Genomic DNA, 144,179 nt, shown 5'->3' with positions numbered 1-144,179 from the left:
ACTACAGTCAGTAATGAAATTCTGAAAATTATGAGGCTATCATGTAACAAGATTTTAATTATATGAAGGTTCTATCAGAACATTATTGTGAGTAATAGAATAATTATAACAGTTCGGATGAAGACATGGGACATTCTGGTACTATTATTTAACACTGAGTACTTGTAGCTATAGTGATTACAATATTCGGCGTTTTCAAGTGCCTAACATCATGTCACCGGTCCAAATTGATGAGAGATAAAGAAAAAAAAAAGGAAAAGAGAATCTTAATTCTTGAAAAGTGTAACTCAGGCTTTCGGAGAAAGAATATGTCAAAAGCAGCAGTTCATTTTCACACTACGAAATGCTGAGACATTACCTTAATTAAGGCCACGACTACTTCCTTTCTGCCGGGCTGAGTTAGGGGTGCGCAGCTGCGAGCTTGCATTCGGGAGATGTTGGGTTCGAATCCCATTGTCGACAGCCCTGAAGATGGTTTACCGTTATTTCCCATTTTCACATCATTTTGGGGCTGTACCTTAATTAAGGCCACGGCTGCTTCTTTCCCACTCTAGCCCTTTCCTAACCCGTCATCGCTATAGGACCTATCTGCGTCGGCGCGACGTAAAGAAACTCGAAAAAACATTTCTAGCCCTTTCCTATCCCATCTCATCGTTGCCGACCGAGAGAGGGATTTTACGCAACGTCTCAACTCAATTATGAAGTCCCTCAATCCAATCTGGACTACAAGACAGTGCTAGGAATGGAAGCCAGATTGACTGGCTTATGCTAATCGCTAAACCACGGAGGCAGACTGAGTGTTTTTCATTATCGAGGTCATGTGAAACAGGTGGGCTCCAGTACCCGGATTCTACACGGAGAATACCATGGAGCCAATCGAACCACCAACCCACAAGGAGGCAAAATAAATGTATGAATTTTGAGGTCTGAGAGAAGATGAAGGATACTAGATCTCCAGAGAATAATAATAATAATAATAATAATAATAATAATAATAATAATAATAATAATAATAATAATAATTATAGCTCGATAGCTGCAGTCGCTTAAGTGCGGCCAGTATCCAGTAATCGGGAGATAGTGGGTTCGAGCCCCACTGTCGGCAGCCCTGAAGATGGTTTCCCGTGGCTTCCCATTTTCATACCAGGCAAATGCCGGGGCTGTACCTTAATTAAGGCCACGACCGCTTCCTTCCAATTCCTAGGCCTTTCCTATCCCATCGTCGCCGTAAGACATATGTGTCGGTGCGACGTAAAGCAAATAGCAAAATAATAATAATAATAATAATAATAATAATAATAATAATAATAATAATAATAATAATAAGTATATCCCCGGTTACCCTGTGCAGGCATTTTGTTTCGACGCCATTTCGGCTGCCCGCCTATCAATTTAGGCGTTCCCTTTTACTATACCAGATGGCAGAAAAATTCATCTCTGTTGGGTGACCTATGGCTGACGAGGGGAAGTCCAAATTATAGGATCGTAGATTTCGTTCAGACTTCGGGAAGTTGATCTACGTTTATGTCAAAAATAAACAGATCCACGCCCGAAGGTTTATGCCATCGAAACAGATTTAATTAGAAAATGGGCCTTTAATTTTAACAATATTCACAACTGTCGGTAATATGAGTGTGAACAGCTGTACTGTCGTCCTAAGAGAATTAAGTGTGTGTCCAAAATACTTCCTTAGGGATAACTGACATTTAAATTTTGAGCCGTTTTATCTCTCTGACGCTAAAAGCGAATCTGCATTCTCCTAAACACACTTGCCGTATCTTCAAGCAGATACGTTGGTGACCCAAGGAAATAAAAATACAAGATATGCCACTTCGGCTATGGTTTAAGTCGTCATGAACAGAGATTTTGTAACATACGCCAAACAAAATACGGCTAATATCTCGAGCTGGTTGTAGATACCTTAATCAGTCTATGAAAAAATGTTGAGAATCCATCCCCAAAACCCACGGGGTACATTTTAAAAACTACAATTTTGCGGATATGTTGAATTCCCTTAGGATGGCTGTGTATCACCTCTGGTCTAGTTATCAGCTTTCGTGACTTCCACGCGGGAGTTTCGAGTTCGAGACGCGCCTGGGTATGATTTTTTACTTTCTATTTTATTCTCCCTTTTTTTCTTTGTCCATGCGGACTATGAAATGTGCTGTTTTTTTTTTTTTTCAATATGCTTTGCATCGCACCGACACAGATTTTACGGCGACGATGGGATAGGCTAGACGTGGGATGGAAGCGACCGACCGTGGCCTTAATTAAGGGTACAGCCCCAGCATTTTCCTGGTGTAAAAATAGAAAAGTCGCCATAAGACCTATCTGTGTCGGTGCGACGTAAAGCCCCTAGCAAAAAAAAAAAAAAAGAAAATGACGGAAAACTTTCCTCAGGGCTTCCAAGAGTGGGGTTCGAACTCTATCTCCCGAATGCAAGCTCACAGCTAAGTAACCCATTTAAAATTTAAATTGTATCATTAACTCGTTTACTACCGTCCCATCTTGCTACTTGTGGCTTGATAAATGTTCAATTTTTCTGTTATTTTTATAAGTAGCCTACTGCTGCATTTATGATAAGAGATGAGTGCGAGTGGAACTGTTCAAGTTTTACAACAAAACAAAACAACCTAGCACAGTGGTAAACGTACTTGTATTTAATCTGCGCATTTCCTAACAATAAGTCTGCATGGACAATGAAGAAAACATAAGATCAAAGAAAAATAAGAGGGCAGAACAGGGAAAAAAAACGCTAGCGAGTTTCGAAACCAAGACGTCCGTTCGACAGTCAGGGACGCTGGTAAGTAGTTCATCGGTGCTACAGAAACTCGGACCCAAATTGTCAACAGGTATACAGGCTGTAAGAATATAAGGCCCATTTTCTCGTTAAATAAGGGCCAATGGTATAAACCGTCGGACAAGCTCATGTTTACTTCTGATGAAGATCAACCTCCGAAAATATGAACGAAACTTGCGGCCTTCCCTTGTGAGTTCTTAATTAATTTGATGAGTAAATGTCAGAGATCTTTTACATGCCGACATGGAGCGCAGAATGGACTTTTTCCATTTTTCAAATATCTGACTACCTTCGACGACCGGTGTGACATGGAGAGCCGAATGGACTACAAAGGCTGTTTTTTCAACCTCCGATGGGCTATAAAAAAGACACATTGACATAACAAAATGAGTTCATCACTTATTCATCCACTGCCTAGACTGTTCTTTTGTTTCTGGAGTGTCATACAGGACCCAAGTTTCATCGCCAGTAACGATAGATTTTATAAACTCTTCCCCATCACTATGGTAACGTATGAGAAACATTACGGCTGACGCCATTCGCTGAGTTTTGTGATCGTCAGTCAATATTGTTGGGACCCAACGTGAACAAAGTTTCCAGTATCGTAAGTATTGAGTCGTAACTGTTTACAAAGACCACCTTAAAATGTCTGGGACTGCTGTAGAAAGTTCAATGATCGTAAACCTCCATTTGTGGCGTACAAACGAAGAACTTCAGGAGGCTGTCGAGACGCACATTACCTCACTGGCGGCAGACTTCTTCGCAGAGGGCATCGGAAAGCCGGTGTCACGATGCAACAAGTGCCTAAATCGTTTTGGCGATTATGTGGAAAAGTAAGTATGAAACGACTAACTTTTAGTGATAAAAATAATTTTTTATGTCGGTGTGTCTTTTTATAGCCCACCGGAGTTTGAAAAAACAGCCCTCGTATTTCCACCTTTCAAAATTTCCGACCATCTCTGCTCGATCCGAACCCGTGATGTTGGGATCCAGAGGGCGGCATTCAACCACTGATCCACAGAACAAGCAGGACTGTTGAACGAGATGACCCAAGCCACTTCCATGAAACAGTAACAACAAAATCGAGGAAACTGTTCCAGATAGCTGTTGCTCCATTGACATTTCTTATCAAGCTTCGCAACCTCTCTCTTCTAATAGGCCCAAAAAATGATCGGAACACTACATTCAAAGAACAGAGAGAACGCGCGCTTGAACTAAGTACACGGAAATATAAAATTGCTTGTTAGTCAACGTTTAATGTCCATCAGATTTGTTATTGATTCATGACAACTCTGCTCATTAGTCCCATGAACGAGCGCGTGTGGAACCAATGATAACAGGGGTGGAAGGAGGGTGTTCCTGGGGATTTCAATAAACCCACTCACCGAGCACATATCGAGAGTGAGTGAGAACCTAGGTAAACACTGCACTCACGAGGGGAAGCTGCCAAGTGTAAGAACCAAATTTCCCAGAAACTTTGCTCTGTGAAATAGTGATGGGACATTCGATTCATTTTACTGAATCGATTCATTTGATTCCGTTCACGTTACTGAATCGATACAGTGATCCGATTCACGGCTCATTGGTCACCGCTCCTACTGCATCTGTGTAGTATGTACTGGTAAGACAGCAGCAACAGCATTCAGTGCTCGCAGCCGCCATCTGGTCTTCATACTATGAACTCCTTTCTTAGAAAAAATGCTAGTTACTCTAATACATCGAAGGTTTCCGGCGACGCAGGGTGGGAAAGGTTAGGATTAGGAAAGTAGCAGCCATGGCCTGAATTAAGGTACAGTCCCACATTTCCTGGTGTGAAAATGGGGAAACTACGGAAAAACCATCTCAACGGCTGCCGACGGTGGGATTCGAACCCACCATCCCCCGAATACAAGCGCATAGCTACGCGATATTAACCGCACGACAACTCGCTCAGTCTTTTTGAAAAGAAGTATTTTTCTATCAGCTGAGGATTTTTTTAATCGCCGTATTTTGTATAGGCTACCCGAGATGTACAGTAGCCCGCTGGTTTTCTGATTCAACATACTGTTATTGAGTCTGTCCACATATGATTGAAGTCTTGTGCAACGATGTGACATATGAACTGAGAGAATACTGAGCCGTTCTTCCCAATATAAAACAGGTACTTTTGAGTGGTCATGAGCATGACTCATAATCATAGGGCAGGCTAGAGTCGAGTTTAATTGTCAAATGTCAACTAAGTTATAATACTAAGATTCATTAAACTAATAAATAGTATAACCTAATAGCCTACCTACTTACTGGCTACTTCAGAATTATGTTGTGACTACCTTTTTAACACTGCAAATAAATCCATCTATTATTTAAACCCCCTGTAAGAAGAGGACAGTGAATGCAAATGGGTATTATTTTCAAATGAGCTGAGCTCGAAAGTCCATTATAGCATACGATTCTTTCAGTGTAGCATGGCTCACTGTATGTCTCGCTGCAGCGGAAGCTCGGCTCTCCGCGTGTCCAGTGAGCTGATAAGGAGCCGTGTGTATCATGTGTCTCACAGAGCCGCGTTCGTTCAGGATTCTTTCGATGTGCCATGATTCACTGTCTCGCTGCAGCGGAAGCTCGGCTCTCCGCGTGTCCAGTGAGCCGATAAGGAGCCGTGTGTATCTTATGTCTCACTGAGCCGCGCTCGTTCGCGATTCTTTCGATGTGCCATGATTCATTGTCTCGCTGCAGCGGAAGCTCGGCTCTCCGCGTGTCCAGTGAGCCGATAAGGAGCCGTGTGTATCTTATGTCTCACTGAGCCGCGCTCGTTCGCGATTCTTTCGATGTGCCATGATTCACTGTCTCGCTGCAGCGGAAGCTCGGCTCCCCGTCAACATCCAGTGAGTGCGCCACTCAGCACTGTCCGCTGGGAGTAAGCTGAATCGTGTGCCGTGAGCTCGCCGTTCCTGTGAATCGATTCACTGGGACACTTGAATGAATCGATACACTGCTTCGAATCATACATTCAGTAGCCAACACTACTGTGAAAGAGCGATCGAAATAAGCGAACACGTGTGTGTCGTCTTATAGACACTCGACAGTTTCCGAGAAAATGACGGCCGAAGTTTCCGACGTGCTTTACGTGCCTATTAGCGCGTAAAAAGTTCAATCGATGTGCAGTGGCTTTCTCCGCGACCTTACATGTTTGCGCCCCGTGTTCAAATCCCGATGGTACTTTTTTAATGGTTATTTCATTTATTTACTTTCGTCCATTTACGATTACTGCACGAATGGTTTTGTTCAATGTATTTTAAAATATCGTTGTCCTGATTCGCCTACCTTCTGACCGGTAAATGGATTTTAAAACATCTATAAATGAATGAAACAACTTGTTTGATTTTTATAAGTATCAGTTATGCGTGGTTTCTCGCAAAATTATTGCCAACACGTAAAATCTTCAGTAATATTAACGACTTTTCTTTCCCGTGTGACATTCCCACCCAGACATATAACTGCGGCAAACCTGCCTTCGCGCGATGCTCGTGGTATGCGAAAATACTATGTTTCAAATGTTTCTACGATCGGTATCATCCAAGGGCATGCACCATATCTCACTGAAGCGTTCACGTAAGAATGAACTTACAAAACATTGTAATCCATGAAAAATATCACATATCTTTATCACAAATACATAACACTTACTGTAAATTCCAGTTGCAATTTTACAATCAACATAACGTCCTTGTATAGACTAAATTGAATAAGAAACATTCGTGTAGTAATCGTCAAAGTCCGCCTCTGCAGTGTACTGGTTAGTGTGATTAGCTGCCCTCCCCGGAGGCCCGGGTTCGATTCCCGGCTCTGCCACGAAATTTGAAAAGTGGTACGAGGGCTGGAACGGGGTCCACTCAGCCTCGGAAGGTCAACTGAGTAGAAGTGGGTTCGATTCCCCCCTCAGCCATCCTGAAAGTGGTTTTCCGTGGTTTCCTACTTCTCCTCCAGGCAAATGCCGGGATGGTACCTAACTTAGGGCCACGGCCGCTTCCTTCCCTCTTTCTTGCCTATCCTTTCCAATCTTCCCATCCCCCGCAAGGTCCCTGTTCAGCATAGCAGGTGAGGCCGCCTGGGCGAGGTACTGGCCATCCAGTTGTATCACCCGATCCAGAGTCTGAAGCTCCAGGGCACTGCCCTTGAGGCGCTAGAGGGGGGATCCCTCGCTGAGTCCGAGGGAAAAACCGACCCTGGAGGTTAAACAGATAAGGAAGAAGAAGAAGAATCGTCAGTGCAGACAGGTAGATAAATGAAACAAAGAAGCCAACCAATTAATTGGGATTTGAACACGGGGCGCAAAAATTTGAAGCTGAGGCCATAACAGCTGCACCACGGGGTCGTTTGAATTTGTTACGCGCTATAAGGCACAGAAAGCACGACGAAAACTTCGACCGTCATTTTGTTGGAAACGGTCGAGTGTCTACGGATAAGCCGAAACATGTGTTCGCTTATTTCGACCCCTCTTTCACTGAGCGAAGTTTCTGGGAAATCGGGTTGTTACAATTGGCGTGTTCCGCTCGTTGGTATAGCAGTCGAATGTGTTCGTGAACTTCGCAGCGAGTTTCACCGCACGTAGTACACATGCAGAGTGTAACAATACGGGGTACATTCCTCACGCGTAGAAAAATAAATGGGTCCAGAAACGCTTATTTCCAAATTAGAACTCATGTTTCACAACTCTACACGGCATATTAATGATGGGAAACACAGCACTGATACAGGCATCAACCTCCGTTAGCACTGATGCAGGCATCAACCTCCGTTAGCACTGAATCCCGGATGCGTTGATGCGGAGGGTACTTTGAACATTTCATATTTAGTTTCATGTGGTATGCTGGTACGTTCTGTTCTTGCGCGTTTACCATCATTAAAGTGCTACAGTATACAGAGTTGTGGAAAATGACTTCAAACATGGGAAGGAAGAGTTACATTACAAAAATTGTTTTAGGTCGCACCGACACAGATAGGTCTTGTGGCGACGATGGGAAAGGAAAGGACTAAGAGTGGGAAGAAAGCGGCAGTGGCCTTAACAAGGTACAGCCCCAGAATTTAGGCCTACCTGGTAAGAAAATGGGAAACCACGCAAAACCATCTTCAGGGCTGCTGACAGTGGGGTTCGAACCCACAATCTCCCGAATACTGGATACTGGCCGCACTTAAGCGACTGCAGCTATCGAGCTCGATGAAATGACTTTCTCGACCCATGTCAATATAATATTTCCTTCATCTGCGTGTGAGGAATGCGTCCTGAAAGTTTAGCTGTACCTCATTGTCACACTCTGTATAAGACTGAGCAGTGCAAGAACTTCAGCTCGGGGTGACGATGGACCTAACGTATAATGGAAATAATGTGATCACTTACAAGTTCGACTCCTTGGCTGAATGGTCAGCAATGAGGCCTTCGGTTCACGGAATCTCGGGATCGATTCCCAACTGGGTCGGGGATTTTTCAACTAGTATGAATACATCCCTCCACAGAATTCATGTCATTAAGGGCATCCGGCCGTAAAACACAGCCAATCCCCATGTACGACACAGTTCGCACTCGCTACACCACGGAGGCGTCGGAAAAGGTGTTGAAGAATGTGATCACTTAGAAGACAAAGCTTGCCAGCTAAAAGTGGTCTAACGAAATCTGGAAGTTGAACGTTTGTATTCGATGATAAATATTATTCTTGTTTTAAAGGATCTAACACTGCGCTCATCATACGGTGATACGGCCACTCCGAAACCGTAAACGTAGCTATATTGTCGTAAAACCATTATTATTATTATTATTATTATTATTATTATTATTATTATTATTATTATTATTATTATTATTAACCTATCTGAAAATGGTACACTACCAATGCTTCTCTCCAGGAAACCCGAAATGAAGTCTTCCGTACCTTCATTGTTCCTTTTATCGCTCGTTATGGCTTTTCCGTGAAGTCTATTCAACTGGGAAACCCACATCTTTGGTATGAAAATGAGTCAGTGTCCTTGAAAATGTAATGCTGTAATCCAATGAAATTGAAACGTAATCTACCGACGTACTATTTTCGGAAATCGTTCACTCTAATTTAACTGTAGGATATACGAAGATCGCCGAGTACAGATAGAATGAAGTAAAGACTTACCCATGTGATTTACACACTGTTAGAAATAGATCCAACGAATTCTATGGGAACCCTGAAATTTTACGGTAACTCCATTTTGGTAACTCCATTTTGAACATTTTCTTCAGCAATATTTGAACAATATGCTTTTACATCGCACCATCACCGATAGGTCTTATGGCGACTATGGGATAGGAAAGGACTAGGTGTGGAAAGGAAGCGACCATGGCCTTAATGAAGGCACCCCAGAATTTGCCCGGTGTGATAATTGGGAAACCACGGAAAACCATCTTCAGAGCGGCCGACAGTGGAGTTCGAACCCACTATCTCCCGAATGCAAGCTGACAGCTACGTGATCCAAACCGCGCAACCACTCGCTCGGTAGCAATATTTAACCATTTGATTATACCTCAATATATGCCATCTTTTAGGGCCATATATTTGAAAAAGCAGCTGTTGATTGGGAGCCAATAATGATACTTAACTTCAGATTTAGACACGAGGCCAAGAGCAGCTGTACTTCATATGTAATAAACACAATTTGGGAGTATTGCTTATGATCAAATATCTCACAGCCAGTGTTTCAGCTATCAGAGGTAAATAAATTGCTTTGCCATATTTTTAAACGCACATATTGGATTTTGAACTGTGCCTTTACAAATCATAATCACGACAATATAATGAACTGTATCCTAGAAAACTTACTGTGCACACATTTATATGAGAGTAAGTAAGCCAGGGTGTTAAATTCTTAGAGGCAGTACAGTATTTAAATTACAAAACATATGGAGTATAGGACGTCCCACGAACTACTTTGACGGTTTTATACGGCATATTGATCATAAGCTGTAGCTGATAGACCGGGCCGCCTTCTCTTCTGGCAGGAAGTCAAGTTTTCCTTTGTTTGCAAGAGAGTTTCGAAGTGTAGTAGAGTATAACATTACCCAGTCACGTCCATTTCATGAAGCACAACGATTATGTCGCCACAGCGTTACTTTTACTGATGTAGGTCATCCTCCTTCCACTAAAACTAGGAAATGAAGAGTCTAGGCGAGTCTAAAATCTACCACTTGAACCAAACTAAACTTCTCTGTTTGCATAATACGACCCAGCGGTGTACATCTCTAAACAAGTCCACTACTTTAAAGCGCTAATACGTTGTCTTTAGATTCAAGTTACGACGATTGCAATCGGGCTGAGTGGCTCAGACGGTAGAACACTGCTTTTCTGAGCTCTAGACGGCGGGCTCGATCCTAGCATAGTCTGATTTTTTATATGATTTTTGTATGGGATAGGGGTACAGTTTAAATTATGGATTAATTTTCTTTCTCTCTTAATCCGTTTATCCTACAGGGTTGGTTCTTCCCTCAAACTAAGCGAGGGATCCCACCTCTATCGCTTCAAGGGCAGTGTCCTTGAGCGTGAAACTTTGGGCAGGGGATACAACTGGATAGGAGGACCATTACCTCACCCAGGCGGCCTCACCCGCTATGCTGAACAGGGGCCTTGTTGGGGATGGGAAGATCGGAAGGGACGGACAAGGAAGAGGGAAGGAAGCGGCCGTGGACTTAAGTTAGGTACCATCCCGGTATTTGGTGGGTTAAGTGGGGAACCACGGAAAACCACTCCTAGGATGGCTGAGATGGGAATCGAACCCCTCTCTACTCAGTTGACCTCCCAAGTCTAAGTGGACTCCGTTCCAGCCCTCGTACCACTTTTCAGATTTCGTGGCAGAGCCGGGAATCGAACCCGGGCCTCCGGGGGGGTGACAGTTAATCACACTAAACACTACACCACAGAAGCGGACACTATATATTAATTACTAACAAAAAATTGCTAACACGTGTAGGCATACAATTAAATATCAAATAAGAAGACAAATCTAAGACCCTGATCAATAACAATCAAGTACCTAATGTCACATATCAATGACCAGCGTTTATAACCAATGCACTGTCTCGTCCCAGGCCTCAAGAATGCAAAATATTGTCCAATTACATTTTCGAAGAGGGCAGCCCATAATAACGAGGAGAATGGTCTGAGGCACGTTACCGCAATCAGGTTAAAGGTCCTCAAGACACCTTCCACTTATGTTTCCAGTACTTGCATATAACATGTTGCGTTCTTCATAGGTAGATTAAAACCACATGGACGCTTAACTGGATCTGGATCTAAGATCAAACCAAGATTGTCGGCATTAGACGGATACCATCCATTGCACCATGCTGTATTCAGCTTGAATTGTTCCCAATTAGCCTACTGCCTAGTAACTAGTAGGGTTTACTTGATTTTACCCTGAGAATGCGGTGTACCCAGCCGTGATGTACTGGGTGGTCGGAAACATGACCCGAGCATATGAGCGTTAGAACGTTGGTCATACTGATAATCTAAAATAATTACCCCGATATCTTGCGCTGTTAACATTTTATCAGCTGCTGAAGTTAGCCAATGAGATCGCTTCGCGGGCGAATTCAAACGGGCTTTACGAGCCGGTGTTGTTAAATCTGCACGTGGCTTGGTCGGGCTTGAGAGCCATGCCGAGAAATGATCAAACACAAACAACACACCGTGGGTTTCAGCCAATGCCATCGTAGCGTGCCTGCTATTGGCCGAGCCTATCAGCAGGGAGGTTTATGTCTTCTATTGGCGCTCTCAAGCCGGTCATAAGCGCCACGTGCAGATTTAGCGACACCGCCTCGCAAAGCCAATCTGAAGTCACCCGCGAAGTGATCTTATTGGCTCACTTCATCAGCTGATAAAATGGCAAAGGTGCGTGATATCTAATTATTTCCCCCCAGTTATTTTCAGTATGACCAACCCTCTAAAGATCACATGCCCGGTTCACGTTGTTTCCGACCACCCTGCATTGAAACGATACGATTCTCACAGCATTTGCTCTTTCAGAGTCATCTATCTTTGGAGCCGTTCGATAAAACTACTAATCACTGCAGGGGTGTGAACTTAATGGTTCCTGGCATAATCCGCATGGTCTCAATCAGAATTGATCTTCTTCGTGTGGGCACTGTTAAGCCAGACTGGGCTACAATATTCGGCGACTGGGTATACTAGGGCAAGAGCTGATGTGCTTATAGTTGCTGCAGTTGTTCCTCGATCCGTTGAAGTTGTTCAAATACGCCAGTCTCGTGTCGGTAGATTTACAAGCACGTTATAGATGCCTGCGGGACAACATTTCGGCAATTCGGCATCTCCGAAAAATCTTAACAATAGTAAGCGAGACGTAAAATCAATACTGTAACATTATTACGATTCTCGTATCCTGCTAATATTTTTATGACGGCTTCACTTCAAGGGTTTAGGGCATCGTGGTCAAACGTCTCGTGCACTTTGTGCCTACTTGAAGTCCAGGGTACTTTATACCATTTTGTGGTCATTGTCTATTTGTTTATTGAATTTTTCTTTATTATAACAGTCGTTTTAATTATAATAAGGCTTTATTTTAATATAGGCCCTATGTGATTTAGTAGTTTTTACTGAGTGAGAGGTGTTGAAACTAAACACAAGACCTATTGTTATCACTTTTTTATTTGATTGAACGTCTTTATTGTTTACGGGGTTTGTGCTGCTTATTTCATCTTTGGTGATCTTTTATAGCAAGGATTACATGCATGGTGATAAAACAATTAATAGGTTTATTATTTTAGTTTTTTAATATTTGTTTCGTCTATAATGTTTTGATTATTAGACCAAATTTGATTAGAATTTTATAAGGGTGAGGTTGATTAGGATTCGTTTCTGACTGTTTGGTGATTTATTATCAACATGTGAAGTTTTATAATACGAGGTTGCTGACGGCTCTGTCAAATCGGATTGGAGATGTGGTGTTGTTGATGGCTATTGCTTCCTTGCATCCTTCATTTCAATATTGTGTAGGTGAGTCTGCACTCTTGTACTTGTACTGGGGCTAAAATGATACTGTTTTATTCATTTATTGGAATTTTGTCACAGCTGGACCACGCATCCACCAACAAAACACCAATAATAAAAATGGAAATGGCGTATGGCTTTTAGTGCCAGGAGTGTCCGAGGACATGTTCGGCTCGCCAGGTGCAGGTCTTTTGATTTGACACCGTAGGCGACCTGCGCGTAGGGATGGATGAAATTATGATGATGACACATACACCCTGACCCCGTGCCAGCGAAATTAACCACACACCGAGCTCGATAGCTGCAGTCGCTTAAGTGCGGCCAGTATCCAGTATTCGGGAGATAGTAGGTTCGAACCCCACTGTCGGCAGCCCTGAAAATGGTTTTCCGTGGTTTCCCATTTTCACACCAGGCAAATGCTGGAGCTGTACCTTAATTAAGGCCACGGCCGCTTCCTTCCCACTCCTAGCCCTTCCCTGTCCCATCGTCGCCATAAGACCTATCTGTGTCGGTGCGACGTAAAGCAACTATCCAAAATTAACCACTGATGGTTAAAATTCCCGACCCTGCCGAGAATCGAACCCTGGACTCCTGTGACCAAAGGCCAGCACGCTAACCATTTAGCCATGGAGCCGGACACCAATAATGCACTATGTATAATAAACTGGGAATATTAATGTTCTTATTTTTTCTATAATGGCGTACACCTTTTTCTTTTATGGGATGCTAGAAGAGAACTGACACTGCTCGGCAATTCTATGTTTGCTAGTTTTGAATGGAAAACACTTTGATCACTCTTAAGATTTGAGCACCTGAAGAAAAATGTGATGCAAATATCGAGATGACCCATCACAAGCACAGTAAAGAGTGTCCACAACAATGATTCGAAGAAAATGCTTGGAAAGCTGCCGCGGCCGATCCCCATACGAACAACTGTCGTAATAAATCTTTGCTGACCGAGTTGGTCCCGTAGCTGCTCGCATACGGTAGGTGGTGGGTTCGAATCCCACCACCGGCAGCCCTGAAGATTGTTTTCCTTGGTTTCTTATTTTCACACCAGTCAAATGATGGGGCTGTACCTTGATTAAGGCTACGGCCGCTTCCTTTCCAATCCTACCCTTCCCCTTTCCCTTCAATATGTTAGTGCGACGTTAAACTACTAGGGATGAAACGAAACTGAACCTTCGCTGGGAGTTCTATATGGAAAACTGTGGTTGACGTGGAAGGTATTACTGTACGAGAGATTGCTAATGTCCCTTTGTTGATCGAGTTTCAAATGAGAAGTTTGCGGGCAAGGCCTCATTGGCAAGCTACTACAACCATCAAATCATCCCGTGTGACAGCTCATCGACACTGCAGTTAAAACTCCACTAAACACACAAGAAAGAATAATGTAATTTGAGGTTCGGATTTATGTAAATCCGCAAGTTCTGCGATATATGAGAGAGAAAGATGCGTACTGCACAATATTTCGGTAACTCGGCATCTCCGAAAACCTTAAAAGTAGTAAGTGATACGTAAGATCAAAAGCACTATTACGATGCTTGATGAACAGGACTAGCCAACCTGATTTTGTAAATCTAGTGCGGTATTTCGTGAGCTAGTCTGGTGTACAGATAGTGTCTCGGGCAGTTCCCTGAATTTCCATCACAATTTTGTTCTATTGTACCCCAAAAGATTATATGTCCATCTTGCAACGGATAGGGATTTAAAGAGATGATCAGGGTTCACTGAGGATTTAGCCTACCAATTTAATGTTTTCATTGGCGAGCGATTTCTCGGAGGAAAGAAGTTCATCTTCCTTATCAAAGTTTGGAATAGTTTAATAAGAGGGAAATAATGGTAATTTTAAGTAACCTTTTTGTAGGTATACGTATACTGTAATAGCAATGTCCTGGCGACGGGCAGAAATTACTGAGAGACACTGGCAATTAATGGGCTGGCGACATACCGTCAATCAGTGCGGAGATGAGCGTGTTCAATTTCGCCATGACCTCTCATTTGCAATGGCTTTCATTGACATAAATTGTTATCATAGCCTCTTCCATATCAAATGACAGATGGAACCCGTCACTGCCACAACAACAGAGCGATATTCGAGTCAGCTCAGATGTACGTTATGATTATGATTATGATTTCTATTAAGAGTATAGCGGATGATTTTCAGGTCACAAAATTCCGGCTCCGTGGCTAAATGGTCAGCGTGCTTGCCTTTGGTCCAAAGGGTCCCAGGTTCGATTTCCGGGCAAGTCGGGATTTTAACCTCAGCTGGTTAATTCGTCTGGCCTGAGGACTTGGTATTTTTGCCGTTTTCAACATTAGAATTCATCACACATAGGGTCCATCCTCACAGACATGGAGGTCGCCTACAGGTGTCAATTCGAAAGGCTTGCACTAGGCCTCTCCAGAGGCCACACGGAAAAAGCTGTATAGAACTGTAGTATCCCACGTCAGGTTGGACTGAGTTCAGTTCCCCGTTCTGACATGGAGATTTCAAATCCTGGCATAACGATTACGGAGTGGATTCAGCCTTATGAGGACAAATTCTCAGTCTAGCTAGCGGATTTCAGCGGTTCTTCACTTCAAATGCAGGCAAACGCCGGGATAGTACGTTACGGGCGCTTCCTTCCCAATTTTAGTCCCAATTACGAGAGGGGGCCGAAATGTGGACGTTAAGAAAAAAAATTACTTCAGAACATTATACTTGTTGATAATATAAATGAAAATCTACAGCCTGTTTCCAGTCATTCCACCGGGTCAGGGATGGAATGAATGAAACCCTCATCTAGCGGCGAGGATAGGAATTGTTCAGGCTGCCGAAGCACTCCTCTGGGGCAATGATTAATGAATGTCAGATGAAATGATATTGGAGAGTGTTGGTGGAATGAAATATGGCAAGGAAAGCCAGAATACCCGGAGGAAAACCTGTCCCGCCTCCGCTTTGTCCAGCTCAAATCTCACATGGAGTGACCGGGATTTGAACCACGGAACCCAGCGGTGAGATGTCCATAATATATTCACAAACAATTCATAAATAAGTACTGTAGAACTGGCTAGAACTGTCTATGAAAGTACACTAAAACAAAATTACCAAACTGAACATCCTTTAAACATGTCGCATACATAGGCTATACAGGGATTCTACACACATTACCCATTGTTCTGTACATTTAGAGAACAAATGGCCACAGAAAATACACTAGGCATAGTCACTTTCTCCTACGGAGGACCTGTATTTATTTTCTGATGAAGAATATGTTTGTTCTCACTCTTCATCTCGTTATGCACGAGGTGCAAGTTTCCTTTTGGAAGAAACTGCATTTTTTTTCTGTTTGAGTTATCAAGTCGCTTCTGTACGATGATCTATTAGAATGGCAGTCCTGACACGGTGACGACCACTTTGACTGTTTACAAACATGAACAAAAATGGCACAATGTCTTTACTGGGCGGGGGGGGGGGAGGAGGTGTGAAATGTCTTCGTTACACAATAGCTGGTTGATTCCCTCTCCTTTTTTCACTCAGTACTCTAGAGTTACAGTACTTGGAAGGGGCTTTTATATATGAAATACAGGTACTAAGCATTTCAATAGGCATTAAATTATACTTCAGGAGACAAGATGAGGAAGCCTTCGCCTTGTCCTGTGTGTAACATTCACATTAACTAAGCGATCATTTCTCGGATCCTCTACGTGATCAAATAAATACATTCATAACTTCGAAAGCATCTTAATGGGCCAGCATTCAAAAAGGAATCTTACACTGGAGCAGATACATGGATGACCTCATATGCATATATGATAATGACATCACTAATGCACACCAGTTATTGAACACACTAAATTCTTTACACAAATCTATCAATTTCACAATGAAGCCAGAAACTAACAAGAAAATGAACTATTTAGTCATCACAATCAACAGGAATAATGAAAACCTATCTTACTAAGTATACAGAAAGCCCACTCAGACGTCGCACACTATTGACAATGAGTCGAACCACCCATACACACACAAAATAGCAGGACTGAATACAGTGATACACAGAACTATTTCCATACCAATGAGCACAACGGATTTCAATGAAGAGATACAAATAATTAAACAAATCGCGAAAGAAAACAACCACCCTCCAGGCACAGTAGATAAACAAAATAAAAACCGCCCGGAAACCACCACACACGGCAAAGAAAAACAGACTACGTGTTTCTTGACTACGTTAACAAGAAGACATACAAAGTAGCTAATATTTTCAAGAAACAAGGTTTAAAAGTAGCCTTTAGAACGAACAACACACTACAGAGACATATCAGCAAGTGTAACATAAACAAAACAATACCCTTTCTCAAAGTCAGGAGTATATGAACTCAAGTGGCAAGAACGTAACTGCATTGCCACGTATATAGGTCAAACGAAACGTAATTTCCACACAAGATACAAAGAACTCGAAAACGCGATCAGATATAATCGGCATTCACCCTTCGGGGAGCACATATACGACAGCTCACACCATTTCACAGACATCAACACAGATGAAAAAATTTTACACATCGAAAACAGAAGTAAATCTTTGAAAATAAAGGAAGCAATCGAAATTTACATAGCAGAAAATGCTAATGTAACTAACGTAAATGACCATACACACTTAAAAAAATCCCTCCTCTTCGCTCTACTCACATAACATCTGGACAACACTTACTCATTACATTAGCTTTTATCATAGTATAACATTTAATAGTTTATTTCAATTCCTTACTTTATTCCCCTAAAACCATTAATTTGCATTCATTCATATTTCATAAAATTACATTTTAACATGAAGTAGGTTAGTAACCTTTTCTCCCCTCTCCAGTGTTGATAGAAGGTTCCACAGCGCTCCACTCGCTCCGCACTACTTCCCCCTCCCCTCTCTACGGTACAGTATACTCGATTTTAACATCCAATAGGAGAGATCCAAAACGCTCCACACGGCCCCTCCCATGCTTCCCCTCCACTCTCCACGAGCAGTGTGCTTTACCTAAAACTTTCCGTGACCACTAGTGATGTGCTTGAGGCCGGCTCGAGCAGCTCGAAGAGATGTCAGAGTTCGAACAAGTTCGAGCTTTGCTCGGGCTTTTGTGCACACCGCAACCTAGCGCCTTCCTCTTACTAACATCCAGAAAACTTGAGAAGGATGTGCAAGAGTATTATGCTGTACAGTACCGATTCGTCCTCTGTTTACTGTTACTTCTGTGTTTTTTGTACATAATATAATTTCGACCCATATCTGTATAATGGACAGTCAAAATTTGCGTTTGTGCGATGATTCGTTACAAATGCTTCCATCAGAATAAAACAATTGTCTACTAAAATGTGCTGCTTGCGCAGTATAATAAATACAGAAAAATGAAACCATTACACGTGTTGAAATATTTACATATTTGAATGGCCATAAGACTAAATATGTATGATATTTTATCTTCAGTTGTTGACACATTTCTCGCTCGGCTCCATGGCTAAATGGTTAGCGTGTTGCCCATTGGTCATAGGGGTCCCGGGTTCGATTCTCGGCAGGGTCGTTTTTTTTAACACCATGAGATGGTGTCAGATTTTGTTTGTTCCGGATAGACTCGAAAACTACTGGACCGATTGACCTGAAGTTTGGTCAAGGATTCAGCTTGAAATCTCGAGTCACTTTTGATTTTTATATATATTTCACGCAGTCAGACAGTGACATTGCTGCATGATAATATATATTTATAAATGTATTTGTGTACACGATTGATGATATGTCAATCCTTTCTTACTCAAATACTTCTATACCAGCAGATATGGTAATTCTCTCCCAAGGAGTGGATTAAAACCCCCCCAACATTGAGGACAGAAGGAGAACCTCGCCTGCCGCGTTACACAGCTGCTTAGCCGCCCAAAGCATGCCATTGTAAGAATAATATTATCGTATTCATAATGCTGCGTCAAACGTATGGTTGTTACAAGATACACAAGTACTGCCTTGAGAGGAAATACTTCCGTTAATATGCGGTGAATATTACGGATACGTGCTCTGTCCTTGTCATAGCATATTATCATAATCTAAGTCTTCTAATTTTATGGGCAATCATTATTCCCTAAAATATACACGTCAATGACTGAATGTAGTAATATATGACAGCACGCACCTTCGTTATCAATATCATACACACATCTGCGTGAACGGTGCTTCACTTCATATGCTATTTGCTTATCTGCACGTTCGCGCTGTAGTCCAATTCAGACTTCGCCTTCGGTCACGTGACTGCTCGAGCTTGCTTCGAACAAGCTCGAAACTCGGTGCGTATCGGGTCTGCTCGATCCCACTCGAACACTGGTATAGTCTGTCCATCACTAATGAGTAATGACCATAGTCCGGAAATAGTGTTTGGTGACAACGGACTTAGCATTGCAGTCTAGATAAGTACGCAAGTTGTTCATTATACTTTTGAATTTATTTTTTGTCATTACTGGTTCACGTTATCACTAAACTCTCTACCATTGACACGTTTACGCAACGTAAATGATACCGTACATATATAAGCATGTTTAAAGTGATTTGATATAATGTGAGGATGCTCTTGTAAGACGAAACATGCCATTCTTTGTATAATAGTGGGTATTTTTACAGGTATGTTTATATTGCTATAATTTATTGTAATTGCAGTGTGTTTGACAGACTGAACAGTTTTTTGTTACATTTTACATAAATAAATAACCGTCACCGCAATACCTCTTTCTGTCTGTGTGACGTAAAACAAATATTTAATGGATGATATTGAACATTGTGGTTCACCTGCTGAAATTTCCAATATGACAGAAAATATCACAATAATAGCATCGCCAGTTATAGCAAAACTGACACTAACTTACACACCAAGAAATGCTACAAGCTGCCTGAAATCGTAGGCGCTTCAAGATCCGAGAGTTCTCAATTATGCCCCCTGTCCTGTTAATTAAAATTACAAATTAATCCAGGCATTACAGAATCATATGTTAGATGTATATTCTTCCTGGACTTTTCTCTATTATCTGAAGTCGGCATTTGGTATGGATTTAGCCCATTTTTCAGGCCGGATGCCTTTCCTGACGCCAACCATACATGAAGGTACGTTCACTACTGCGTGTTTCTTGGTGGTTCGCAGTGTGATATGTTGTGTGATATTAAAGGTGTGTATTAAGACGAACACAAACATGCAGCCTCCGAGGTAGAGGAATTAACTATACGGAGTTAAAATCCACAACCCGGCCGGAAATCGAACCCGGTGCGTTTCAACTGACGGCCACTATGCTGAATGTTCAGCCAAAGAGCCCGACACAGGTTAGATGTCACAAGTAATCAACTTATAGGGCTGTTGATCGTTACGTTCCGAGACCTTACAGTGAAACATCACTTCATTAGACGAGAAATATTTTATGCCAAGTTACTGTAACCTTCAACTCAAGGGAATGGCATGCCAAAAAAAGACAAGTGTTTACAAGTGCTCGTATGGCAGTATTCATCAACCTCTGGAACATTAGGGTAATCGAACACTCGCTTTTCCAACCTCTAACGTGTCGATCACTTATATCTTGTAATTTCAACACAGCAATTAATACTTATGATAGGAAATTTCCTACTAGGCATAGCTGACGTTGATGGTTGAAGGCGATTACTGTAAAAAATCACCACCTGATTCACGGAATTTCCTATATTAAAAATAGAAAGGAAGACATCGAGATGTATTGCTTGCATACATGCAAGTATTAATTGAAGAAGACACAAAAAGATTACTGTTGGGTTTAGGCACTCACCTCTATGATAATCGTTTGGAGAATAGATGAGTTTCAGGTGTGCTTAAACGCGGGAGTCCTATGTCCGGCAAGTTAAAGGAATAATAATAATAATAATAATAATAATAATAATAATAATAATAATAATACACTGACTGACAGAGCAAATGCAACACCAAGAAGGAGTGGTCAGAACTTTATGCCAGTTGCAGGGTAGACTGACGTCACTGAGGTATGCTCATGATGTGAAATGCGCCGCTGTGCTGCGCACGTAGCGAACGATAAATGGGACACGGCGTTGGCGAATGGCCCACTTCGTACCGTGATTTCTCAGCGGACAGTCATTGTAGAACGTGTTGTCGTGTGCCACAGGACATGTGTATAGCTACGAATGCCAGGCCGCCGTCAACGGAGGCATTTCCAGCAGACAGACGACTTTACGAGGGGTATGGTGATCGGGCTGAGAAGGGCAGGTTGGTCGCTTCGTCAAATCGCAGCCGATACCCATAGGGATGTGTCCACGGTGCAGCGCCTGTGGCGAAGATGGTTGGCGCAGGGACATGTGGCACGTGCGAGGGGTCCAGGCGCAGCCCGAGTGACGTCAGCACGCGAGGATCGGCGCATCCGCCGCCAAGCGGTGGCAGCCCCGCACGCCACGTCAACCGCCATTCTTCAGCATGTGCAAGACACCCTGGCTGTTCCAATATCGACCAGAACAACTTCCCGTCGATTGGTTGAAGGAGGCCTGCACTCCCGGCGTCCGCTCAGAAGACTACCATTGACTCCACAGCATAGACGTGCACGCCTGGCATGGTGCCGGGCTAGAGCGACTTGGATGAGGGAATGGCGGAACGTCGTGTTCTCCGATGAGTCACGCTTCTGTTCTGTCAGTGATACTCACCGCAGACGAGTGTGGCGTCGGCGTGGAGAAAGGTCAAATCCGGCAGTAACTGTAGAGCGCCCTATCGCTAGACAACGCGGCATCATGGTTTGGGGCGCTATTGCGTATGATTCCACGTCACCTCTAGTGCGTATTCAAGGCACGTTATATGCCCACCGCTACGTGCAGCATGTGCTGCGGCCGGTGGCACTCCCGTACCTTCAGGGGCTGCCCAATGCTCTGTTTCAGCAGGATAATGCCCGCCCACACACTGCTCGCATCTCCCAACAGGCTCTACGAGGTGTACAGATGCTTCCGTGGCCAGCGTACTCTCCGGATCTCTCACCAATCGAAGACGTGTGGGATCTCATTGGACGCAGTTTGCAAACTCTGCCCCAGCCTCGTACGGACGACCAACTGTGGCAAATGGTTGACAGAGAATGGAGAACCATCCCTCAGGACACCATCCGCACTCTTATTGACTCTGTACCTCGACGTGTTTCTGCGTGCATCGCCGCTCGCGGTGGTCCTACATCCTACTGAGTCGATGCCGTGCGCATTGTGTAACCTGCATATCGGTTTGAAATAAACATCAATTATTCGTCCGTGCCATCTGTTTTTTCCCCAACTTTCATCCCTTTCGAACCACTCCTTCTTGGTGTTTCATTTGCTCTGTCAGTCAGTGTAATAATAACAATGCATCACTATTATTTAACCAGTACACAATCATATTATGAATAGTATAACCAAGATGATACAGATGTGATCGGATCACCTAAAAGGGTGGGAGTTCGATTCCTTGCCAGGAAGTCGCGGGAATTAAATGACTTCTTCTTCTGGAGAGGCACATGCCTAGAACAGAAGTAAATACCAGCTTAATTCAGTGTGGCAAAGGTGACCAGGGATTGAGCTAACGTCTGTCTCACTCGGAACCAAGGTTACGAATAGTGGAAGACTTTACTTCTTCAGGGACGTTGGTAAAGATGGGTTTGGTGTGCTTACGTATGTATCACATTAATATTTTTCGTATTATTCCGACTGGACGAAATCAATAATTTCACATATCTATAAGCAAGGGAACAGGAAGGACTTCAACATCTATAGAGATATTTCATTGATCAGTATACCAGGAAAGGAGAGAGCGATCAATGGTTGAGAGTAAGTTGGAACACCAGTGTGGTTTCAGACCATAAAGGGGCTGTCAAGACTACATTTTCAGTATGCGCAAGGTAATTTAAAAATGCTACGAGAGCAGTAGACTTGTGTTTATGTTTCGTAGATCTAAGGACAGCATATTACCGAGTGCCACGGGGGAAAAAGTGTTTCTGAGGGATTAAGGAAGCTTTAACAGCAATCAATGCCATTTATGTTGACGATTGGGCTGCAGTGAGAATTGATGGTGGAATTAATTCTTGATTCAAGGTACTTGGACGAAGCTATAATCATTGTTCAGAGTTCACATGGATCTTTTAATGAAATGTACACAATGAAAAAAATGAAATGGCGTATGGCTTTTTGTGCTGGGAGTGTCCGAGGACAAGTTCGGCTCGCCAAATGCAGGTCTTTTGAGTTGACACCCGTAGGTGACCTACGCGTCGTGATGAGGAAGACATGATGAAGGCGTCACATTCACCGGGCCCCGTGCCAGCGAAATTAACCAATTACGGTTAAAATTCCGGTCCCTGCCGGGAATCGAACCCGGGACCCCTGTGACCAAAGGCCAGCATGCTAACCATTTATCCATGGAGCCGGACAGGTACACAATGGCAGGGAGGGATTCAGTTAGGTGGAAATGTATTAAGCAGTTTGGGCTAAGCCGACGAATTTGTCTTCACGGCAGACTGTGCTGAGGTCTGCAATCTAATATATTGGAATCTGAAAAGAAGTGCAGTGAGTATATAGTATGAAAATAAGAATCCCAAGACTTAAGTGATCTCAGTAGGGAAGAAATCTAAGAGGATCGAATGTCAGGTTGGGAATACAAGACCGGAACAGGTAGATCGTTTTAAATATATAAGCCGTGTATTCTCCCAGGATGGTACTATAGGAAGCCAAATTGAATCTGAGTGCAGTAAAGCTAGTACAGCGAGTTGGCAGTTGCGATCAAATGTAGTGTATTCTATAAGAATGAAGTCAACTCCCGGACGATACAAAGCTTACATTGGTCTGTTTTCAGTCTCAGGAAATCTTATAATTTTAAACTTTTTCCAAGTTGCTTTACGTCGCACCGACGGAGACAGGGTATGGCGACGATGGGATAGGAAAGGGCTATGAGTGGGGAGGAGCGCCCGTGGTCTTATGGTACAACCCCAGCATTTGACTGGTATGAAAATGGGAAACCACGGAAAACCATCTTCAGGGCTGCCAACAGTGGGGTTCGAACCCACTATCTCCCGAATGCAAGCTCAGAGATGCGTGCCCCTAACCGCACGGCGATCTCACTCGGTAATGTTATTAATAAGTTCGAGATAACAAACATGAAAGTAGTGGAAATTATTGCTGGTACAAACAGGTGGCCACAATGGCAGGAGATTTTTCGGAAGGAGGGGATAAAGGTTAAGATACGAATTAATTGAATGGATGAAGCTTTGTGCATAAACAGGCTTCGGTGGGGAGAGATCATGTGAGGCGAATGGAGGAGGACAGGTTATCTAGGAAAATAATCGACTTTGCCACGCAGGGCAAGAGAAGAAGAGGGGCACCAAGGTGACGATGGTTATATTCGATTTCTAAAGATTTAAAGGTAACGTGTGGAACTAGACGAGGTCACAGAACTAGTTACGAGGAGGATTATGGAGGCGCTTAGTTAGTCTTGCAGACTGAACGCCGAAAGGCATAACAGTCTATAGTGAAGATGTATGTATTTATTTTTATAATTATTGTTTTTAACATCGTTATTCCCAACTGAGGAGCACGCTTGAACGTATTTAGCTGATGATTCTGCTTTTGATTCAATACTATACAATAAAACTTTCACGAGAGGAACAATATTACACATGTATTACAATCTCGAGAAGTTGCAGAATGGTATGGATGAAGTCTTGGGTAAGGAGTACAAGATGAAAATAAGTAAGTCCAAAACAAAAGTAATGGAGTGCAGTCGAACGAAGGCAGGTGATGTAGGAAATAGGAAATATTAGATTAGGAAGTGAAGTCTTAAAGGAAGTAGATGAATATTGTTACTTGGGTAGTAAAATAACTAACGATGGCAGAAGTAAGGAGGACATAAAATGCAGACTAGCACAAGCAAGGAAGAGCTTTCTTAGGAAAAGAAATTTGCTCACTTCAAACATTGATATCGGAATTAGAAAGATGTTTTTGAAGACTTTCGTGTGGAGCGTGGCATCGTATGGAAGTGAAACATGGACGATAACCAGCTCAGAAAGAAAGAGAATAGAAGCTTTTGAAATGTGGTGTTACAGAAGAATGCTGAAGGTGAGATGGATAGATCGAATCACGAATGAAGAGATACTGAAGCGAATTGGTGAGAGGAGATCGATTTGGCTAAATTTGACGAGAAGAAGTGATAGAATGATAGGACACATCTTAAGACACCCAGGACTTGTTCAGTTGGTTTTTGAAGGAAGTGTAGGTGGTAAGAACGGTAGGGGTAGACCAAGGTATGAATATGACAAGCAGATTAGAGCAGATGTAGGATGCGGTAGTTACGTAGAAATGAAAAGGTTAGCACAGGATAGGGTGGCATGGAGAGCTGCATCAAACCAGTCTATGGACTGATAACTCAAACACACATTACAATTAAATAGACGTACGGCGTGATTATATAATGAAAAATCATTTACTATTTGACTAAAAACTAAAAAAACTAACAGACACTAAAGAGACTGCCAGACTAACGAATGCGCGCTTACCCTTCCTCACAGCACATAAAATGTCTCCACTGGCGCTATACAAATCGGTTAACCACGTGAACGACTTTGTTGCGTATTTCCGCTAATAATTTCGTTATTAATTAATTAAAGCAAATAATTAGCTGATAAACAACAGGGCTTGTACAAATTGCTTGTTTTAATAATTCCTATAATTCCTTGTCTCATCCAGCTAAAATGGAATACAAATGCAAAGTTTTCTCCACAAAGTAGGGGGGGGGGGCGACTGCCCCCCTCCCCCTAATCGCCGCTACTGATTTCAACCTCCTTTTTCTGATAGTTTCAGATTTTTTTCAGTATAGTAATAAATTTTATGATATTTCCTTTTCATCCATACTCCCTCTGTGCAGACTGGGAGGGAAATTTTCCGTAAAATTGTTCTTTCTTGCTTTTTTATATCTTTTATGAGTGATCTACCGGCAATGATTAAGATTTCCGATGCGTATAATGCTTCAGGTTTTATTGTTGCATTATGATGTCATAGATTTTTTTCCGAGATAATGATTTTTTGTTATATGTGTTCCAAGTAATTCGACATGCTTTCTGTAATTTCGTAATTCTCTATTTATTTGCTTCACGATTTAATCCAGAAGGTTGAATGATTTCTCCAAAGTATTTGAATTTATTTACTTGGGAAATTTGTCCAAATTTTGTCATCATACCTTGCCAATCTAGAAACCGAGAGGCTCTTTCCATGTACTGTTTTTTTTATCTGATATCGGAAGTCCTGTTTTGGCTGCAATTTCATGTAGGTTACCGAGGGAGTGGATTGCTTCTTGCCTATTATTAGAAAGAATTTCCAGGTCGTCTGCAAAAGCTAAACACCGCACGTGAATTCTGTTTTTCAGTTGTCTACCAAGAGTTATTCCTTTAACTTATTTTTCCCAGGTTCTGATTAATTCTTCTAGTACAAGATTGAACAAGAGAGGTGACAGTCCATCTCCTTGTCAAACCCCTGTGTAAAAATCAAAAGGCTCAGATATTATTATTATTATTATTATTATTATTATTATTATTATTATTATTATTATTATTATTATTATTATTACAGGGGACATCTTTCTGATCCCTGCATTTTTTCCTTTACATTATTTACACAAACACCATTTGTAAATTGTCGGTATCCATTTTAATGATGGCAGAACACTTTCATATTATTATACGGTTTTCAACTTGCAAATGCTTTTTTGTTTTTCACCACTCACTTTATTCTCTATATTTCCCCTCAGCACTACTCCATACCAGTGAAGGATGAGGACTTGCTGAACAGTCCGTTAGTCACGCTAAGCCGATATTTATTGACAGGTGAAGGGGGCTTAGGGAGAAATGACCTTTCGTGACCGACATCTCTGGAGTAAATGTTTATGAGCAAGGCTGCATTTTTCGACGTGAATTATAGAGCGTCCAAGTGAGAATGTGCTACCCGACATTCTCCACGAGTATTCTCAAGTGATTACGGCTCTCTGAATGGTTTCTTTTTTTTCTTTTTGTTAGTTGCTTTACGTCGCACCGACACAGATAGGTCTTATGGCGACGATGGGACAGGAAAGGCCTAGGAATGGGAAGGAAGCGGCCGTGGCCTTAATTAAGGTACAGCCCCAGCATTTGCTTGGTGTGAAAATGGGAAACCACGGAAGACCATCTTCAGGGCTGCCGACAGTGGGGTTCGAACCCACTATCTTCCGGATGCGAGCTCACAGCTGCGCGCTCCTAACCGCACGGCCAACTCGCCCAGTCAGACTGGTTTCAAGATCCGAAACAATGTACAGTCTACATAAGTGAGGAGATATTTTCAGTTTCCCCTCTTCAACGATAATATTGGGATGGTAATACACGAGCGCTTAGATACAAATATAGACACTAGCACAGACACTGCAGGGACATAGATAATAATGGCGTATGGCTTTCGGAGATGCCTGATCAGGTCTTTTCCTAGTAGACGGCCTATTAGGAGACCTGCATGTCTGTCAAGATCAGGGCCCAACCTAGGATGATTTCTCACAGCCCCAGAGCCATTGGAATTAACCAATTAAGGTTAAAATGCCCGGTCCGGCCGGGAATCGAACCCGGGACCCTCTGAACCGAAAGCCACAATGCTGACCATTTAGCCAACGAGTCGGACAGGGACATAGATTATCAGAACGAATGGAAGCAAGCTAGCTTTCAATTTTGCTTTTCGGTTTATATTCCATAAGGGACTTCGCCTCCCAAATTATTATTATTATTATTATTATTATTATTATTATTATTATTATTATTATTATTATCGTCATCATCGATATATTAAGAGTTTACTAAAATAGTTTTGTCCAGTCCATTCATCCGTTCTACTGGACCGATTGGCTTTATTGTTGTTTAATTCTCTCCGGAATTACCTGCCGGTGTATCGTCAGAAATTTGGTAGTTCTGTAAGTTCAGTCAACTTTAAGTAATCTTAAAATCAAATCACTGAATGACCACTCCAATAATTGTAGGTGAAGGCTTAGCCTAGCCCGCAATACATGCTATACTTAGCGCGTTGCTAGGCAATTAAGACTTTCATTAATATTCTGATATATGTGATTTTCATCCTTAGTAATGTGACCGTATGCAGTCATGTTTGATTACCATCTGTCCAGCCAGAGCATATACACTTCCTCTGATTATAGGAGAATACTATTCCCGGCTAGATACTCTGATTCTCTGACCTTCCCCAGCTTCTACATGTACTCAATAGATGGAAGAATGTTCTTAACAACGTACATGCTGCTAAAAGAAAACAGTCGACGTACGGACAGACGGGAAGGTATCAAGTCGACTAACCTTCTGTATGACCATTAATAACGCGCAGGGAGAAACTGCTGAAGAACTGGGCGTCTACTTATCCGAACCAATATTCAGTGACATCACTATCTCGGGCAAGATCGTTTGAAAATGTTAAGGTCCAGATACGCCCTAATGGTCGAAGCACAGTGAATATTGTATGGAAAAAAGTGTTATAAACTTATAAACTACATTACGAATGAATCAATTATGTACGAATATTAAATGTTAATAAAACTAATGAGAAGGCACTACGACAGCATATCAAGAGGAGTTATATGACCTGCGGAGCAGCCCGGGTCCAATAGCATAGTTATTACTGCTTCAGCTACCGTGTAGAGGTATGTTTTAATATGGCAGAGTAAAGCGGATCCATAGCACAGTTTTTTATTATGTTGGTGAACACCACAAAGATCATTTACATTACAACATCGTAAGACATGGAATGGCGAATAGACTTTTCTCAGCCCTTTAAAAATCCAATTACTTCTGCCGGGTTTGATCCCGCGATCTTGGGGTCCCAGGCCCGCATCACAAATACTACATTTAAATAGGACATGGTTGATATCGTCGTATTCCGCATACTGACATCGACAGCGTAGTGAATACAAACTCCTATGCGATGAATATGAAAAGGGTATGAACCATGAGTTAACCTCATACGAATAAGTGAAACAGTTTTTTCTTGCTAGTGGCTTTACGTCGCACCGACACAGTGGGATTCGAACCCACTATCTCCCGGATGCAAGCTCACAGTGAAGCAGTTTGACCTCGTGGTCGATGAATCTTAGAATACCACAGTTTAGAAAGGATGTTTGGTTGTACCAAGGTCTACCTTTGTGAAGCAGAGATGTTGCGATAAATTTGTTGTTGTATGGTGGGAACTGAGTCCATCCATGGCAGTTGCAGCACTGTAAACATACCTTCAGACGCACGATATGTGGCGGGTACATCAGCCTTTTCACTGCCACAAATCCCACTTTAACCCAAAGAAATATTCCGGAGTAACCCGAAGAATAAATATTTAGAGCACAGTCACGCAAGCAGTCATGCGTTCGGAGGTGCCAATAAAGATTTTGTAATTTCTGTACAACAATTTGCGAGCCCGTAATGACGAGAGAAGAGTTGAATCGACTGCGTTGGTAACAACCTAACTGCAGCACGTAGACTATAGCTATTTTTTTCCTGTATAAAGGTGTTTCAGGCGATAGTTTGACGATCTGGCAAAAGTTGGACATGCTATCCTTACATCACAGGGCTGACTTACTTTGCTTCTGATAACGCGATCATAACTACTGGACCTTCAACTGTGTGAGCAATCCGAACCATGGCCACCTTGGTGGAAAGTCAAGTGACAATGTCAATACCACTCTTCCACTGATATCAGACAGACACGGTATACATCAAATACCCGATATGTTTATGCGAGACAACTTTTTCTTCGCGTTGAGGAATCCACAGGCTCGTGATAATTCAAAAAATGCATTTTAAACCCGTCGATAAAACCCCTTCAAGCATTATTCTGTTTTACAGATTATTTTATTCTTTGAAAGGGCATAAACTAAGCGATTAAGGACCTGAACTAGAATCTTTAGTTGTTACATATGAAGTAGATACAAGTTTCAGTTCTTTACTCTCTTGGTATTCTTGCTGCTCAGACGATAGAACGTTCTGTACCGGCGCCGACGCTCCCCTTGCCGTCTGTTGCCTCCAGAGTTTCCATCTGTAAATTACATCCATCCCTAGCGCCCGCCCTAGCGTGATCCTATATATTATACGTGAAAAGTGGAGGAAGGACAAATTGTAACGCCGAGCCATGCCACTACCTTTTTCAGAAGACTATGATAGGTTAGAGTCAATATCAAATAGACAATGTCTATGAGGTGAGGTGAGGTCAGGTCAGGTCATGTCATGTCCCTCGCCATGGATTCGAGAGACAGCATCAACTATCTCTAAAATGGTTTTCTGTGGTGTCTCATTTCATGTCCTACAAGATATTGGGATGGTACATTTACCTTTGGCCTCTGGTGCATTCTTCGAGGTCTACATACTAGTACAAATTCAACATTACTCCGACGACATGTTATCTGACAGATTATTAAGTACAAGAAAAACACTTCTCTTCCTACCGCTTTTCCCACATGTGTGGGGTCGCGGGTGCGAACTGCGTCGCACATGTGGATTTGGCCCTGTTTTACAGCCGGATGCCCTTCCTGCCTCCAACCCTATATGGAGGGATGTCATCACTATTGCGTGTTTCTGTGGTGGTTGGTACTGTAGTGCATTGGGTGAATATGAAGAGGAGAGTGTTGGGACGGACACAAACACCCAGTCCCCGAGCCAGAAGAATTAATCAGAAGCGATTAAAATCCCCGACGCGGCCGGGAATCGAACCCGGGACCCTCTGAACCAAAGGCCGGTACACTGACCATTCAGCCAACGAGTCGGACAAATTACAAGAAATACACTATGGCTAGAAATATGAAAATATCATAATTAATGAAAATGAAAAAATGAAAACCTACAACCTGTTTTCCAGTCTTTGACCGGGTCAGGGATGTAATGAGTGAATCAGATATAGGCTGTTATTACGATGGGGTCGCCAGTCCCAACGTGATTTATATTAATGAGTGATAGATGCTATGAAATGAGAATGGAGAGTGTTGCTGGAATGAAAGACAGGGAAAACCGGAGTACCCGGAGAAAAACCTGTCCTGCCTCCGTTTTGTCCAGCACAAATCTCACATGGAGTGACCGGGATTTGAACCACGGTATCCAGCGGTGAGAGGCCGACGCGCTGCCGTCTGAGCCACGGAGGCTCATCATAATTAATATGTTTTAAAAATTTTATTAGAATTAGAACGACACTGTTATCACACAACATTTTCACACACATATTTACAGAACTGATGACCAAGATGCCCAACAAGAAACAACAACAGCAACTCGTCTGAGACGCCGTAGCAAGTAATCTGGGCAGACGACTATATCTCCCTGAAGTAAAAATAACTTGAACTAATGGTAGTGAAATGGTTTTTAGATAGGCCTATTTGATTTTTGTTAGTTGATGTTTTAACCTTAAATAATAATAATAATAATAATAATAATAATAATAATAATAATAATAATAATAATATAATTAGTTTTACGTTCAACTAATTGTAAGTACTATTACGATTTTTGGAGACCGCAATGTGCCGGAATTTTGTCCCACATGATTTATTTTACGTGCCAGTAAATCTACAAACACAGGCTCACCCTTCTATGGAGTATATTTTTGAGTAATAGCAATTTTATAGAACACAACTCGCGTTATAGTAAATATGTCAGTGCTCCCTGACGTTTCTACTAAATGCGAATAATTAGTTTCAAGTCCACCGACTATGCTTATGGACTTTTTTTTTTTTTTGCTAATTGCATGACGTACTAATTCAGATAGCGACGATGGGACGGTAAAGGAATAGGATTAGGAAGGAGGTAGCCGCGGCCTTAATTAAAATTAAGCCCAAGCCTTTATCTGGTATGAAAATGGGAAACAATGGAAAACCATATCCAGGGGTGTCGATGGGGGTGATTCGAACTTACCATATCTCGAATGCAAGCTTACAGCAGCGACGCTCTCAACTCGTTATATATTACAATTTTCGAAGACGCCACGGTGCTGGAATTTTGTCCTTAGCAGCACGTACTTTCACGTGCCGATAAATCTACTGACACGAGGCTGGCGTAACCTATATAGGCACCTTTAATTACCACCGGACTGAGCCGTGATGGAATTGTCAATTTAGGCTCACGCGTTTTTTGTTTTTTAATTTGCTTTACCTCGCACCGATACACATAGGTCTTATGGCGATGATTGGATAGTAAAGGCCTAGGAGTGGAAGGAAATGACCGTGGCCTTAATTAAGGTACAGTCTGGTGTGAAAATGGGAAACCACGGAAACCATCTTCAGGGCTGCTGACAGTGGAGTTCGAACCCACTATCTCCACAATACAAGCTCACAAGTGCGCGACCTTAACCGCATGGTCTACTCGCTCGGTGGGAAGGAAGCTACCGTGGCCTTAAATAAGGTACAGAATTTGTCTGGTGTGAAAATGAGAAACCACGGAAATCCATATACAGAGCTGCCAACAGGAGTTCGAACCCACTATCTCCCGAGTGCAAGCCGATAACTACATGACACCAAACCGCGCAGCGACTTGCTCGGTAGGCTCATAAGATAAGCACTCCACTGTTTAAAGTATAATCGTCACCAGTAATATAGACCTACCCCTCCTCATAGAAAACGTGCACCGTAAATGGGTTCAATAAAACTGATTTCTTAAAAAGTAACGAATGTTTTTAAAATATCATTCTGAAAATTCATATTTTCAAATTCAAAACTTTAGCCTTGGAGGGACTATATGAATAAAATGCATTTCAATCAGTTTGATTAAATGATCTGCCAATCTGACGAGTTTTCTGACACATCGTGCCAGACGTCTCTCTCTCTCTCTCTCTCTCTCGTGAGAATCTACCAAGAAAACAAAAAGGAAATTCAACTCCCAGACCCCCGAACATGACTGATGTAAATGGCATTCGACGTCTCCCTTCCCTTCAATCATATCCGTCCATTTGACAGAGTCTTAAGAAAGTTGCGGCGTCTCCTCGCGCAAGAGAGAGAAACATGATTGATTTGAAAAAGAGTCGAGAACGAAAACGAACTTCACTTGAGAGCCAATAGCCTGGCGCTTGAAGGTACCGGCACTCTCCATTAGTACGATGGGAGTAATTTTCAATGAGGGGGGGGGGGTAACTTGTTTTGATAACGGCCGCTAGTGTCGTTAATGAAGTGACCTAATTATAAACTCGTTAACTCTGAGTTAAACAAGCGAGGATGTCCAATTGCAGATCTTGTTTGCGGCTAGTTAATGCATTGTCGTGTGCTGACACAATGTTGGTTGCGTGCAGCGAGATCGAAACAATGTACCCTCCTGTGCGCACTAATAACCACGAGGAAATTAAAAAAAGGCCAAATCAACACGATGCATTGCAGCTCTGTAGCTTTTTACAAACCCGTATTTGCACTTCCCGACCTGTACACCACAAGCCTCGGGGTATTAAAAAGTGAAGGAACAATAAAGTAATTAAAGACAATTTTCATAATTTAGTATCTGGCTTCAGGGCGCTATGATTGATGTAGTAATGCGCGCCTATTTGGTATCAAAAATGAAAATCTCAGTACGGAGCCATAATTTAATTTCACCAATTAAGAATATATCAAGAAAAATGAAATGTATTAAAGCTCTGCCAATCTGGGGTGAAATGCTGGTAAGCTGACGATTGAAAATACCTAGAAGGAATATTTTAAATATTTGTTGACAACATTGTGTGTGTGTCGTCCTTTATTTTATTTTTTACAGTCCTGGGACATGACGTACAGAGCCCTGTCCATTTACAAACCTAGATGAGTAAATTATATTTGACTCTGCGCTATTATGGTCTCTACAGTGTGACCTTGTAATTAATTACGGGTAGAAAGTTATCATGTCCCAGGAAAGAGCTGCCAAGCTGAGACTTTAAAGGCACGCTCAGTTCATGCTGAGAGAAGCGGGTTCGATTCCCCGTCAGAAAGTCTAGAAATTCAGAGGTTCGCTCAGCCTATAACAAATGAAAACCGGCCAGGTAATTCCTGCGAGCAGAAGTAGCCGGTCATAGAGATAGGTAACAATTATACCCTCCCATTTGGTGTCGTGTTGAAACCTGTGTATTCCACTCTTTATGAGGTCTCCATGGTCTGTAACGAAACTGAAATTCGTCGGTTTCCTTTTGTCGTGTTTTTCAAACGAGCTTGACCTCGATAAAGACATCCCAAGATTATCCCCGGAGTAGAACTATTAATCCAAGGGAAAACTACTTGATGGCTGCCCAACAGAGAGTTATTACATAGAAATACGCCACATTTAAACTAGTGGGACAGTACTGTATACCTAAGTGTTAACATCATTCCTATAAAGAGACCTTCCAGGAAGTTCGTTGGTTACAAGTGTTCAAGAGTTAGCAGAGCACAGATAACGACAACAGGTAAAGCCACTCGTGAGGGTTAATGGCTGTCAGTTGGTCAACTTGTTCTCTGAACGACGGAGGGTAGAAGTAATTTTTGGGCTTTATTTGAAGTCAACTTTGAAAGTTAAGAACCTCGTGCGGTGGATGTTTGCAATACCTGGGTACAGAACTGCAGGAAGAACATTTTCTCGCTTGGAGTGTGTAGTATGAATTTTATCTTTTTTTCTACCAGGAGAAATAATAATAATAATAATAATAATAATAATAATAATAATAATAATAATAATAGAGAAAATACTAGTTCATATTTAATTCTATTGTCTTATGACTACGATTACTTCGAAAGGTGTAGATACCACTGTGTATATGTCTAGCCTGGATTATCTATAAATATGCATTTTATTTTGTACAGGGATTATCTCGTAGCACTGAGCGAGTGGCTGAGTGGTTTGGGTCACGTAGCTGTCTATTTGTATTCGGGAGATAGTGGGTTCGAACCCCGCTGTCGACAGCCCTGAAGATGAAAATCCATGGTTTCCCATTTTCACCCCAGGCAAATGATGAGGCTGTACCTCAATCGAGGTCATGGCAGATTCGTTCTCGCTCCTGTCGCATCGTCGCCGTAAAACGTATCTGTGTAGGTACAAAGTAAAGCAAATTGTACCTCGTAGCAACTTGCTATTAAAAAATGGTGCCCTTTTGAAGAAAGAAAAAAAAAAGCTACAATGAGGTACATATTATATAAGAGAATAAATTATACAGGCATCTTTGGAGTTACTGTATAGTATTATTGCAACCCTCCACGAATACTAGTCTGCTGGGCTCAGTAGCGCAGGCGGTAGAGCCCTGATTATTCGAACTCAAGTTGGCCGGCTCCATCCCGGCTCATTCGGGTGGTATTTGAAGGTGCTCAAATACGTCCTCCTCATGTCAACAGATTCACCTGCAAGTGAAGGAACTCCTGTGGGACAATTCCGGTACGTCAGCGCCTCTTGAATTTGTAAACATGGTTTGTGGGGTGATAAAAAGCGAATAATAAATTTAAGTGTAAAGTAAGTAGGGATAATGATACTTAAGTGCGGCCAGTATCCAGTATTCGGGAGATAGATGGTTTTCCGTGGTTTCCCATTTTCCCAGCCCTTTCCTGTCCCATCGTCGCCATTAGACCTATCTGTGTCGGTGCAACGTAAAGCGAATAGCAAAATAATAATAATAATAATAATAATAATAATAATAATAATAATAATAATAATAATAATAATAATGGAAGGGAAAATTAAGCTTATAGTTCTGTGTGACTGTATCATGATCATAGCCACGGAAACTCCAGTTTTACGTGGAAACCGAACGAAATGGGCGTGACGTTTCTTTTTAAATATGGCCACACTGGCCGCTTTGATGAAAGTGGTGGTGGTGGTGGTAGTGATTGTTTTAAGGGGAAGTACAACTAGGCAGCCATCCACTATGTAAAACTAATCAGAGAGAGAGAGAGAGAGAGAGAGAGAAAATGGAAGGGATCCGACACTTCGAAAAATGAAGATATCGGCCCAAGAAAGACAAGGGCCACGAAGGGCATGAAAATGAAAGACTCCCTAAGTCTCGAATTCTCTAATACCGTCGGGTTCGGAAAAGAACAGATGACCAAAGGAGGTCAGATAGGATAGATGATTGTGAGGAATCTGGCACAAGCAAATGGAAGCAATGCCAGGACTCAGCTCAGGGACCTGAGCCCGCAAGCCCACGCTCCCGAGTTCATAGACCCTACGGCGCCTATTAGCCGCCTCTTATGACAGGCAGGGGATACTGTCGGTGTTATTCTACCGCCCCCACCCACAGGGGGAGCTTTGATGAGAAAACATTGAAAACGCCACTTGGATATCATGTCTACCAATAATTGCAAAGGTAGCAATAGACGCCCATTCCCTTCCAGTAAAACACGTACAATATATTGCTCGATTATTTCATTTTCAATCTGATCAGCTTTGACAGGAATTTCTTAAAGCAATCCGTGTATACAGTATTAAAGGGAATGTAACTTGAGGCTAGGTTCGGAAAAAATAAGCCCGCCGTCAGTGGATCAATAACGTCTTTAATAACGTATCGGTAAAGCTTACAATCAATAGGGAAAAAAGTTTACCCAAAATACAGCTCAGAATGCCAAATTATTAGTCATTACCTCAAGGAACTCGGCGAGTTACCTAGGAATTACGGTGTGTGAAGCTGCAAGTTTGCGTTTGGGAGATGAGTTCGATCTCAAATATCAGCAGTCATGAAGCGGGTTTTCTAAGGTCCCGGAAGGGTACCTTTAGGCCACAGCCACTATTTATCCAGTCCTAGCCCATTCCTATCTGAGCTAGAGTGATGTTCAACAAAACAAAAACGAAGAAAATTCTTCTAATTTGAAATAACGATGAGGTCTTGCTAGAATTCTGAACATCGTCGACAGCTTGATGGGGTTGCGAGTGCGAACTGTGCTGACCCTGCTTTACGGCCGGATGCCCTTCCTCTCGCCAACCCTATGCGGAAGGATGTAGGCCTATTGACTACTGAGTGTTTCTGTGGTAGCTGGTAGTGTGATGTGCTGTATGTGAATTAAGAGGTGTGTATTGAGACAAACGCAGAGTCCCCGGATCCGAGGAATTAACAGACGCTGTTAAAATACTTCAACATAGTAAGTCAGTTTTATACAATTTGCTTTACGTCTCACCGACGAAGACAGGTCTTATGGCGATGATGGGATACGAAAGGGTTCGGACTGGGAAGGAAGCGACCGTGGCCTTAATTAAAGTACACCACCAACATTTGCCTGGTGTGAAACTGGGAAACCACGGTAAACCATATTCAGAGAGCTGCCGACAGTGGGGTTAGAACCAGTTATCTCCCGAATGCAAACCGACAGCTATGCGACTCAAACCGCATAGCCGTAAGTTAACACCTCCACGGAATAAAACAAGCAATCTTGTAGTTAAAAGTGTCTGTTGATATCCGAGCCAAAGGGATGCAACATTTTATTCTTAAAACCCTATATGCTTTGGCCAGGATTCGAACCGTGACTGCCTTGGTATGATGCCAGTGCCTAGACCACTCTGCTATCTCGCCCTACGCCATGGAGTACGAATGACTTAGTTCCAACATAATCATCCCCGACGAACATACAAGCCAATATGAGGGGAATAATAGATGGGACACTTAAAAATTAAATTATAATAAAACAAGCTCTCCTACAGAAACAGTATCCAGGCGTGCAACACGATCTCATCACTTAAACATAGTTCACATAATAGCTCCAGGGCCTCTCTACACGGGGTGGGAGTTGGCTGAGGACGAATGAACCAGAACATTCTACAGTGGCCATGCCCTCAATGGCGTCAGAATGACGTAAACCTACGTGGTCTGACGAGGTAAAAAGAAGAGCTGTAAGTCAAGTTTCGTAGCGATGGCGATCTGCGAGTAATATTTTGTTGATGTTGAAATATATTACTTTCTGTTGTTTCATGAAATATGTACCTCGTGTTTTGATGCGAGAGTAAGGTACTACCTCAAGTTTTCCCCTGGGGTGAGGAAAAGACAAGATATGATCGTCGTGATTTTCTACTTAGGATGACTATAACCACTATATAATAATAATAATAATAATAATAATAATAATAATAATAATAATAATAATATTAATAATTGAGTCCGACCCCTCGGGTGAATGGTCAGCGTTGAGGCCTTCGGTTCAGAGGGTCCCAGGGTTCGATTCCCGGCCGCGTCGGCTATTTTAATCGCGCGTCTGATTAATTCTTCTGACCCAGAGACTGGGTGTTTTGTGTCTGTCCCAACACTTTCCTAGTCATATTCAGGCAACACACCACACTACCAACCACCATATAAACACGCAATAGTGATTACATCCCTCCATATAGAGTTGGCGTCAGGAAGGATATCCGTCCGTAAAACAGGGCCAAATCCACAGGTACGACACAGTTCGCACCCGCGACCCCACAGATGTGGGAAAAGGCTGTAGAAGAAGAATGGAGTGCAGTTGATCATTTGTAAATGTCATATAAAATGAATAAGCAAACCTGACCTGTGGCCCATACCCATTTAGAGCCTTGGCCAGCCAAGACGACTGCCGCCCAATTAGATGGCCTACAGATACTGATGTATCACGTGGTCAGCGCGAAGACATCCTTAACCGTATTGCATGCCTTTGTTAACCGGGCCCGCTGCCTCTTATACTACACAGATCTTCTGTAGGTCTCACGAGGTTAAATGAATTCCACTCCAGCTTTCAGTCCAGGATTTAAATTCCTGCATTGGTCGAATCTGAATGTGAGTATACAAGCTACCCCTATACCAAGGAGTTCGCATAACACAAATATCAGTGCACATCAAACAAATGTGTTCCCTTTCCTCTGGAAACTATTACCGTTGAAAGGTGCTTGGGGAACAACATCCTCGAGTACTTATAGCATGCGAAGTCTGATAAACTTTTAAGGATGAGCCCTTCGTTCTGGTGTATGTGTGACCGAGCGAGTTGACCGTGCGGTTAGTGACGCGCAGCTGGGAGCTTGCATCCGGGAGATAGTGGGTTCGAATCCCACTGTCGGCAGATCTGAGGATTGTTTTCCGTGGTTTCCCATTTTCAAGAAAGGCCAATTCTGGGGCTGTACCTTAATTAAGGTCACGGTCGCTTCCTTCCCATTCCTAGACCTTTCCTATCCCATCGTCGCCATAAGACATATCTGTATCGGTGCGACGTAAAGCAAATTATTTTTTAAAAAACCGTGGTTAAGATTGAGCGGGGATCGGCCGCAGTCCAACAAGTATGGAACCATCGCGCCACTCGCCTCGAGCTGGAAGTGTAACACGAAATCACTCCAAGGATGACAAAAAATGGAATTTTTAATGGTATTCTATAATCAAATGAGGTACCTTTCCTTGCCCTTACACCATTCTTAAATTCGTGCTATGCCAAGACTCGAACTTGGACTAACCAGACGGAAAGTTATTACGCTAACACTCACAACACGGCGGTAGACTCAATTTAATTGACCGAGCTCGACAGCTGCAGTCGCTTAAGTGCGGCCAGTATCCAGTATTCGGGAGATAGTAGGTTCGAACCCCACTGTCGGCAGCCCTGAAAATGGTTTTCCGTGGTTTCCCACTTTCACACCGGGCACATGCTGGGGATGTACCTTAATTAAGGCAACGGCCGCTTCCTTCCCACTCCTAGCCCTTTCCTGTCCCATCGTCGCCATAAGACCTATCTGTGTCGGTGCGACGTAAAGCAACTAGCAAAAAAAAAAAAAAAAAAAATCAATTTAAATGATCACTGAATTGTCTGAAGTACACAGTCTACATGCAGCATGGAATGCACGGCCGTATTATCTTGTAGGGCATCAGGCCATCATTTGCAGCTTCCGTTGATCACCCACAGTCACAGTTCGGCGGAAACAGAGAACCTGCCGTGTTTCCGGGGCTGGTAGCCAAGCTGGTCAGTCTGCCAGACTGGCGACAAAGACCAGCGCCTCGCTGTAACTGAACACTGGAGGAGAACACAACCAGTTGCCAAATGTGCTAAATGCCGTGTAAAAGTAGACGAAGGAAATGGTGATGCGATGTCAAAATAAATGACTATCCCCTACTTCGCTCTCTTCTCTTTCTCCCTTGGCTGCCGACAAATAGGTTGTAAAGTGCGAATGGACAGAGACAACCCTCCACATGGCATACGCACAAGGCACTCCCAGCCTCTTTAAAGAACGACGACCACTCCTCGATGTACAACCACCACACTGAACCCGAGAAGAAAAAATGAACACAGATACGGATCTGCCAAATGAACAGCTGGTGATTTGACAGTCAGCTCAAAATAGCTCCCCCAGGCCTATTGAGAATGGCAAGAGTCTATCTTGGACACTACCGTGTTCTGGAAGTTAAAACAAATGTAGATTTCCTCTCAATTGGCACGGATTCGATTTCCAGCTAGGCCATGAATGTACGATGAGATCCAAAGAAAACAACGGAGTAAAACTTGAGCACCACAACCGAGAAAAGAAGCTACTTCAAATCCTATTTCAGTCAGCCTTCAAGAATTTTACGTGGTTTTCCGATTTCCACGTAATATCCAGGCAAATATTGTAATGGTACCATGCACCTTTCTATCCCAACCCTTGCCATACACGCGCCAGTACTGAAACAACAACCACACAAGTCTCCAGAAAGACTTCACATACATTGAACTACACGTGGCTGTTGGCCCTTATCTCCTTGTACGAAGCAAGTATAAGTCCAGCTGGTCCAGTTTTAACTTGTTTCAGAGGATGGAAGAAGTCTACGGTAAGTACCTAGGTATAAGGAAAGATCTTCACTGGGTAATCACGTAAGTGGGATTGTAAATAAAGAATACAGATCTCTGCGCATGGTTGTGAGGGTGCTTTGGGGCTTGTAGTACGAATGTAAAGTGCCGGCCCCGTGGTGTAGGGGTAGCGTGCCTTCCTCTTACCAGGAGGCCCCGGGTTCGATTTCCGGCCAGGCCAGGGATTTTTACCTGGACCTGAGGGCTGGTTCGAGGTCCACTCAGCGTACGTGATTAGAATTGAGGAGCTATCTGACGGTGAGATAGCGGCCCCGGTCTAAAAAGCCAAGAATAACGGCCGAGAGGATCCGTCGTGCTGACCACACGACACCTCGTAATCTGCAGGCCTTCGGGCTGAGCAGCGGTCGCTTGGTAGGCCAAGGCCCTTCAAGGGCTGTAGTGCCATGGCGTTTTTAGTAAGGATATACAGGAGAGGGCATGCAAGTCTCTGGTAAGACCCCAAATAGAGTACGGTTCGAGTGTCTGGGACCCTCACCAGGATTATTTGATTAAAGAACTGGAAAACAAATCAAAGAAAAGATGCTTGATTTGTTCTGAGTGAGGCGCGCGGCTGTGAGCTTGCATCCGGGAGATAGTAGGTTCGAATCCCACTATCGGCAGCCCTGAAGATGGTTTTCCGTGGTTTCCCACTTTCACACCAGGCAAATGCTGGGGCTGTACCTTAAGGCCACGGCCGCTTCCTTCCAACTCCTAGGCCTTTCCTGTCCCATCGTCGCCATAATACCTATCTGTGTCGGTGCGACGTAAAGCCCCTAGCAAAAAAAAAATGTTCTGAGTGATTTCCGACAAAAGAGTAGCGTTACAAAAATGTTGCAAGTTTGGGCTGGGAAGACTTGGGAAAAAGTAGGCGAGCTGCTCGACTGAGTGGTATGTTTCCTAGCTGTCATTGGAGAGATGGCATGGAATGACATTAGTAGACATTAGTAGACGAGTATGTTTGAGTGGTGCCATTAAAAGTAGGAAAGATCACAATGTGAAGATAAAGTTGGAATTCAAGGGGACAAATTGGGGTAAATATTAGTTTATAGGAAGGGGAGTTAGGGATTGGAATAACTTACCAAGGGAGATGTTCAATAAATTTCGAATTTCTTTGCAATCATTTAAGAAAAGACTAGGAAAACGACAGACAGGGAATCTGCCACCGGGGCGACTGCCCTAAAAGCAGATCAGTGGCAATTGATTGATTAACTGTTTGAAATACCTTCACGAGAACAAGCTCTCCTTCGTAGTCAGGCACACTGAAGTCTCGGCCAATTTAAGGAATGCAAGGTAACTTGCACATTTTCATGAATATTGACATCGTCGCCATAGTCACGGAGCTCACAGATATACGTGAAATCTGAACTAAAGGCATGCAGCATTTCTTCTCAAAAATTACACGTACGTTGGCAGAGAGTCGATGTCACTCATGTCACGCTTTAACAGGACTAGCTGTATTGTTCAGAAGAGACAGGATGGAATACTGACGTTGACAGCAAAACTGTTGCGAGTTGTTTAATAATTGGCATTGAGAACACAGAATACGACTACCTGTTTAACATCCGTTCCAATTACTAACGGTCTCAACAGACGCGAGGGTGTCGGAATTTCGTACTGCAGACCTTTTTTTTTTTTTTTACAATTTGCTTTACGTCACACCGACACAGATAGCTCATATGGCAACGATGGAATACGAAAGTCTTAGGTGCTGATGATGCTTGTTTAACGGGGCCTAACATCTAGGTCATCTGCCTCTAATGAGAAGAAATGCAATGACAATTTAAAAGTATAAAATTCATCCACTGACCAGAATTAAAAACGTGATGATGAAGAATGGAAGGATGAATATGAATTTAAAACAAATCAGTGGATCCGACCTGCAATGCCTCACCTTTCCAGAAACTCTATTAAAACGGTAGTATTACCGACCAAGGGACTGCTTCCAAAGCACAGTCCTGAATCGATGATGCTTGTTGTCTTAACGGGTCAAAATCCAGGTCCACGTCCTCTCATAATGGTACTTGCGGCTAGTAAAGTAGAACCATGGTATTTGTCAAGTTGCGGTACTAATCAAAGGTAGCGTAAACTCACGGTGTTCCAAACATTACGGTACTACTCACAAGTATTGTACGTCGCACGGGTAACGCACAACTATGGTGTTTCTCAAAAAATGGTGCCATTCATACAAACCAAAACAAACCCATGGTTTTCCTCACATAGGTGCACAAATCACAGGGGCTCGTACTATCCCGTGGTATTTTTCACACAGTGGGTACTAATCACAGGACGCAGACCAACGGTGTCGCTCATATAGTGGTCGTGGTTTCCCATTTTCACACCAGGCAAATGCTGGGGCTGTACCTTAATTAAGGCCACGGCCGCTTCCTTCCCAGTCCTAGCCCTTTCCTATCCCATCGTCGCCATAAGACCTATCTGTGTCGGTGCGACGTAAAACCAATAGTAAAGCCAATAGCATATAGTGGTACTACTCACAGGCAATGGAAACACACAGTGAACAGCTCTCTACTGCTACTAATCACAAACCTATTGCGTACCTAACAGTGGTACTACTCGCAAGTAAAGGCGACCAATGGTGTTCCCCGCATGATGGTACTAATCGCAAGTAGTTTCATGATTATAATTCAATCATCCTTTGTTCGCCCCTTTTAGTCACTTCTTAGGACAAGTAGGGGATACCGTGGGTGTATTCTTCATCAGTGTCCCCCACCCACAGAGTGTCAGAAGGCCTAGGAGTTGGAAGGAAGCGACCGTGGCGTTAAGGTACAGCCCCAGCATTTGCCCAGTGTAGTAATGGGAAATCACGAAAAACCATCTTCAGGGCTGCCGACAGTGGTGTTCGAACCCACTATCTCTCGGATGCAAGCTCACAGTTGCGTGCCCTTAACCGCACGGCCAACTGGCCCGGTAGGCATTCTTTAACGCACTAGAAGTAATGAGGATTTATCGTATTTAAACACATGTTAACTGCCTACAACCTCAGCCGCGACAGGAACTGCAAACATGGAGAAAGATGACTAACGACTAACCTAATGCTGCACTAAGGCTAGCAATATTAAGAGTAGACTACCTCATTTCAAGTACAGCCCAAACAAATAAACAAACAAACAAACAAACAAACAAACAAACAAACAAACAAACAAACAAACAAACAAACAAACAAACAAACAAACAAACAAACGTGGCGCATAATTACACAACATGAGACGACTGCTGCCCAGGCAGAGCATGTTGGAGTATCATGCCATCCTCATTTCACCTTCACCGAATTAAAGTACTAGACTCACTAATGTGCAAATACGATGCCACGTGTGTTGCAGACTTCAATAATAATCTAATCTTAGAACGTACAAAATACAACGTAGCGCGGGAAGTAATGTACTCGAAGTCCATACAGTTAGGAAAACCACTACCAACAAGTGTACCAGTGTTACTCTTCTACAGAAACCGGCATATCTACACAATCTTAGCGCTATCCTACAAGACAGTGACATTAAAATATAAAGTCACGTAGTGTATATCGACTTTTTCCACGAGCGGGTCTGCTGTCTGTCGTATCAGTCAGCACCTCAGCTGGTCTCACGAGACTGAGTGAGCCCCGTTCAAGCCCTCTGTCCAGAATTAACATCCCTGGACTGGACGGGAATCGAATCTCAAGCGTTCGGATAAGAGGCACCACGGAGATGACTATTATAACCCTATCCTGAATCATTTCCGATATGCACAGAACAATCGATAACTAGTGAACTAAAATAATATTTTATGTTATTTCCAGAAAATTTCTTATGAATTTCTGTGCGACTCTCTTTTCTTTATTATCTTAAACTACACTACCGGTAACTAATATCTAACTGTAATGTATTTTTTGATTTTTGTGTTAATGCATACTTCGTTTTTTGTTATGCTTTCATTGTCATAGAATTTTATTCTTTGGGGTTATGCAGTTTACGTATTAATTTAATTTCGATGTTATACTACTGTAAGCAGACTTTCCGACCGGAACAGCTCTCATTTGCAACGAATAATAATCATAATAATTAAAACATCTCCATGTCTATCAACTTAGGGTGTTATTGAGGTTTAATATTCACAGAGTGTGATAAATCATATAATCAAGGTCTATAGGAAGAGAGATGTTGGCGTTGCAATGAGACTAGTAAATCTCTCTAGAAATGACGAAAGAATGCAGAGTTGCTTTTATACGAGGAATTAATAAATGAATGTGGCTAAGGATGGAAAGGAAGGAAGATGGTTGTAGGTCGAGTTAAGAATACTAAGAAGACTAAAAGACAATGAGCAGCAATACCACATAAGGGACACTGTCCAATGAGACTTATCCGAATTAACCACTTGCTGCATACTTAACTTGCATATCACGGGGAACCTCCACACGTGCTACTTAACTAAATTTCCTCTCAGATAATAACTTGTGATTGACGAATCATTTCTTCGGGCTCTCAATTGCAATGCATGGTGTACTTGAAACCTAAGCCTAGGGGGATGTTTTCATTCCCGAAGGGAAGGGGCGGGCCACCTAGAGGGTAACGCCCTCTCTCTGGCTAGGAGAGGAGACGGGGTTGTGGAGATTTGGTGTTTTTTTTTTGCTAGTTGCTTTACGTCGCACCGACACATATGTCTTATGGCGACGATGGGACAGGAAAGGCCCAGAAGTGGGAAGGAAGCGGCCGTGGCCTTAATTAAGGTACAGCCCCAGCATTTGCCAGGTGTGAAAATGGGAAACCACGGAAAACCATTTTCAGGGCTGCCGACAGTGGGGTTCGAACCTACTATCTCCCGAATACTGGATACTGGCCGCACTTAAGCGACTGCAGCTATCGAGCTCGGTGAGATTTGATGGAGTTAGGAGATGGGTATTAATGAGGAGATGTGGTGATGTGGCCTGTTGGCTAAGGGGTGTAGATCTGCTCTGTGCTTTTTACTGAATTATTATTACAGACATATACAGTTCTTACAAGTACATAATTGGTTTTCTTGCTGGAATATGAATACATAAGATTATTACAATGGTGCTACACTAGGTTTATGCATGGGTGCCGGGATGAAGGTGAAGTGCAATGATGTGGTAGGAGGATAGATTTACGAGGGATGTGAGTAGAAGACGGAGGAGGTCGGATGTAGGTGGATACGATAAGGGGTAGGTTGGTGGGGTTTGATAGGAGCGGCGTACTTGAAAGTATAAGAACAGACTTTGACATTACATGAATCGCTAATTGCAGAAAGGTGACATGTCCACACTCTTTGCAAAAATGGGGTTTGTGAACATTTTATATCTAGAGAGGTAGTCCCATAGTTCTGTGCAGGAAGGAGACTTCTCCCGTGATTGCTGCGCTGGAAACTGCCACATGTAATATTAATTTAGTGCATAGAGTGCACTGCAGCTAACACTACACGCTTAGTAGCATGAAAGCGTGATGCGCTTCTATTTCTGTTTCAAAATGGCTTCATCGGATGAATAAGGAAATATTTGATGTCGAGTATTCAGCCTGAAGGCTTGTTTGATCCTCAACAGCTCCGCCATTAGCTGTCATAGATCGCCTAGGCATCGTTGAAGAGGCATGCTTGGGGAAAGAGGAATGGGATAGTTTCCCGTTGCCTTCCTCACTGGGCCAGAATTTGCTGTTACATATCAGTCTGCCAAGTCCACTGAAATGCATGCACTAACCGACCCTATGAGCGATATTTTCACACCATTCATCACAGGGACTGGCTGTATAAGAAATGGCATTACTAACAGTCCGCATTCCTCATTCCTAAGTCACTTTCATATTGTCGAAGCCAAGGAGACATCTGAGACAGGTCAATGAAAGTAACAACATTTTAGTTCATACCAGAATACACAGTGCACTGCAAACGCTAGGTCTCGCCAGCAAAGGCTACAGGAAATATTTGCTCTCCAGAAAGAAAGAAAGAAAGAAAGAAAGAAAGAAAGAAAGAAAGAAAGAGTGAGTGAGAGAGAGAGAGAGGAGTAAGGAATGATGTAAAATACACAAGCAACGTTATTCGAAATTCGAAAGTTAAGGGTGAAACTCATGTCAACTGGGTAGGCAAGTTTATCCCTGAACGGAAGTGTTACATAAATTGTGGGTATGTATAGCCTGAATTTTAATTAATCCGGTTAAGACTAACTCCTGAACAATTGTGTGACAATTGAATGACATTTAACTGATATTGTGTTTTACTTTCTAACAGATTTGATTTAACAGAATAGCAGGTGATATCAACAATTCAGATGTTGAATGAAATAAGCAACAAAGATAAGCAGGATTTGCACCTGGAAAGGCTAACAGAAGTAGAAAAAGTGAAAAAGAAGCCTGCTCGGAACAACAGTGAGTTTAAGATACCGAAGTCGCTAAGTGCAAAATATTTTGTTCTTCGCAGTAATTCTCGCATACCTCTTTGTAAAATAGCGTTTCAGCAGGCACAAGGGATAACACGTAAACGAGCTGACCGATTAATACACCTTTTGAAGCAGAGGAAATCACCTACAGATATGCGTGGGGAAAAATCTTAGTGCCAACGCTGTTCCCCCAGGATGTTTGTCCACAGATACATGAACATCCTTCATCGTAAAATGTTATTTTCAAGGTTTCCGGAGACGCCAAGATGCCGGAATTTTGTCCCGTGGGAGTTCTTTTAAGTGCCAGTAAATCTACCGACACGAGGCTGACGTATGTGAGCACCTTCAAATCGAACCTGCCAAGTTGGGAGCAGAAGGCCAGCACCTTAAACGTCTGAGCCACTCAGCCCGGCATCTTTCATCGTTTCCTACTCAGACAACGCACCACACCCATTTAAATATTTAGTTGCTGAATTGTCGGCGATATCGATATATGATATGTTCGAGAAAATATATCCGGAATCAAATGCCAAATACCAGTTTTACTGGTCCTATTTTAAGTAACATTGTAATATGAGGTTTGGTAAGCCCCAAAAAAGGTACGTGCAGTATCTGTGAGGAATAGATGTGTAAACTGAAGAGTATACTTTCTTAAATGATAATGTGAAAAGGGCGGCTCCAGTTGAGTTAATGGTGCATCAACGAAGAAGCAAACGCCATAAAACGTGTCTCTGAAGAGTGGCAGAAAAATAAAGCTGCGATTGGTCTGTGTTTTGATTATATGTCAACAGTTTCACTACCAAATAACCAGGTTCAAAATTTTTATTATTACAGACAGTATGGAAAACCGCGAAAAATCATCTTCAGGGCTCTGATATTTTCGCAAGTCCTTCATGATATATATAACACCTTTGTGTGTTTAGAGATTTCCGGACAGCAGTGTAGTTTAAATGTCCACCAAGATCGTCACACCGTACACGAGGACATACGAGTACACACTAGTGATGGAATTATCGAATACAAAATAATCGCTTATTAGATTATTTCATTTTACTCGATTTTTCGATTATATTTACCATTCGATTATTTTTCGATTATTCATTCTAATGAATGAGACAATCGAATAGTGAATATTTTTTCCATCCGATTATTTTTCGATTACTTTTTGATTATCCATCCGAATCAATGCGGCAATCGAATACTGAATTTTTCCTTTCGATTATTTTTTCGATTATGTATTTGGAACTGCATTCGAATGAATGAGGCAAATGAATAGTGAATGCTTTCGAAATAATCGAATGAAAAGTGATGTTATTAAGAGAGTTAATTCACTCATATAGTTTCAACATTTGGAGATACGTTCGGAAAAAGGCATATTTCTATTTTTCATAGGAGTTCATTTATTCGCTTATTTCAATCGATTATCCATCCGACATACTTAAACCGAAAAATTGATTCACAACGCATTTGAATATTCTATGCCATACAATTGAATGATATTTGAAACTCTTTATTTTATTCGATTATTAAAAGTATTCGATTTTCCCTTAACTAGTACATACACACAGCGGCTCCAGAACTAACAAGAGGTAATGTTGTTCCAGGAGAGTCAGCTAGGAGTATCCATGACCGTTTTGTTTGAAGCTAGGTTACGACCACGGGCACTGGTAGCAGACATCCACCCATGTCTCATCATCGAGCATCCAGTCTCCTGCCACGACGACCGCTGCTCAGGCAGGTGTTTGGCAAACCATGTCCATTGAGAGGACTTTTTCAATCGGGCTACCTCACTCTCAATCAGACAATTCTTGGATGAGCACAAAATAGACTCCGGGTCTCTTGAACATGCAATAAAGACCTACAAGCTAACTGCCCAACATTCATAAAATACAAGTGAGCAGAAAGAAAACAATCTACAATAAACGGAAACGTAAACATAGAAAGTACTGAACAACATTTATTACTACCTTGCTGCTGCCAATGCAAAGTATAAAGTCAGGTTCTTGAGGTTCGGATTACAAGTAAAACTGGAGGTTCCATGGCTAATAATAATAATAATAATAATAATAATAATAATAATAATAATAATAATAATAAGGGAGCATGGCCTCCGGAGAGGCCTGGCGCGGGTCTTTTTCTCGTAGACGGCCTATTAGGCGACCTGCATGTCTGAAGATGAGGGCCCTACATAAGATAAATTCTAATGCTGAATACGCCACACACCCATCCTCCGAGCTATTGGAATTAAACAATTAGGGTTAAAATCCCCGGCCCGGCCGGGAATCGAACCCGGGACCGTCTGGACCAAAGGCCAGCACACTAACCATTTAGCTAATTCCATGGCCATGATCACGTTATCAATAGTCACGAAAAATTCCAAGTTTTTGGTAACTAATGTGAAGAAGTTCTCATTTATGTTTATATATACTCCTCTATTTTATACTTGAATGATAGGTACTATGTCTTGAGAGTTCTTGGTGGAACAAAGAACGAATCACTGGAGGCCCATAAAGTGTCATGTTGGCTAGCTGCTCGAAACGATTCATATATGGATACCCTTCCCAACATTCGTCACCACAATGACAGTTTCCTGTGTTGATCATCAGAAGGACGGCGTGTCACTGGAAGTGGTGTCCATGTTGTCTATTCCCCAAACACACCGTAGAAGGGGGTATGAAAGGCGAAGAGTTGAGCGATTATTACAGCAGCTCTGAAGAAAGCAAGAAAACTTGTAGTTCGTACATTAGTATCGCTATTACGGTTATCGCCACAGGATCTCACGTTTCGTGTGGAATGAGAAGTGCTGGGACGTGACCATTTATTTCAAAAGTTCCTCATGCACTGACCGGGGTTCGAACCGCGGCAACCTAAGTGAGAAGCCAGTGATGATGTCATTCAGATAGCACGGTAGGGTGTAACTCCAATGGACACCGATATTTTTTTCTTGCTTGAAAATGATGAATTTGGCAGAAATCCAATTCCAATAAATTGGTAACTATGAACCTTTTGAAATATAGCGGTTCAATTAAAATTTCAATATAAACGTCATCCACTCACAATTAATAGGAGACACCAGGACCAGGATGGACAGCCATAGTCTTACCTCAAACATAAATATTACAATTACATTTCAGTCTTGTATGTTACATAAAACTAGCAGATCAAAATAATTTAAGAGATACATATTTTGTAATAGGAGTTGAATCATGGTTAAGAAGTGATATTATGGATCCGGAAATGTTCTCCCGGAACTGGAGTGGATATCGTACAGGCAGGATAGATTTGAAAGGAGGGGGAGTATTCATACTGGTGAAAGAAGAATTTATAAGCTATGGCAAATTTAAGGATGAAAAACATTAAATTCTAGGTGTAAGGCTCATCTCTAAATATAATAAGCAACTTGATGTTCTCGGGGTATAGAGACCTGGAAAGAATGGCGCTAACGCTGACGCGAAATTATTTAACAAAAATAATTGGTTATGTAGGAAATGACATAGAAAGGAACGTGATTGTAACGGTGATCTCAATTAACCAAATGTGAACAGGGACGGTAAAGCGAATGACAGAAAGCATGACCAACAAAGGGTAAATAAGTTAAGCTGGGAAGGAAAGCTGAATCAGAAAGCGAAGGAACCAACTAGAGGGAGGAATTATACACACAGTGCTGATAAAACCAGATGAGCTCTGTAGAGAAACTGAAATTATAGGTGGTATAAGTGATCACGATACTGGTTTCGCCGTAGTTAAAAATAAATATGGCAGACAAGAGGTTGTGAAAGCAGAAATATTAGACAGTACAACGTGGTTGATACGAAAGACATGAGGGAGTTTTTAAAAATGAATTATGATCAGTGGAAAACAGTAAATATACACAAACAGCCTATAGGATGGGTTTACGGCAATTGTTGAAGAATATGAAAACAGGTATGTATGTACCTTTAAAGAGAGAGAGAGAGAGAGAGAGAGAGAGAGAGAGAGAGAGAGAGAGAGAGAGAGAGAGAGAGAGTGTGTGTGTGTGTGTGTGTGTGTGTGTGTGTGTGAGTGTGCGAAGAACTGGAATCGCGAGTAAGGCTCTTTGCGGATGATATAGCGTATAGAGTATTAAATAGGTAACTTACAGGACTGCAATAAGACAGCAGAAAACGGTATGATAAACGACGTAAAAGGTCAGGTTTTAAGTGTCACCAAGAGAAGAAGTCCTCTCAGTTGGGTGTTGATGGGAAGACTTATTCTTGGTGATCATTTTAAGTACACAGTTGTTAAAATAAAAATAAAAGTCTTCATTGGGGTAATCAAACTGGATTGTAAATAATATTGCAGATCTCTTCGTAAGGTTACAAGGGTATTTAGAGAATGTAGGAAGGATGTAAAAGAGGGTGAATGAATCACTGGTAAGACCCCAATTAAGAGTATGGTTCCAGTATATGGGACACTCACAAAGATTAATAACAATAATAAATACGCTTTTCAGAGACGCCGAGGTGCTGGAATTTAGTCCCGCAGGAGATCTACCGGCACGAGGCTGGCGTATTTGAGCGCCTTCAAATACCACCTCACAAAGATTACTTGATTCGAGAAATGGAAGAGATCCAAAGGAAAGTAGCACAAATTGTTCTGGATTTTTTTCCGAAAAGAGTAGTACTATAAAAAAATGTTGCAAACTTTGGGATGGGAAGACTTTGGAGTAAGGAGACGAACAGCTCGACTAATCGGGATGTTTCGAGCTGTCAATGGGTGGATGGTTTGGAATGACACTGGTAGACGAACACGCTTGAGTGGAGTTTATACAAGAAGGAAATATAATATGAAGATCAAACTGAAATTCAAGAGCACAAATTGGAGCAATTATCCATTTACGTGAAAAGAAATTAGGAATAATTTACCAAGGGTGATGTTTGATACATTTCCAAGTTTCTTGAAATCGTTGAAGAAAATGTTAGGTAAACAATAACTAACAGCGAATCTGCCAACAGGACGACAAAACTGAATGCAAATTGTGAGTTATTCCTTTTTTTTTCTTTTACAATTTTACTTTACGTCGCGCCGATACGGACAGATCCTATGGCGACGATATGCTAGGAAAGGGCTAGGAGTTGGAAGAAAGCAACCGTGACCTCAATTATGGTACTGCCTCAGCATTTGCCTGTTGTAAAAATGGGAAACCACGGAAAACAATCTTTAGGGCTGGCGATAGTGGGGTTCGAACCCACTATCTCCCGAATGCGAACTCACAGCTACGCGACCCTAACCGCACGGCCAACTCACTCGGTGAGATAGTGAATAACAACATTCGCTATGAAGAGGAGCCACCCCAAGGGGTTTTGTATTTCACTGACAAGGAAACTGTTTGCGTTGAGCCACACGGAGTACTATGAAATTTGGTACGATTAATTACAGCATCATAAACTTAGCGGTAATGATCATTCTACCGTACAATAATATTTACGTACTTACAAATTGCAATTTCTTGCTTCAGTTGCAAATACAACGTGGTGTATCGCAGACATCGATTGCAGGAAATGAAACTTGGTGAGATCAGTAATTGTATTTAAACATCCGTACACCGCTGTACGCCTGCTATTAATTACGCTAAAATAATGGCGTATGGCCACCGGAGAGGCCTGGTGCGGGTGTTGTTTTTCATAGACGGCCTATTAAGCGACCTGCATATCTGTGAAGATGAGGGCCCTACCTAGGATAATTTCTAATGCGGAATACGCCACACACACCCAGCCCTCGAGCCATTGGAATTAACCAATTAAGGTTAAAATATTCGACCCAGCCGGGAATCGAACCCGGGACCTCCTGAACCAAAGGCCAGCACGCTAACTATTTAGCCATGGAGCCGGGCTTTACTTACGCTGTCTGCATCATGACAAAATGATTGATTTTGAACAGGAATCCGACAGTTTCCTCGTTTGTGCTAATAAAATATGTTACTAGCATGCACATTTATATGTAGAGGACTAAGATTTCATACTAAATATTATTTTATCTCCCATTATAAATTATACAGAAGTATTAAAACAATCAATTTTATTATTCATTTCCAAATTTATTCGTTACCATTATGACAAAGCATCATCATCATCATCATCATCATCATCATCATCATCATCATCATCATCATCTGTTTACCCTCCAGGTTCGGTTTTTCCCTCGGACTTAGCGAGGAATCCCACCTCTACCGCCTCAAAGGCAGTGTCCTGGAGCTTCAGACTCTTGGTCGGGGGATACAACTGGGGAGTATGACCAGTACCTCGCCCAGGCGGCCTCACCTGCTATGCTGAACAGGGGCCTTGTAGAGGGATGGGAAGATTGGAAGGGATAGGCAAGGAAGAGGGAAGGAAGCGGCCGTGGCCTTAAGTTAGGTACCATCCCGCCATTCGCCTGGAGGAGAAGTGGGAAACCACGGAAAACCACTTCCAGGATGGCTGAGGTGGGAATCGAACCCACCTCTACTCAGTTGACCTCCCGAGGCTGAGTGGACCCCGTTCCAGCCCTCGTACCACTTTTCAAATTTCGTGGCAGAGCCGGGAATCGAACCCGGACCTCCGGGGGTGGCAGCTAATCACGCTAACCACTACACCACAGAGGCGGCTTTATGACAAAGCATACCGCATAATTCTTTCCGTCCGTATTTTTATATATAAATTTGACTGACAAGAAATAGTCTTTCACACCAAGATTATTATTATTATTATTATTATTATTATTATTATTATTATTATTATTATTATTATTACATCGCAACTGGGAAATATCCCGATGGCAATCATCACTTACAGTAGTATGATGATAAAGTTAGAACATAATTACCAACAACAACAGTACAATGGAAAGAAAATATCACAAGAAATCTTGCTCGTTTAGCATATAAATCCTGCATCATCGTATACTTTCTTTTTTTACAATTGGCTTTACGTCGCACAGACAAATATGTCTTACGGCGACGATGGGGTAGGAAAGGCCTAGGAGTGGGAAGGAAGCGGCCGTGGCCTTAATGTGCAGCTCCAGCATTTGCCTGGGGTGAAAGTGGGAAACCACGGAAAACCATCTTCAGGGCTGCGGAGAGTGGGGTTCGAACCCACTATCTCCCGGATGCAAGCTCACAGTTGCGCGGCCTTAACGGCACGGCCTACTCGCCCGGTCATCATATACAAATTCACACACAACTATTTCCATTGCATAACACTACGGCGTACAATTCTAGGCCTGTAGGTTGAGCTTAAATATTACAATGCTTAAATGTCTTTCTATTTGAATTTCAGGGGAACCTTTCAGATCCAATAATGCAACCTGGCCTTTTCTTGAGACCGAATCTGCGCGTGTTACGGTGGGAAAGTAGGTTTGTTGAGTGTTAAATTATATTAATGTTGTGAATATCTCATTTCCGGGGTTAAGGGTTTTGTGCAACCATTTTTTTTTTTTTTTGCTTTACGTCGCACCGACACAGATAGGTCTTATGGCGACGATGGGACAGGGAAGGGCTGGGAGTGGGAAGGAAGCGGCCGTGGCCTTAAGGTACAGCCTCAGCATTTGCCTGGTGTGAAAATGGGAAACCACGGAAAACCATCTTCAGGGATGCCGACAGTGGGGTTCGAACCTACTATCTCCCGAATACTGGATACTGGCCGCACTTAAGCGACTGCAGCTATCGAGCTCGGTTTGTGCAACTTCAAAACATAATCAGTATACAGGGTGGTCGGAAGCAACGTGAACCGCTAGATGGTTGGTCATACTGATAAATCATTTGAAAGAAATAATTCGATATCTCGCACCGATGTCATTTCATGAGCTGCTGAAGGTAACCAATTGGGAACATGCATCATTTTCAAAAATATTTTTTTCGAAAAGTACACCAATGAAATAGTACGTAAACGTATTACACTGTGGTATGTTGCCTTGTTTTCTACCATTAAAAAAATATTTAATAGTGCCTTTCCGCAAGGCGAGTGAAACGGCCTCTGACGTAAGCGGCGCGCTGTGACGTCACGATCCAGTACCGCATGGAGCTCTACCAGCCGTTGTGCATCAGCCGTTGCTAAAAGCCGATCGTTTATTATTCATGATCGCGAATAACTTCGAAATGACAGAAGAAAGGTTCAAAACAGCACAGTCAATCTACCATGTGTAGATGTCATCATTCTTGAAAAATGTGACTTTTGTGGCCGCAGAAATTAGCGGATAACAAGCAAGTTTGTAAGTGGCGTCTTTTATATATGTGCAATGTACTGTAACCCATAGTATTAGGATAACAACGAACCTGGATAGATATCACATCACTTTCAATATTTCCTTCTGGACTGATTCCCCTATTAAAGAATAACATTACATTTTCGGGCTTTCAGCATTAGTAAAGTAAGGAATCGGATTTCAGCACTAAAATAAACATATAGGTAACATTATAGTACTAGTCCGCTTCTGTGGTGTAGTGGTTAATGTGTGCCACTTCCGGAGGCCCGGTTTCGATTCCCGGCTCTGCCAGGAAAGTTGAAAACAAATAGTACGAGGGCTGGAACGGGGTCTACTCAGCCTCGGGAGGTCAACTGAGTAGAAGGGTTTCGAATCCCACCTCAGCCATCCTCGAAGTGGTTTTTCGTATTTTCCTACTTCTCCTCCAGGCACCTAAGGCCACGGCCGTTTCCTTCCCTCTTCCTTGTCTATCCCTTCCGATCCTCCCATCCTCCAACAAGGCCCCTGTTGAGCATAACAGGTGAGGCCGCCTGGGCGAGGTAATGGCCCTCCTCACCAGTTTCATCACCATACTCAAAGTCTCACGTTCCAGGACACTGCCCTTGAAGTGGTAGAGGTGAAATCCCTCGCTGAGTCCGAGAGAAAACCAACCCTGAAGGATAAACTGATTAAGAAAGAAAGAAAGAAAGAAAGAAAGAAAGAAAGAAAGAAAGAAAGAAAGAAAGATCATAGTACTGTAGGTCTATAACCTATCATTTCTAAAAAAAATATATATTTATGGTTGGGGCAACTGGCCTACCCACTTCCGGGGCCCATGAAAGAGACTTAAATATCTTGGTGGAGGGAAAAAGTTAAACATGATAAAGATAAATATGACTTCATCTAGTTTTCACAAGTTGGGCTGAGTGGTTCAGACGGTTGAGGTGCTGGCCTTCTGACCCCAACTTGGCAGGTTCGATCCTGGTTCAGTCCGGTGGTAGTTGAAGGTGCTCAAATACGTCAGCCTCGTGTCGGTAGATTTACTGGCACGTAAAAGAACTCCTGCAGGACTAAATTCCTGCACATCGGCGTCTCCGAAAATCGTAGAAGTAGTTAGCGGGGCGTGAAGCCAATAACATTAATTACATTTGGCTTTTAACAAGCTGAGCATATCAGGAAAGAAAAGTGTCCTGGTGACATTTTAGTCGCTCAATACAGGAATGTCTTTGGGTGCTGTGACTTTTTTTTTTTTTGCTGTTTGCTTTACGTCACACCGTCACATATAGGTCTTATGGCGACGATGGGACAGGAAAGGCCTAGGAATGGGAACAAAGCGGCCGTGGCCTTAGGTACAGCCTCAGAATTTGCCTGGTGTGAAAATGGGAAACCACGGAAAACCATCTTCAGGGCTGCCAGCAGTGGGGTTCAAAACCTTTTATCTCCCGGATGCGAGCTCACAGCTGCGCGCTCCTAACCGCACGGCCAACTCGCGCGGTATTTTTACCCTTCGGTTTATTGACTTGGCTTGTATAACCTAAAACTTAGGCTAAGTTGGATAATATTTTAAACACCTACATCACTATTTTCACCTGTGTGCAATTATGTTATTTATTTCATTAATATTATGATAATTATTATAATTGAGCATTGTTAACTTATAAGACCCCAACAAACAAGCATTGGTTGTGTGTAGAGTTATACATTTGTTAAATTCACGTTGTTTCCTTTCGTGATGTACACGCCTATTCTTTGTTACATTATAGACTATTTAGATATAGCCTAAATTTCTTTACCAATTAAGCTCTTCAATAAAGACATACATAACTGTCCCATGCCAAGATATATTGGTAGAATTAGAGCTGTCAAAATGGTTCATAACCCCTTTGATTTATTATCTTGACATGGATCACCCAAAACATAGGTTAGGTTTGGAGAATACTTTAATAATCAGCATTATTTAATGCACTGTTTATTACTTTCATATTCCAAGATGTAATTGAAGCATTTAAATAAAGCATCATACATTAAAATTTAAAGTTTTACCACTAGAACAGCTGACATGGAAAAATGATTTGAAAATTCAAACAAATTCATCTTACGTTAAAATCTTCAAAAAAATAAACTGTAGACTTTTCCGATATATCACCAGCATTTTTCCGGCTCGCCAAAATCCATTTCTCCCTAGTTTTAGCGTCTTTGGAACATGTATAAAAAATTTGTTTGGTATGGTATGCGATGTGCTATTGCACATCGGAACTCCACACCATTTATAAGTTTTCTGCCTCACTGTCTGCGCAGGATTCATTTTAAGTCTAAAATATACCACTCAGATTATTATCCGATGTATAGACCTCGAATTTAATCATACTAGACACTAACGTAAAGTAGAAATACGCGAAGTGTATCCTGCTTCTCACAGCGCACTATGCGTTATTTCGTCTGCTAATTCAGTCAACCTGTACGATGACGTCAGACCAATGAGATCGCGTACTTGCGTGACGTGACATTTTCGTAGATTTTTATCATGTTTGGAGTTATTATTTGTACATTCTGATCACATTTTTGAATTCTGCACGAAATTTTGAATCAGATTAGCATATTTTTAATTAAAACCCCGGATCATGCATGTTCCCTATTAGATCGCTTCGCGGGTGAATTCAAATGTACTTTGCGAGTCGGTGTTGTTAAACCTGCACGTGCACTAAAACTGGCTGAGAGCACCAATTGAAGAAGGCTTGCGTTGAATGTGGGTCCAAGTCTACTGTACACTCGAAATCTTTAGTATCTCGTCGCCAGAAATATTCATTTCAGGTAAGAAATCGGCACAGTCCTCAGAACCACCCAGAATCTGCTTACACACTCTCTCATTGGTCACATCCATCAGACGCGTTAACACATGCACACATCTGAAGAGTGAGGGGAGGTGGAGAAAACGGAAGTACGAGGATATCTACCATGAACGAAATACACGCGGAGGGGAAGGTACTTTCTTCCCCACCTGCTCAAACGTCCCACTGGCTCGACAATGCAGGTAGAGGGGAATGAAGGCAAGAAATCACACGCCTCCTTCAAGGCAACAGACGTAATGTGTAGGTGAACTCATTTAGGGTCAAATTCTCCAGTTTCTTTGTAATTCTGTGCGAAGTCTGGCTGAAATGTTAACAGTATCGACTATGATTTCATTATCAAATGGCATCGCGTTCAACGACTGTAAGAAAGAATTACCCTTATTTTGGTCAATATGGGCCCTGTTAAATACTACTACTAATAATAATTGTTATCCTCAAAAACCGAAGTAAAAATAACCTGGCATTAAATAATTATGATTATCAGAGACGCAAGGGCGTTTGGAAAACCGTTCCTATGAAGTTATTGTCAGCGCTGATCAAACAATTAAATGCCATATATCGGGATGGGATTACATCGTGCAGACCATCGCAATTAAATTACAGTTAATTGTTTTCTTGATTAGGAAAAGCTAGTATAGCTAGAATGTTTAATCACAGACACATCTTAATCAGCTCCCGAAAGAATGGAGTTGAGAGTGGCCTCTGAGTGTGCAACGTCGCAAGCCACACCTCCTAGAAGACGAACACACGTTACTTCTTGGTTACTTCTTCATCCTTAGGGTTGGCCAAAACCTTCGCCCAAACGTTACCCGTTTCCTTTTCCACCCTGAATTCTTGTGATCGCGAGTGTGCGTACGCCACATGGTTGCTTAACGAACATTTCCATAAATGACTGACCACCTAGCAGCTACCGATGCCGAGGAATCGGCATCTAACGCAAACATACTGTAAGTTTCAGCCGATGTAACCGTAGCGTACTTGCTACGGCGTGGTCCTGTCAGCTCGGTGGTCCGTTTTCAAATCCCCTCCCCCCCCCCCCCCTGGCGAAGTATTTTTCTTCGATTGGTGCTTTCAAGCCGGTCTTGAGCCACTGCCTCGCAAAGCCCATTTGAATTCGCCCGCGAAGCGATCTGATTAGCTAACCTTAACAGCTGAAAATATGTGAACGGCGCAAGATGCCTATTTTTTCAAATTATTTATCAGTATGAGGAATATACTAACACTCATATATCCAGTTCATGTTGTTTCTGACCACCCTGTATTTCTACAGTGAGTACGTAAGGAGATTCTACAGCCGTTATCATCATATACTTGCTCCGAGCTGCGCAATTATTTTTCAGCAATTAATTATAATAGTACCGTTGATTTCAAGGCAATATAATTATTACCATTACATTTAGAATATATTAATAGATCATTCACCGAAGTTCCATTGAAATCTGTCTGGTCCAACCCAAATAGTTGTGATTGTTCGAACATCAGAGAATGTATATAAAATTATCAAACCGTACAATTAATTTGTAAGATGTTTATATTTAATTTGTGACAGGTCATTTAAGATTATTATGCGTGTATATGTAGGGTTTTTACTCATCTATTTCACATTATCAACTCATTTCTTTGTATCCCGGCAGTAACAAAATATGAATGAGTTAAGTCTTGAGTAAGGTATTACAACATCACAAGTAAATAATAGCTTGCAGTAATTTCCACTAGCCTGAGATCAGTCGACCGCACACGCCATGCTAATTTTATCCCTTTACCACGAAAAGGAAGTCATCGAGATTACAGATTTACCCTGTCCCTACCAATTTCGAGCGAGGCAGTTTGAATTTGTCAACTCCCACTTTTTGAAGCTTGTTACCTGACGCTTACGAAGCCCGCGAACTTTTAGCCTATGTGTACGATCGTTACGGAACACGATAATGGATATGCAGCGACGGAAAGAAGAAGGGGTAGAACATCAGATCTTACTGGACTATGTGATATGGCAGATGGAGAGTTTTTAGAGTCTATATACTTCAACGACAAGAGCTCGAGAGGGTCTTAACGTCTGTTGGTCATGATGGTGGAGGAAGAAGATCTTTCTCGTCGTTATTATGCGAGAGAATGCATGGCAGATAACAAGATTATGTTCTCCGTTTAGTTTACAAGTTCACTTCACGTCTGAGTAGAGCACTACTAAAAGGTACTCTCATTGAGAACTGGCTATCTCAATGACGAGAGATCGGTTTTGACTTGTCTCTGACAGTAGTTATTTTTGTTATATCTTTAGTTACGCAACATTTTTGTAATACGGAGGAATACAAGTTTATTCTCTCCATGAGCGCAACCCAAGGTGGTTATGATATTGAAATTAGGGCTCATTACCACATTATGTAAGGAGTGTTATAGGAAGTGTTAAGGTCAGGAAAGTCTTTGTACAATTAGTGGATAATGCATGAATCGGAAATAGGACTGGTACTTACTACGAAAGATGACAAAGACAGTACGAGAGAACCAGGAAACAACTGCTCCTACATAGAACGTATTCAGATACCAGAATCTACAAATGGTGATCTAATGGCATAAATTACTCCAAGTCTCCGCGTAACAGTTCATTTTATTTCTTTCAATTTTTCTTTTGTTTCCGTAGGTTCAGTTTTCGTAAATACGCCGTCACGTTTATCATCCTAATGTTATTTTAATTGGTACTTTCATAAATCCTTATTGATGATCCTTAGTTTAGTGTCCCGTCCACCCCACCCCTGTGAGAATCTAGAGTCTCACAACTTACTACTATTACCAACTATTGTTTTCAAGCCATTCGCTTGAAGGCTGGCGCCCAAGAGATATTCTTTATTGAGAGTAAAATGAGTGTTTATTTATGTACCGGGCGGTACACCTCCATGCTGCTCATTCAAATATTGCGCCAATTTAAACTCCTCTACAGGAGAAGTTTGGAACCTTGAAAACTGAACTAATTCTACTATTTCTTAAAAGATGTCACTACGGTAAATGGTGTAATTTTGAAGTGTTCTGAACTGTGTCTATTTCGATTTGTGTTTGTTTATTCCGTATCAAGAAGTGTGGACATTCTCTTCTAGATGTCTCTACAGAGAAAAAACTAGGATTACGCACTCTGTTGCAAAGTAATGAACCTTCTTGAAGAAGTTTTGTGTTCATAAGTTTTTGACCATACTAAATTTTGTTCTGTGATTTGTGGGTTGGCAACATTAATCATTTCTACCCGCTTGTTTTGAATTTAGCCAATCCCGAATTTCTCTAATTAATTTTTGACCAATAACGTATGTCTTCTCCGATATGGATATGTTGCTTTAAGCTATCCAATAAAGTTGAGGGGGGGTTGTGTGTACTCATTCTTGAAAGGTCTCGAATGTTCCACGAGGGTATTTAAACTGCTGATATTCTTGTCTCGGTGCCACTTCATCAACATCTTGCTTAGTGTGTGATTAGGTAGCAGGGGGCGGGAAGCGCCTCTTTCTTCGGGCAGCAGTTCATCCACAAGGTAATGGCCGTTTAATAACTTTATTTCTTGCTAGCTCAGCAGTTTAACCCTCGGGGCAGGTTCGAAACTTTTCTCATGTAACCTATCTTTAAAATGTAATAGACATTTGGTAAAAATTCCGCCTCTTTAACTACAAATTTGGATAGAGAGTGCCTAACCCTCTCGAGCTCCCACTCATATTGTTTTGAGGTGACTACGTTTTCATAACCGTTTTTCTTCTCTTCGTAATGTAATAAAGTTTTCTTTTTTTTTTTTTTGCTAGGGGCTTTACGTCGCGCCGACACAGATAGGTCTTATGGCGACGATGGGATAGGAAAGGCCTAGGAGTTGGAAGGAAGCGGCCGTGGCCTCCATTAAGGTACAGCCCCAGCATTTGCCTGGTGTGAAAATGGGAAACCACGGAAAACCATTTTCAGGGCTGCCGATAGTGGGATTCGAACCTACTATCTCCCGGATGCAAGCTCACAGCTCGTGTCATCTCCTTAGTATGGGATTAGCTCTTGCGTAAGCGGCCTAGTGCCAAGTAGGTTTTAAAAGTGTATTAGGAGTGCAAGCTTCGCCTCCATTCTATTTTGTATTATGGGCCAGTAACTTAACCTGATGTTTTATTTTCCTCGTGTAAAGGCCCTGTAGATTGGGTATCAAATACCCCTGTTTCTTGGTGTGCCTTAAGGGCAGATAGAAATGAAGTTTGCTGTAGCCTTTGATAGGCTTGTAAAATTGAGAGCGGGTCTGCTCTTTTTCTTAACACTGTAATTAGGAGCAAGTGCTCCTTGTACTTAGGGGTTTTATGCCCTTCAGCAATAGTAGTTGTGAGCTGAGAGCTCAGGAATTATACTTGGGGCTTGAAGCCCAGATTTTGTAATAACCCCCGAAATCTTGTAATTTCTTTGTACCTGATTTTGGCTTGTTGCTGACTTGTTATTTGTTGAGTTTTGAAAGTCTATATGAAAATTGTTAAACCTTGTTGTCTGTTGAAAATATAACCTTTGTCAAAGTTTTAAATTAACTTTAATTCTGTAGTTGAGACCTATTCCAGCCAGCACCTTCTTTCACCTCTGCTGTTCCACCAAAACTCCGTAACAATTTATATCAAAATTAAGGTGACCCGGCACGTCACATAGTTCCCGTGTTACGCTGTTCTTCTTAACTTATGCGCTGAGTAACTGTTTCATCATTAATCGATTAAGATGTTCGGGATTATTTCGAGCTTCCACGAAAGTTCTCTCACACATTCGGTTGGGTTGGAGAACCCGACTTAATGAAAAAGTGGGGTGCGTAGTTATCCGTCATGCCCAGTAAAAAGGAATAAGTAAATCACCCGTGGAAGGGGCAGGGCGTGGTTAGCAGCTGGCATTTCACCTTGGTGGCCAAGGTCCGAATCCCAGTAACTAGCCTACCGAGTGAAATTTGTACGTGATAAATCAAGTGGGTCCAGGAAGAGCATCCAGAAAAAAACTGCTAATCAGTCATGGCTGTTCCAACGACGCATGATACAACTGGGATAAACTGGAGCTGCACCATATATCTGGAGTGCGAAGCAAAAACCAACGAAGTTCAACATTTAAACTGAAGGTCAGCTAAGCCAAGGTTCTCATTTCCTTCAATAGCAAAATTAGAATTGTGAGAGGTTTGAGTGCAATGAAACAGCTGGTCTTGTAGCCGTCTTCCAGGTAGCTTTTCCTCTAGTACGACACGCGAGAATAAGTGAGATGTCTCAAAATTGGATCTAACCAAGTTCGTGTGAAAACACTGAAGAAACAAAGAGAGCGACATGATACTTACACCATCGGAGTTGCAAATCACTTTCAGAGATTCCATACCCCAATATTTTATCTACCAATGATATTTGATAAGCAGAGAGTAAAAGAAGAAATATATTTGCCAGCAGTTTCGTTGAGTTATACAACATACTCAGTGCAGCAGACAAAGTCATGGAATTCGATAAGCGTGATTTCTTCTACGAGATAAGGCCTCCCAGGCTGTCAGTCACAAAATATACAAAGAAACAATTTTACAGTTTTACGCGACGGCAGATGCCGTGATCATAGCTAAGAGATTTCCAGTTTTACATCGAATTCGAACTACAGGGACTTCTCCAGGCATGCGGAGACCAATTCCTCCTAATATACCTTGTGGATGTCATCTTTAAATATTTAATCAGTTTTCAGTAGCACACTTCACACGGAAGTAAAGCACAATTCATCAGTAGTCTGGCTGAAGTCAAGACGACTTTTCGCTGAAACCTTCATTTCACCGTCACTTAAGATCCTATATATAGACACACTGTACAGAAATGCCATATTTTGGGAGAACAGGAATTATTTAACACAAGGAAAATGCTCTACACCAAGCGAGGTGACTGTGCGGTATGGGTCGTGTAGCTGCTAACTAGCATTAGAAGGTTGGTGGGTTCAAGCCATACCATCAACAACCCTGAAGATGGTTTTCCTTAGTATTTTATCATGTTCACTATAGGCAAATGCTGGAATTGTACATCGAGGCACGCGTAATCTCGTAACCTGCAGCCTTCGGTTTGAGTACCGGTCGCCTGGTAGGCCAAGACCCATTAGGGCTCCAGCGCCACGGGGTGGGTTAGTTTGTTTTGATCGAGGACACGTTTATTCTCTACGCAATGTGGCGAGTGACTGGATTCGAAAGAGGCGGGTTAGGATAAAAAATAAAATTATCCTTAATTTTTCTTATTTATTACATTTCCAGAAAAATGCAGGGATGATTTCCTCAAAACCAGTTGCTTCCTTCTAAATTATCGACATACTTAAGTTTAAATACACACATCGAAATGAACAACGCCGTAACAGAGTTAAGAGTTCACTTACAGTTAATACTTGGGGTTAACAAAAGACGTTAAGTGAAGCAACACAATGAAACATTTTTCGTCTAAGAATGAATAAAATTTCAATTCTTGTAGTGACTTGGTGTTCCATTATTCATACCGGACCACTCATCTTCAGTTATCATTTTGCAGATTTGATTTTAGTCCACGAAATAACGAAATCCACCGATGCACGTGACATCCCAGCCAATTTCTTCGTGTACGTGTGTGTGCAAGCGTACACAATTTCCGAGGGGTAATCAAGAGCCAATCTTCAGCACGTGTTACCCAGTTCGGAGTAAATAGAGACTGGAGAGAAATCAGTATGCAAAGAATGGTACAAAATGAAACACGCACAGCGCATAATCTTCAGGCTTCAACTGAAAAAAAGTACTTTCTCATAATACTCACTTTTATTTTTCACCAGCCACATTCCATTATTTACGTCGAAGCACATACCTTTAATATATTTATGGACTTCCTTTGGTTTACCTTGAATTCAGTGTGTGTTCAATTAATATGCATTAACATTCACGAGCTTCCTGCAAAGTCTGGAGTAGATGAGAATGTAGATTCGAGTTCTGTGACTAGTTGACGAACTTGCCCTCATAGCAGTGCGGGCTGCACTGGGAAGCCAATGTAGAGGGGTTCGCTCCCGGAATACCGTAAATATATTTGGTACCAGTAGTTTCTTCCTGAAGTTGACACGATCCTGTCACGAAAATGCTTCTTCTTCTTGCTAGGGGCTTTACGTCGCACCGACACAGATAGGTCTTATGGCGACGATGGGATAGGAAAGGCCTAGGAGTTGGAAGGAAGCGGCCGTGCCCTTAATTAAGGTACAGCCCCAGCATTTGCCTGGTGTGAAAATGGGAAACCACGGAAAACCATTTTCAGGGCTGCCGATAGTGGGATTCGAACCTACCATCTCCCGGATACGAAAATGCTTAAAGACCGAAATACTTATATGCATTTCCAAAGATACCACCATAACACAGGTTGCAGAGTGTAACTACTCTCACAGAATTACACGGGGCTGATGAACAAATTCGCACCAATGAATCTACCATGAGACCACGAGGTGGTGGTGGTAGTAGTAGGACAGGATAATAGTGACATTCTCGGTATTATTATTATTATTATTATTATTATTATTATTATTAAAATTTACAATCCACCAGCTAAGATGAGGTGAGACGAAAACCCGGCTAGCTATTATCTAGAATTATATTGATGAATATAGAAATCGTGAAGGATGGATATTTTGTAGTACAAAGACCTGTTCTGCTGGCTGTGGTTCAGTTCCCCTTTCAGCCATGAATTTAAAGCTGCTTTCTGGGTTTGGGGCGGGGTGCACCCTAGTCCCTCACACAAATTAATTATTCATCTGGACACAAAATACCACCAGGCTGGAGACCAAACTGCACAGTTAAAAAAAATTAGGGGAACATGTTACTGAACGTATGCCATGCTCTACAAAACAATGCCTCACACCCAGGCATATTACCAACTAAACCACTATTCTTTACCGTTGAAGTATACAAAATAACATCGAAGGATTCGCGTTCATTTTCAGAACACAAACGTAAATGTCCAAATAGGGGTGAAAATAAAGTGATAACAGTCCTCCAGGGTGGACTTTTATCACAGCTGAAGAGCTTCAGTGTGGTGTATGTCCTCCACGAGCATTTATCACAGCTTGGCACCTATGTGGCATGCTCCGGATAAGTCGACGGAGGTCACGTTGCGATATCAGATCCCATTCTTCAATGAGAGCCTATTCGAGGACTTGGAGAGTCTATGGTGGAACAGGACGCCCACGAACACTTCTGTCAAGCCTATCCCACACATGCTCGATGGGATTAAGGTCGGGACTTACTGCTGGTTGGGCCGATGACCTTCGATGTTAGGCCCCTTTAAACAACAAGCATCATCATCATCATCATCATCATCATCATCATCATCATCATCACTGCTGGTCATTCCATCTCTTGAATGTTCAGTTCTCGCAAGACGAGCTCTGGTGATGCGCGCTACATGAGCCCGGGCATTGTCGTGCATGATTACGAATTCAGAGCCAACACCGTATGCAGAAACCAACACATGCTGTAGCAGTATCTGCTCGATGTAGCCCGCAGCGGTAAGATTACCACGGCAAGATCCGTACGGCCATCAATACTGATGCCACCCCACATCATCACAGAACCTTGTCTGAATCGGTCGCCTTCCTGGACAACATTTGGCATGTACTGCTCACCACGGCGTCTCCATACACGTTGGCGTCCATCACGCTGTGTCAGGGGAAATCTAGACTAGTCTGTGAGCAACACAGGTCTCCATTGGCGAAGTTGCCAATTGACGTGGGTACGGGCAAACAGAAGGCGAGCTCTGCGATGTTGCTGCGTTAAACGGGGCGTTCGAACAGGACGTCTGGGTCATAAGGACACTTCTCTTAAGCTGTTTCTTACTGTCTAGTTAGACACCGTGACTCCAGTGACCCTCCTGAGGTCTTATTGCAGTTCTCTGGTAGTTGCTGAACGACGCCGCAACGCACAGATGGTGAGATATCGGTCATCCCGTGGGGTTTTCATGCGTCCACGACCTTGCCCAACCCTCTTTGTGAATTGGCCTATCTCACTGTAGCGATTCCACAAGCGTTGAATAACTGACGAAGATACCTTGAGATAGACAGCAACACGACGAAAGGTCCATCCTTCTAGGATCAAAGTGACGGCCCTTGCGACGTGAACCTCGTTAAGATGCCTCATGGGATGTGCTGGTTTACGTACAACGTGCTCAAATTAATGACCGCAGTAGTCTGTGTACCTCACAATGACACACGGACGCACTGCTATTCAGTTTGTTTTGAGGGGTAACCTGACAGTTTCATGCATCGCTACGTATACAGATGGAGTATAACTTCGATTTGACATACCCTGAGTAGCTAAGGTCTCAAGGTATACTGTACGACCATTGGAACTCCATCTACTAAATTAACGTTCACATACCAGACGTTACAAAACATGATCCCCCAATTCTATTGAACTGTTTATTAATATTCTCGTGTCGAAAACATAATATATTAGCATGAAAATCGAAAGCTTTAAGTCTTAGAATTAAAACATTTTCCTGAAATAGTATGTGCTGAAACCTCTGCAAAATTTAGTGCATCTTGGGTGTCCTAATAGAAATTAATTTGTGTAAGGGACTAGGAACATTGTGTTTAATTGCCTCGTAAACTTACAATCTGATAACTTTTATATGTGGTGTTTGCGCTGTTCCCATATTTTTTAAAAACTGTAGATTCAAATCTGGCATGTTTAGCACATAACACAGCCTGAAATACATGAATTTTTAGAGACAGTTGAGTCATGTGAGTTCTCAGCCTTGAAGCTGATTGGATCCTCAGCAGCTCCAATATCACCTGTCACTAACAGTCTAGGAGTCGCTGAAAAGGCATACTAGTGAAACGAGGAATGAGGAAGTTTCTTGTTGCTTTTCTCAACCAGTCAGAGGGTGCTATTACATATCAGCCTGTCACACCCCCTGAATTGCGCACACACGCCCACCAGTCATATGGGCGACATATTCTAATAATAATGTTATTTGCTTTACGTCCCACTAACTACTTTTTCGGTCTACGGAGACGCCGAGGTGCCGGAATTTAGTCCCGCGGGAGTACTTTTACGTGCCAGTAAATCTACCGACATGAGGCTGACGTATTTGAGGACCTTCAAATACCACCGGAATGAGCCAGGATCGAACCTGCCACGTTGGGGTCAGAATGCCAGCGCCTTAACCGTCTGAGCCACTCAGCCCGGCGGGCGACATATTTGCAACGTCCATATTGGGGACTGGTTACATAAGGAATGAAATTATTAGTATTGTTCGCATCTAGGTCACATTCATATAGTAAGTAAATTCGTGTCCTCATCCTGAGATGGTGCAGGTCTTGTCAGGTATCGAACTCGGGCCCCGAGGACGGCAGCTAATAACACTAACAGTCACCTACGTAGGCTGACATTCATATATATTTTGCTAGTTGCTTTACGTCGCACCGACACATATAGGTCTTATGGCGACGATGGGACAGGGAGGGGCTAGGAGTGCGAAGGAAGCGGCCGTGGCCGTAATTAAGGTAGAGCCCCAGCATTTGCCTGGTGTGAAAATGGGAAACCACGGAAAACCATTCTCAGGGCTGCCGACAGTGGGGTTCGAACCTACTATCTCCCGAATACTGGATACTGGCCGCACTTAAGCGACTGCAGCTAACGAGCTCGGTATTCATATATTCAAAACCTGAGACAGATCAATACTGGTACCAAATCTGTGACAGAGACAGGGAACTTCACATAACGACGTATCCGTAGAAATTCGAGGTTTTTTTGGTATCAGTCTTTTATACCTTACGTTCGATTGTACAAAGTGACAACCTATTATTTTGGGGTCTGTAGTAATGTATGTTTCTTAAATCGGAAGTGCTATATGCTGTGAAAGTTTCAAAAATCAAGAAATCACCAGGTCCAGATAACATCCCTGTAGAAGTTCTTAAAATGATTGACGAAAGCAATATCCAATTCTTGGTAAAGTTGTTCAATAATATATATATAATACTAGAGACATCCCACCTGACTGGCTGTTATTTACATTCATCACGTTTCCAAAGAAGCAAAAGGCATGTAAGTGTAATGATTATAGGCTAATAAGCCTCATGAGCCACACACTTAAAGTATTCCTTCGTGTAATACATAACAGAATCAAGACTAAGTGTGAACAAGACCTCGACGAAACACCGTTTGGGTTCAGAAATTATTTTGGTACAAGGGAAGCATTGTTTGCGCTAAGTATCCTAATTCAGAACAGCCTAGATCAACAGCAAGAAGTGTTTGCTTGTTTCATTGATTTTGAAAAGCCATTTGACAGAGTACAACATCCAAAACTTGTAGAACTCCTAAAAGATATAGGATATCCGCATTTTTGAAAACCTTTACTGGAGACAAGAGGCCGTTGTCCGAATCGGAAATCGAACTACAAACAAGACAGCCATTCAAAGAGGAGTTAGACAAGGTTGTGTTTTGTCTCCATTGTTATTCAACCTTTACTCGGATAAAATTTTCAAAACAGCTTTAGAAAATCAACAATATGGAATAAAAGTAAATGGTGACATAATTAACAACATAAGATATGCGGATGATACAGTAATCTTGTGTGACAATTTTGAAGGTCTTCAACTCCTGCTCAATAATATTAGTGCAGTAAGTGAGGACATGGGACTAAAAATAAATGTAAACAAGACCAAGTTCATGATCTTCAGCAGACGTGCCAATGCTGAGGCAAGCTTACAACTAAACAACCGATAGATTGAGAGAGTAACCACTTTTAAATATCTGGGTGCCATTGTCACTGAACAACTTGATCCTGAGAAAGAAGTGAAACAGAGGATAGCAATTGCACGAAAAATATTTACAAAAATGAAATCTTTCTTTTGCAATGATTACTTAAATTTAAAACTTAGACAGAGAATGGCCAAGTGCTATATATGGTCATCCCTGCTATATGGTGTGGAAACATGGGCTCTCAAGAACATATCAGTGAAACGCTTGGAAGCCTTTGAAATGTGGATCCACCGTAGGATGCTCAGGATTTCGTGGGTTGCACGACTAACGAACCGAGAAGTACTCAGAAGGGCAAGAGCAAGTCGGGAACTCGTTCAAACAATAAAACTCCGGAAGATCTCTTACCTTGGCCACATCCATAGAAATGACCGTTACCTCATCTTACAGCGGATTGTACAAGGCAAAATACAGGGTCGAAGAGGTGTCGGGCGGAGGCGAACATCATGGCTTGGAAACATCAAAGAATGGACTGGAATTCACAGTGTTGAAAGACTTTTCCACCTAGCAAGAGATCGTACTGCATTCGCCACAGTGATCGCCAACGTCAGGGAGACCTGATACGGTACTGTGAAGAAGTCATGTATGTACTAGTTCATATTTACAACTACTTTTGTAATAGTTGCTGCAAGACTTAAAATAACGTGCTATCTCAAAAATATCTGGAGTGAGGTAAAGCGCGCGGGAAGCCTCACTTCCTGATAAGTTATCCGTCATCAACGTGCGATATTCGAAACTCTAGTCAACGAAATGGATAGATTTTCATCCATGGTTTTGTAATTTCAAATTTCCTGTCTACATTGCACTCCACTTAGGAGAATATGTCAGCCAGAAATATTTCTTGCATTCCTCAAAACATTTGCAAGTGGTACATTCAAAGGACGTAATAAATACGGCGAGCAATTCGTGGTAAGCCCTGCTTCCGCTAAGACTAGGCACACAATGATTAAACTTACCACTAAAAGTTCTACTATATAGTTTAAATCAATGGACCTATGTTTCAAAGAATGAAATAAAAATGTTTCTCTGCAAGCCCTCACAAAGCACATTTGGCAAACGTCCAAAATATTATACATATAACCCTTTACCGATCTAGCTTGGTTGATAGTATTCAAATTCCAACAAGGCAAAAAACGAGAGGCCACAGAGATACGGCAGATCAATATTTAGCTCCATTGTTCACTTGTAGCGCGGACAATGAAATGTTCAGTACGTAACGAAATGGGACGGAAAGCAAGCTAGCATTCCAAGACAAAATGACATTGCAATGGCGGTGGAGATGACTATGATGACGAGGATGATGATAAACGTTAAAAGTTCCATTAACCAACGGGCTCTTTGAATGATCAGCGTTGTGGCCTTCGGTTCCGAGGGCCCCGGATTCGATTCACGACGGGTTCGGATAAAATAGCCGCGTCTGGTTGATTTCCCTGGCACTGGGACTGGGTGTTCGTGTTTGTCTCGATACACACACCACACTACACTACCAATCACCGCAGAAACACGCAAAAGTGAATACATCCCTCAACAGAGGGTTGGCGTCAATGAAGGACATCTCACGGTAGAACAGGGTTATGCCCACAAGTACCTCGCAGATAGCACCACCAGGGTGTGGAAAAATCGGAAGAAGAAGAATCGCATCAACTGTTATCGATATTACGAGGTACTGGAGTGCTGATAAGTTAGCTTGATTAAAAGTTCCTTAAAGTGCCAATAGAGTACGCGTCTTTCGATCACGCAAACTTGCGCATAAAAGATGAACGCCTAACAAAACTCTTCCTACTGGGTTCGAAAAACAAGCAACTTATGAAACTAACCAAAAGAAATGCAACTGCTTGATATAAGACTTTCTCCGGACTCTGAGATAAAGATGATACGAAAAAGGCAGAGCAGAAAATCTGTCCCAAAGTCACGGAAAAAAGAAAAAAATGGACCCAGCTCAGAAATCTTGAGGGCTTTTCCTGGATGGAAACATGGAACTTATAGTTTGGTATAATTGCCGATATCCTCACTAGTACAGTCAAGAAACCTCCATTTTCAAATACAATCCGAACCACAGTGGCGTGACTTTCCATTTCAAAATTCCTACATGCACTGGCCAGAATTCGAACCGCGGCTGCCTTGGGAAGAAGCCAGAGACTATGCCACTGGCTACCACGCACTTCCCTCCTGAAATGGATATAAAACGTACAAACCCAGATTTTTGTTACTTTATAACAGAGTATCGGATCACCCTGATTAGGGTCCCTATACACATATACTGCTATGATGAGGTTCAAAGTTACTCACATTCCAGCAAACCTACTGACAGAGGTGTCGAAATGAAGCACCCGTAAACCAACGACAGAGCTGGGATTCGATCGCGCAACTTTAATACAGACTGCGAACACTCAACTCGCTGTGCCAAACAGATACATGATATGTAAAACTTCCAACGAAACCACAATAAAATTTTATTATGAAATTTGTGAACAAGGGAATTAATAACATACATACATATATTACCATTATAGACTGTTATGCCTTTCAGCGTTCAGTCTGCAAGCCTCTGAGAATTCACTAAACGTCGCCACAATCCTCGATTTGCAACTAGTGTTGTGGCTTCATTTAGTTCCATACCTCTTATCTTTAAATCGTTAGAAACCGAGTCTAACCATCGTCGTCTTGGTCTCCCTCTACTTCTCTTACCCTCCATAACAGAGTCCATTATTCTCCTAGGTAACCTATCCTCCTCCATTCGCCTCACATGACCCCACCACCGAAGCCGGTTTATGCGTACAGCTTCATCCATCGAGTTCATTCCTAAATTAGCCTTTATCTCCTCATTCCGAGTACCCTCCTGCCATTGTTCCCACCTGTTTGTACCAACAATCATTCTTGCTACTTTCATGTCTGTTACTTCTAACTTATGAATAAGATATCCTGAGTCCACCCAGCTTTCGCTCCCGTAAAGCAAAGTTGGTCTGAAAACAGACCGATGTAAAGATAGTTTCGTCTGGGAGCTGACTTCCTTTTTACAGAATACTGCTGATCGCAACTGCGAGCTCACTGCATTAGCTTTACTACACCTTGATTCAATCTCACTTACTATATTACCATCCTGGGAGAACACACAACCTAAATACTTGAAATTATCGACCTGTTCTAGCTTTGTAATAATAATAATAATAATAATAATAATCCTGAGTGAAAAATCGTTATTTAATATGACATCCCAGTTCTTTCGCTTGAAGTTTAACTCTCATTTGCTCCCTGGTCAGTGACAGCGGCGCGTCACAATAATTGAACTAGAGATGCACTAGGAGACAGCCGAATAATCGATTAGTTTCACATCGTTTACTCAAAACTGTACGGTTTAAATCAATTTATCGGTCAGCTTGTTTCGAAAGGGCTGCGCTATAACATATTTCAATCCATGCGTGTAACGCAATATGCTACAGAACACTATCACACGCCAAGGTACTCTTCAAGGGAAGAGTGTAGCGAACATCGTGAAGGTGATCTAGGGCAGTTACAAGTTTGAGTTTTGATTCTTCGATAAGAAGGGGCTGATTAGCTCGATGTTAGGCCCCTCAAAACAATGATTATCATCATCATCATCATCGATAATAAATTAACAAGAATCTAAAACTTATTTTAAGACTAGAGGTAACGTTTGTTATCATCACAATACAATCGGGATGAATGCTTTAGGTTTTCGAAATACGAAAATGATATTGGTAAAATGAGTGTGGAGAGGAAGGAGGGAGAACAGAGGGAAAAGTACACTCTAAAATCCTAAAATGCAGAGCCCAATGAACAGACTTTTCAAATTTGTTCTTTCACTCCAGAAGCTGAACGTGTCTTAGCGCGTTCAACTATGAACTTTATGTTGCATTATGCAACGCATAGCGTGTGGTCTATCTCGTAACTTGCGTGACAGAGGTTGTACTGAAGTAAGTATTTGCAATCAATTGGGGCTAACAAGGGGACTTTCAGGTATATGGGTCACGGACTTTTTTTAGAATTATAGTACGTGAAGGTGACCCCACCAATATGAAAGACCCCTAGCCATTGGGAAAGATACTCAGGTAGTTTCGAGAAAATTGGTTTTGACAATTTCCAAGTGCCTTGCATCAACTGAACGTTCACAAAATGATATGTGGGCGCGTGATACAGTGGGGAGTGTCCAAGCCTTGTAACCGAGGGATCGCTGATTCAAATCTCACGGCATGAATGATTTTCTTTTTCTTCTTTTCCTTCTCATGTTTCATTCTCCGTACATTTTATGTAAGAATAAATGGTTCAAAAGTTGGATACAAAAATTGTTGATGTAATCTGCAATGAATTCTCAACAGCATTTCATAACATCGACCACGATCACTTATTGAGAAAACTATCAATATTCGGACACACATCACCAATGCTGAGAATCATTGCTTCGTACCTCTGTGATAGGATGTGCCATACCGTAACTGTGGGTGGGATACTTACTCTCTGCATTCAAGTGTTCTGGGTTCTAACCTTGGCCCTTTATTATTCATAATAAATATATATCTATGACTTTCCATCGAGAGTAAAATATTCTAATAATCTTTTATATGCTGATGATATTAAAATATACAGAGAAGTTAACTGCAGAACGGATACTGAACTACTGCAATTTTAAAGACACCTTATAAAACTCGTGTAAAGAAAATTGTCTGTATCGTACTGTGGAAGTGTTGCTTTCTACGAATCACACATAGCAGCTCTCAAACTGACTATAATTACATAAATAATGATGCACTTAACCGCGTTAAATGAGTGAATGATTTGGGAATCCGCATAACACACCGTTTATATTTTAAGAAGCACATTCATTTCACTGTCTCTGAAGCTTACGAGAAACTTGGCTTCTTAAAAGCACGAGAGATTTTAGTAATGTCACAGTTCTGAAGGTGTTATATAATGCACTGGTAAGGTAAACAACTGAATATGCCCCGGTAATAAGGTCACCCTATTATAAATCCTACCAGAATCAGATTTGAGAAAGTTCAGACGGTTTTCCTATGATATATACACAGTGGACGCCGCTTATTATGATCACTCTGGGACGCAGATAATTTGATAACATTAACCGAATGATAACAGTAGCCGAAAAATAAAAATTGATAGGTAGCCTGCTGTATTTATTCATAACCTACATGTACTACAATGAAACAGATACCGGTACACAGCACTGCAGTACAGTATGTTTCGGCCAACATTGTTATCATCAGCATCACTATCTTCTGTTTCATGTTCTTCACCTCTCATATCTAATTCTGCGGAAGTAACTGCCTCACATATGTCGTCTTTGTTTCACATCGGTAATGATGCCTTCATCAATGTTCATCCATTCCTGGAATTCAACTTCCGTTAAGCCTCGTCTACTTCTGGTAACTCTCTTAAAAATCCCCCATAGTGGAAACGGTTCCTTATTATATGTGCTGAGACATTATCCCACGACATGGCTAGAAGATGCAGAGAATCGAGAAGGCTGGTTGTTTTGACAAGGGCACTGGCACTAGTTTTATGTGAGTCCTCTATATTTTCTAAGATTCTTGTGCGCATTTCATGGCGATAATACGCTTTCATGGTGCGAATGATTTCTTGATCGCATGTCTGAATTAATGAAGTCGTATTCGCCGGTAAGAAAACCACATTGATGTTCGTGAGCTCACAATTCACAATGTGTGCTGCACAGTTGTCAACCAGCAAAACTATTTTATGGCCAAGCTTATTATCCTTCTTTAGTAGCCATTCTTTGAAAATCAGAGCAGTCGTCCATGCATTAGAGTTGGAATGATAGTCCACTGGAAACTTATTGATGCATTTAAAGCAACGTGGGTTCTTACTTTTCCCAATCATAACAGTCTCTTCTTTTCACTAGACATACTCGCACAACATAAAACTCTTACTCGTTCCTTGGAGGTTTTACAGCCTTTAGAACTGCCATATTTGTGTTCAGGCAAGGCGCGATAATATTCGCATACTTGAGAACGAAATCCTTGAAATAAAATATGATAACATAAACCGAATTCATGATTACAATAAACGGACGATTTTCAATGCTTTAGTATTTGACCGTACGGGACTTCATAAAAGTGATCATATAATACGGTTGATAACATTATCCGTGATTACAATAAACGGCGTCCACTGTATATATATTGTTACAAACGATATCAGAGGTATGTCTCCAGAAGCACTACCCATTACAGTACATAGAACTTTTGAATGAATTTAACTACACATCATTATTGAGATGAATGAACAAATATGTCTGCATAATAAACTTGCGAATAATACAGTAGACAGTTCCCGTTTCCTTGAACAAATGTCCGCCAATACTAGAAAATAATATTTAAGATCCAGGCAGCTATTCATAATCCCAGTTTTCTGAGACTGTATTTTTCAGACATTCACCGCTAGTTATCATATGCGTAACATACAATCATTTACTATATACTTTGATAACTTTGATGTTGACTTCGCTCATGGTCTTAACAATTATTTGAAACTACTAAAGGATGTTTACTGTTGAAGTAATTACTACACATAAAACGTACAACCTTGTATGTTATTTGTTTGTTTGCTCTTTAATTAGTAAGCAACTTAGTTTCCTTTTGGAATTAATTTATTCCTTGTTTACAGAATAATTTAAAAATGTTTTTGTGACGTTAGACATTTCAATTTTGTTCGTATAGGCTATATTATTCATAAAATCGACTACGACCTCAAAGGAATAAATTTAGGTTTGATGTTGACTCAGTTCGATGTCCGACTCCTTGGCTGAATGGTCAGCGTTGAGGCCTTCAGTTCAGAGCGTCTTGGGTTCGATTCTCGGCCCGGTCGGAGATTTTAACCGCGTCTGATTAACTCTTCTGGCTCTGGAACTGGGTGTTTGTGTTCGTCCCAACACTTTCCTCTTCATATCCAAACAATATACTACACTACCAACCACCACAGAAAGACGCAATAGTGATCTGATCACATACCACCATACAGGGTTGGCCTCACGAACGGCATCCGGCCGTAAAACAGGAGCCGGATATCGAACGGAGTCAATATCAAACCCAAATTCTGAGCCAGACTGCTATGACATAATTCCGCTTGCCGTTTTAGCATCTGAAAATGAGATTAAAAAACAGGAAGAGACACAGTCATGGTGCAGACGAAGAAAATCACTTTCCATTACTCTCGATATCACTTCCCACAATTTTACAGTACACCGCTATTATGGTGAAGGGCTACGTTAGTCATTTCCTTATGCTGAGTTAACATATTTCAATGAAGTAATGATAGGAAGACATTAGCATTTGATAAAGTATGATGATTCATCATAAGTAGTCCATGCCTTTCTATTTATACCCAAAAGCCAGCATAGTTGGGATTTCACTTCATTTTCAATTGTATCACCCATCTTGAGCGAATCCTTCGATCTTTGCCCTCTATACAGGATGGTCGGAAACAACGTGAAATCAGAGCAGCACTGAGTACACTTTGGACACTATGCAATAAAAATATACAGTATGATCCGCCAAGAGATAAGTAACTTACTAAATAGAGACACATTTGAGTTAAGAAAAGAAATATAGCGTGGTGTCAAGCTCTGTCATTTTTAATTATAATTCACATACATTTTTCATAGAGCCTCCGTGGCTCAGGCGGCAGTGCGCCGGCCTCTAACCGCTAGGTTCCGCGGTTCAAATCCCGTTCACACCATGTGAGATTTGTGCTGGACAAAGTGGAGGCGAGACAGATTTTTCTCCGGGCATCCGTCTTATCCCCTAAGTTTCTTACGATTACTGAACATCTTTATGAACAAAAGCTGCTGTAAGGGCACTCGCGTTATTCGGGAATATTTGTAAGACTGTCTAGAGAAACAGGGTCTTTCAAAATGCCCCATATGTGGGCATCTGAGGCCGTGAGATCCGGCGAGCAAAAGGGTACGCGAATGGAGTTCCCAAGAAATTAGGTGATCTCCAAAGTGTCGTTGGAGAATGTTAAGTGGGCTGTAGCTCCATGTTGCTGCAGCCATTGCCGTTTGAGGGGTAAGTTTCTATAGCGCCCAAAAAGGCGCAAACCCCCATACGAACGGGGTAATAATGAGGCCACCAAAGAGGCCTATGGCTCAAATCAAATTTCAGCGATGTTCATCGTAGACTACACTTTCAAGACTGTAACACCTGGTGGAGAAGTTGTCCATGATTCTAGTTTGTGGTAACAGTTCATAGGGGCTCCTGTCGTTCCCTTTCGTTGTTATTCGTTGTTTCGTAGATATTGTTCAGTTATTAGGTGCCAAAATCATTCCTCCGACTGTTCATTAACGCGAAGGAAACTGTCTATTCTAACGCCCCACTCCGAATGACCCGGAATAATGTTCCACGATAAAACACTTACTCTCTGTTGTTAGAAACCTGATTGCAGAAATCAACACCGCGCGGAATGCATAATATGTCAAACTAGTATGTAAAATAAATAAATAAATAAATAAATAAATAAATAAATAAATAAATAAATAAATAAATAAATAAATAAATAAATAAATAAATAAATAAATAAATAAAATACTTCATTTCTAGCGAAATGTTTACAGCAGATGAGCAATAATTACACTGGCGTTTGTTTTGCCGCATACCGTACAATGGTACACTTCAAACTAACCAGGAAAGAAAAGAAATCAATCAATGATTTAATAAAAGTACGAGGCAACATTAAATTAGTAACCCAGGTGTTGCAGTCATAATCAGTCACCTCCAGTTCTTATACGCTCACTTCTTTCTTCGTCGTTGTGTTTCTTGCTCACAGCCGCATGTCATTTTCCCCGCACTCGTCAATAGAACACGAATTCTTCTCTAGACCTATCAATCAATATCAACTCCGCCTCCTCAGCCGCTTCCTGCGCAATATACTCGCCATTCACACATCCATTTTTGGTGCCCGTAGATCGTCACACCTCAAAAGTCAAGAAACTCTTACGGGAAAATTCATATGTAATTGACTGAAGTTACACTTATCACAATGAATACTCCTTATAATAAGAACTATATTAGTAAACTCCGGCATTGTGGTGTAGAGGTGGCGTGCCAACTCCTTACCCAGAAGCCCTGGGTTCGATTACCGGTCAGATCACGGAATTTTACTTGAATCTGAGCGCTGATTCGAGGTCCACTCAGCCTCCCTGACTACAATTGAGGAGCTATCTCACTGTGATATAGAGGCTCCAGTATAGGAAGCCGAGAATAACGGCCAAGGGGATTCACCGCGCTGACCACGTAGTACCTCGTAATCTGCAGGCCTTCGGCTGAGCAGCGGTCTCTTAGTAGGCCACGGCTTTTCAGGGCGGTTGCGTCATAGGGGAAGGATTGGGATGGTATGTGTAAACGTTCCTTCAGTTGTTACTTGTCTTAAGAGACACCGGAGAGCAAGAGCTTGCCCTGAAAATGGTTATCTTCCCAGTAAATCTGTCAAAGATCTCTTGCATTAAGCAACTTCAACGATAATAATTGAATTTGCCGAGTGTCGATCACCACAACCTTGAGTGCAGGAGGAGAGTGCCTAACTAAGAGGGTTGTCAGAAAATTTAGTGAATCAATTATGAGTTTCGCGTGTGTCAGAAGATGTTGGCCGATTATTATAACCAAGTCTATTGATGATCGGGAAGGCCATACACCATCTTGCATTGAACTGAAGTTTGGAATTTGAGTTTTAATATGAACATAATTTGCGACGAAGATAAAATAAACATATAATGTACGTAAGGGATGTAGCCGAGTCAGTGAAATAGTGTTCGGTTCACTGAGAAGGATGTGGTTTCGATTCACCTTCAGAAAATCGAAGAAATAGGACTTCCATTCCTGGAAAAGTACATGACTCTGCTGGGGGTTACTCAGCCTACACTAGAAACGGGTAATAGGTTAATGCCTGGAGGCATAGGCGGGTGAACATACCATAAGAGCTAACCATTCCATTAAACTTAATGCCAAGGTTATGAATAGCGAAAGCATTTACCTTACATACTGTCAAGACTCTTGAGATGATTCTACTACTTCCCTTATCAGCCACCAGCATCTGCTAGCGCTATTCCGACAACTGAAGTTTGATATTATTATAATTTTAATGGAAGTATTCTGATAGCTGTTTTTGTTCTCCTGAAAATCCTTCTAGATCTTGCAGAGGACGCTCGGACTGAGAGCGGGGTTGCATATAAAGACGTTTGTAAAGAAAAATATAATTGTTGTTTCGGTGAGTGTGCTACGACGAGTTGTATTATTAACAGGTTTTTAATGAATATGTTTATATGCTGCTTGAAGCTGAAAATCACAAAGGGTAAGCCAATATGAAATAATTCACCTCCATAGGATTTGTTATTGGAGTTGTAATTCTATCAAATCGCTGGTAAAGTGCGTTGAGGGAGCGAGTCAGAACGAACGCTCTTCAGCCATATCCATGTATTTAATGTCGCCGGGGAGGCGTGAAAGCCTCAAACTTGGCATTTTCCTCTTCCCGCATAGAAGAGTACGGCGATAGAAAGGAGAGAGAGAATAAAGCTGCAAATTTTGAGCTGAGATTTAAGCTATAAGAGAATATATTTCTGTTCTTTAACGGCAAGACTCTCCTGAGCGTATTAGGGCTGTACGAGTTTTAAAGTTTCTCACAGTTCCTCATGCCACCTCTCTCCCACTTGAAGATGTAAATGCTCTTGAAGAATTTGTAGCCAAATTTTACAGTTGTTGCTTCATTGTACAGACTAGGTACAGAGTGATCAACATCCCTGTGTACTTCGTTATATGAACCGAGTAAGACAGCTCCGTGTGTTGCTGATGAACTGATTCTCTTACCTCCGTTAGTGATACTTAAGAATGGTAATCTATAGTTTTCAATATTCATTCATGGAAATTACTCGAATTAGTACCTTTTTAAATAGAGAATAATAGTTTATTTTCAATTCGTTATTACTATTATTATTATTATTATTATTATTATTATTATTATTATTATTACAAGCAAGCTTTTAGTTTTATATGACCGTTGATATCGTGACCAGAGCCAGTATTACTTGTAATCTGAACCATAGAGAGAGGACTATTTCATTTCCAAAATTCCATATTCATTGTCCGTGATTCAAACCGCGGCTGATTTGCTGAGAAGCCAGTCGCATTGTCAATCGTCCTATAATAATAATAATAATAATAATAATAATAATAATAATAATAATAATAATAATAATAATAATAATAATAATAATAATAATAATAATAGCGCATTAAGGTCTCTGGCCTGCCACGACGACTGCCGTCCAGCCAGATGGCCTACAGCTACTGGAATGTCACGCAGTCAGCGTAACGATATCCTCAACCGTAATGCTTGGCTCCAAGAAGTAACATCCCTGGACTGGCCGAGAACAGAGCCGAGGGCCTACAGGTAAGAGACAGGCACGCTACCATTACATCTCGGGGTAGACTCAATAATAATAATAATAATAATAATAATAAATAATAATATGTTGAAGATGATGATGACGACGACAACGACGATGAATGTAACGAATATCGCAGGATATACATTTGTTGCCTTCCCCGGAGGCCTCTCGCAATAGAAGTTTATGTAAGGTCTTGGAACTTCTTTCAAAAGTTGGACTAGAAACGTTCGGCATTATGTTCAACTACTCTCAACACATGGTTTTGAAGCCTGAATGACTGGATTCCATTCCCAACTTCTCAGACACAGATTGATTTGCCAGAATGTATATTCTGGTCTCCAAATACCCTTAGTTTTCGTTGCGGCACACAGTCTGTTCAAATGATTCTTCTCACCAACAGACGTAATGGAGTGGTGGTTCTCATGTTTGTGGTTAAGGGTATCAACCCCGATCAATGTATAAGGGAATTCGAACGTGAAGTGTCACGTTCCTGTGGTTAGGATTGCACGTCAAACCTGGGGGAAGTTCGCTATGATAGAGCGGTTGACAGTCACGAAAATAAGCCACAAGCAGAGGCCAGTTCGTGAAATTGCTTACACAGTGTTAGAACTAACCTATACTACCGAAATAATTCATCGTAACTCATTCTTTATAGAACTGTGCGCTAGGAAGAGATGTCATGTAAAGGTTTACGTACCGAGCTCGATAGCTGCAGTCGCTTAAGTGCGGCCAGTGTCCAGTATTCGGGAGATAGTAGGTTCGAACCCCACTGTCGGCAGCCCTGAAAATGGTTTTCCGTGGTTTCCCATTTTCACACCAGGCAAACCTTAATTAAGGCCACGGCCGCTTCCTTCCACACCTAGCCCTTTCCTGTCCCATCGTCGCCGTAAGACCTATCTGTGTCGGTGCGACGTAAAACAACTAGCAAAAAAAAAGGTTTAGGTGACATACCGGATCTGAAATGTCGTATGGCTTTTAGTGCCGGGATATCCCAGGACGGGTTCGGCTCACCAGGTGCAGGTTTTTCTATTTGACTCCCGTAGGCGACCTGCGCGTCGTGATGAGGATGAAATGATGATGAAGACAACACATACACCCAGCCCCCGTGCCATTGGAATTAACCAATTAAGGTTAAAATCCCCGACCCGGCCGGGAATCGAACCCGGGACCCTCTGAACCGAAGGTCAGTACGCTGACCGTTCAGCCAACGAGTCGGACTATACCGTATCTGATCAGTGGTGTACGCAGAATATCGGCAGGGGTTTCATTCTAAAGACTAGTTATTCAAATGCAATTTACGGGTACTACTACGTTAAAAACACACCAACGAACATACTAAAAGTAAATTGTTCGAATAAATGGAAGTATGAGACTCACCCACGATAATGAAGACAATATGACGAATTCCTACTGGATGAATATTTCTTACATATTGGCCCACACCACTTTATTATTGTGTTGAATATAACCGTTTACAACAAGGTCGGTATTTAACGAAATCAATGTACATACATTATGCAGAGGTAAACATTTGTCACTAAACAAGAGAAAATCACAATGCAATGTCCAAACGTCGGCTTTTCTTCTTTAGTTCATTCAATACACCATATGTTTTTGGAATGTAATTCCTAAATATGTCCAGGAGTGTCAATCCATTTAATCTTGCATTTCCATTGGAAATACACAAATGTTGAAAGAAAGAGTTTGTTTGTACATGACACAGGTAGCACGGCTAAAATGTCTATCAATGTAAGTATGTTTGGTAAAATGTTGCGGTTACAAAATAAGTAACGCATCTAAAGCAGCTTTTGGTAGATCGACCTTATTATCACGTGCAATTTTTCTGTAGCATAATTTTAATTCTGAGTTAAAGTCTTCATGGCAACAACTTACATAACTGCATAGAAATCTGAGAGCAAACTGAAGGCTACAATACACTGAACACATTTCGAAATTTTCTTAAGTTTCAGGAAACGAGACTATTTGGGAAATGTGTATTTGGAATGCTGAAGATTATTATTATTATGATTATTTATTATTATTATTATTATTATTATTATTATTATTATTATTATTATTATTATTAAGCCATCCGCACAGTCTAGGGGAATCGAGCCTACGTTTTATCCGGTGACCCCGGGTAAGACTCCTGGCCAGGTCAGGGAGATTTACATGGATCAGAAGGCTTGTTCGAGGTCCAATCACCCTTCGTGAGAACAAATTAGGAGCTATTGACTGAGATAGCGGCCCCGGTCTAGAAAGCTAAAGATAACGACCGAGAGTATCCATCGCGCTGGCCACGCATCACCTCTTATTATGTAGGCCCACTGGCTTATCAGGTGCTTGGCAGGCGAAGGTCCATCAGGGTTGTACCGTCATGGGCGGATATTCTTCTTCTTCTTCTTCTTCTTCTTCTTCTTCTTCTTCTTCTTCTTATTATTTATGATCGTAGGTGTTACTTTGAATGTGAGTAACTAATGAAGGCATTACATGAAAAATATTTGTTATACTTGTACACTGACATGTCATTCAAAAATAGAAGATCAAAAATGTGAGGGAGGGAGGAGGTGGGGGCTTAAATCCGGTACTCCTCCCTCTACCCCGCGCGATACAAGTACTGTGAACGGTGTGTTCCTCTTGAAACAGTGGCATGTGTCTCGCCGATGTCTTCCTGAGGGTCATTTGAACAGGCTTTCATTTCACACTTAAGTGTGTCCAGCTAGTGAATAGATTGAGAGCCTGCGCAGCGGAATGGGGACAACTACTACCACACCATCGGCTTAACAAGGTGATTACACCGGAAGAAATATCTTGGCCAGGCCAAATGGTCCACGACTATTGACCAGAGCGCTTGCTGTAGCCTTTCACGCCGACGTCGACTGCCAAGAATCTAAGGACTTCACTGGGATCTCCAGTTCAACATCAGACAAGCGATCTACCCCCCACCGTTACCTTTAATGGCATCTAATCGATATGATGGCGCGTCACGGTTTTCATTCCCAACGCAGAAGAGTCAAAACAAATGAAATAGATGTTTGTTGGTTGCTTGAGCAGTATGTTTTTACTCATTACCCCCAGCGAGGATAAATCCTAGGGTGACAAAAACATTGTTGGAACATAAATCCTAAGAATCTTTGTGAAGGATGTTCATGTCCGCGATGAAGTTTAATGATGACACAATATCCACGTTAATTAAGTCTAATGTGCGAAGAGAACCTCATTTCAAGTTCCTCATTAAGAAACTTGATTCAGTTGTCTAAAGGGCACTGGGTATCCATCAGCCAAGTGATGGTGGTGGTAGGTATATGTGTGTGTGTTATTTCTGTTGAAGCCACTCTGGGTTATTTTAAAATTTTCTGGTAGTTTTATGACAAGATTTCAGATGAAATTCCATCCCGTAATCACCGGTATTCGGAATTCGGTCACCTACATGGAAAATCAGCAATCAAGCGACAGCAATAAATAAATAAATAAATAAATAAATAAATAAATAAATAAATAAATAAATAAATAAATAAATAAATAAATAAATAAATAAATAAACTAATTTTGTCATTGGATCCTGAACCTGTTTTGCATATTTATAATTACAAATGCATGTGGCAGACAAAAATGAATTATTTCTACTACGAACTGTATGTACCTACATACTCGCTTTTTCATTATATTAAAATAAAAAGCAAAGCCATCACCATACATACCAGAAGGACCCTTGGAGGAAGTGAAGGTAAATGCTTCCACTATCCGTTGAGCAGGTCAGTGTCTAAGATCTATCACAAGCGCGTAGTCTCTTATCGTCAGGAAGAATTATCAACGAGGGACGCTGCCAGTTGTGTATGAGTGAACTGATGTAGTTTGGACATGGACTTGTTACATGAACGATCAATAGAGATAGTGTTGAGTACAAAGGTGTACAAATTCTAGTTTAGGTAAGCTTACCCCAAGCAATCCTGCAATAAGGAGAGCAGATTAGCTTGCACGTCACCAAAGCTAAGAGTGCACGCGTACTGAGTGTGCAAGCCATAGTGACGAAACCTGGATACATCATTGCCGCGCTATTTACCCGGTGGTCCACCCGCCCCTTGCGATCTAGTTTTATGCAACCCGCCGCGTTTACTACAATTTTGAAATGCAATAGTCCCTCTTCCTAAACCGGGGTAATATAACGAGATGTGCGGTTACGGGCTAAAAAGCAGGAGGAATCGTGAGTGCCACTAGCAATTCATTATGAGTACCCCGAATGAACCCGTGAAACGAGCACACAAACGAAGAACAGATACCTTAGAGAAGGAGGTGCACATAAAGACTAGGATCATGCATAGTATAGTCTGAACTGTCCGCTGCAATCCAAACCTCGCAATAGCTCACTTGGCAGGGGCGTGGTCGGAGATGTGATCGTGGTCAGTGCTCGAGGGTACGGAGTTTCTAATCCCACGCAAGTCATTTTTTTATCGCCAATTGCCAAGAATGTTGCAAGTTCGCATACTTAATCATTTCCGCTGACTGTAGTATCGTAGCATATGGTATGGAGGTGGGTTGGAAGAGGCTAGGAAACATGCGACAGGATTTCAGTTACCTACGTTGTTTAAGGCAGCACCTGCTCGACCTGATGACCTCCGTGGTCGATGCAGAGCTGCGCATGATGTTGTAAGGACCGTCTGGCACGTTGCAACGTCTGCGGCGTAACGGGTCGACATGCCTCAGCTGTTTAAGGTGACCAGGACTGGAAGGCTCTTGTGCATATACCAGTTATTTTAGATGGCCCCACAGGAAAAAAATTCAGGGGCGCAAGATCGGACGATATGTCGGTCCAGGGGACAGGTTTTCCCCGTCTCCATTTGTTAGGATACGTCACATGGAGATGGTTCCGGACGACGACCGCCGCGTGCGGTGGAGCTCCGTTATGTTGAAACCACATCCGGCAGCGGCGCGTTGCGTAAAACACGATCGCAAGGGGCAGGTGGACCACCCGGTATATATGCAGCTACGTACTTAGTTCAGTGCAGCTGAATTGTTATTAGCGGTGTTAGGAGCAGGAAAATAAACTATAAGAAATCTAGGAATTGTTAAGAAATTTTTAGGAAGTGGTGAATTTACAATAGTAATTAAAGTGGACTCAAGTCAACCGCAGGACTTTCTTTACATGTTTATGAGCATAGGTTTCTCGCAATACAGTTTCGGTAAAAAGCTATTCAGCACAGCTTCAGGAACCTCCAGCATGTCACGACAGATTTTCAAATTTGATCTAAAGTGTGGACAATAACTTGGTGACTTGTAAATGTGTGGAAATGTGCGTTTAAGGACCTGAAACCATTTACTTCTATTGAGGGCGAAGGCTTTTTAAAAATTTAAGACAAACCTTGATTGAAATAGGCAAAAAATTGCGCTCTGTGGATATTCAAATGTTATACCCTCTTGAATCATAGCAGCCGGTCCCGCGGTGTAGGAGTAGCGTGCCTGCCTGTTATCCGGAGGCCCGGGTTCGATTCCCGGCCACGTCAGTGATTTTTTCCTGTACCTAAGGGCTGATTCGTTGTCCACTTAGCCTATGTGATTACAAGTGAGATGGCGGCCCCAGTCTGGAAAGCCAAGAATAAGGACCGAGAGGAATCGTCGTGCTGACCACACGGCACCTCATAATCGGCAGGCCTTCGGGCTGAGCAGCGGTTGCTTGGTATGCCACGGTCCTTCGGTGCTGTTGCGCCATGGGGTTTGGTTTGGTTTCTTGAGTCACAGTAGCCAGGAAATGACAAATATTCGCACACAATGTGCGCAGTAAAATGCTTCACGATAAATAGTGCATACCACTCAGTCTGGTATCTGCGCAAACATCACTGAACCTGCAGATAAATGATGATTTTAAGGAGATACACTGTATAAATGCAGTCTGACTGCTTCAGCTGAATGGACAGCGTTAAGGCCCTCAGGTCAGAAATTTTAATCGCTTTTTGATTTACTTCTTCTGGCTCAGGTACTTGGATGTTTGTCCCAACATTCGCCTCTTCATATTCAGACAACAAATCGCACTAGACTACACTAGATAACCCAATAGCGATTGCATCCCTCCACATGGGGTTGGCGGCAGGAAGGGCATCCGGTCGTAAAACAGGGCCAAATATGTATGTGCGGCACAGGCGCACCCGCGACACCATAGGCATGGGAAAAGCGGTAGAAGAAGAAGACACTGAATAAATGCGGAATGGTATTTTAATAAAGAGCCTATAAACTGTGCAGATGTGTTGGCGTTCCACGACTGCCCAGAAACATGTGCAAATATTCGCTGTGAGTTGGAAGATAGTTTAAAAGATCTCGGCGTTCCTCACGAACATATCTGCAATATTATGTTTGTAAGAGACAAATAAAGCGATATTGTTGAGGCTCTTAGCGAATTCAAACTTCTTCCATATGGCTCGTGTTATTAATACGATCCTGAAGAATTTTCAGAGCGAACTCTTTTTGAAGGAAAATATTCCTGATGCATTAGATATTATATATTCAGTAAAATCTCTGGTTGCGAGAGACTTGCGAGTTAAAACATCATGTTACCACTCGGTGTAACAGCTAATTTCACATGGTGCTGTTAATTCAGTCCCAGATCGATGCCATGAAAACTGTTTCAGAGAACGAGTGTCCCTCTGATAAAATGACAGGTTATGATTGGTACCTTACTGACAAGTTTATAACGGTTCTTAATATATATAAAGAAACCTTGATTTATCTTGAGCTACGTTTTGTAGAACAGTAGGGAGAAAGAAATAAAGTTACCTGTAGCCTGCCAAAGTTCGGCTGAGCTTGACCTTGATAGGGGCGCACAGCTTGCTTGTAGAGCTGTTGACGCCCAGAGTACACGAACTGAGCGAATTCTACACCCATGTCTAGAAGTCAAGGGATATTCGAGATCCACGGAAAAACATGGGACACCGCAATGTGTCCTGACAAGAATATGATCCGTGACACAGTGATACTTGTGCAAGGTATACAGGAAAACCGGACATAGACAGTGAATGGTTCTGACCGTGCGTGGTGCCCCTACTCCGGTAACATATAGAACGTCAGTACGGGATGTGATGACCTCGTCCAGCATGGCTTGTGGTAACGTACCTCTTTGCTGGACAAGAGCCCTTCGGAGGTAAAAAATGGTACGTGGTGGCGGCGGTAAGGCTCCAATTCTTCGACCTAGAGCAGGGATGACGACCCGAAGACACGCGAACACGACTTCTGTGGCACGTCATACAACAACCCACATATTTTAATGTGTTTTTGTTTTGTTTTTGTACAACTTGCTTTTACGTTGCACCGACACAGATAGGTCTAATGGCGACAATGGGATAGGAAAGCGCTAGGAGTGGGAAGGAAGCGGCCGTGGCCTTAGGTACAGCCCCCAGCATTTGCCTGGTGTGAAAATGGGAAACCATGGAAAACCATCTTCAGGGCTGCCGACAGTGGGGTTCGAACCCACTATCTCCAGGATGCAAGCTCACAGCTGTGCGCCCATTACCGCACGGCCAACTAGTCCGGTTGTAATGTTTATAACATGTAATAAATAGGTTGGAAATCGAGCAACATGGCATATTTTAATATTACGCTTTAATAAAGAAAAAGTGTCCCAATTAATTCCGTGGCCATATTATTTACTAATTTTACTAAGTTAAAGCAAAAATACACCTTATTCTTAAAATTTATCTTTTTGAAGAATGCAATTTTCAGTGATGTTTGCAAAATAAATTCTTGCAACATTCAGTCAAATGGATTTATGTTTAATGCAATATAGTAAGTAACTGAAGTCAAATGAGGGGTTTCATGATGATTTTTAAGGGAAAATAACCGACGGGACACCAGAATGCCATCTACGATAAATCATCCACAGTAATTGCCTGCCGTGAGTGGAATCTCCTTCCTGAAAGTATCAGGGGGTTAAGCACTATTCACACTTTCAAGGAAGCATTTTGGAGACATTTTACGCACTAGTAAGGATCATCTGTAAACCTGATGTTGCTACTGACAACAGTTCTCTTGTCATGGATGTCCTGGTAGAAGATTAGTCTAAAATTCTTACCAGATATGTTTTTTCAAATGTTATTAAATTTTATATACTACCTCTCTGTTTACATGTAGGATATTAGTTTTAAGAATTTATCCTTTTTTACATCTAATTTTATTATATCTAATTTATTACATCTAAATCTAATCTCAACACTCATCATTTTTGTATTATTAGTTTAATTTGTATTAAATCTAATTACTGTTAAGTAATACAATGTGATATATGTACATTCCAGTGCCTGGTTAGATGGAAGAGAAGGCCTGAAGGTCTTAATCTTGCCAGGTAAAATAAAACATTACTAACAGTAAAAAATAATAAACAAGATCTTAATTGACACGCTAGTCCGTAAAGATTTGCCATCCCTGACCTAGAGCGTCACATGCATGTTCAAACGTATCTAAGTCCGGGGAACGAGCTGGCCACTTAAGACGCGTGATGTCCTCGTGTTGTAGGTACTCATACGCCGGGCCAGTAAAACATATCCAAAATCGCCTTCTAGAAGTTGAACATATTTGAATAGCAATGACGTGACTGACTGGTGGACGGTAAACCTGGAAGGAAACAAACATGCATCACTACAAGGGGACGAGTTATCAGGTATTTACAAGTGCTGAATTTGGCGTACATAATTCAAACAGAGAATCCACTGTTCTAGTCTTGAGCAGTCACGTCCACTAAAATCTTGAATACCATGTACGTACTGTTCAGTGCACACGTAATGCAAAAGGTTTTCATGTCTGTAATCGCTTGAACTTTCCAAGTTATCGGTTATAGATAATGCGTTCATTCACTCTGTGTAATAGGGAGATCATTTTTCTCCTACTGCCAGTCCCATTGTGTAGGAGTAGGGTGTTTGTCTCTTGGCCAGGCCTCAGGATAAATTAGCTACCAGTCCACGGATTTTATTTTTGGACAGAACGCTGGAACGCGGTTTACACAGCCTCGTCAGACCAACCCAGAGATTGTCTAACCCGGTCACGAAGAGCAAGAAATTCGGTTGAGGATGTCGTCAAGCTGATCACGTCACACTCCAATATCTGCAGGCCAGTTGGAAACAGTCGTCTTGGTAAGCTAAGGTTTTCAAAGGGCTGTGTGTACCACGAGTTTTTATGCTACGTACTGGGGCTAATATTTGTGACGACTATCTGTTACATCCCTGGACAGAAATACTCATCCCACTGTATTAATATAAAGCGTTGTAGCAAGCAGAGATTATTATTGAGAAATACGTTTGATGAAATTAACAATTACGAATTATATTAATAACTTCCTTGAAGGTAATATTGCCGGGCTGAGTGGCTCAGACGGTTAAGGCGCTGGCCTTCTGACCCCAACTTGGCAGGTTCGATCCTGGCTCAGTCCGGTGGTATTTGAAGGTGCTCAAATACGTCAGCCTCGTGTCGGTAGATTTACTGGCACGTAAAAGAACTCCTGCGGGACTAAATTCCGGCACCTCAGCGTCTCCGAAAACCGTAAAAGAGTAGTTAGTGGGACGTAAAACAAATAACATTATTATTATTTATTAAGGTAATATTGTGTAAGAAATGATAGTGAGTTAACTTCTTTGTTCTCTCAGTTAAGTCATGGAGTAGAAAAATGAGCGGTATTTATAAGAGCATTTGTGTAAGAGAATGGATGCCATCTTCACGATATGCGAATACTCATTGCAGGAAACTCGGAAACAAAGGTGCGCAGATCACTTCAACTCGAGTGCCAGCTAGCAGAACCTAATGATAGCAGGAAAAGGCGCAACCATAGACTGCAATTGCAAGAAATGAGGTCACAAGCTTCCACAAAGTGCTATCAAAGAATATGCTTATATATTTGCACTGAAAACATAAGTAGGGGATGTTCGCACTAGAGGTGGCTTGCTTCGGGCCTAAATGGATGATAGTTGCTTGGATGATTCATCCAAACAAACGATCTCCCGAGAATGAATGAAAGTGGCCCCACCGAGCGCTTGGCTTGGCTTGGCTCCCTGGGTAGTCGCTAAGCGTCTATCCTAGCGAACGAACTGGGCTTCTATCCAGGTAGTAACGTGAACTTGTTTTTGTACTTAACATACATTTTACATAACTTTTGTTCATTTTTGACTTGAAAATGTATGAGTTATTAGTGTCAATGGTGTTTAAAAGAGAAGCCTTGTAAAACTCATCACATGAGCTACACAAAAATGCCATTGTCCTCAAAAAGCTTTGGAAGAGGTAGAGCAAGAAGCTGGCAAAGATGGTAAGTACAAATGAACAGTGTATTTATTTATTTATTTATTTATTTATTTATTTATTTATTTATTTATTTATTTCTGATACCTAAAGTTGTGATATCGATGCATGTTTCTATCAACACTTGTTTTATTGAAATTAAATGCGGCCGTTATAGCGTTGGATTATATTTTCAGGTAAAGGATAATCTCTCTTCCACGGTACAGCTCCATTTCCGTTTATTTCGTGTACACAACAAGAAGAACGCAGGTAAAATAGTTCGTACTTCAGATAAAATTCTCAATAAAAAAATCATTTTCTTGCTAACTTCGACGGAGACATTTTAAGTCGTCCTCGTTTTGAGAGCAACTAACGCAGCTCTCGGCAGTGCGGCCACCACTTGCCCTACCTAAACGCCTATCTACGCCCCTATCTCATGTAAGCCACCTCCGGTGAGGACGTAGCCTTATGTACTGTATACCCTGACATCGTATATCCGAGGAGTCAGGCGCTTTTAAAGGAAAGTATCTTTACAAGCAAAGCAAATAGCCGTCACTCAGAGCTTGAGAAAGTCCTTATTCAACCCAAATACATAATATAAGATAAATATGCATAAGCCTGAGTGAGGATTCATTTTTAGCGCTCAAAATAATTATAATCCCGTGTTGAAATACAGACAATATTGCTTATTTCAATGAAAGGAGCTAAGAAAAAATGTGGTGAAAATGCTGACTATTCCTTTGCAAGAATATTTTTTTTAAATCATCTCGGGTTTAATTAAGTATAAATAGAAGCTACTCCATTTCAAAAACGAAATGGAAATTATAGATACACTAAAACACTTTTCAAAAAGTTAATGGTTTCTTATAATGTTAATAAACAAACTGCTCAGACACATCAATTTTCTACGAGTTACAAAATATTAGCACCTATCATCAACCTATAGTTGGTGAGCTACAAAACTAAAATTGTGTTAAGATATCAGCTGTGTTCGCATTTCAGTACTAGGATTACAACATTCATAAATTCACAATATTCATACTCTAATCAAAGACTGTAGCGAAGTAACTTAACGACAAAAATTTCTGCCATTTAAATCAATTTTTCTGGGGATTTCGAGGATATTTTGGAAGGAACCGCCGATTCCCAGTCAAATCGTAGAGGTTGAGTCTGCACTCTCAACTTTCCGCAAGAGTAACTCTGGCGACATCACATTGTGCTTACGACCACCGACTGGTTTGTGAAAAACTATCAGAATTTGAAGACTTGATTGGTACTCCACGTGGGTAAAGAACATTTTCCCTCCAAGTGCAACTTGCTTCTTGGTAATACTGTAGTTTAGATGATGTGCTGTTCATGTAGTTAACTTTCTCGTTTCCGTATTCTAAATTACTGCGGTGTTTGAAGAGAGTCCTGACGCCCGTTTGATAGCACACGTGTCGCTATGGCAACTGGTATAGCGGATGGCACCCTGATGTAGCTTTTGAAGTAACTGACTCGAAGACAGAAAAATTTAAAAACCCACATCAATACAGAGAACTGAGAGGAGATTAATTTTGCTAGATGTTTACTATCCGTGCCGATAAGAACAGTTGTTGAGTTTCTCTTGTTTCAAAAATAAGACTTCCAGGGTCGATCAACGATTTTGAGGCAGAAACTCTACTTCTTACCCACCATTTAACAAGTTGTTGATAATACTCCGTGGGAGAGTTTTGGATATCGTGGTCAATATCCCCGTATACATACAGCGTGCTAACTAAAACGGCGCTGTGTAGTGTCTAATTTACTGTGGCTAGGATTGGGAAAGAAGCGGTTAAGTAATGTACTTCACAAAGAAAAACTTCTTTCTTTTGACTGGGAGGGATTTTTACGCAGTTCCCTTCTCAGCAGTATTCTGAAGCCGAGTGCACACTAACAGTTCATCGAAGTCGCCTTAAATTCATGGCAAAGCCTAGAATCGAACAAGAGCCAACAGAGCAGGAAGCTGCTGTGCTAATCCTTTAGCCCGCGGCGGTGGCATTTTATCGGAGATAAATAGGAACGTAACCGAAAATATCGAAAATGCTGCTGTCACGAACTCTGGTTGGTAGTTCAGCTCTTTGGCTGAATCGTCAAGTGTAGTGGTGTTCGATTCCAACCCGGACCCGGGATTTTAGCAGAGTCAGGTTAATTCCACTGGCTCGGTGACTGGTGTTTGTGTTCGTCTTAACAACCAACCGTATTTACTTATAACACCTCACACAACCGACCACCAGTGAAACACGCAATAGTGAATACATCCATTCAGATAAGGGTGGCATCAGGAAAGACATCTGGCCGTAAAACTGAGCTTAATCCACGCGAAGTGACGATCCCAAGTAAACTAATTGGGAAAAAAGACAGGAAAAAGAATAGTAACTCTGGGTGATGGTTACCCTATGTAAATGTTACCAGTTCTTTGTTTTGTTTACATGCCGGCACGATTGTAGATTTCCCCGTCCCTCAGCAATCGAGCTACGAAGGCTGGGATTTAGTCAAAGGCCTTATGATCACGTGGGAAATTTCGAGACTGATTCACGCTTGTTGTTGGTATTGTTTCTTGGAAGGGGTTTAGAACAGCGTGTCCAACACATTTGTGTATTTTGTGCATATGAACTCAGTCTGACAGAGTGTGGTGACTACCAGAAGAGTATCCGTAATTAAAGCTGCCGAACTGAGTGGTTCAGACGGTAGAATAATAATAATAATAATAATAATAATAATAATAATAATAATAATAATAATAATAATAATAATAATAATTTCATTTAAAGCCCTTCACTATTTTAAAACAGTTATGCTTTCTTGTGAAGAAACCGAGTCAAGATCTTCGTGAAACATCCATCCTGAACATCTCCAGAATACCTACACTTCGTCAGAGCCGTTGGTCCTTCCTCAGTTGCATCTCGACTCGCTAGCGACAATCTTTGTCTGCGTCGACTGCGAAGGCCGCAGCCGGTTGACGCTCACTTCGTGCGTGTCAGGTTGCGGCTCGTATCCCGGAACAGACAGCTGTGTTAAGTACGTAGGATAAGGCTCCACACCTTCGCAGGCGCTTCCCTCTGAAGTCCCTACCAAATATTCGCCCTTATTTACATCCCTTGAGTCACAAGAGAGAAAAATATTCTTGCAATCCTTCATATCTCAGAAAGTTAACTTTATATTTACTTCACTTTATTATGAACGTTTCTATTTTCTTCTTTGCCTGTGAGGACTGCAAAAGGGCGCAGTCGGTTGAACGCTCTCCTCCTGTGTTTTAGGTTGTGGGCTCATTTCCGGAAATGGTCAATTGTGTTTAAATACGAAAATTCAGTCTCAATTTTACTGTCACCGGGCGAGTTGGCCGAGCGCGTAGAGGCGCGCGGCTGTGAGCGTGCATCCGGGAGATAGTAGGTTCGAATCCCACTATCGGCAGCCCTAAAAATGGTTTTCCGTGGTTTCCCATTTTCACACCAGGCAAATGCTGGGGCTGTACCTTAATTAACGCCACGGCCGATTCCTTCCAACTCCTAGGCCTTTCCCATCCCATCGTCGCCATAAGACCTATCTGTGTCGGTGCGACGTAAAGCCCCTAGCAAAAAAAATTTCACTGTCATGTTAATGAGCTACGTCTCGAGGCAAAATTCTGAGTCTCCGGCTTCTTTTAAAACGGTTCGCAGTTGAAAGACCGTTATACGTTCTTGTTGTTGTTGTTGTTGTTTACTCATACCGGTGGTTTTACGAAGTTCTTAGCTCCGTTTCTTCATAAGTAACCATCATTATTTTAAAGATACCGAAATGTTTCTATTAAAGTAATGAATAATACAATGTTCCACACGAAAGAACTCAAAAGAATTGCATATCCTTTTTGCTATTCTGGGAGGTAAAAACATAAAACAACATCGTATAATATTTGAAGTGGCTTAACATCTAGCAATTCTAGCTTTCGGCCCTATCACAGTAGTACACTAGTGTCCAAAAGTTAAGCATAAATTACGAGTAAGCAGGGCAACAGGAAATAGACCGCAAATCGCACGACATATGCACCTACCAAGCTTACGTGTTCGCTCTGTATAGGAAAGTAGGGTTCGGTGTAACCGCAAGGTAAACGCAGCCAGTGCCTGCGCCCCATATTCCCTCAGTCGTGTTTGCCCTGTTATAGTGTGCGGAGTGTAGCCTCGTGGTGAACGTGAAAACATAATGGCACAACGACGCCATTTGGACCCCGTTTTGCAGGGTAGAATACTCGGCCACCTGGAAGCAGGTCAGACACAGACCGAAGTCGCCATATCCTTGAATGTGCCACAAAGTGTCATTTCCAGGCTATGGAGATGATTTCGAGACAGAGGAGATGTTAGTCGTAGGCCAGTACCAGGTCGACGAAGGGAAACCACCCCACAGCAGGACCGATATCTGGCCTTAACTGCCCGACGAAATCGGAGTGCACCTACAAGACAATTGGCGGCGGAGCTTGCAGCCGTCTCAGGGGTTGCCGTTTCCCGGCAAACTGTGTACCGGAGGTGCAGAACAGCAGGGCTGTTTGCCCGACGTCCAGCGGTGTGCGTCTCGCTCACTCCAGCACAGAGACGGGCCCGTTTACTGTGGAGCTGTCAACATCGAAACTGGACCATAAATGAATGGAGGCATGTCCTCTTCACAGATGAATCCCACTTCAGTTTGCAGAACGATTCCCGTCGCACATTAATCTGGAGAGAACCAGGTAGCCGATGGAACCACAGGAACATCGTTGAACGGGACCAGTATAGTGGTGGTGGCGTCATGGTGTGGGGAGGCATCATGTTGAATGACCATACGGACCTGCACATCTTCATGGGTGGTCCGAGGAAAACTGTTAACGCTCGGAGATTCAGGGATGAGGTACTGAGACCACATGTTCGACTCTTCAGAGGTGCGGTTGGTCCAGACTTCCCCTTAATGGACGATAATGCCCGACCGCACCGCGTTGCTCTGGTGGATGAATTTCTGGCTGGGGAAGACGTTCATCGCATGGAGTGGCCAGCGAGGTCTGTGGATCTGAATCCTATAGAACAAGCCTAGGATGCACTGGGGAGGCGAATTTCATCCCGTTAGCCTCCACCAAGGACCCTCCAAGACCTTCGCATTGCTCTTTCGGAGGAATGGGATCGACTGCCACAAGAGCTCTTGGACCATCTGATAGAGAGCATGCCACGTCGCTGCGAAGCATGTGTGGCCGTTAGGGGAAATCATACACCCTATTAACAGCATATTTTGTTGTGGAAGACACTGCCAAGTTTTGCTAGCTGTTGTCACAGGTGAACCTTAGCTATCAGAACCTTTCTGACACTCTTTTTTGGACAAGTTGTGTGACATATGGTGTGTGATTCAGCTTCCGTTTGTTCAGAAAACCGTCTGACATTCCTATCAGGCGGTATGGCCTCGTTTAGTGATTCTGCTTAACTTTTGGACACTAGTGTAGTAGTAGTCCTAGTAGCTGTTTTTGATACAGTGTCATGTGTTCTCAGGAAACGTTAATAAAGTGAAGTACGATTATATTAGAAAACGTAAAGTCAATAACATTATTATTTCCATAAGAAAAATAGAAGGCTACTGAAAAGTGCTCAGACTACAGTCACTCCCAATGTTCCAAATGTTAGTGTGATTTCTACAGTATTAATTTCCTGTGGTACTGTTTTAAATTACATTTTCTGAATGACAGTACAATTATTTTTATCCTCTTGAGTTTGAGCCCGTATTCGATCCTGTACTAGTACAGGAGGAAAGGGATTTTGGCGGGTAACACGTGAGAGAAGCTCCATGCTGCTGCTGCTAATAATAATAATAATAATAATAATAATGGTTTTACGTCCCACCAACAACTTTCACGGCTTCCGGAGAGGCCAATACCATTCTAGTATTTAACTGGAAATAAAACTGAAAGATCAAGTTTTAAAGATGGTCAACTGCAGGAAACTAACACCTTTGTTACCAGGTCCACGGAGACCAGTTACCGTGGCGCACACCTTAAATGCACTGGGCTATTATGGCAAATTCACGAGTATGAAGGCAGGTTCTCCCTCACGGAAGTTCCCGATATGAAATGAAACATCATTTTGCGAAATTTCTCTCACATCTAATCCAGATATCCTTAAAAACCGAACGATTTTCACACCAGACGCAGAGTGGGTATTAGATAACGTGAAATACATGAAGTTTTCTTGCATCTTCAAAAATCAACATAAATAATGTTACTCTTGTATCACAATTAGAGGTTCCAGTTGCAGGTGGATGGGGAGTAGCACATCAGTAGCATGTTTTATTAGAACAGAATGTTCGATGTGTGACAGTTCATTCATTTTAATAGAAATACAAGGTTGATTTTACTTGTAGCCTATATTCTGTTCCCTGTAGTTGTGAGCTGGGGATTTCGTGACTGATGTTATGAGAAAGGAAACTAAATTCGGCCACGCAACTGAACATCCTTCGTTAGGTCGTAAATTGTAAGTGTCTGTCCTTTAACTTAAAATGCTCCCTGGTGGACATAAAACGGAAATTCATTTGCATGGGTCGGGTAAGCGGAGAGCAACTCCCTTGTATTGGAGACCCACGTCACGAGGCAAACGGAGCTGCTTTCTCTATCATGATAAATATTAATGTATATTCTTGTGTTTATTATAGGAATAACACCAGGAAACTAGTAGCGTATTCATTTCGCGCATTTTACCGGTGAGATTTACACTTTAGATTCAATCACGCAGCAGCCGAATTGATTATGAGTAGACAAAGAAGAAAGAAGAATCAGGATACGGCTAAACAAGACCACAACTGCGAGCACCCGTATACGGCAATCCACACCATTGGTGTATAAGAAACAAAATATTTGTATACAATCGAGTAAAAAATAACTAACAATGAAGTACAGTTACATGAAACATAATTACAATATCATTTCTTTTACAGCTTTCTTTACGTCACACCGACACAGACAGGTCTTATGGCAACGATGGGATAGGGAAGGGCTAGGAGTGAGAAGGAAGCGGCCGTGGTCTAAGACACTTGCCAATTTACCAACACCACCTCGCAAAGCCCATTGGAATTCGCCCGCGGAGCGATATGATTGGTTAACTTCAGAAGCTGATAAAATAACAATTATTTATTAGTATCACAAATCCGCTACCACACATTCATCCGGTTCACGTTGTTTCCAACCACCCTGTACTTGGCGATGGAGTTCTAGTATCTTTGGGGTACAGTCAAATTACGAATGCTCTAGTTTCGCCATTCAGAAAATTCGCGGAGACACCAGACGAAAGGGGCACGCACCCGCAGGCTGGTAGCTCCCAGTCTGATCCACTGACCCATCCTTTCCAAGAACTACCGAAAGGGGATTCAAGAGAGCTGGCAGTCTTATTACCACATAACAATATGATATGAATAACGACATGTTTATTTAAGCACGTCACTATATACCTTACTTAGTCGACATTATTTTGATCCTTTCCACATATTAGTTTTCAACGATAAGAATGAAATTAAAAACTTCAGTTCGATGCAAAATGACAGAATCTCTTCCCATTCATCAAATGTTACCGTAAGTTGGCAGTGAAGACACTCTTAGGCCAATCAATTTCAAATACCATTGAATAAACATCTTGCAGCAAGTGAGACGTGTATTGATTCACTAAATTCCCTGCAGAGACGCGCAATTCAGTATCTAATGCATGATGCAGATATCTTTGAACACTTCTTCCTTCCTTAGTAATATAACTTATGACATTGATATACAGTCATTAACAGGCCATTATCAGGGTAGCGTGTCGTCTCCAGTGCAGGTCTTTATCGGATCCTTATTGGACATTAAACAATGGCAGGTGGGAAAGTAAAGGTTAAGACAGTTATTATTATTATTATTATTATTATTATTATTATTATTATTATTATTATTATTATTATTATTATTATTTCCCCTTCATTGTTGTAGAGTTTCGCTGTCTCCAGAGTGCCAGAATTTTGGCTAAAATGAGATCCTTTAACTTGGCAGTATCAGGGAGCGAGATTATCTGAGGAGCTTAGCTCCTGGCTTACCACCCGGAAGGTAGAGGTTCGAATCCCGGTCGACACTGCGTTGAAATTTTAATCTCAAAACTTACATGGCGTCAGGAAAGGCATCTGGCCTTAAACACCCGGCCCAAACCAAAATGGGCTTAGGTAGCTCCAGTGAGCCCAGAAATATCTGGTATAAGCTGAAAAAAGTATACATAGGGATATCAATCTTCCGGCCGCTATTTACCTCCATAGCAGGCATGAGATATTACGCCAAGCACATGACTGGACATGTGGTAATCTATTTCTTCATAGATTTTTAGCATCCCTGTTTAGAACCAGAGAACGAAGGTTTAATTAGCGTATATCTGAGTAGTGTATCATGAAGTCAACTGAGTAAAAGTGATTATGTAGAGATCGTTATTTAGTCAATTCCGTAACTACCGTACATGCTACATTTTATAAGGCAATCCATTCAATTCAGTTACTCTGAACTAGTTTTTGCAAAGGAAAAGAAACATGCCTGAAGTAGATAATGTGACTACACGCAGGGGAATCTTAGATTGACACAAACCATTGCACCTCTCTCGACTTAATTACTTTATTAGCAGCCGTCGCTGACAAGCTTCGAGAAGTTTTATAACTATGTTCGTCCTTTCTATCACATAATACTTAAGTTGGAAACATCCTGTGTCTCCAAGATTTACAACTGGAACTATTAATATGGAACAGTTACTCCCCCGAGTGGAGCACTATTTCATGTCCCCAAAGTTTCGCGGGCTCTTGGAACAGAAGGATGGATATAAAGTCGGTTCCTTGATTAGGGCATAAACTGCGAACTCCTCGCTTCTTCCCAACTTTAGCTCAGTGCGGTTCAATCCAGAGGAACTGGAGTAGGCAGGCAGGCAGGCAGGCAGGCAGGCAGGCAATCTTTTATCAGAATTTTAATTACAGGAAACGACAATTACTGCTCAAGTCGGATGTATAAAGCGCACCGTGACTATCTATTGCATGGTTAATTCTGCTTTAATCCAGGAAAAGACAGGGATACTGTACCTTTCTCCGCTTTCTATCAGTCATCCCAGAGATGCAATTTAGGAATGGAGATACCTGTATTTTCTGGAGCAAAACTGAAATATTGCCAATATATCAACCATCTACTACTGAAAGCTTAGTTTTGATGACTGAATCCTAGAGTGCACGGCATGCGCTTCCCCAAAGTAGCTACACTGGAGAGACCTACCAAACAGGAAACTGTCAGTTTCGATTTGGTTCACCGTGCTGAGAGAAAATAAGCCTTCGACTCGTAAATACGTTCAAAATGAATCCATGTTACAATATCTAAAAACAAATGTCACTGAAGACAAATGTGACAGAAATAAAAAGGCAAGTGTTAACATATTCCAAATAACTTATTTGTGACAGATAAATATTTCCACATAAGAAAAACAATTCAAATATCGGCGCAAAATTTTAAGAGTCTATATGTACCAGTTGAGGACACTAGAAAGAATACAATGTCCACTTACATAATATATTTTATGAATCGTTAGTCACAACGGTACAGAGATATGTTCTTTTCTGATGCAGGGGTAAAAAGACAGAGCACAGCCGTGTGAGCCACGTACAGAAACAATATTAAATAAATACCGCTTGCTAAGCTAATAATTCTGTTATCTTAACGTAGTCTGAAAGTCACGCAAACCTGGACTTGTGATTGGGAAAGTAGTGGAGAGAAAGATACAGGCTTGTTTCCCTTACTGTTGGAAACATTAGTAGCTGTGACAACGCTGTATAATGAACCATAAATATTCACTATGTTTCAAGGTGACATTACTTGATCATAATCCTGCACTATGCTGACATTCTGCCACTTAATACATGCACATCCATGTTGATGAAACTGAAGATTAAAAACTCAGCAGCGTTCTAGACTTGGGTAAGTTAGGGATAGTTTTATTTAAAAGGTGAAATTTCCTGCTATGGAAACTTTGAGTGGTAATGTCCCACCCTACCTATGCTGTATTGTCATTTAGTTTCCATCTAACTATCAAGTATGTTGCATACTGGGATTCACAGTGATAATGAATAGGCCTATCAATTGAAAACGAAAGCGTTCAAAATACATTAACCAATTCACATTAATTTAGGTTCTGTGGCAACTCCACTCATTTTCCAATCAACTTCTGCTCTATCGAGGAAAAACTTACAGAACTATTCCAAGCTAATCGTAGTGAGTTAATGGGAAGCTAACAGAACTTGAGAACGATCCGTACGATGCTCCTCTAATATACTACACTATTCTGGAAGATTTTAATTTCCTAGTTCTTGCTATGTTGCTGAGTGTAGCTTTGGATAGGAAACGCTTAATGGTGGTATAATTACAATCGATAACTAAAACTCATATTTAAATATAAATTGTGTCTGTCAGGAAAATCTTTACATCTCTCATGGCTCAGTAATTTTTCCGATTCTCTTTTCACAGGACTGGTCTGGGAAACAGGAGGATCATGGCAAATGGCTATAAACAGTAGAAGTGTTCAAACCGTACAAGAAGATTGCAGATCTTAAAAACGGAAAGATTCACTGCAAAGCGTTCGATGACGTGAGATCTGAAAAGGTCAGATAATTCTAAATGTTTAATGTTTCTTGTAATTTTAACGTGAAACTGGAATGCCGACACATGAAGGCTCTCGGCCTAGGACTAGTATGTGAAAGGCGGCGTTACTGACATTAAAGAAGGCGGAGTCCTAGCATTTGCCTTGTGTAGACACGGTTCAGCTATAAATGTGTTACAATATATTTTCTTTATCAGGTAGTTTATAAGTGTATTTATTCAAAATTAGTTTCGGAAGAATGAAGAACCGAAATTAGCTGAGTCTAAAGTGAAAAGATATGACTTCAGATAGCGCAAGATAATAAAGTATCATAATTAAAGTTTTAGTAAACTTCAAAGATCACAATTTATTCAAGAACTCTAGGCAACACCGGAAAATGTGCCTTCAAGACAAACCTTATGTCTTTCCAATCCGTCTTGTTGTACTACAATGCCGAAGTAACATCAAATTATATAAAGTACACTAACATTTCAGACACAAGACAAAAACTTCACTCCTGCTACTGCTCTACATTTTCTTCTTAAAAGTTATCTAAGTTTCAACTTGATGGACGGCGAATATCTGCAACACCCGCTGAGGTCTATTCTAGGCCAGGAATAACTTTGATATCAAAAACTAAGGTTCCTAGAAGGAAACCATCGATCGCAAATGTTGAACATAATGTTTAACCATCGACTGCAAATGTTAAACATTAACCATCGATTGCAAATGTTAAACATAATGTTTAACATTTGCAATCGATGGCTTCCTTCTAGGAACTTTACTTTTTGATAAAGGCCAAATGCAGGCATTTATACAAGTGGAGGCACATGCTTCACCTAGTACACCGTCACTGCATTGTCCTACATACGAGGCTTGCAGTGTGGTGTCCCAACGGCGTATTAGCACCAGCGTCTAGGAATGGTGCAGCATTCCAACTGATGAGCCCGCTGATTCATTGGGGGTGAAACGCTGGTGATTTTATGATTGAAAAAGCCTGAAGACTTAAGAGATTGAATGTTTAACTTTGATATAGTTTCAATGAAACTTTCTGCAAGCAAAGGTTAGGGAAGGAATGGATTTTTATTTAATAATGGCTTAAGGCCCGACGATAATTCGGACAGTCCCTGAATTTTACGTGACTGCCCACACCGTGGTCATAGCCAAAAGGTACTATAATTCAATCAGCTACGTTTTAAACATACACAGCAGCAGCAATGACGCATCTCTGTCGATCAAAAGGAAGGTGTCCGGCTCCATGGCTAAATTGTTAGCGGGCTGGCCTTTGGTCACAGGGGTCCCGGGTTCGATTCCCGGCAAGGTCGGGAGTTTTAACCTTAATTGGTTAATTTCGCTGGCACGGGGGCTGGGTGTATGTGCCGTCTTCATCATCATTTCATCCTCATCACGACGCGCAGGTCGCCTACTGGCGTCAAATCAAAAGACCTGCATCTAGCGAGCCGAACTTGTCCTCGGACACTCCCGGCACTAAAAGCCATACGCCATTTCATTTCAAAAGGAAGGTAAGCAACATTTGCATAAGAGAGTATTATATATAAATTCGGACATACAGAAGAAAGGAAGGTGGGGGAACTTGGAGCGAGAGAAGTTTGTGAAATTAAATTTCCTGCTTTTTTTAAAGCATTTGAACACTTAAAAATACACGGTGGAAGGTAACTGATGCACCAAATTAACAAATACATAATAGATCCTGCGGAGAGTATCATAATGTCACAAGTTTCAGGTCTCTTAGCTTGCACCGTTCTCAAGAAAAGTCGTGTTTTGGGAACTGCAAGAACCTAAAACGCAGCGGCTAGCGATAGCTACTGATTAGGCTGCCGGGATACGCGTGCAAGTTTTTAAACCGGTTGCGGCGTGCTGTTGTATCATCAAGGTCGAGCGTCCGCTATTAACAAAAACAATAACAACATGCATATCCTCTTTTCAGAGGAACGACTCGCACTAGTGCACTGACTGAGTTTTGTGACAGTACAGGGCGTAACTTCAAGCTTTAACTCTAACAAACGTAATGAATATTCGGTAATTATTTAACAATATACATTAAGCGTAACTTGTCCTATTCCAATGATGATGAACCCTGTCCCGCGTTTGTATCCTGAGGGTGAAAATGGAAAACCATGGAACATTATATTCAAGACGGCGGACAGTGGATTCAAACCAGTCACAATCCGATTGTAGCAGACTCACCGGAATAACGTGCCGCTAACAACTGCGCCATGTTGCTCACGTTGGCCAGCCAATTATTATTTACTAGCAATTACCCGCGGCTTCGCTCGCGTGGATTTCGTAATTTGATCAGAGTAATCGTTCCTCGGCATTGTACTAAGAGATTATCTGAAAATTCCTAAAGTATAAAAACTCACCCAAAAAATGAGTTTCGTTTACCCCAGAAATTCTTTGTAAACCATGTTTGTAGTATTACCTTTTGGGGCTAAGATGACCATGCGACATAGAACTGTACATGCGAGAAACAGTCTTCTCTCAAGTCAAAAATAAATACATGTTTCTATATTTTTAAAGGAGATTCCAAATATATATTCCCACATCTGTAACATATTCAGTTTGAGATATACATAAGTATCCCCATAAAAAGAATTCAACCCCTTGATCAGTCCTCCTACCCCCATCTAAGTGTATTTTCCGAAAAAAAATACATGTTTCCTTATTTTAAAAGGAGATTCCAAATATAAATGTTCACGTCTGTAACATTTTCAGTTTTTGAGATATGAGTATCCTCATAAAAAACAATTCAACTACTTTTCACTACTTTTCACTCCCTGTTAAGAGCCCTCTCCAAAAACCAAAAAGTACAGGTTCCCGTATTTTTAAAAGACTTTACAAATACCAAGTTTCTTGTCTCTAGCATGTTCATTTTTTGACATATTAATGTAAAATGGAATGGTGTATGGCTTTTAGTGCCGGGAGATTCCAGGACGGGTTCGGCTCCTCAGGTGCAGGACTTTAGATTTGGCGGCCGTAGGCGATCTGCGCGTCGTGATGAGGATGAAATGATGATGAAAACAACACATACAAATACACCCAGCCCCCGTGCCACGGAAATTAACCAATGATGGTTAAAATTCCCGCACCTGCCGGGAATCGAACCCGGGACCCCTGTGACCAAGGCCAGCACGCTAACCATTTAGCCATGGAGCCGGACAACATTTTTAATTTTTTGAGATATAAGTATCCTCACACAAAGAATTCAACTAATCTTTCAATTCATTCACCCGCTTAAGTGGATTTTCCATAGACAAAAGAACACGTGTTTCTTTACTTTGAAAGAAGATTCCAAATATAAATCTTCATGTCTCTAACATCTTCAGTTTTTTAGATATAAGTATCCTCATAAACTAATCAACTCCTTTTTCTCCCCAGCCCGTTAAGTTCCCCCCTCCAAAAATGCATGTTACTTTATTTTTTAAGCTGATTCCAAATACTATTTTTCACGTCTGTAACATCTTTAGTTTTTGAGATATAAGTATCCTCATACAAAGTATTCTACAGTAATTTTTCAATTAATTCACCTCCCTTAAGTGGATTTTCCAAACACAAACTATTACGTGTTTCTTCACTTTGAAAGAAGATTCCAAATGCAAATTTTCTTGTCTGTAACATCTACAGTTTTTGAGATATAAGTATCCTCATGAAAATAATTCAACTCCTTTACCACTCCACCCCCGTCCGTTAAGAAACTGAACCAACGAATAAATGCGTGTTTCTTTATTTTTAAAGGAGATTCCAAATACACTGTACAGTTCAGTTTTGAGATATAAGTTTCTCCAGAAATATATTCAATTTTTTTACTTCTTTCACACTCCTCACTCAAGTTAATTTTCCAAAAACAAACAGTACTCGTTTCTTTAAAAGATCTTCCAAATACCAATTATCACTTCTGTAACATCTTCATTTTTTGAGATATATGTATCCTCGTAAAAGGAATGCATCTCCGTTTTCACCCCCCCCCCCCTGTCAAGTTGATTCCCCCACCAAATACGTGTTTCTTTATTTTTAAAGGAGTTTCCAAATACCAGTTTTCACGTTCGTAACATCTTTAGATTTTTTGGTATATATGTACATTCTCACACAAATAGTTCAACTAGTTTTTCAATTCTTTCAACCCGCCCCCCCTCCCCCGCCACTCGTTAAGGGTCTTTTCCGAAAACCAAAGAATACATTTTTCCTTATTTTTAAAGGAGATTCCAAATACCAATCTTCACGTCTGTAACATGTTCAGTTTTTGAGATATACTGTAGATACACTCATTTTAAAAATTCACCCTCTTTTTCAGTTCCCCTTAAGTCGATTTTCCGAAAAAAAAATGTGTTTCTTTACTTTTACAGGAAATTCCAAATACTACTTTTCAAATCTGTAAAATATTACGTCTGAGATAATTTGCAGATAAAGCCTTTTTAAAAATTCACCCCGTTTGTCCTGTTCACCCGCTATTCATCGGATTATTCTAAAACACAAAAATACGTGTTTCTTCATTTTCAAACGAGATTCCAAATTTCAATTTTCATATCTGTAATATCTTCAGTTTTTGGGATATAAGTATCCTCATGAATGGTGTTTAACCCGTTTCCCCCCATGTTTCACCCCCCTTAATGAAATTTTCCGAAAACAGAAAAATACGTGTTCTTTTTTTTAAAAGGAGATTCCAAACACCAGTTTTTACATCTGTAAACTTTTAAGTTTTTGAGATATTGACATAATCATTTTAAATATTCACCCCCCATTTCACCCCTTAGCGACGGAAGATCCAAAAATCCTCCCTTAATGAGCACCTACATGTTAAAGAAATGAAATTTTGGGGATACATTCATATTATGTCCAGTAGTGTTTTGGTTCGGTTTCAGTCAGTCAGTCAGTCAGTCAGTCAGTCAGTCAGTCAGTCAAAGTTATTTTATATATATATATAGATTACCATAATGAGAACATAACTGTCCGGCTGCATAGCTGAATGGCTAGCGTCCTTCCGTCCTTCAGGCCCCAGATTCGATTCCCGTCCCGGCCATGAATTACTGCCTTAACAAGTGCATCCCTATGGCTTTGGACTGAGTGTTTCTGTCGTCTTCTAGACTTGTACGCAGCAAACTACAAGACAACACACCACCACAACCAAATTACTACGCAGTATTTCACCTCTAATGTTTAGCGTCAAGAATGGCATCCGGATGTAAAACTCTGCCGAATCTCCTACAACCCCTGACCCTACAGAAAAACTGTATAAAATGACGTCTAAAAACAATCGCAGCTCGCTTCTCACCAAAGCAGTCCGGTTTTATTTCTGGCCAATGCATGTGGGATTTACGAAAGGAAATGCCACGTCCTATGGGTAGGATTCCACATAAGAATGGAGTTCCCGCGGCTTATGATCCCAAAACTAAAGGTCGTGTTAAACTAAGCGTTGTTTACTTTCTTAATATAAAAATGAGAACAATGGCAACGCGTTTGTGTACATTTTAGAGAGTAACATACTCGACCAGATTGGTCGTGGGAAATCGTGGAACAACGTTTTACTATCTTCAGCTATTATTTGGAAGGCACTTCACAGTTATTTGCAATTACATGATCTATTATGTTTTCTTTCTCAGATTTTTTATTGTTGTTACTTTTAGGTCCCACTATGTACGTTTGGCGGCGTTCTACCGTCTGAACAATCAGCCCAGTTTTTGCACATTTAAATAGTGTAAAATTCCCAGAATCTTTGACCGGACGGAAGTGAAACTTGAGGGTTATTCGAAAAGCTTTTTGAAGAAGAGCTTTTTGGAAAAATAATAGGAACACATTCATGATGCACAACTATAAAAATTCCGACAAAACATTATCAAAAGTTTATGCGATTATGGGAAATTTGCCATGTCTACCATATTTGATGCTTATTTTATTTTAGAGTTTGGGGACAATATCGGCCTAATCCCTGTGTAGACAGTTTGTGTTAATCCGTGATACACAAACTTCTGTGTGGCCGCTTTGTGCGAAACTATCAATGTTCGCCACCCCTAGCAGAGACAATTAAGATTTGTGATGGCGACCACACCAAGTGAGACTCCAGGCTAGGGAAGTGAAGAGGTTTGTTTGAGACGTGCAGTCAGACCATGCCAATTAATAACCGAAGAGAAACGAGCAAGGTGGAGATGAGGAGGAAGTGGGGTAAACTCCAACTCTCGAGACTTTCATTTGAATTTTGAAGTAGGAGGCACCCACGTGATATTTGCACGGTCATTTCTCGGCAAAGTTATAAAACTACCCACTATAATACCATGCACCAGATCGCAAAACAATATATCCCACCGCATGCTTGTTTATTACACATCAGTAGGTAGACATTCACAGATGAAAGTGGTTTCCCAAGTTAAAATAACACTGCTGTTTTCATTTCAAAACTTTATTCAGGGGCTAGCGACTTCACTGCCATCATCCTCGTGTTCTTACTTTTCGTGAAAACCTCATCTAAGAACATTACTAGCCGGACAGCGTAGCTAAGGTGCTAAACCATTTAACTGAATTTGTATCCGGATGCTGGTTCGAATCCAGCCTAAGGCAGGGAAATGTATGTTGTAATCCATACATCGACGCTAGTACCTAGAGAAAATTATATATATATATACATGACTCCTAACATGAATAAAACTGGACAGTCGTGTCACAATTAACCGGGTGAGTGAACGTCAACTATACTGTCAAATATTAAATAATAATAATAATAATAATAATAATAATAATAATAATAATAATAATAATAATAATAATAATAATAATAATAATAATAATAATAATAATAATAATACAATAATAAAGTCCATCTCCGTGGTGTAGTGGTTAGTGTGATTAGCTGCTACTCGCGGAGGCTCGGGTTCGATTCCCGGCCCTGCCACGAAATTTGAGTGGTACGAGGACCCGAACCGGGTCCACTCAGCCTCGGAAGGTCAAATGAGTAGAAAGGGGGGGGGGGGGTGTCAATTCCCACCTCAGCCGTCCTCGAAGTAGTTTTCCGTCGTTTCCCCACTTCTCCACGCAAATGCCGGGATGGTACCTAACTTAAGGCCACGGCCGTTTCCTTGCTTGTCCATCCCTTCCAATCTTCACATTCACTCACAAGGCCCCTGTTCAGCATAACAGGTGAGGCCACCTGGGCCAGGTACTGTTCCTCCTCCCCAGTTGTATCCCCGACTCAAAGTCTCATGTTCCAGGACACTGCCCTTAAGGCGGTAGAGGTGGGATCCCTCGCCGAGTCCTAGTGAAAACTAACCCTGAAAGTTAAACGAATAATAATAATAATAATAATAATAATAATAATAATAATAATAATAATAATAATAATCTTCACTAAGGTGTCTGAAGAAGTGTAAGGAAAAGTACACCTTCAGACTTGTCGACCAGCTGTGCAGGTGCGACGTAAAAGGATTTGTTGAACAACAGCTAAGACACTTCATCATCGCTCATTATTATTATTATTATTATTATTATTATTATTATTATTATTATTATTATTATTATTCATTCCCTTCAGTTACCGTCGATTTCAAGAGACACCGGGATGCCCGAATTTCGGTCTGAGAAAGGGGTTCTTTTGCGTGTTTCCTGACACGAGTCTTTCGTAATTCAATATTCTAAATGCCACGCGACAATGATGGAATTCGATCACGCAAACCATGAACACGTGAAGCGAGCGCCTATTATATCGATCTACCAGGTTGTTGGTTAACTGGCCAATGGTGTAATATTTAAGTTTAAGATTGGTATGCTCTTTACCCCAAGCACTGGAGTTAAGTGCAATTTAGACAGCGTCTCGACTTGCCTTCATCCCGAGTGAAGAGAACTAACGGATGTATCGCTCAGAAGACATCCGGAAGGTAGAAGACAGTTTTAAACTCTTGTTACCGATGAGAATCGAACCTGAATATTTCCTGTTGGAAAGTAAAGAGCTTATTCTTCAAGACAGCGAAGCTCTTGATTGTTCCGTGTGAGGACGGAAGTCCAGGGAAGATGCACGACGCCACAAATGGCTGGCCCTCGAGACTGTGAAATCCTTGACGTAGGTCTCTTATTTCTAACATGGTACATCTTTCTCTGCACGCAAAGCCATGGAAGTGCGTTACCTTACTTCTGGCTTCTATAAGAATTGGGTTATTTGAAACCGTTCCAAAACGGTAAGGGAAGGGCAGTGGGGCAAAACAAAATATATAAAGGAAATGATCTGATCGCATATACAATTTCGTATGCAGGCTAGAGAAATAAAATTTAAAAATGAATTTGCTTCCATCGATACTGCACACTCCAATGTACAGAAAATTTGGAGAGAATTCAATCTTGTTTGTCAGTTTGCTCTTATTTTGTTATTTTCAACGAAACCCTGCAGAGTAGAACAGAGGCTCCTTTCTAACATCGAGCAGATGAGAACGGCACAATGTACTACTGGAATAATCTGGTTGATTACTTTCCTCGCTACCACGGCCCATTTCAGTTTATGATACAATATACAGCTTCTGGGTGTCTCCACCACTTTTCTGCCCCCATTACCCTTTCCCTCTCTGGCCTGCCTCTAGAACTCCTCAATTTATCGCACAGCAGAGAGTTTCTGAATGTCTCACTTTCTTCTGGAGTAAACCATACAAGAACTCAAGGAACGTTTTGCAAGGTACAGAATTAATACAGAATATTTCGAAAACGTTCCACAGGTTTATGTACCTTGATATTTGCCGATAGCCTGACGCTACTTCAAAAATAGGTCAATAAAAAATCGAAAACTAGCGTACTCTTTTCTTTTATGTCAATATTAAGGTCAGGAATTTTATGGCCGGGCTGAGTGGCTCAGACGGTTGAGGCGCTGGCCTTCTGACCCCAACTTGGCAGCTTCGATCCTGGCTTAATCCGGTCGTATTTGAAGGTGCTCAAATACGTCAGCCTCGTGTCGGTAGACTTACTGGCACGTAAATAAAGTAAATTCCGGCACCTCACGTCTCCGAAAACCGTAAAAGTAGTTAGTGGGACGTAAAGCAAATAACATTAAGAATTTCATGCAATAACAGGTTAGAATGCGAATAATATCCTCGTGCCCGCTCTACGGCATTGTACGGAGGGTTGCATAAATAATACGTAATATAAGCTATAACATAGCCAACCCGACAAGTTCGGCCTTCTACACTTGACAGTTCCACAGGGATGACATCACAGTTTTGGCGTTTCCATATGGAAGAATGATTCCTTTCTTCATGATGGTTTGGTAGCACGTTGTTGTTACTTCAACGTTATTAAAAGCTGCTCGTTCAAGTTATGTTATAAAAAACATCAGTAAAAATTAGTTTTCTGCAGTAGTATGCGTTTACTTAGTAGCTGAGCAGCTTAATGTTAGCCAGTATTGCTGAGTTATGTGCTCGAGAACCCGCTGAACTATTATGAACTCTGTTACGTGCGTTAAATTTTAATATTTAATTATGATTATTATCGTAATGTGTTAGTATAGTGTAGGCTCCTGCGATGTAAATGGATGTATGCTAGACACCGATCTAATTTTGAATCCAGTAAAATATGCCTGTCTGCATTAAGACACTTTTCTGAAAATCATCATTTGTTTAGACACTGCAATAAAGACCAGACGATTTCGTTTCAACCGTGTCCAGGGGAATACCAAAACTAACTGATGATGCTGTCCCAACAATATTTCCTGGGTAGCCCCCCTGCCAAACCAAAATCACCGGAAGAAAAGTGAGAGGCTATATAATTCTACAGTGTCTCCTGGCTCACTTAAGTTTTTGAAAATTTGTTATAGATATCTTGACAGTTGGAATGTCTCTGGTTTGATGTTTACAAAACAAACCCTCGTCGACATCAATTTTGCTTCAAAATTAAATTATATTTGTTAACTTGCCCAACAAGTCGTCGTAATGTGATATTTTGTCTCCTTCATACCATGATATTAGTGTTTAAGTGTGCTTAAAATTTTGCAAGATACCGTCTAAAAATATAGCTGGATTTAGTAGATAGTCTACTATGTAACAACATGCTCAGCACTTGGGTGTTAAATCATTCTAATGTTTCCAGTAAGTCTTCTACATCACTGGATACAATTAACAAATTACATAATGCGTATATGCTTAACTCTAGATGAGTATTAATGAGTTACAGAATCTAAAATGTGATGACATATTGTCACTCGTTTAAAAACGCGAGTTTTTGAAAGAACCACTTGAGCTCAACGTTTCAAAAGAAAGAAAGAAAGAAAGACAGAAAGAAAGAAAGAAAAGATGATTATGCTTGTTGTTTAAAGGGGCCTAACGTCTAAGATCACCGGCCCCAAGAAAGAAGGGAAAAGAAAGTATTCAATAGTTATATTTCTTTGGGTATATTCAATATTTATTTTTCATTTCGTGGTGAAACAAGAGTAGAATATTGGCATCATTTTGAGAGAGAACAATTCGCCTAGTAACAAACATCGTACAGTCAAGGTAAGTAGCCTTCATTCGATCATTTTAAAATTTGTGATATACCTTGGGGCCGGCCCCGTGGTGTAGGGGTAGGGTGCCTGCCTCTTACTCGGAGGCACCGGGTTCTATTCCCGGCCAGGTCATAGATTTTACGTGGAGCTGAGGGCTGGTTCGAGGTCCACTCAGCCTATGTGATTAGAATTCAGGAGCTACCTGACGGTGAGATACCGGCTCCGGTCTAGAAAGCCAAGAATAACGTCCGAGAGGATTTGTCGTGCTGACCCCACAACACCTAGTAATCTGCAGGCCTTCAGGTTGAGCAGTGGTCGCTTGGTAGGCCAAGGCCCTTCAAGGGCTGTGGTGCCATGTGGTTCGGTTCAATATACCTTGGGTGCATTTATTTGTGTATTTGCAATGAAGCCATTATCCTTTAATAGTCAAACACGGCGCATCATAAATTATGTCATTTGCGCGCGCCGCAGTTTGAACGCCATTCTTTCACCACTTCTGACGAATCTAACCCACATTCGAATAACACACAAAATATTTATAAGATTAACCCATCATTATATGCAAAGCATGATAAACCGCCGTTCGACAAGGGGGCACTTAATATATTCGTTTGCGTTCTAACCTACTACCGCATGAAATTCTTTAGGAGATACCCTATTACTGCTTATGCATTACAGTTTTTTACAGCTTTCTTACGTCGCAGCGACAGAGATTTGTCTTACGGCGACGATAGGATAGGAAAGGGCTAGGAGTGGGAAGAAAGGGGCCGTGGCCTTAATTAAGATAAAGCCCCAGCATTTGTCTGGTGTGAAGACGGGAAACCACGAAAAACCATCTTCAAAGCTGTCGACAGTGTGGTTCGAACCCACTATCTCCCGAATGCAAGCTCACTGCTGCGCACCCATAACCGCACGGCCAACTCGATCGGTTATAGCCTATATGCATTACACAGTATTTAGTTCGTGTAAGTGAAACTTGAACCAGTTTCCTTCTAGAAGCTCCGATTACTACGCTACAGAATAATCATAATCATAATAATAATAATAATAATAATAATAATAATAATTTTACCTCTTACTAACTACTTTTACAGTTTTGCGGAGACGGAACTTTGTCCCGCAGGAGTTCTTTAACGCGTCCGGTTCCTTCGTTGAAGGGTCTAGAAGTCTACCGACACACGTTCTCTGGCACTTAAAGCCCTCTTTTAAAATGCCAACCGACTGCGCAGGAATTCGCCCCGCAACTCTATGTACGAACGACGAACGCCTTACAAACTATGATATTCAGCTGGCTTATTAGACAAGTGGCTGAATATTAACGTATACATTCTCCTTTAATGTTGAGAAAGGTCAGTATCATTTATTGAAAGGAATGTTGGTGCCGAAATATACATTTTCTGGGAGGAAACTACAATCATTACATTACTGCTATCTTCAGGTAACACTTAAGACGCTCATTTTGTTTCCAGAACTTTGTCGGAAATACGTCAAGCAATACTGGTAGATTTTCAGTTATGAAAGGCGATGTTATCACCATTTCCGTACCTCCAACAATATTAGCTATCAAAAACATTGTTATTCGGAAGTGATGCCATCTGGACTACATTTGGGAGTTTAATTTCCGATGCCACCAAATAATGAAACCAGGAGCTAATTTTGTGCGATGGCCATCAAATTTATTCCGGTGAGACGAAAGTAGTGCCTTCCCGACCGGAATTGAACCCAAGATCTTCGTAACATACGGACGGCTACCTCTCTGGCACAATGATGCAGTCTTGAGAATGATCATCAAGCTACGTTGAGTTGTTTACGAGTAGCGTACAAAAGAAACAAATAAAACTTGAAAGTACTTCTTTTTAATGTTGGCTTATTCATGTATGTGTTGCAATATAATTGTGTAAGCGATGAGTCTGGCGGACTATTGAAGAATGTGGTTGAGGTGGCACTTGGCGCCTACTTACTCAACTGGTTGATGAAATTGATAAAATTTCATACAGCATAAAAGTAATAATTCCACTTCAACATTTAGTACATGGATATATGCATTCACATTAAGATAATTAAAATCTCCAAACAGAATACAAATTACACTCATTCCACCATATGTGGAACGCGTCTGAAAAGAACATCGGAAGAGTCGAATTAAGATGTAAAATGCGTTGTCAAGTTATGCAACTCCCAGGAATAGAGTTCCTCGCTAGCATTCTTTACAAACATAACGCTGGAGATTGTTATTAGAGACGCTTGTATTACTAAATGAGAAAATATATTTTACAGGTTTTGATATATACAAATAATATGAAATAACAGGAAGAACGCAAAGCGATGTGAAAGAAGTCTTTATTTACCTGAAAAATTAAGGAAAGAAATGGTTTACGTAAGTTAAAGACAAATTAAAATATGCATTCATAACCACACTATACTAGACAAAATGATATAGGCCTGCACTCGTAGAAACTGGTAGGAGGTTCAATTCTTACCATCTTTATGATATATGAGCTGAAAGTAAGATATAAGCACCTTCAGCGTACAAATACTTGCATTGTGTTAAGAAATCAAATCTCCGTTTAAACCGACAAGAACCAAGTTAAAAGGTACAAGGTTGTAGTAATCTATCCTATCAAATGCTCGTGAAAAGCATTGTTTAAAGCATATATGAAAGAAAACCCTCCGGATATGTTCTTAGAAGGATCAATAGAAGAATTTACAACCATGAAATGTTTGAATAATTTAATGTAAAAATATTAACAGAACCACGAATATTACAAAAGCTAAAATTAACTGGGCGGACAAATGCAACCTATTTATGGCGAGAGGATATTCAATACAGTGTTAGAAGAAACTCAAAGTTGGAAGACCTTAATTCCAAATGAGAAGAATGAGAAAATGGAGTTAAAGACCCTGGAATTAAAATTAGAAAAGATAAGCCCAATGGGATAGCCATATTAAAACACCGGGTTTCAGTAGATTATTATTATTATTATTATTATTATTATATTACCACGATCCCGTCAATTGCCATGGATTTTAAGAGACCTCAGGGTGTCTGAGTTATGCCCGTGTCGGAAGTTAACTACATGAATCTGTCGCTCTAAAACAGCCTCGAATGGTTCCGACCTCAGGGGGGATTTATCCTCTAATGATGTGATTGGTTTTACGTAATATTAAATACTTTTTACCGTTTTCGTAGACGCCGAGGTGCCGGAATTGTCTCTCGCGGGAGTTCTTTTAAGTGCCATTACTATACGAGAAGTTATATTTTACAAGTCGATCCAGGTTTCCAGATGAATAAAGTCCCCCCCCCCCCTCCACGTCGCTTCATTGCACCTGGGGAATAGCAAGACAGCGAATAAGAAAGCTTGGCTACAACGCAATATCTCCGGAGTTCAGCAAGATTGAATACGGCCAGAGTTTGGCTCGGTAACTGCACCGGGCGAGTTGGCCGTGCGCGTAGAGGCGCTCGGCTGTGAGCTTGCATCCGGGAGATAGTAGGTTCGAATCCCACTGTCGGCAGCCCTGAATATGGTTTTCCGTGGTTTCCCATTTCCACACCAGGCAAATGCTGGGGCTGTACCTTAATTAAGGCCACGGCCACTTCCTTCCAACTCCCAGGCCTTTCCTATCCCATCGTCGCCATAAGACCTGTCTGTGTCGGTGCGACGTAAAGCCACTAGCAAAGAAAAAGGTAACTGCACCCTACTGGCCAGTGGAGGAGCGAAAAGGAGCTAGTATTCTGGCTCGGGATTCCTTAGCGGGATCGAATCTCCATCGTAAAGTTGAAACAATTCCGGAGAGGGAGATGGCCCTACATCAAAAGTGAGTAAGTACCAGGTTAATTCCCGGGGCAAAGGTGGCCGAGCATAAAACCAACCACTCATAGTGCCACTTGGTCCCGAGCTTACGGACTGTGGAAGCCTTTACCTTCCTCTCCTCCAAGTGCCTTCATGGCCTGCGGAAATGGTTTGGCTTTTTTTCCAGATATCGTAAATTTCCTCATCGCAGTGATACGATTCTTCTCTTCAAAAGATTTAAAAGATAAAATGAAGCAATTTACGATATAGTTGCTCTTTCAAAATTCACGATTGCGAACCGTGAAATTCTCATGACGTATTGAGACAAGTACATGCTTACAATTCCAAGACCTACATCGCGTAGCCAAGTTGTTAAGTACAAGCGTTCGCTATAACCATTAATGTTCGAAGGATTTATTTATTTCAACTGGTTTTCCACTTTACGCTGAAAACATGTCGCGTTAGTCTAGAAAGTGATGACTAGTTGTCAACATTTTTGAAGCGAGTCAACGTAGTTCCCCCAGATTTGGCCATACAAGAAACTGGCTGCAATATACTACCGGTATTAATCGACAGTGTTGCCCCTGAAATGAAATGTCGTATGGCTTTTAGTGCCGGGATATCCCAGGACGGGTTCGGCTCGCCAGCTGCAGGTCTTTCTATTTGACACCCGTAGGTGACCTGCGTGTCGTGATGAGGATGAAATGATGATGAAGACAACACATACACCCAGCCCCCGTGCCGTAGGAATTAACCAATTAAGATTAAAATCCCCGACCCGGCCGGGAATCGAACCCGGGACCCTCTGAACTGAAGGCCAGTACGCTGACCGTTCAGCCAACGAGTCAGATTGTGTTGCCCCTGATGGTGCATATTTCAGCGTAGATGATTATGCTGCTTGTTGTTTAAAGGGGTCTAACATCTAGGTCATCGGTTCCTAACGATACGAGATGAGACAAAATGTTACATATATTATGTATGTATGAAATGTTATGACAATTAAAATTCCAAAATTTATCCACCGACAAGAATCCAAAATATGATGATTTATCAGTGTTCTCCCCAGAGAGTTTCGGCAGCCGGGTGACAGAAATGAGTAGCCGGGCGGGGTAAACTTCGTAAAAATGTAATATGATAACATTTCAATTTATTCCCATCTGAGCATTAACAATATCAGGCAGTTAAACATTAACTGCATAACTGAACTATTTTGGTGCTACCACGAACGAGACATAACAGAGTATTTTGAACTTCTAGCGTTCTACAGCTCGTTCATAATCATGTAACGCCGGGGCTAACCACTCGTTTGCTTTGGAGTACCATACGGGTTTGAAATGTCATGCGGAATCGCACGCTACTCCAGACATCGCTCGCGCACGACACTACGTGATAGTCAAACTAAACTGATGCAATTATGCTGACAATAATGAAGATTTATCATTTACATGTACCGTTTTATGGTATTTACGTTTTAATCGGGAATACCCATTGACTCAAATATGCATTACTATTACGTAACTAGCATATATCTTAGGTTATGTTCGCCGGGCGGTCTGTAAAGATGACAGGGTAGTACGCTCATTAAAAGGTCCTAGGGAGAACACTGATGAATGAATGAATGAATGAATGAATGAATGAATGAATGAATGAATTTGAATTTAAAATAATCAACGGATCCAACTCTCAATACTGACAGTTAACATAATTCCAAATTCCAAAATCCATCCACTAACTAGAATTTAAGAAGACTACGATGAACAAAGATTATGAACTTAAAACAATCAGTGGATCCGACCCGCAATGTCTCTCCTTCCCACAAAATAACTTAAAACTATGGTATAAAATGAACAAGGGACTGCTTCCAAAGCAAAATCCTAAACTGATGATGCTTGTTGTTTAAAGAGGTCCAAAATTCAGGCCACCGGCCCCTCGTAATTGTACTAATCGCTGATAAAGTGTCCGACTCGTTGGCTGAACGGTCAGAGTACTGGCCTTCAGTTCAGTGGGTCCCGAGTTCAATTCCCGGCCGGGTCGAGGATTTTAACCTTAATTGGTTAATTCCAATGGCACGGGGGCTGGGTGTATGTGTTGTCTTAATCATCATTTCATCCTCACCACGACGCGCAGGTCGCCTACGGGAGTCAAATAGAAAAACCTGCACCTGGCGAGCCGAACCCGTCCAGGGATATCCCGGCACTAAAAGCCATACGCCATTTCCATTTCATTTTGCTGGTAAAGTAGAACCATGGTGTTCCTCATGTAGGTACTAATCACAGGTAATGTATTTCTCACAGTTAACGCAGACCTAGGGTGGTCCTCACATAGTGGTACTAATCGAAAGTAAAGTCGACTCATGGTGTTCCTCGAGTGATTGTACTAATCACAGGTAATCTCATGGTCCAAAATCCATCATCCATTTGTCGCCCCATTTAGTCGCCTCATATGAAAGGCGGGTGATACCATGGGTGTATTTTTCATCTGCGTTCCCCACCCACATGGGTAGCGTAGCTAGTTAGGAAAATCATATTAGACTCCCACCAAGGCTCTTGCGATTCAAATCCGAATCAATGTAAGTGGGCTTTTTGAAATGAAGGGTCACATCCCTGTCGTTCGAATTCTACTTAAAAATGGATGTTTCATGGCAATTATCACGATATCAATAGTCACGTAAAACTACAAGTTTATAACACAGTATGTTCTTTATACCCCTAACAACGTGTTCTATTTTAGTTGTACATACGAAAAGGGTCTCTCTTTCTTAGCATTAATCCCGACTTGCAGGGTCTGCTGCTTTGCTACATCTCCTCCATTTCTGTCTGTCGTTGACATCTTCTGGTGTTAAGCCAACACTGTGCATGTCTGCCCTGATGTTGTCAGTCCATCTCTTTGCCGGTCTTCCTCGTGGTCTTGTTCCCTCTGGGTTGATGTGGAGCGCTGTTTTGGCAACTGAGTCGTCCTGTTTTCTCATGACGTGGCCGTACCAGCGGAGACGGACTTCCCTCACTTTGTCTATGATGGGCGCGACACCAAACCTTTGCCGGACGTCCGTGTTCCGTATGTGGTCACATCGGGTCAGCCCCATGGACCATCGAAGCATCTTCATCTCCATGGTTGTCAACATTTGCTCCTGTTGTTTCGTCATCGGGCGACATTCAGTCCCATAGATCGCTGCTGGCCGTACCACACTCTTATAAACTTTTGCCTTTAGATATTGAGGCATCTTTTTATCACAGAGGACTCCAGTGACCTGTCTCCACTTGAGCTAAGCTGCATTTACCCTCATCCGAGTATCAGGAGTGGTGTCACAGTTTGAGGTGACGACGGATCCTAAGTACTTAAATTGCATGGTATTCTGCAGGTCTTCTTCACTGATACTTATGGTACCTCTGGTTTGGGAGCCACATTCCAGGTATTCTGTCTTCTGGATATTGAGGTGCAGTCCATTTTCAGCCAGTCTGTCATTCCACGTTTGAACCTGATGCTGGAGTTCAGGCCGGGTTTCTTGTGCAAGTACCACATCATCGGCATAAAGAAGGGTCCAGGGATGTGAAGTCTGTATGTCAGCTGTTGCCGTATCCATGCAGAGTATGAATAGCAATGGCGAAAGGGCAGAACCTTGATGAACACCCACAGTGATATCGAAAGGCGGAGAGATTCCAGCAGGACTCCGGACAACACTAGTGGAATTGCGATACAGAAGTTGCACCCTGCTTACATACTCTTCAGGGACGCCATGACAGCGAAGAGCTCGCCAAATAAGTTCGTGTGGGATACGGTCAAAAACACAATGCATTCGGTGTCTTCCTCGTAATAGAACAGAAGATATCCTACTCTGTAAATAATTCCCTCCTCTATTACTTTAAAGTATCACGCCAGTTCATGCAATTCAATGCTTTAGCAAGTGAGGATATATACTAAATACACCCAGAGCAAAGGCACGAAGATGGCCGAACCCAACAAGTTCTCTTATTACTGCCCGACAAAACTCTCTGGAATGGTATTTCGCTTTGACAGAAGGCGGAAGACTAGACTTTGTGTCCACCACAAAAATTCGTTCTTTCATAATATGAACAATCATTAACAAAGGAAGAAGACCTTGTAAAGAATTCACTTGACTGAAACAATGTATTAATGAAAGAAAATTCAGTCGAAAAAGCAATCTAATTAATACCCGCAGCTTTGATGTAAAGCGAACTAAAAATAGACGGTTCTTCTTTAGTCGATGACAAATGCTGCTGCACCCTATACACGATGTCTGGGAAGGGGGGGGGGGGGGGGGGGTAGGATGTTACAAGGTCAAGCTTCAGCCAAAGTACATTTATCTTTATAAGGTGAGGCGTGTTGTTCGTTATCCGAGTTCGTATCAAACTGCTGTATAAAAAAGAGAGGTAGCCTCCATTTGTGTAAAAATAACATTTTTTAAATTACGCCGAGAGTGTGTAGAGTTGACGTGTCACCTGGGCAAATGTTGCAACCTTTTAGACATTCCGGTCTTACTAATGCCTGCAATTACTGTTCCTACAAGTCAGTTGGGTACTTCTCGACATTAAGACATGAACGACATCATGAGCTATGGATTTTTATGTCTTCAAAGATCCACCAACATTGGCTGGGCTCGAACCACGCGATATTAAGCAAACAAGCTACTACGCTTAGCGCCGGCTCCGACAGCGGATGGCATAAGCATAAAGGTACTTGTGTAATTTCGCCATTGCAGATCACAGGATTTTCGTAAATAAGATCATTCATTTAGCCACTAAATAACGTCACATTCTCTAACGCACCTTGTACATGAGGTCTCGTTTTACCGTCTTACCCAATTGGACGCTGAGTTCAGTCACACTCAAGGAAACTGAAAAATATAATTATATTAAAAGAATTCTAATAACAAAAACTGTTCAGTTCAGTAGTTCTACCACAAGTGTAAGGTCGTAGGGAAGCCACAAGAGACATTATAAAGCTCTTAAATGACTAAACAGCAGAATACAAGAAGTAGGTAATAAATTTAGGGCTTGGAAGTTGAAGACCTATAAATTGCCTAAAAAATACTTCTAGAAAGAACTAAAAATATCCCGAAGACTTAAAAAAGGCAAAAGGACGTAAAAATGCGATCAAAATTCATTGATAAATTTAGTTCTAATGAAGAAATGTGGTTTTAAAAGGTAAAATTCTGGTGGTATTCAACATACAGTGCAAAAATGTATGAGTGAAATAATACCTTTCAGACATTATATATTTTTCGATTAATAATTTAAAAAAGGAAATCCGTGTTTGTTAAAAAAATACTTGCAGAATTCAGAATGAAACTGTTTCTCCAACTAGAATGAATTCAGCGAACCCGCAAGGGACATCCTGGAGAAAGAAATTGAAATTAGTATAAGTGGAATCATATTTGGCTTAACCAAAGTAGAGTTACGGAAATTTGAGAATGGGCTGTTTTCAGACAGCATGTTGGAAAACACCGAGGAACTTCTCTGCACATGAACGGATGTTAAGGGTTCATACTTGAAGCAAGCGAGAGCTTCCTAATTCAGAAACACTATTCAAAATATTCTCCTTTCAATATTTCACTTATCTTATAGATAATTTTGATACCCCTGCTTTCTTCAAGCATTAGTTTCAATTTTCCATATCGCTTAATTTCGTGTTAATTTCATTTTATCTCTTATTACAGATAAGATTAAGAGGTAATGGATGAATAAATGATGATGAGAATGGGCAGTGCAATTGTAGTCGAAGGAAGGTGAAGTTGCAAAAAAAAAGCCATTAAGACTTTAAAATGGCTAGAAAAGGTCCCATAAGCCAAAACTGACGAAAAAAGGATAGAAAGGACAAATAATGCCCGCCATTTTCTGGCCTACAGTGACCCAGAATGAATAAATATTATGATGGGCCTCGTCTTCGGAAACTGGAGAAAAAGAAAGGAATTTTCCTCAACTTTCGAGTCCTACTTATAATCCACTCCCTCAGGCTCTAAATGTTAAGGTCCAGCAGATCATGTCTGCCATATGTACGTACTTTTCCTTTTATTAACTAACTGGTCATTTCCAAATATTGAGTTAATTATCGGATGCAAGATTTCAACTGCCCACCGCTATCGGTGATTGTAACCGATAGTAAGGTGCATAAATATGAAAAACAGAAAGACATGGCTATATAGCCTTTTAAGAGTGGTCATAGAAACACAACTTTGAGCTAGTAATGTATCAAGAGTGCCAACATAAAGCATGTACAGTTCTTTGTTGTCAGCTGTGTTGTAGGTTACCAGGAAATTGGTCCGGGTTCTATTCCTGCCTCTACTACACATTTAAGACTACTACAAACAACTGCAATTTAACGTCTCTTCAAATTCTATCAAGTTTAACAGTTTCAGGAAACTCCTAAATGTTAACCGATTGAGTTGGTTCACTATCCTAAACAGAGGAAGCAAGCACCTAACCATACTACACTTTGCAGTTTTGTTTTAAAATTGATTTCAGAGTTTTGAACTGGGTGCACCCACCTTGGAAATCCAAGAGAAACTATAACTGCGATGATGATGATCGTAACACGTTTTTGTTTGTGTTTACCAACGTACTAACTCATACAGGATTTCGGAAGCGCTGTGACGGCAAAGAGCAAGAAATGGGAAGACAGTGGCCTTGGATTTAACGTTTATTCCCGGCATTTGTCTGTTGTGAAAAACGGGAAATCAGAAAGAACTACCTTGAGGGGCTGCCGACGCTGGGGTATGAACCCACTCCCTCTCAAATTCAAGCTTATAGCTAAACGACCTGTGCTGCGTAACCAACAGAAAAGGTCAATAGCGGAGAAAATTAAATTAAAATATAAAGCCCGGACATTCAAGTCTTTTCCGTTGTTTTCGCTCCCTTTAAGTTCAAGCGAATAAATGCTATGGTACCCAACAAAGAGGCACGATCCCTCAGTCTCGAAACCTAGCTTCAATTACTTTAAATAAATAAATAAATAAATAAATAAATAAATAAATAAATAAATAAATAAATAAATAAATAAATAAATAAATAAATCCGTCACACAATGAACCAGACACCGAGCGTAGAGTGTTATTTACCACAATATCCCTAGTCCCTTTAATGAAGCAACACAAACAGCTACTGTCTATTCGGTCAATTAAAACCATTTTGCAAACTCACAGGTCAACGAGAAACTGAGAAGAGGTTTCAACATCACAGAAGAGAGGCACATTGTGAATGGTGAATGGATTTGAGTGCACGGTGAGAGTTCGGTGAAGTGCCGTTGGATACCTGAACGATAATAATTGGATATGGTGCTGCAGTAGGCTGAGAGTCTACTCATGTGGCCGACAATGTACACACTGTCGTCAACAAACTAGCTCGCCAAAGATAAACCCCAAATATTCACTGCCAAATCTTTCATTCATGAAACTGGGGCACTATATCGTACCGAGCAAGTTTGCTACGCGGTTTGCATCACGTAGCTGTAAGTTTGCTTTCGGGAGATACAGTAGTTGATGCCAACCGCACCGTAGGCAGCCCTGAAAATGGTTTTCCGTGGTTTACACATTTTCAAACCAGACAAGTGCTGGGGCTGTACCTTTTTAAGGCCACCATCGTTTCCGATATCATCGTCCCGAAAGAGCAGTCTGTGTCGGTGCGACGTAAAACAAGTAGGAAAATAAAAAGAGCACTGTGTCATGTGATCAGACTGCTGGTGGGTTTGTTTTCACTTCAGGCTTCGGTCCTGCTACATCTTTAAGCAGAGAGAACTTGTATGAAATCGGGTTAAAAAAATAGTTGAAAAACATGGCGCATTTCCTAAGTTGAGTGGTAAAAACGAAATATTACCGACACATTGAACACCAACATATTCATGCGATACAAGATGCTGTATACGTAGGCCTACTGTATATCCGCCGGACGGAGTAGCTCGGACGGTAGAGCGCTGGCCTTCTGAGCCCAACCTGGCAGGTTCGATCCTGGCTCTGTCCAGCTGTATTTGAAGGTGCTCAAGGAAGTCAGCCTCGTGTCGGTAGATTTATTGGCATGTTAAGGAACTCGTGCAGGATGAAATTTCAGCACCTCGGCGTCTCAGAAAACCGTAAAAGTAGTTAGTGGCACGTAAAATCAATAACACTATACATGCTGTATAGTCATTATTTGCTTGCATCCGGAAGATAGTAGATTCGAACCCCTCTGTCGGAAGCCCTGAAGATAGTTTTCCGTGGCTTGCCATTTTCACACCAGGCAAATGCTGGGATTGTACCTTAACTAAGGCCACGGCCGCTTCCTTCCCACTCCAAGGCCTTTACTCACCCATCGTCGCCATAAGATCTGTGGCAGTGCGAAGTAAAGAAAATAGTATAAAAACAGTAGTACCCATTATTTAACGAATTTAATGTTATGTAATATTTTTACAGGCTGCCAATGAAACAAGGTAATACATATCAAATTGCATCTATACGATTATATCTATTGCGCCATACGATTACGAGTCTTGACTCAGATGAATCTTTTGACCTCATTAAAAATACTGTAATAACTTATATTGACCACGAAAATTTGAAGAGATATAGCCAGTCAGGCAGGCAAACATAATTTTTGAATGAAAATTTAAGAGACAATACCAGAAACAGAAATGCTGATATTGTAACACCTTGGTGTGTAATAGTTATGTATAATCCCCGTTCCTCCTCCAGCACTATGGCAAGTTTACAAATCGTAAATACACCTGTATACAGTAGTTTTATCTATTTGCAAGGTGATTTATTTTTACCCGATGTTATTAGAAGACGCTGACGATGTCCATTTTTATACACTAAATATTCCTTTTGAAGTTTTTTAAAACAATTTCACATTCTCACAGTTATAATAATGCCGTGTAGCCTCTGCGGAGGCCTGGTGCAGGTCTTTCTAACTGACGCCATACAGGCGACATGCGCGTCTTTGAGTATGGTGCCCTACCCATGATGAATTCTAATGCTGAAGACGTCACTAACACCCAACCCTCAAGCTGTCGGAATTAACCGACCCGGCCGGAAATCGAATCAGGGACCCCTTCGGCCAAAGGCCAGCACGCTAACCATTTAGCCATGGAGCCGGACTTCTCACAGTTAGCATGTCAATAATGAAGAACGTGGTTTTTATAAAATGAAGTTTATTGAGCCAAATATTTCAATTCTTTCAATCAATTCGATAATTTCCAGCTGCCTTTGTCCAAACAATTTCCCGCTCGGTTCAATTCTTGGCTCTGGACTAGTTTGAGGGACTTAACAAATGAGAAGGAAAGAAAGTTGAAATCTAATTTTTCTCTGGCATCCTAAAAGAGCTCTTTCCGTTATAGCATATTTCGCTTTTCACTTAAGGTCGCCTACGTCTCTCTCTCTCTCTCTCTCTCTCTCTCTCTCTCTCTCTCTCTCTCTCTCTCACACACACACACACACACACACACACACACACACACACACACACACACACACACACAGAGCATGGGTTAAAAATGTATTTTACAAAAGTATAGTTAAAACAACATTTACTTATATACATGGCAGTCGGAAACAACGCGAACCAGGTATATGCTCGTTAGAGTGTTGGTCATACTGATAAACAATTTGAAAAAAATCGGTATTTCGCGCCGTTGTTATTTTATCAGCTGCTGAAGTTATCCAATCAGGTCGCTTCGCGGGCAAATTCAAATGGGCTTTGCGAGGCGGTGTTGCTAAATCTGCAAATCGCTTACAAAGACCAGACTGAGAGGATCATACGAAGGAAAAACTTCGCCAGGGGAAGGATTTCAACCCGACCTCGGAGCTGACAGTACCGCGCGACGGCACGATGACACCGTCTGAAATCCACGGTGTGTTTGTGTTTAATGCCGATTTCTCGGCATTGGTAGCTGCTAGACGATCGGTGAAAATGATCGCTAAGCAGCCATGTGCCATGCGTACAGTGAACTTGGACTCTTATTGCGACGCAAAACTTCTTTGACTGGTATTATAAACCAAACAATGTATTTTGCCCTTTTGATACATCAGCACGGTAATTAAGAAGTCATTTTAACTTCACATCGCTTCGTAACAGAAGAATTGTTATTCTGTTAAAAATGTTAAAGAATATTGTAAACAATAAATTTGATTCCATAGGACTGTGGAATTTTTTTCTCCTTTCAAGTTCCTCAAGCTGGAGTTCGCATGAACACAGTATTTTACGTTCAAAGATCCAGGTCATCATCATTTGAATTCACCATGTATTAAAATGCCATGTTTTTACAACACATTTGCTGCAGGAGTAGATTTATTTTCAGAATCACACACTGCAATTAATACATTTTTAAATGTATGTGTTTCTAATTTATAAATTCAAATGTTACACTTTTTTAAATCAGTGCTCCTTACGGTATTTATTAGCATAGTCTTAATCACTCATTACCTTAGTTATATCTTTGTTTTAATTCCTGTATGTTCATAGTATGGAAACATCCTTAATGTACTTTAGACAGTTATTTTTTTGTGCGTATAATTTCTTCTTCCTTGTCTTTATTTTGTATTTACTTTTACGTAGATATGTATTATAAGTACTGGTGTGTTAAGAAGGTACTGTGGGCCTACTACCCGTATACTTATAAATAAATAAATAAATAAATAAATAAATAAATAAATAAATAAATAAATAAATAAATAAATAAATAAATAAATAAATAAATAAATATTGCACAGTTTTGATACTATCCCTGGTTCCTTCTATTCTTTATATAGTAACTTAACAACAAGAATTAGTTTGTATCCCCTTCACGGAGACTCCATTTATGTACAGTACACTCACACAAACTGATCATTCATGGATGAGCCACTCACGAAGAAATGTTTTTTCGGCTAGGATAGTACTTGGGCAGAGAATGTTCTAGATCGTTAACAGCGCCCCTATCTTTTGCAATGTCATTGTTACTGTAACGAATTTCTTCACGACTACGAAATTTCTTTAAATAAATATAACTATCAATAAAGGCGAAAAAAATTCTTCGTGCATGTTATTTGCACTCTGTATCAACTTAATTCAAATTAAGCTATTTTGTATAGTCGTTTAAAAAACAAAAGTATGAGCACCTGGTATTATATGTCTCTCGTATTTAATATTTTATTAAACTTAATTTTAAATACCTGTATTATCAACATATAATTCACCTCCCATATAGATAAAAACCCTGTGAATTCCCACAACAAACATTACATCTATAGGTTAAATTGTTTCTGAGAACAGTCTACCTGCGATGAAGTTATACAATACCAAGCGCTCCTTTTTCTTTGAGCGGCTGTGCATCTTTGGACTTGAGGGGGTATGCACTTCAGTGACAACCAATTCTCTAATCTTTCACCTCACTTCACCATGTCTCATGCTCTCTGGGATAAGGTATAGTACAGACACCACAGCAACGTCCGACTTCCTGGTCAGCTGTTCCAGTCTGTATTGTGTTGCAGAGAGTCGCTTAGTCGAGAAGAAACTATTCAGCGCAATGTTTCTCTCTCTTTGTCGCTCTTCCACTATTTGCTAGCTTGATGTGATGTCGGAGAAATGTAAAAGTCCACTTCTCCATGTCGTAATTTCAATACTAAGGCTGCTTCTTCCACTCCGGTAGTTAAGGAAAGTGAGTCTATCCTCCGTGTCAATTTACTGTCATGGAAACCCGAAGGATTGTACCCTTACTATGAGCAAACAGCTAATGTGCCAATTTTCAGTTCTGATCTGACCGACATTGCGCCCAAAGCAAACCAGGAGCCCAGTGCACTACACATTCAAAATAGGGAGAGAGCTATAATCCCTCGAGATTATTTAACTCCATCAGATATAACACTTCCATTTTCTTTCAAGTGACACCAATTTCCAATTCGCTTGGCATTTTGTATCACGATCACTAATGCTCAAGAGGAAATACTGGAACATACAGGTTTCAATTTACATCAGACAGTTTTCAGCCATGGCATATGTTGCAATGTCAAGAGTGCGAACTTTTGACGTCCTTAAATTTTCAATACTGCCAAAAAGCACTGATATAGGAATGTAGTATGTATGGATATACTTCACTAAATATTTACCCCATTGACAATCATGTTTTGACTGGTTTCGGCGAGTTATTTTTATTACCACAGAAACATAACCTGCACTCGCTAAGTACACGGGGCAGTTAACTGAGGTGAAACAACCCATTACATGAAGTAACAAAATTTGTCCAGGTGGCAGTGTGGTTTAGAAATATGCTAAGATTCAACTGCTTGACATGCAATAACTTTTGAAGCACACTATTCACCATGACCCTGTTGACAGTTAAAGACGTGATATCGAAAGGGGGAAACAATTAACCGTAAAAGGACAGTACTGCCTCAGCAAATACACTCGCATTCCCCAGTGGGACGAGGCTACTGCTTGCTGTTGGAGAGGATATGAAGTGGCACCGTTAAATGGGATCAAATGACTCCTAGCTACTCTCTACTGCTCTTAGCCTCTCTTGACCCCTAACCACTTCTATGCTCAGTCCCTCCGCAACTTGAGTGGATATTTACGTTCTCGTGGCTGATGAAATGTAAGTTTGCTCTCCTTCCATTCTTGATTCAGCTACCGAACCAAGTCCGGCTCCATGGCTAAATGGTTAGCGTGCTGGCCTTTGGTCACAGGGTCCCGGGTTCGATTCCCGGCAGGGTCGGGAATTTTAATAATCATTGGTTAATTTCGCTGGGGCTGGGTGTATGTGTCGTCTTCATCATCATTTCATCCTCATCACGACGCGCAGGTCGCCTAAGGGTGTCAAAAAAGACCTGCACCTGGCGAGCCGAATGTCCTCGGACACTCCCGGCACTAAAAGCCATACGCCATTTCATTTACCGAACCAAATCATCCATATTATGAATAACTTCATTTTTATATGATAATGCCTGACGAAAATAAAGTCTAGAAACAGAGAAACCTGGGCACTATTCCAGAGAAAACCGACCACGTTGGCTATGCGGTACTTTTTTCATTTTTACAACTTGCTTTACGTCGCACCGACACAGATTGGTCTTATGGAGACGATGGGATAGGAAAGGCTTAGGAGTGGAAAGGGGGCGGCCGTGGCCTTAATTAAGGAACAGCCCCACCATTTGTCTGGTGTGAAAATGGGAAACCACGGAAAACCATCTTCAGGGCTGCCGATAGTGGGGTTCGAACCCACTATCTCCCGAATACCTAAGCGGTACGATTCGTGTAGTTGTTACGCTTGCTTTCGGGAGTCTGTAGAACGTTTACCGTGATAACCCATTTTTTACACGAGACAAGTGGCTGTGCGGTTTGGGTGACGTAGGTATCAGCTTGCGAGATAGTGGGTTCGAACCCCACTGTCGGCAGCCCTGAAGTTGGCTTTCCGTGGTTTCCCATTCTGACATCAGGCAAATGTTGGAGCTCTATCTCAAGGCCTCGGCCGCTTCCTTCCCACTCCCAGCCCTTTCCTAAGACTTATCTGCGTCGGTGTGACGTAAAATCCAACTGGAGAGATTTGTTTGATTCATATTCCGTCAACAAGTGCGAGGCTTATATACAGCTTAGTTAAATAGTTCGTTCCTAACTTCTAGGGAGATTCTCCCCTCTCAGAAAGTCCATGTTATAAGCCTCTGGATTTCCTTCCTTACTGATGAAAATGAATCACCATTTCTGTCGTCATATAAATGACCTGAGACGAATCAACGGATGTATCCAAGGTAGTGCTGTTGTATGGGAAGTATAAATAAACCATTGTACCAAATGCGCAGAAAGTAGGTCACGATGGGCGAAGAATAAGTCGTAAAGAAGAAGATGTAAAATATTTATACCTCGATTGATAGCGCTCAGCGTGTTACTACTGCATTCGTGGAATGAGAAAGAGGAGTTTGCTTAAAGAACAATCAGTGACGAAACAGAGGTCATCCTGGATAGTATGAGACACTGAATGAAGCTCTTTTCAACCTAGTAATAAGACAATAACAATCATCAACATAGTGTGCGCTGCCGTTCATCAGGTAATGCCTTCTAATAATTTTAACAGTTCCTTTACACAACTGAGGTGAAACCAAACAATTCTATCAACCTGTATGAGCCCTTTCATTATTTATGTGGTGATTAATAATAATTGCTTAAGGTACTTTCCATTGATACACATCGTACGAGACTTCACGGCGTCGGTATTATGTCCCGAAGGAGTTGTTTAACTTGCCGCAAGCCAGCAGCATGGAGCTGTTGCATTTAAACAACGTCATATGCCACAGATCTGTCCGAGTCGAGTCTGCAATCTTGAGAGTAGGTAGCCAATGACTAACAGACTGCGCCAGTGGGTCGGCTCTAAGTAGGATGTTACTTTACACTGAAGACACCTAGTCCTACAACGTCATATGCCACAGATCTGTCCGAGTCGAGTCTGCAATCTTGAGAGTAGGTAGCCAATGACTAACAGACTGCGCCAGTGGGTCGGCTCTAAGTAGGATGTTACTTTACACTGAAGACACCTAGTCCTGTATCTCTCTTCCTTCAAGTTTGTAAAAAGACTCGCTTGAGAAACGAATTTAGCTTTGTTGATTCACTTAAAACCAAAACAATTACACTCAGTACATACGAATCCCGCAAACCAGGGCCTCTCAGGGTGCATGCACCAGTGCTTGTCCGAGCCTAGCCGAGTGGGACCGATGCACTATGCACAGGATCTCTGCGCCTCAGTTTGCACGCGTGAGATTTTGGGCGTTTGAGAGGCCCTGACGTAAACAGTGAACCATTAACAATAAAGAAACTGCCTTAAATTTTCTTATCACCTCATCGTAATCCGCACTCAGGGAACGAACTCGTTTTCCTTAATATGAGGGGTATTTTTCAACGAAATAAAAAAATTTTGCGCATAAATGTGTGGAACTGCAGCACCACCCTTCCGCACACATGCCTCTCCCTGATAGGTGCGAAGAGAAAAAAGTAGGCGGACTTCCTCAAATGCATCTTGCAGGAGACTATGATTGCAAAGAAATTGACAACAGTGCCGAAGAAGCCAAAGGATTTGCGACTAAATTTAAACTGTTTAGCAGGCGTTAATTACATATCCCATTAGATTTTGATATATTTGGCCTCATTTTGATTTTATGAATTATCAATAGGCCTATGTACGGGGTGGACAAAATAAAACTGGGCCGGAAAATATTTATAAGACTGACGCGGAATTGACCCTTGTTAATGAACAGGAGAACTGGCCATCACAGGAAATGCTGGAAACCATGATTTCGATGCACCAATCGGTTAGTGTCACATATCTGCGTGTGCGCATCTTCCGAATGCTCTGTCCAGAGTACGTCGCTGTGTCATTACGTCTACGTGTGAGTGAGAGGGGCAGACGTGTTTTAGTGACCAGCTGAATGCAACACAAAATTGTGCTCACGATAAAATAGCGCGTGCTCCTTGTCGAGTGTTATGCGAAGCACGATTCGTGGAAAACCTGTGCGGAACTGTTTCCACAAGAGTTTAAGACTCAAGTAATTTGGCAAAAAACTCCAGCAAAGACTGAAACGCAAAACTTAGTGGCAAAATGGCGTGAAACGGGCTCTGTAGCGAATAAAGACCGTAACTGTCCGAGAAGAGTTCGAACACCGAAAACACTGCTCGAGTGAAGGAAAGCTTGGAACGAAATCCGATGAAGTCTCAAGGCCGTTTATCTGTGCGAGTGCGAATTGTTTTTTTTTGCTATTTTGCTGAACGTCGCACTGACACAGATATGTCTTATGGCGACGATGGGATAGGAAAGGTCCAGGAAGTGGAAGGAGGCGGCCGTGGCGAATTAAGAGATCGTCGTGTTGAAACATTTGGAAAGGACCTGCGTCAGTATTCTTACAAATTTACGGTTGTGCATGAGTTGACGCGTCCAGGCGAATCTTCGCGTGTTGAGTTCTACTGGACCGAGTTCGATAGCTCCAGTCGCTTAAGTGCGGCCTGTATCCAGTATTCGGGAGATAGTGCGTTCGAACCCACTGTCGGCAGCCTTGAAGATGGTTTTCCGTGGTTTCCTACTTTCACACCAGGCAAATGCTGGGGCTGTACCTTAATTAAGGCCACGGCCGCTTCCTTCCCACTCGTAGCCATTTCCAGTCCCATCGTCGCCGTAAGACCTATCTGTGTCGGTGCGACGTAAAGCAACATGTAAAAAGAGTTCTGCCGGTGGTTTCTGAGTGAAGTGGAGTCAGGACTTTTGCATCTTCAGTTTTTCATTTCTTCAGATTTGGCCTGATTCAGCCAGTCAGAATACAGTATGTGAACTTGCAGAACACGCACCATTATACATCAGAAAATCCCCATCAGCACGTCGAAAAGCCTTGCATAATCTCGAGATTGGTGTGTAGTGCCCAATGTCTGTAGTCCACATCGTAAAAAGATTCTTTCACCAAAGTGTCAATGCTAACCGGTAGGTCGAGACACATTAATCCATACGTGGATCAACGTACAGAAGATGAATGACTGTATGAATATTTTCAGCAAGACTGAGCATCAGCACACACCGCCTTGACAACCTTGTCAGGAGTGCATGAGGTGTTCGGTGAGGAAAGGACAATCAGCAGAGGCGGTGCAATCAACTCGCCACCTGGGTCGCCCGATCTCTTTCCCTGTGATTTTTAGTTGGAGGGAAAATTGTAAGGTCAATTGTACTCCAACAATCCCCACACACTGGAAGCGATACAGCAGAACGAAAACGCTATTGCTGTTATCCCTCAGGCAGAGATGCTACGTGCGTCTCACAGTTTGATAAAGCGCTGCATCGACGTCAACGGTGGCCATTTCCAGCATCTTCTGTGATGTTCATTAACAAGGGTCAATCCCGCGTCAGTCGTATTGTATGGCACTACAGCCCTTGAAGGGCCTTGGCCTACCAAGCGACCGCTGCTCAACCCGAAGGCCTGCAGATTAAGAGGGGTCGTGTGGTCAGCACGACGAATCCTCTCGGCCGTAATTCTTGGCTTTCTAGACCGGGTATTGTAAATATAGTTGTAAATATTTTCCAGGTCAGTTTTATTTTGCAAACCCTGTATAACACAACTGCACGAGTATTTCCAGTGAATATAACGATGAGCAAGAGTTAGTACAGGGATAACTGTAAACGTATCACTTCAGATTTAAGAACCCTACATGACGTAAATAGGTTATTACAAATAATGTATGACCATTTACTATGAAGGAAGTACAAAATATAAGATAAAATCCCTTACGTCCATTGCAAAGCTTACACTTACGTTCCAGCATCTCGGTAACTCTAGCCTGAATGTTTCGTAATACGTACCTGCAAAGAAAGAAAACAATACCAATAAATAAGCTTATCTTCTCTCTCGTTTCTTTAAAGGAATGAGTACAGAACTTTCTTTAAAATGAAACATGTGTCTTCTTGATGTTGTCATATCACATAGCGGTAACAATATATAACTGACTAGGGCTTCTGTTAGAAAATGACCAAGTTCGCTACGCAATGTGGGTTAAGTAGCTGAGAGCTTGCATTCGGGAGATGAAGGATTAAAACCTCACCGTTGTAATTTTGTGTAGTTTACCACTTTCACATCGAGCAAATGGCGAAACTGAACTTCATTTATGATCACGCTAGTTCCTTCCCAGTCCTATGCTATCGTCGTGGAAAACCTGGCAATGGAATGGTCGGGAGTCGACAGACATGTTACCCCTACACCACGGAGCTTCCTTTCGATGTGCATGAGGAAATGAAGTATTCAGCCATTTCATGGTCCGTTCTTTTCCAAATAGTTGAAGGTGGAAGGTGATAGGTGACATTCAAGAGACACACATGCCTACACAACCGTGTGCCCCAACACGTGAAAAGAACCAGGAGTGGGTATTTAGTGGCTCGGTCCTGGCCGGACACACGGGTGAGATTGGGGGTGGGGGGCGAAAAATAATCCCGTATTTCAACTTCACATTTAAGCACATATGCCTTTGCTGGCGAGACCTAGTGTTTACAGTGCACTATGTCTTCTGGCATGGGCTACAACAATTTTGTAACTTTCATTGATCTGTCTCAGTCTTATTTTGGCTTTAACAATATGCAAGTGACTGAGGTATGAGTGATCCTAGTAATGCCAATCCTTAGGTAGCCAGTCCCTGTTATGAATGTTGGTCATAGGATCGACTGGTGCATGCATTTCAGTGAGCTTGGCACACTGATATGTAATAGCAACTTCTAGCGCAGTGCGGAAAGCATTTCCCTAGTACGCCTCTTCAGCGATGCCTAGGCCATCTATGACAGCTAATGGTGGAGCTGTTGAGGATCCAATCAGCATTCATTCGCGCTGAGGACTGAACACACACATAACGCATGTTACACACAACTTAAAGCAGCAGGGCTGAGTTGTTGAGACGTCAAAGCGCTGGTTTTCTGAGCCCAAGTTGGCGGGTTCGATCACGGCTCAGTCTGGTGATATATGAAAGTGCTCAAATACGTCAGACTCTTATTTTGGGAAAAACTCCTGTGGAACAAACTTCTGGCATTTCAGCATCTCCCAAACCGTAAAAAAGTAAGCGAGACGTAAAACCAATATTTTTCATTACAAATACAATTTAAACATGTCTAATAACTCAGGACTTAGCAGTGGGACGCGGAATGCGTCTAAAATAACAACAGTCACGAAATCAGAAGAATAAGAGCGCTCTTGAAATGAGACGCAGTAATATTCAGCTGCCTCCGCTCATTAAAAGGTTACATTTATGTGTGTAAAAGTTTGTTGGCCCGTTTTAGAACAGAATTCTAACCTAGAAATTGACTGTTCCAATTTAAAAACAAGCAATGAAACGGACAGAATAAGAAGAGTTAGCAACCGGAGGGATGAAAATAACAGGAATAAATCGTAAATAATTAAATACAATTTCTCACCACACAGACTTGTGAGTTAATGTGATAAATCCAGAATACAAGCTGTATATAAAATGGCGGATATTCTATGAATTCTATACCGTAAACTTTCGTTCTTCATATAGTACATACTGTATGGCATGCGGTAAATAAAGTTGCACAGGGTCTACGACAACAACAACAAATTATTATTATATTATTATTATTATTATTATTATTATTATTATTATTCTCCCGTAAAAAGGGAAACATGGTGCGAGCCAAAAGTATTTTCTGAAGTTATGTCTAAAAATAAAAGGGGGGAATTACGCTCCTACAGTACATTTTTCCTTCCGTCTGTTAAGACTGTTAGCAGTTACAACGGAGTTATCAGTTTCCTCGGCACTAAGTAGAACAGAATGGTTAACAGTATACCTGACCACCTTTAGCATTATTTTTTCTCACGGAGAAAAAGTTTGGTTGTAAAAAGTGTGTGGTAAGAAGCGACTTTTACGCTTCTGACGGAGAAGTGAACCCATGTGTTTACGGATGAACTGAGTGCACCTTGACCATCTCGGCTAGGCAGCTCACCCTAATAGCTGTGGCTGAATAATTATAAAGTATGTTTGAACTGAATATGACGTCACACACACACACACACACACACACACACACACACACACACACACACACACACGAATATGCTGTGGTCCCGGTATTTGTAAGTAAACACAGCTCGTAAATGTAACTGATGTCTCTTTATCGGTCACAAGGACTTCGTAATGCATGGCTCAGAGTCACAAGTAGTTAAGAAGGGTAGTTTCACGAGTAGTCATTAAAAATGTAACACTCCCCAAAGAGACAAGTTGGTGTCCTCGTAAAGTTCATGTAGCCGTTTATGTTCGTGTGTTATTTTCTGTGAAAGCTGGAAGTAGGGCAATAGCTACGATATTAAAACGTTTATCTCACTAAGTATACCCTATACAAAACCTCTGCATAAAGATATGCAAGATGCTGAGAGATAATGCACCAGACATGCTCACGGATTATCAACTATAAGAAGACTTCTAGCAAAGTGCTAGGAACATCTATCGTAGCGATGACCTTCCATGAAACGCTTGCACGTGCAAAGAGGAACATTTTCTTGAATATATTATCAATGTCGTGAAACACTTCTCAAAGAGCAAACTCCAGTTTATTCACATGATAAAAGGAATGGAAGTACAGTACACGGTCTTTAAAATTAGTTACAGCAATTAATTAATTAATTAATTAAATTAGTCTTTGGGATCTAGCTGCCTGGTTCATTAGCCATCGTCGAAGCCTTTCATCAGAGGGTTCTGGGTTAGATTCACGGCCTGTCGAGGATTTTGACCGCATCTGGTGAATTCCTTCGATGCGGGAAGTGGGTGTTTATCCGAATATACTTCAGCTACATACAACACATCTGGGAAAAGAGGCGGAAGAAGAGAAATAATTGAATATATTTGGGTGAAGAGGAAAGTAAGCGCTGGGGAATTGGTCTAGGCAATCTATTACAAACAGTTCAGAGTGTCGGGATTCGAATCCCGATTTTCTCACGAATCCCACGATTTTCAGTAGGACCAGCGCGAGGCGGCAGTCTTAAAACTACCAGCTAAGTCCAAACCTCAGCCTGCATGTTCCGCTGAGCGTGAGATCATGTTAAAAAATATCCAGCACCATGCCTTCTGTATAGTCATCAGCCTGGAAAACCATTTTCAAACGGGAATTAAATGAAGTTTGACGATGATTCTCCCGTGCAAGAGTCCACTCAATTAGTGTGTCAAGAAGTGTACCGCTCAGTTGTAGAACCCATACAGGAAGAGGATTGTAATACATACATGAGGCAGCCTCAAAAACTCCGTCGCTGTTTGAATGTTCTGTATCGAGTATCAGGACCACTGGAGGTTTTGAAGTACCTTGACGGAGTGTCGCTATCTGTTGCATTAGAATGCTAGAGGTTTTCAAGCTCTCTGGTCTCCTTTTTTTTACGTCAGGAGCTTACAAATGAAATACGTTCACACAAAGCAAGCCACTTAAACAATCACTTCATTCATTGCATGGTTCAAAATTTCCTCTTTGCCCTCCTCTCATGGTAGCATATAAACCGAGCTCCGGAAATTGAAAAGCTAGTTGATTAATTTCAGCATCCCGCTGACAGGGAAGATAATTATCAGAGAGATACCCTATTTCACCGAGAATACCGTTCGTTTACCAAATACATTGGTTATTTGAGGATTTAGGAAGCCGTTCAGACCAAATTATTTTACTAATAGAGTCCAGTTCGACCCATAAGATTGACAGCAAGAGAGTTGGAGGCCAGTCTCCTCCTAACAGTTGCCTGCTGGGTCATCAGCGCTGAGGCTGCTTGGATCGTCAAACAGAACCACAAAGGTTTATAAGGTTATAGGAAAATAGCTAAAACCGGCGACGGTGGCACCATAATGAGGCATACTAGCAATGATGTAGAGTGAGGTAGTTTGCTACTGTTTTCCTCAGTGGGTCAGAAAGCGCTATTGCAGCACGACTAGCCCCATGCACAGCACTTTGAAGTAACATCCGGATGCAATAACCATCCTCCAAATGTCATTAAAACTCAGCACCAACCACATCTCAGGGGCTTCCATATTGTCAGCCATAAACGGGACTGTGGTTTCGGAGGAAGCAACATTTTGCTTTGGCCTGTGCCAAGCAACAGACGCAAAGCACTGTATCAGTCAATACATAGGAACAGGCGTTCTAATCGGATAATCCGAGCAAAAACAAGATATGGTATATGAATGATATTAAAGTCAGAATCTAGAAGGACGGTTTAAAAGTACAATGGATACAAACAGAGAAATTGTGTAATAGTAGCTACAGTTACCATATACTGTTTATAGAGACACCTGGGTGCCGGAATTCTGCACGGACGAGAGGTATGTTAACGTGCAAGTGAATCATTCGACTTGGGGCTCTCAATTCGAGAACTTACGGCAAGTTACTCGCCGAAATTTCCTATTGATCTCGCCTGTAACCTCCAGAAATTTAATAATCATGTTTCTAAGAGCAGATGTCTTCATTCTACGGGAGATTGAACGAAATATTCGAACCCTAACACTAAGTCGACTACCTAGTTCAATAATCAGTAGAGTGGCATTGATTTAGAGCGTACCGAGTTCAGATTCCCGGTTGCATTGGATATTTTAGCCATGCCTGCTTTATTCCTGTAGTGTGTGTGTCTTAACACACACAACACACTACACTGTCAGCTTGACGTATTCACAAAGACGCACACATGCGATGCTGTCAGTTTTTTATTTACAAACTATACACATATGTGCCGGCCTCGTGGTGTAGGGGTAGCGTGCCTGCCTTTTACCCGAACGCCCCGGGTTCGATTCCCGGCCAGGTCAGGGATTTTTACCTGGACCTGAGGGCTGGTTCGAGGTCCACTCAGCCTACGTGATTAGAATTGAGGAGCTATCTGACGGTGAGATAGCGGCCCCGGGCTAGAAAGCCAAGAATAACGGCCGAGAGGATTCGTCGTGCTGACCACACAATACCTCGTAATCTGAAGGCCTTCGGGCTGAGCAACGGTCGCTTGGTAGGCCAAGGCCCTTCAAGGGCTGTAGTGCCATGGGGTTTGGTTTGGTTTGGTATGGTTTTTATACATATATTATATTCACATCAATAAACCACCATTTTGAACAGCTGCCTACTACGAAGAATCAGAAGAAGACTGCAATAGATGCATGTCAACTACCAACCCAACAAAACCAACTCACATACTTGACTTCAAACACTCTGTTAACACGAATTCCACACTAGTATCATCAAAACAACTCAACTCTACCCTTAAGACTGGCTCTTTATATACGTTTCCTGGCCAGGTTTCTAGAAAATATGACATTTTTTGTCGTAAATTCGGGAGTCTCTAATAACATGTTTACAAAGTAAGGAACTTTCTACACAAATCTAGTCGCACATTGCGTTGTTCTGGACTTACTACAGTGTGGTGCACAATATTGCAGTGGATTATACAAAATATATACAGGCAATAATACATTATATACTATTAATTACATGTTCCTACATTAAATAAACTCATTAATATGTATACAGCAGATGTTTCATGACTAACCTCACAAATAGTACGGTCATGATTATATCAAATAAAGTTCGTACACAACTACGTAAATAATAATAATAATAATAATAATAATAATAATAATAATAATAATAATAATAATAATAATAATAGATGTAAACACTTCATAGCCATGCCACACAAGTAATAATAATAATAATAATAATAATAATAATAATAATAATAATTGTACCGGCTGGTACACCTCTACACCGCACATTTGAATTTCCGCCTTAAAGTACTCCTCTACAGGAGAAACTCTGAACTTTAACAACTGTATCAACTCATAAGTTTTCTCAGAAGATGTCACTACCGCAAATTTTGTGATTACGAAGTTGTCAGTACGGTGTGGAGTTCAACTTGTTTTGTTTTCTATTGATCAAGAAGTGTGGACATTCTCTGATAGATGTCTCTACAAGAAACTATGACCATGCACCCTGGTGCGAAGTGGAAGAACTTTATTTGAAGAAATTTTGTATTCATAAGTTTGTTCTTTACTAAATTTCGTTCTTTCATTTGTGGGTTGGCAAATTGAATCTTTTCTTTCCGCCAGTTTTGAAGTTAGCCAATCAATTATTTCTGTAATTAATTTTTGACCAATCGTGTCTTTCTTCTTCAATTTTGATGTGTAACTTTTAACCAGCCAATAAACGACTGTGGGTGTGTCTCAATTATTCATGAAAGGTCTCCAATCTTCCCCGAGAGTATAAAAACTGCTGATTTTCCTGTCTCTCCGCCACTCGAACAATATCTAGCCTAGTTTATGGAAGTGTAGCTGGAGGCGGGAAGCGCCTCTTTCATACGGCAGCAGCTCTTCAACAAGGTAATGGCCACTTAACCATTTTTATTTCTTGCCAGCTCAGCAGTTTAACCCGCGGAGAAGGTCCGAAACCTTTATTATGTAACCTATCTTCAAACATGTAAATTGCAGTCACTTTAGTAAAACTTCATATATCTTTAACTGTAAATCGAGGATAGAGAGTGCTTCACCCTCTCGAGCTTCCCTTAATTTTTGCCTTGAGATGACTACGTTTTTGTAACCTTTTCTTCCTTAATGTATTAAATTTTCTTATACGAGTCACCTCCATAGTTTGGGAATAGCCCCTGGTTCATCGGCCTAGGGCCTCTTAGGTTTTAATAAGTATCCTCATAAAAATAATTCAACTTCTTTTTCACACTCTCTCCCCTCTTTGCTCGTTAAGTTCATTTCCCACACCATCAAAAAGGGGTGTTTCGTTATATTTAAAAGAGACTGAAAATACCAATTTTCACGTCTGTAACCTTCAGGTTTTTTAGATATAAGTATCCCCATAAAAATAATTCAATTTTATTCACTTCCTTTCACCATCCCCCATAACTGAATTTCCCGGAAACAAATAATACGTGTTTCTTTATTTATAAAGGAGCTTCCAAATACCAATTATCACGACTGTAACATCTTCAAATTTTGAGACATATGTATCAGCATGAAAATAATTTAACTCCTATTTCTTGGGGGTGGGGAGTTTGGGTAGGAGTTGATTTTCCCCAAAAAAATGTGTTTTTTTATTTTTAAGGGAGTTTACAAATATCATTTTTTACGTCTGTAACATCTTCAGTATTTTTTTAGATATAAGTATCGTCATACAAATAATTCAACTAGTGTTTAAATTTTCCAAACTTCTAAGTTTCTGAGATATAGATATACTCATTTAAGCAATTCACCCCCCCCCCCCTTTTCACCCCCTTAGCGAAGGAATATCCAAAAATCCTTCCTCAGTGAGCACCTACTCTCTAATATAAATGAAAACCTACAACATGTTTTCCAGTCACTGACCGGGTCAGGGATGGAATGATTTTTTTTTTTTTTTTTTTTTTTGCTAGTTGCTTTACGTCGCACCGACACAGATAGGTCTTATGGCGACGATGGGATAGGAAAGGGCTAGGAGTGGGAAGGAAGCGGCCGTGGCCTTAATTAAGGTACAGCCCCAGCATTTTCCTGGTGTGAAAATGGGAAAATACGGAAAACCATCTTCAGGGCTGCCGACAGTGAGGTTCGAACCTACTATCTCCCGAATACTGGATACTGACCGCACTTAAGCGACTGCAGCTGTCGAGCTTGGTGATGGAATGAATAAAGCAGATGTAGGCTATTAGTACGATGGGGTCGCCACTCCCAAAGTGATTTATTAATGACTGATAGATGCTATGCAATGAGAATGGAAAGTGTTGCTGGAATGAAAGATGACAGGGAAAACCGGAGTACACGGAGAAAAACCTGTCCCGCCTCCGCTTTGTCCAGCACAAATCTCACATGGACTGACCGGGATTTGAACCACGGTATCCAGTGGTGAGAGGCCGACGCGCTGCCGTCTGAGCAACGGAGGCTTCTCTAATATAAATGTATCCCAAAGTTTCGTTCCTTTACGTCCAGTAGTTTTGGCTCGGCGATGATGTGTCAGTCAGTCAGTCAGTCAGTCAGTCAGTCAGTCCGGACATATTTTTTATATAGAGAGATTTTTTTAAGTGGATGTGAAAAGTAGCCCCCGTAATTCACGACTTGATTTATAAACTTACTTTTCTCCTAGTTGTCTTATTATGTTTGTTCTGAGTCCGAGTTTACTAACGTTGGTGATGAAAAGCAGAAATTTCTATTCGAGGTGATAATATGTTGGTCCTTCAATCAGCCAATGACAGTACGGCTTTCAGTCCACGAACCTCTTGTCAAAGCTGTCTCCAGATAAATCTACACACGCCTTATACAGCACTTCTTTGCCAATGTAGTATCGTCAGGGAAAAGCCTCTCCACAGTGCACCCTCCTTGCTGTTAACTCTATTCCGCCGCGGTCAAAAACTAATTATGCAAATATGAGCTTTACTAGCTCTTGGGACAGGGGTGTACAGACTGCCTTCAGTACATTACACTACATCCACGTTCCGAACAATTAATCACGGTAAGTCGTCTGTGACAGTTGTCTGAGAGAATAAAAACCTGGGATGATTCCAAAGAGTCTGCATTATTTTGGGCACATCGTACGAGATATGGAAAAATTTTAACAGGACATTAATTAAATCTCAAATCACTAGCACTATTCCCCGCTGAAACGATCACTAAAGTATAAATAAATAAATAAATAAATAAATAAATAAATAAATAAATAAATAAATAAATAAATAAATAAATAAATAAATAAATAAATAAATAAATAAATAATATTCCGCCTCTGTGGTGTAGTGGTCAGTGTGATCAGCTGCCAGCCCCGGAGGCCCGGGTTCTTTCCCCAACTCTGCCACGAAATTTGAAAAAGTGGTACGACGGCTGAAATGGGGTCCACTCAGCCTCAAGAGGTCAGCTAAGGAGAGGGGAATGGGTTCGATTCCTCCCTCAGCCATCCTGGAAGTGGTTTTTCGTGTTTTCCCCACTTCACCTCCAGGCAAATGCTGAGATGGTACCTAACTTAGGCCACAGCCGCTTCCTTTCCTCTCCCTTGTTTATCCCTTCCGATATTCACACCCCCTACAAGGCCCCTGTTCAGCATAGCAGGTGAGGCAGCCTGGGCGAGGTACTGGTCTTTCTCCCCAGTTGTATCCCCCGACCCGAAGTCACACGCTCCAGGACACTGCCCTTGAGGCGGTAGAGGTGGGATCGCTCGCCGAGTCCGAGGGATAAACCAATCCTGGAGGATAGAAAGATTAAGAAAGAAAGAAGGAATAAATAAATAAATAAATAAATAAATAAATAAATAAATAAATAAATAAATAAATAAATAGATAAATACCTTTTTTATTGCTATCGGCCTTTAAGGAATTCAGTAGTCTTGGAATTTTGCACTGAAATATACAAGTAAATCCGCCGATACAGGTTTGCAGCATCTGAGCATTCTTAAATACTACCCAACTAAGCTGGCATTCAACTGTGAAATCTTGACCACACGAGACTGCTATTCAAATGGCCGCACGTACGTGTTGACAGAACACTGATAGCACCTTCAGTAATGCCAGTATTACACTATCAAATAAATTTGCCAAAAACGTTTTGTAAAATATTTTGTGCTAGTTAACTTTTATAAAAGATTATAGCACACAGCCATTGTACCATTACACTACAGAAAATATTTTAACATAGTTCAGCAAAAATGGATGATGGAAAGATTTGCGCATGATTGACTACTATTCATTTTTACTTGTAGGTATTGTTAATTACAAAAATTCCTATAAAATGTACCGGTATGTTTTAAATTAAATCATCAAAGGAAGAATACATCAGAAGTTCTACATCTGTCTACTTCTTCATAATACGCGTGTAAAACCCACATGGTTCCGGATTATTGCACATGATTTATCAGAAAAATAAAAGAAGTTGCTTACAATAATCAAAATTAAATCAAAGGAAGAAATGTAATTTATGTTGTAAATATCAAATTCAATTTCAGTTTTTCAGCCAAATACTGGGTACGTAATCCATTCAATTTCTTTTTCACGTCCAAAGCTGTGTATCCTTCCTGTATAGTAAAATATATGTATCGCCTCCGCTATGTTTAAATACACTTGCTCCCTTCAATTTCTACTGTTTATATTCCTGGCGTCTTACGTTGTACAACATTTCATTCATTTTATACTCTAAGTTTTGTAGTAGTAGCAACATTCCAACTGAACTCAGGATCCGCAATTTTGGTCGTAACAAGTCAAATCTTTTGCGAAAGACAGCACGATGTGTATACCTTTTATCAAAGAAAATAAATAAACGGACATCTCATAAAATATTTATCCAGTACACTGTCATATTTTATAAAAGATATTTTACAACAAAAGATGTTTGACAAATTTCTTTGATAGCAACTTCTAGCTCAGCGAGGAAAGCAACGGGAATCTACCTCACTCCTCATTTCCCTAGCACGCCTCTTCAGTGATGCTTACGCCAGCTATGACAGAGCTGTTGAGGATCCAACCAGCATTCGGGCTGAGAATTGAAAACACACACACGCACACACACACACACAC

This window comes from Anabrus simplex, chromosome 2 (genome assembly GCF_040414725.1).
Source record: "Anabrus simplex isolate iqAnaSimp1 chromosome 2, ASM4041472v1, whole genome shotgun sequence".
NCBI classification, from domain to species: Eukaryota; Metazoa; Arthropoda; class Insecta; order Orthoptera; family Tettigoniidae; genus Anabrus; species Anabrus simplex.
The sequence above is the reverse complement of the archived record's forward strand: the minus strand, read 5'-3'. Positions refer to the sequence as shown.